This window comes from Anguilla rostrata, chromosome 4 (genome assembly GCF_018555375.3).
Source record: "Anguilla rostrata isolate EN2019 chromosome 4, ASM1855537v3, whole genome shotgun sequence".
Lineage (NCBI taxonomy): Eukaryota > Metazoa > Chordata > Actinopteri > Anguilliformes > Anguillidae > Anguilla > Anguilla rostrata.
The window spans coordinates 5554426-5697344 of NC_057936.1; the positions used below are offsets into that span (position 1 = coordinate 5554426).

The window sequence follows — 142919 nt, forward strand, 5'->3', positions numbered from 1 at the left end:
CCCCTTTCACTGTATTTAAACCCAGTTGTTTCCCATTTGAACTGATCCTATTGGGAAATGACCAAGTTTGAAAACAACATTAACCTTGGGAAAATTGAGGGGCAAAAAAAAAAAAAACGAAAAATGTGTTCTGTGAATAAGCTTGAATAAGTTTCAACATGAATACCAGGGGAAACCAATTACAGTGGTTTAAATAGTGTTGCGTGGAAATAGACCCAATTTGACACCATTGACCGAATCCTTTGAAAGAGGCCGACTGCATTGCTGTAATGGAGATGGCTAAAAGAGCTGAGCAGGCACTTTGAGAGGCACTATATAATGACCTGCAAGACGTGTTTTGAATTTCCACAAAGGTCTGCAGTTCAGCCTGTCTGTTAATGGAACTTTGAGTGTTACTTCTTTAGGAATGAACCCCAATATATATTTTTTTCTCGATGAAACCGAAAATTATGGGGCTTAACTATATTTCATTGATCTATTTGCAATTAGATAAGTTTGTGTATTTTTCAGATCGATCTCTCCCTTTCCCTTTTTTTTCGTCTAATGGCAAATCCAAGCTTCGCCCCTCCGAGGGATTTAGCTGTTGCTTCCATCACTATTTACTGACTTAGCATTGTTAAACACATGAAAACGAGGATGTGAGAAGCAAGCACGTTTTAGCACAGTAAAACAGTAAAGTGGGGAAATTGTGCGAGCACTGACTCACGCTAGAGACGTCACTTTGGGCAGAGAGACCGCCCCCAAAAAGCTGAAACCATTTGACATCGCTGCCATTTTTACACGTGTCCCTGTGCACATCGCCACAAAGCAGGGACCTGTGCATTTCACCGAAGGCGGAAAAGGTTAGCGCGCCGGCGCCGCGCTGGCTGAGCGGGGTTCGCGGGCTAACGCGCGCCGTCTGGCTCTTCCCCTTCCTACAGGTTAGAGGTGGAGGTGGTGGTGGAGCCCAGCTGCGCCGGAGGGAGAGGAGTGATCGGCCTGTCTCCTGAGCCGGTGGAGGAGGGGCCGGGGGCGGGGCTAGGGGCGGGGGCGGGGCAGGGGGCGGGGTCCAGCTGCCACAGGGAGAGCGCTGAGCCCCAGACTCTGTACCGGGACATCTGGACCCTGCGGGCCTCGCTGGAGCAGTACGCCTCCTCCGACCAGAGCAGCAACAACGACCGCGACTCCGTGCGCAGCGACGCCGACAGCGTCTGCTCGCTAGGGGGCGCCGCCGAGAAGGGGGGCCTGCCCAGCTACCCCTCCCAGGACATCGGGGACGAGCCGGAGGGGGAGGGGGAGGGGGAGGGGGAGGGGGACGCGGACGTGCCCCGGGAGGAGGACGGGGGGGTGCAGGGAGACAGGGCGGGGCGGCGGAAGCAGGACAGCGTGGAGTCGGAGCGGGGCAGCGACGGCGAGTCGGGCAGCCGCAAGCTGCTGCAGATGGACAGCGGCTACGCCTCCATCGAGGCCCCCTGCAGGGCGCCGGAGGAACTGCGGCTGTTCGGCGGGCCGCCGGGGCCCAAGGACAAAACGGCGTCGGAGAAGAGGCTCTTCTTCACCAGCTCGGGCCGCAAGGGCACGGTGTGCGAGAGCCTGGAGGGCGAGCTCTACGAGGAGGAGCTGGAGGACGAGGCGGTGGGGGGCAGCGTGGAGGAGGCCGAGAGCCCCATGGGGTGGGCGCCCTACGGGCAGATGCTGGCCCCCCGGGAGGCGCAGCCCCACCCGCACCCGCACCCGCACCCGCACCCCCACCGGCGGGACTACAGCATCGACGAGAAGACCGACGCCCTCTTCCACGAGTTCCTGCGGCACGACCCCCAGTTCGACCAGCAGGAGTCGCCGGCGCGCTCCAAGCACCGGTCGCGGGTGCACCTGCGCAAGCAGTGGCAGCGCTCCAAGCAGTACAGCGACCCGGGCGTGCGCTTCCCCCCGGCCCTGGAGCGCCAGCGCCACCCGCTGCGCCGCGGCGACAGCGCCAACTACCCGCTGGACGCCGGCTACCACAGCACGCTGCCGCGCATCGTCAGCGCGCCCGACCAGGAGGAGGCCGGCGAGGGCGGGCACGGCTCCGCCCACACGCCCACGGCGGCCGAGGAGGAGGAGGAGGAGGAGGAGGGGGCGGGGGAGGGGCAGGAGGAGGAGGAGGAGGAGGACAGGAGGAAGGCCAGCCCCGGCGGCAGCACCGGCAGCGGCCGGACCGTCAAGGAAGAGGAGGACCGCGCCTCCTGCTCCCCGCCTCCTCCCCCGGCCCCCGAGCAGCCGGAGCCGGCCGAGGAGGGGGGCGGCAGGCAGGGGGGGCAGCCCCCCGAGCCCCCCTACTCCTCCCTGCCCCCCCCCGCCGCGGGCTACGGCCCGCAGACCATCGCGGACGAGCTGACGGACAAGCTGGCCGCCTCGCTGGAGGGCGGGCTGTACGCCGCGCTCCGCCGGCCCAAGGACAGCCCCGAGTGCGTGGTGGCCGTCGCCCACGCCTCCCCCGACCACAGCCCAGTGTAGCATGACTCCGGACCGCCCCCTTGCCCCCCGTGCCCCACGCCCCCCCGCCTCTTTCAACAAATTAAAAAACAAAGCCTTTGTGTTCAGTTTCGCTCTCCCAAGGTAACTGTTAGGGCGGGGGCTGCTGCCCAATCCTGTTCCTGGAGATCCGCCGTCCTTGAAGGTTCTCCTTTCAACCCTGATTCGGAACACCTGGCCTCTGCCAATCAGCAGCTCTCCGGCGAGATCTCCGGCTGTCGAATGAGGCGCTCGCGCCTGGTCAGTTTTTTTTTGGAGCGAAGGCCTACAGGGCTGGCAGATCTCCAGGAACAGGGGGGTTGGGCAGCCCTGCTCTACAGTAGACTCTCTCTCCCATCTCCGACCAAGAACGAAACACCTTAAACACGGTACGCAGTTACCTAGATCTTAATGAGCCCCCCCAACCCCCCCCCCCCCAAAATTATTCCGACATTTCTGTCACTGCTTTACAGCCTGTCTCCGTGAGGCACGTGATGGTTTCTAGGAGCCGACACGCCCTCTGCACTAGTAATTCCACTGTGAAATCAGGTGCTATCAGACATGCTCGCACTACTGCTGTAGAGACCAGACAAACCACACTCCTGTCTACCAGGGCCACAGGGCTTCTCTGGCTTGATTATTATTATTTATTTTTTTTGCATTTCCTTTGCAGCATTTACTCATTTTTTTCAATTAAGTCGACAATTCAGTTTGCCGACAGAGCTCGACAGGACCCTGCATTTAATTCTCTCGGCACACGAGATTCGTGAAATTTGCTGGGCCAGTTTCAGATTGGCAGTAACAGAAAAGAAAAAAACGCCATTGTTGTCATATGAACACGCGGCGTTTGTGTCTGGATCCCAATCGGGTCATAACTCCAATTCAGTTCAATTCGAATTTGAACACCGCTTTTTTTTTTTTTTTTACAAATGGCATTGTTACAAAGCAGCTTTTCGCGGAGATCCAGGCTTGTACTCCCACGTAGTTAGAAGATTACAGACGCTAGTTCACACGCATGAAGGATCGTTCCCTGTTCCATGGGACAAGATCGAAAAACAGCCGACATACAGCTTTCTCTCATTTTATCAGCCACTTGCATTTCATCTCTGTGGAATATCTGTCTCATTGCAGCATCACAAAAGTCAGAAAGGAAAAACAGTGTTTTACGGTAGAGATGCACAATACTGCTGATACAATTTCCTGTCATACGGGTGAAATACAGGTCTCGGGTCAGACCTGCATGTTCACAGCAACATTAAACATTGTTGGATATCATACAGGGCAATATTGTAATACAGTTTGTGTTTCATCTCAAGGGAGGGAAATTTGAGACCATACGTTGAATAGAACAGAACGGTTTTCAAAGTCAAGGTTACATCACCACCCCCCCCCCCGACCCGCCCAATCACACACTATCCCAAAACTACATGTGATTCCCAGAAGTAGGTATGTTGTGGCCAGGCCTAAACGATGATGAGCTACAGTCCTTTAGCCTGCGCTGTCCACGTTTCCAACTAGTTTACAGTGAAGTTACCTTATGTCAATACTTAGATGGATTCCAATGGAGAGAAATTGCACTATGACCTGGGGTATGTGAAAAGGGAGAAGGGTCACTTTCACTTTCCTCCATCCCTGCACCAAATTGGAAAAAAAGGCTCCTTTTCTTTAAGTGTCCTTGTCATTAACAGTTTTGGTGGGACTGGGACAGAGAGCTTGTATTCAGGGAAAGTACTGACTGGAAAAAGAATCGACCGATAGCCAGTGAGGTAATGATTGTGAGTAACCTGTTGTTTTATATCACTGTTTGTATTTATTTCCATGTGCATTTTTTTTGTTTTGTTTTTTTGTTTTTGTATGATACCTAAGCCATTACAGAATTGCATTTACAACTGAAATTATGAGAGGAGCAGATATAATGGTCTGTTCTCCTGTTCAGTATTCAGACTCTTCCATGCCAAAAAAAGGACTTTTGGCACTGTGGATGGCACTGCACTGCCTTACTGTGAACGTTAGGACCATGGGTAAGGCACCCTAAGCTTCAGTATTAATCCACCGTTGGTTGAACTGGCTTGTGTCACACAAACAGGAGCTTGTATTAGGGCCCAAATGAGACTACTGCCAAACAGTCGTGTTTGTTTTATACCTCCGCTGGAAAGGCATGACGTCTTATGTTTTCACAAATGAGCTTCACGTACTCATTTAGGTAGATTTTTCTGGTGAATGTCGACGAGACAAAACCTCAACTTGGCCCAAAAACCAACACCCACCCCCACCCCACCCCACCCCAACACACTTCCTGCTTAAAATAGCTAGCTTTAGGAAATTCCACCTGTCCTTGGAATACAGTACTGATGTGCCCATTCAGGCTCATACATGTACTTGCACATAGCTTTATGCCCAACATCTTCCTATGAAGTGTGGCTCGTCAGTGAACACTTCTGAAAATGACCATCATCTAAAATTCACTGGATTCTGCCTTACATCCAGAAACATGCAGGCTCTGCGGTCTACTGTCTGACCATTTTGATTGGATAAGCAGAAAATCCCTCCTCAGTGGGTCAAAGGGTTCTTGGGCTTCATGTGAAATGAAGGAGGACTCACAATCTTGCACGTTGATAGGAAAGGAAGATGGCGTTAGGATTCACTTTAGGATTTTCATTCATTAGTACATGTCAATGTCCATTTGTTAATGGTAATGAGAGTCAAAGCATTCTCTTTTTGCTGATATAGGATCGTTCCCTCTTGTTTTGAAGAGCACTTCTTCCAAACTGAAATCGCACGTCCGAGTTAATTTAGCTGAATGTTTAGTGGAGAGCTGGCCGCAGTGAAGTCTTCAGGCTGACAGCCGGTTACCTTTTTCCCATTTAAAACAAGGAGGGACTCGCCATCCTGAATATGTCGGCCTAATGTCAACTGAAACGAAAAATTACAAGTGCCATTTTTAGGATCTGAGACAGAGAAACGACAAGAGTACCTTACGGAGTTTTAAAAAAATAATAATGATAATAATAAAAGCATTTGTTTACATACTCTGACTGAAAAGCTCTCGAACACCATTGTGCGATATTTCGAGGCTTCCCCTTTTTGTCAGTTGGATGCCAACGGCGCTCGTCTCAGCTCTGTGTTCCTCGCTGTTCGGCACGGGCACCCAAAGATCTTTCACGAGCAAATAAATAGATTTACAAAGACAGCTCATCGCTGCAGTGACTGGACAACCACAGTGTAACCTCCCTTTAGTTTTGAATGCACCGTAGCTGTCACCTGTTGATAAAAGCAGAGCTTCACAAGGTATGATTCAGAAGAAGTCATTGATTTAGATGATCTAATAATAATAATAATAATAATAATAACTGCACTTTTTGTTCTGATTGTGAATTTTCCAGAAATGAATGACAGTCAAATTACCCACAGTAATTATTACGATGACCTTTAAATCTCACCCAAGCCAGACTCTTTGGTCTGCTGTACAGACCCTACATTACAATTACAGTCTAAGAATAGAAGACAATTTAGGTGCGTTTCGCTTGTCTTGTGGAAACGCCACAATAAAATGGCTTAGAGGTACGGAAACTTGTGTCCAGTTAGGTGCAGTTAACAAAGAACACACCTGCATAAAGATCAATTTAGCAGCCTTGTACAGAAACAAAAGATAGATTTGTCTATGTCTTTAATTAGATGCAGACGTAATTAGGGGCCAACTGCAGTTTACGATCTTTTAAATCTCAACTAGTTTTGTTTTTCCGCTATCTACAAGTTGTCCACCTATTTTGTATGAAAAGATTTTATCTTAGGTGCATATTTAGGTACATTGTTCAGATGTTAGACATAAAACACTGGTCATTGTAAACTAACGAGTACTAACGAGAATAGCCTGTTCGATGCATTGATACATACATGACTGTGCATAGTTTTGCATGTGAAAAACAGTTTTAGGAAAATGTTTTCCCAGATATACCGTTTGGAAACGACAGTACCATTTTGTCAATGCCGTTTTATTTGTTTTTGAAACGAAACACAGAAATTAACAAAGTATTGGTACTTTAGGGTTTTTTGTATTTTATGGATTCTATATTTATTTTAGGAGTCATGCCGTTCTGGCCGATACAATTTTGTGAGTTATATTTCCATGACAAAAAAAAATCTATTTCTGTATTCCTGCTTGTGAAGTAAAATGCTTGTTTCCGACAGAAAACAAAAAACAAACGAGAAAAAAAAAAAAAAAAACAAGTAGAGCTTTCCTTTGCTGACCTGGATTTGTAGAGCTTTGAGGGACCAAATAATGTGTATGCGTTTATTTTTGACTCTTTTTTTCCAAATCAGTAAATAAAAGAATGAAGCATTGACTGTGTGCCTCTGTGAGGATGCTTGCTGTACTCATCCGTGAGACAATCACACCCTTGTGCTCCCAATGTCCCCCCCGTCCTCACTGAAAACTCCTCTCCCAATCCTCCCAAATTCAGTCCAGCCCCTGCATTTCTGAAGGTGCTGTGGTCTTCTCTGGAACCGTTGGTGACCGTTGGGGGACGTTTAAAAATCAAGAGCTTAAACCCCACCCCCCCCCCCAAGGAACACTGGACCGTGGGCCTGTTACCAACCTGCTGATAGGTGACACCACCCCCACAATTATAGGAATGCATTGCAAGGAAACGACAGGATCGGATTCAAAAAGATTCGATCCAGTCTTGTGGAAGTTTGAATCGCATGAATGCCACCGTCTTAACAGTCCCTGGGCAATGACAAGATCTCTACCACGTTGGCCGTTTAGCCCAATTACTCATTCAACCTTAGAGCAGATACTCCAATTCTTTTTATTTAAAAAAGGGGGGCTTTACTTTTAAAGTGGGGGCAGGCGGGAGTAAACTGTGAACATGTTTGATATTTGAGGATGACTCAAAAGCTCACACCCGGTTCAAGTTTGATTGTACATCCCTGATCAATGCACTCGCCCAAGCCCCTGGTCCACATCTGCAAGAGCGTCACAGCATGTATCACACGACGACTGATCAAAGCCAGCCCCCACCCCCAACACACCGCCCACACCCACAACCCCACCCCAACCACCCCACCCCCTCCCATGACTGCATACCATTTAGAATGACAGATCAAAGTCAAGGTGATCCTGTATATAGGACAGCAAGGGAACCCACTGGAGCCATCAGTGGATACCATCAAAGCCCATCAGGGCTGGAGAGGGAAATGGGGGGGGGGGATGTGTGGGGTGGGTGTGAATTAAACCATCTCTGCCAAAGACACTCCATGCATGTGAAATGAGATCCTGGGGTGAAAAAAATAATAAAAAAAAGACTCAGAAGTGGCAGTCATGGTAGATCAGTGGAACATACGATCGGAGAATTCTCCAAACGCGTGCCAGCAGTTCAATCCGAAAATAGCTTCTCTGGAATTTAAAATTCAAAAAGGTTACAGACCTGGATTAATTTCCCCGGCGATCGAAACATCATAGCCACAGAACTTCCGGCTAAAACCAGAAGCAGGAACTCTAGTGCTAGAAAATGAATATTTGCCACTGGTCAGAGTCATCGTACAGTTACTGTAAACAGGGCCCTAGACCTCCAATCTCCCCAATTTCCCAAACTGATACATGCAGCAGTTGGGTCTCTCCTATAACTTAAAATGTATGCAAAGCACTAACCACTTAATACAGATCATAAATACATTTCCTGATGTACATTTTTTTATTAGTAATCCTACGGAGAGCTCCTAATATTTGACCTCTATAGTTCATGACCAAGGAATATAAAAAAAAGGGCATACAAAAGGTTCTGGGTTCGAATCCGGCCTGGGGCCTTTCTGTGTGGAGTTTGCATGTTCTCCCCATGTTCGCGTGGGTTTCCTCCGGGTACTCCGGTTTCCTCCCACAGTCCAAAGACATGCTGATTAACTGGAGACTCTAAATTTCCCTTGGGTCTGAGTTTGCGAGCGAATGGTGTATGTGTGTGTGTGTGTGTGCCCTGCGATGGACTGGCGCCCTGTCCAGGGTGTAGTCCTGCCTCTTGGCCCAATTCAAGAGCAGGCTCCAGCACCCCCCCTGCAAACCTGACCAGGATAAGTGGGTTTGATAACGAACGGAAGGATGAAATTTTGATACGGTAGGTGTAAGCGAGGATTGCCTGCATTTTCTTTGTTCCGTACCAAGAGGAGCAACTTGGCTAGCTGTGATATGCCTCCACAACCAGTTCCACATTACAATGTATGAAAATCCCAATGAAGGCCAGACATTAGCCCAGTCTATATTAGTCTATTTGGTCACTGGGAGCATAATTAACATGCAGAGGTTTAGCTATTAGACTGGACTATGCATGAGCTGGCAGTGCGCGCAGGCTTTTAGATGTCTTTGTAGTGTAATATTTATGTCAAATGTGAAGAATCAGTCAGAAGGAAGTGGGTGTGCTCTGAATCAAACGATGGGCTCAGCACGTTAGCACGTTTTAGCACGTTTTTTCGAAAGCGAAGAGCAGCACGGACCCAAGACCTACCTGAAAGGGACGAAAAAAAGCTCAGCGGGATTCGCGGGCGACAGAACTCACCCGCACGGCGTGATCGACATCCCCCACCGAGATTTTTAACAGCCTTGTTTAATTATCGAGTATGGACTATGAGTGCCCCCCCCCCCTCTTCCCCCCTTCCCCCCTTTCCACCAAAGGAAGAAATTATCTACACAAATTAAACACTGAGCCCTGAAGCATGGAAATCAGCACGCCCTCGGAACCGTTTCAACCCTGTGGGGAATTCAGGGGGGGGTAAATAAAATCTAAAATAAATAAAAAATTCAAGGTGAAGAAAGTCACCGGGACTCCATGTGCAGAGGGTATTGGACTGGCGGCTGAGTACCCCCCCCCAAAAACTGGGAGGTCAGCAAGCGCACCCAGAGCAGCATAGGCGACCTTAGCCTGGGACGAGCCGAAGCAGCAGAAGAGCAGGACCCCGAACGGCTCCACGGGTACCTCCAGCTGCATCCAGGTATCTGACGGGTTCCACCTCAAGCACACCTGCACTACTCAGGCCCGTGATTACATTACATTACGTTCGTTTATTTAGCAGACGCTTTTATCCAAAGCGACGTGCAAAAAAAGCGTGTGATTAGTCGCAATCAGGCGTGCTTGAGACGGAACAAATCAAACACCTGGATCTGGCTCGGGGGGTTAGTCAAGGACAGGATATGGAGCTGCTGCTCTGGAACATGTGGTTGGCGGCAGTGTAGTATAATGGCTCAGGAGTTGGTCTTGTAACCTAAAGGTCGCAGGTTCGATTCCCCGGTAGGACACTGGCGTTGTACCCTTGAACAAGGCACTTAACCTGCATTGCTCCAGTATATATCCAGCTGTATAATTGGATACAATGCAAGTCGCTCTGGATAAGAGTGTCTGCTAAATGCCTGTAAACTATGTTCTTGGCAGGAAATGTTTGCGGTAGAAATGAGAATCTGATGTAAGAGGGATATAGTCTTTTAGTTATGACACAATTCTTTCAACAGCAACACAACTTGAAATTCAGTTTGGTAAATCGTGCAAAAAAAAAAAAAAAACAAACCAAAAAAAAAACTAATATGCTAACCGAACAGATTTTCCACATCATGGTATGTTTTTACCCTTTATAAACGTTTTTTTTTTACTATTCCAAAATAAACTATACTTTGCAGAAAGACAGGACTGCATGTAAATAAAGCATTTCCAACAAAATACCAAAAAAAAAAAAAAGAAAAAAGAAAAATCACAAAAGACAACCAAATCGAGTCTGGTTGGGATGTGTTTTATATAAATAATAATTTAAAAAATATTCAATGGAAAAAATGAAACAATAAAACAAAAAGCCCATACATAAAAACCATAAAAACGGAAAACAAACCAAACCCAAAACATCCCGAGATGGAGAGGGTCCCACTGGTAACCCCCCACGCTAAAATTCCCTTTCGCCCAGCCCGTACAGCATGCAGTTTTAATTTGGGTGTCATATAATAATTATCATTAACCGCCTCATTATCAATATTGTAATTACCATTAGCAATGTCATTCTTTTAACACATCGCAATGTGTCTGTGCGTGGTTTTTTTTCTTCCATTTTTTTGGGTTTTTGTTTTTTTTTTTTTCTCTTTACTGCAACAAGTAACTGGAAAAATAAAAAGGTCTCCAAAAAAAAAACCCCCAAAACAGAAGGGTCTCGCGTCCATATGTTAAGAGTCCCGGGCAACGGGGAGAAAAGACTGAGCAGGTGACAGCCTCCTCTTCCTCCTCCTCCTTTCCCTCACGTCGTCTTTCAACAAAAACAAAAGGGTAAAGATAAAAGAAACATCCACTCTGTAGTGCACTTCCTGGTATTGCATCATTTTTCAATAATGAGTCCATTAAATTAAGGAATTAAAGAAAAGAAAATCTCTGTCCTCTCGGGATATCAAAAAAAAAAAACTGAAAGAAAAGAAGGGGAACCACCTGTGAGAGGAAGGAAACAGAGAAAGCCATTATGACGTTGTTTGGTGGGCCACCTGTGGAGGAGGGGGCCAGGTTGCAACGCCTGAGGGGGGTGTGATGTGGGTTTGGGCCAAGCGCCTGTGTGAGGGAGGGGGGGGGGTAGGGGTGGGGAGCGTGTGTTGGTTTGGGCCAAGCGCCGTGTGAGGGGCAGGGGGGGGGGGCTGATGTGTGTTTGGGCCAAGCGCCTGTGTGAGGGAGCGGAGGGGTGGGGGTGCTAGTGATGGTGTTTGGGCCAGCGTGAGGGCAGGGGTGGGGGGGCTGGGATGTGTGTTTGGGCCAGCGCTTGTATGAGGTGGGGGGGGGTTTGGGCCAGCGTGTGAGGGCAGGGGGGGGGGCTGGTGATGTCTGTCAGCGCTGATGGGAGCTCTCCTGGGAGTGAGGGTTTTGAGGGGTAGTGTGGTTTGGGAATTACGATATCTCAAATTGCAGGACTGTGAAATAAGAAACAATATCCTGGCCAGTCCAGAGCATTCAGTCTTGCTGTGTGTCACTCCCCCCCCCACAAATCAATACTGATTGGATCTCACCGCCAGGCCCCGCCCCCTGCTTTGGCACCACAAGCACTGCTCCTTGATGTAAGGGGAGAGAGAGGGGGGAGGAGGGGAGAGAGGAGAGAGGAGCAGAGAGAGAAGAGAGGAGAGGAGGAGGGAGAGGGGAGGGAGATGGAGGGGAGGGGATGAGGGGAGAGGGAGGAGAGAGAGGAGAGGAGAGAGAGGAGAGGGGAGAGGAGAGGAGAGTGGAGGGAGAGGAGAAGGGAGAGGAGAGGGAGAGGGAGAGGGAGAGGGAGAGAGAGAGAGAGGGAGGAGAGGGAGAGGGAGGTAGGGAGGGGAGAGGAGAGGAGAGGAGAGGAGAGAGGAGAGAGAGGGAGAGAGAGAGAGAGAGAGAGAGGGAGAGGGAGAGGGAGAGGGAGAGGGAGGGAGAGAGAGGGGGAGGGAGAGAGAGAGAGAGAGAGAGAGCCCCACCCCTCTCCTCTCCTCTCCTCTCCTCTGATTGTCTCTGTGCGCACTGGAGGAATGTGTGGGAGTGGAGGGTGACTCACGCGGGCTGGCCGAGCTCAATCTTATTAAAACGGTGGCTTTCTCCTTCCTCTCTGTTTTATGGCTTTTATTACGTTCGCCCCTCTGCATAAGAATTGATTTTTATTTTTTTTCTCCTCCAGCCGGCCAATTCCTACATTTCATCGGAGGAAAGGGGGGAGAGGTTTAATTTTTGAGAGTTGGCTGCCGCAGCCTGCCCGGTAGGGCTCAGTGTCGGTGGGCCGGCGTCGCCACGGTCACCGCCCGGCGGTTCATTCCGACGCCGGGCCACACCGGATCAGCCACCGCCCATAAACGACCGCGGGAACACCTCAACACTGGCGCCCCCCTCTGCTGCAGTCAAAGATTCGGTTTTTAAAATGTCGAGGGCATATTTAATGCAATAAACTCTGCCGGGAATTCACAGAGGGGCGGTGGGGGGGTCAATGAAGGCTAGAAACAGGAAGGAAGTGAAGCGGGTGTTAATCACACAAACGCGCTAAAAGTTACGAGCGTGCGGCTCTCTTCTCTTCTTCTTTCTTTCTTTTAAAGAGAGGAACGAGGCGGAGAGAGAGAGAAAGCATCGAGAGAATGAACGGATTTGCAAAGAGAGGAGAGGAGGTGACAGGAATTAGCAGGTGAAACCAGGAGGGCTGAGGAAGAGGAGGGGGGGGAGAGAGAGAGAGAGAGAGAGAAAGAGAGAGGGGGCGAGGGAGGGGAGGGAGAGAGAGAGAGAACATGCCGGAAGCCCATTACCCAGGCTCATCTGCGGCGTCCCGCTCTTCAAACCATTTACACTCACAGTGGAGTGATTCACACAAAAACAGTCTCAACAGAGACTCTCTCCCCCCTGACAAACAACTACAGAATCCCGACTGCATTTGACTGCACTACAGCCCTCATTCGATTCCAACTCCACAGCTATTACCTGCAATCGCAGCAGAATGGGAGAATCTGGCTGAATGAATGTGCCGGTGCTTATGTAGTACATATTAAAGCTCCTTTCTGGGGTGGGTAGGGTGGGGGGGCAGCCAAGGGCACGGATCCTGCACAGACCCAGGTAGACTGATGAGGGGGTTTATTCTGGGTGAAGTGCCAGGTGCTGACTCAGGCTTCCTGCCTAAAAACCCTACGCGAGCGTAAAAAGCTTCGAGCGGCCGCTAAGCCTCCAGTGTAGAAGCCGAGGCGTAATTCTGTCCCAGTGCTCCGCGTGCGCTCAGAGGCTAATGCTAACGCTAGCAGCCAGGCCCATAACTCATCAGAGCACAGGGACACTCGCGTTAGGGTGTTTAGCACTATCAGCTGCGTTTCAGAGGCTAATGCTAACAGCCAGGCCCATAACTCACCAGAGCACAGGGACACTCGCTGTTAGGTGTTTAGCACGTAATAGCGTGCGTTCAGAGGCTAATGCTAACAGCCAGGCCCATAACTCACCAGAGCACAGGGACACTCGCGTTAGGGTGTTTAGCACGTAATAGCGTGCGTTCAGAGGCTAATGCTAACGCCAACAGCCAGGCCCATGCTCACCAGAGCACAGGGACACTCGTGTAGGGTTTTTAGCAGGTAATAACGTGGGCTCAGAGGCTAATGCTAACGCTAACAGCCAGGCCCATACTCAGCAGAGCACAGGGACACTCTCGTAATAGCACGTATTAGCGTAATTTAGCACGTAATAGCGTCCACTCAGAGGCTAATGCTAACGCTAACAGCCAGGCCCATAACTCACCAGAGCACAGGGACACTTGCGTAGGGTTTTTAGCAGGTAATAGCGTGCGTTCAGAGGCCAACGCTAACAGCTAGCAGCCAGGCCCGTACTCACCAGAGCACAGGGACACTCTCGTAGGGTTTTTAGCACGTAATAGCGTGCGTTCAGAGGCTAACGATAACAGCTAGCAGCCAGGCCCGTACTCACCGGTACAGTGTGTCAGCTGGGCTCGGGACCGTGGGGAGCGGTGGGGGGAGGGGGGGGCGGGGTCACTGCTGCTTGCAGGTGGAGAGTTTGCGGATCTTGCTGGTGGTGGACACGCCCTTCCGGGAGGGGTTGGAGGAGGAGCTGGACCGGCGCTCCGCCTTGGACTGCAGCAGGCCCGCCTCCGTGCCGTTGACGCACACGGGCTTGGGCGCGCCCCGGCCCTGGCCCTGGCTCTGGCTCTGCCCGTTCTGCTCCGCCTCCTCCTCCGGGACCTGCCCTGGAGGGTCACACGACACACAACAGACGGTTCAGGCTCTCCGGAGCTCAACCCCAATGCAACACACAACCCCAGGCCGCTTCTGCAAACGGCTTTTCCAAACTACTGCGTGCACAAAATAGGCACCGTACACTGAACATAACGCCTATGGGTTTTTAGTGCGCATTATTTTGTACGTGATGATATTTCGCAGTATGTGCCAAAAAATTATTATCGTCCATACTATTTTCCCAATGGTACTACGGAAGTGTCGTAAGACGTCCCATGTTTGTAGGAAAAAGACCCCCTTTTTCTGATTCATAGCACCCAAAGATGGCACCGCCTACACTCAGCAAAACCCCGAAAAAAAGTATACAATCTGGGGATGTCAAGTAGACTAAATTTTGAGAAAATTTCACTTTTTACTTAACTTTCTCACAGCGTACTTAACTTACATACTCAATAGTAGGAAAGTAAGCCTACTAAGTAGGCGTTTCAGACACCCTTGAACGCACAACATACTTCCTGCTTTTCAGGAAATTGTTTGGTATAAATTCTCACTCACATTTACACTGTTCACAATAAACATTTTAAAAACATATTTAAAAAACCATGATACCAAATAAGTATTTAATAAATACACCGGGCTTATCACATTCCATGACACTGAATATTTCATTTGCACTCATGAACTGAAAACTGGAGAATTCCACTGATTCAACAGCAGAGATCAGAAGGTACAATTCACTGTTCTTTTTCTGAAAAAAGTAGGCGTTTTATTTACATTTCAGAAAGAAAAAAAAACTAATAGTTTATCAAAGATAACAATACATTTTATTTATCAGGCACCTTTCTGAACACGCAAGGTCACCTCACATTGCATTAAAATGGAAAGAAAAACGACAAGACACTGCACACGCAGGCCATGGTTTTAAAAACAGTTAAATGAGGTCAAGACGACGTCTTCAGTGGTTATATATTCACGTTTTTTTTTTTCTTTTCTATAAAATAAGACATTTTCCATCTTTCAGTAGAGTGTGGGTGTGAGCAAATGTGACGCCAGGCAATCAGAAATGTCCTCATTGTGTAGGTGATGACGAAGCTGTCCTTCCTCGCCTACGCCATCGAAAGGGAATGACAAATCAGGACGACCTCGTTGAACTTTCCTACACAGGTGGAACAACAGGTCAGCTTTCAAAAGCCCTTTCTACGGCTCCAGTGGAGAAAAAAAAAACTGAGGACTGCATTACTGCATTATTTCACTTTTATATATATATTAGACAACAACAACAAATTATAATTAATAAATACTCGCCAGGGTCTCAAAGTTAAAAACACTACTTAAATATACATATATTCTGCAGATGATACTCTCACAGTGACAGACGAAAGAAAAAAAGGATTAACAGGTGATGACAAAACACCTGAAAGATTACAAAGGCCAGCATTCGGCCGACTGGAGCTAAAAATATATTCGGTGCAGAAAAACGTCAGCAAATGTTGAAAAGCAGTCGAAGAAATATCTCATTCTGGGGGATTTGGTGACCAGAACGTCTGGCTTCTGTGCACGATTTCAGAATACAGCTTACAATACAGATTGGATCTTAAAATATATGGAAAAATGTTTGCCTCAACATCCATAGATTCTTCCCAAACCTTGTTTTTCTCATTGTTCAGACTGGCCATTATTCTGGTCTGAACACTTGTACAAAAAACACATATGCCCACAGATCACACTAACTGACCCAAAGCTCCGATAATTAATTCAACAGTGAAGAGGTGTGCTATTCAAGAGGCCACTCAGGGAATGGTCCAATGGGAAGCCAGCACCGTATGTGACCATGGTTACCAGAATTATACAATACAGCGTGTGATCATGGTGACTACACATAGCACACTATCAAGTGCGAAAACGAAGGCACGGACGGACGGACGCACGCACACACACACACACACCTTCCTCTTCCACAAAGGAAACTCAGTTTACCTGCTTTAAAAGCCATTTCACAGAGTGAAAGAACGCCAAGAGTAAGAGGAAGGAGACTGTTTAAAAAAACGAATGGAAAACGCCATTCAAACCACCCCCACATCTGACTGCTCTCCAGAAAACCCAACCAGTACTTACTGGAAGGGCCCTTCCTACGCAGCGGATCAATTAGTGCGTGTGGCACCATTACCTCAGAGAAAAGACGCACAACGCTTCCCTGCTCATCTAATTACCCGTCTTATTTTTCTTTTCCCCTCTTTGCAGAGTGGTGGAATGGACAGAAATCACAATGCTGGCATACCTCCAATACACCATCTACGGTGAAGCCACCAGAACGATGACAAACCGTTCACGCAATAATAATAATGTAACAACACAAATCCTGACGTCAGAAATCTATTGTCCGTAATGTGTGTGTGTGTGTATATGTGTGTGTGTGTGTGTGTGTATATATATATATGTGTGTGTGTGTGTATATGTGTGTGTGTGTATATATATATATATATATGTGCATGTGTGTGTGTGTGTGTGTGTGTATATGTGTGTGTGTGTATATAGATATATATGTGTGTGTGTGTGTGTGTATTTTTGTGATGTGTGGGGAATGTGTGTGTATATATATAGTATATGGTGTGTATATATATGTGTGGTGTGTGTGGTGTGTATATATGTGATATCATATTATTGAAGGAAAGCTAGCTAAATGTAGAGTGACATCACACAGGCGGCTACTGTAACATCAGCTAATCTGTAAGACCTCACTTCAGAGCTCGGCTTTCCGGTTAAAAAGCAGAGTTCAAAGCCTTGGATAAACAGCCGTTACACGTTTTCCTAAAACCCCGTTCGGTAACCGAGCATTTCAAAGAGGAAGACAATAACTAAGTCTAATATCGACTGTTCCAAGCGAATCATGGAAAACTTCAGAATCAGCTGAGCTCGGCCTAAAACGAACGCTTGACACGCCAAGCGGATCACTCCGTTCACCGAGCATCATCAGTGCTGGCGTTACCCATCACAGCTTTCCCAAACACACCCACCAGGCTCAAACCACACCAGTCTCATCCACCCCCACCCGCGCTAGCCAACACCCGGCAATTCCAAACACACCAGACTTACTCAACACACTCACTGCCAACACCAGCGCATATTCCCAAACACACCAGGACTTATTCTCAAACACACTGCACATGCAACCACAGCACTTATTCCCAAACACACCAGAATTCCAAACACATGGCACTATTGCCAACACACCATTCTACCAAACACACCAGCTTTCAACAGCCAGCACTTATTCCCCAACACACCTGAGCTTATTGGCAAAAACACCAGTGCACATTCCCAAACACACCAGAGATCATTAACAAACACAGCAGAGCTTATTCCCAAACTCCCCTAGGAGTAAAACCCCCCCCTCCCCCCCCTTTCCGGTAGAAAAGGGGGACTGACCGATTTCCGGTGACACCATCATAAAGGTGAATGGGGGGTGGTAATCAGACTGAGAGAGAAGGGGGGGGGGGGGTGGTACAGCGGGAAAGTAATATACAGTGTAAGTGTGACCAAACTGACTGCGGCAAGATGAGTCACACTATTGCCACGGCAACTTAAACACTCCACTTTCTAATCGGTAATTTCAAGTGCTTTAGAGAGAGAGAGCGAGAGAGACAGAGAGAGACGGTTGAAAAAAGAAAAAAAAATTGATTTAGGAAATTGTGGAAACAGAGGTGCTGTGTGGGCAAGACAAACACAAAGGATCAATACCAGGTCACAAACCATGGGGTAGAAAAAATTGTAATAAAACCATGTTTAAAAAAAACAAAAAAAAACAAAACACCATTCCAGGTTCATCTCAACAACCTTAGAATGACAACCCACGGGAGTCTGATGAGTGGGATGACTGCATTGTCACTGGGAGTGGGCTATGGCCTTCAATTAACCAAACAGGACACAGAGACACACAGAGAGACACAGACACAGACAGAGACACACAGACACACAGACACACACAGACACACACACACACACACACACACACACACACACACACACACACACACAGACACACACAGACACACACACACACAGACACACAGACAGACACACACAGACACAGACACAGACACACACACACACACACACACCTCCGCTCCAAACAAAAGCCCTTTGGTATTTTTAGATCTCTTGAGTGTTCTATGCACAAAAAAAACGAGGGGATTGTGGGTAATGGACAGGGGGGAGGGAGTACAGCACGAGAGGGAGGGGGGAGTTTATGTGCTGTGCTTAATTAGCCTCTGGCCCCCTTCAGCCCATCTCCAAATAATTGCCTCAGGCCTGCCCCCCTTAGCCACTGAAGTAAAGATCATTTTCGCGCTGTTTGCAAAGTCGTCGAACCTGGGACTCCCGGTGTTTTTATTTTGTACTTTTCTGCAGTGTTTCCCTCGTCAGATGAGGCGCTAGGCTACAGTCACTCCAGGTGCATTACCTGAGCGTGTATATCGATTCCCCACCACATAAAATGATTATGATCCGGGGATCACAAGAAGAAGACATGACATCCCTTTCTGTGGAGCTGAGCCAGAGTTTCAAAGCAGTAGCCTTTTCCAGAACTCTGCACAGAGAACCGAGGCCATTTTTTCAAAAGACGCTTTTTCTCTGCTCTCAAGGAGAGGGAGGGAGAGGGAGAGAGTGAGAGTCACATGGTGTTTCAACAGCGAGCGGGATAAACGAACATTACATTGCTCTCACAACAGGGGGGGAAAAAATGAAAGAAAACAATTAAGTTAGAATCACTATTCCCACAAACCGCCCCCCCCGATAGATCAGCGAGCTGTCCCAACGAGGAAGCCGTTGAAGGGATTATCAAACATAAATCATCCCCTTTTTTCCCCGCTTCCTCTTCCAAAACACAAAAGCGAAATGGGGGGGGGGGGAATTCAATTTCCTCCGTGCGTGAACTGGATTCCGGTAAACGAGCTTAACTTTGATTAATTGGCTACGCGCGATGCGATTCGCTAACAGACAAAAATCGCTGAATAAAACAACTGCGGTGGCGGGGTACGCTGGGACCGAGGAGATGAAAAGGGAATTACGGTCTCCAAACTTTCCCGTCGTATAATTAACGTGACACAGACACAAAAAGAGCTTTCACAAATCAGTACAAGCGTAGTATAAAAAGGGGGGTGCTCTTTCATCATACTCTCAAAACACAGAATAAGGAATTCACTACAGACGTTCAAAACTAGAAACTGAACATATTTTTGCTCATCAGAAGAAAGTCCATTAACCTATTGCCTTAAAGCGATTGTTTAATTTTTAATGGTTTTAAACTTTATGTGATGATCCGTGCACAATTTCAACTTTCAGAACTGCGGCAGAATAAGTTATTTCTGTGCGTACGGAAAGACGGGCGTCTGATTTCACCAGGAAATTCACCGTAGGGCTCGCCAGGAGCAGAGGTCTGAAGGGTTATGCAGATTTAAAAAAAAATTAAAAAAATCTGGCCCTTAAATCATACACCATTCTCCCTAGAACAGGGGGGGGGGGGGAGTGTTTTAAAAATAAACTTCATTCTTTTTAAATCAGAGGATCTGAATTACCTTCGCCTACCGTAACAAATTGCACAAAGGCAGAAATGACTTTTAATTCCTTCCAATAAAAGCATTTTGAGAACTAATCCTTCGCATTAAGCAGCAAGATTTTCCAGCAGCAGCAGCATGATGACTGGAGTAAAAATCACAGGGTAACGGAGAACGATTTAGAACGATCGCAAAACCACAAGAGAAGGTCAGAGCGATCTGGGAGGATAACCTCGGACGACCGGTCAAACACACAGGGCTAAATCTGTGGCCGTATCTCTCACAGATCACCGTCGGCTTGGAAAGCAGAAAGGCTTACGCAGGCAAACCGCGCGAGAACGATGGCCAGCTTTTACTTTTAAACATCCCTCCCGTGCCAAAAATAAACAAATGAGCAAACGGTTCCTTGGCAATTGGCCCACTACAGCGAGGTACACGCAAACTGTACAGCATGTCGGTTATACAGTTTTACTTTATCATTCTCGTAGCTCCATGAATGCTGCAAGCTGATTTGTATTTGCTGTGGAACAGACGTGCATGTCCAAGTGAAATCGCCACCCCCCTCCACCCCACATCAGTAATCAGAGAGGACAGGCCACTACGGAAGCCACTGATCTCCATGCGTTCGGAAACTGAAGCATGCATCAGCATTGCTAATTGTGCGCAGGTTATTTTGCATAATTTTCATACATTTGAATCGAGGGTTCTCACCCTTCTAGACATGCATGCATTATGTTTCACAACAGACCGTTCCAGGATATTTTATGCTGGGGGTGAGTGGCTGAGAATCGTGGAGGGGGTGCTGAGGATTAATTAGATGGGGGGGGGGGGGGGATTGCAAGGGAACCTGTAGTTTTGGCCAATAGCATTACACTGATCTCCAAGCTTTTGGATTAGAATTTTTGGTGATCTCCATGGGGTCTGTGACCGACCGGCACTGTACACATACAGTAGCTCCCTTCACCTCTCAGCCCTGAGCTCAACAGCACCCCCTACTGGCCCTCGCCCTTCACATACGTTCAGCTTGCGTGGTGTTAGACTGGCGTTTCGCAGCATCCAGCCTACGTCACTCTGAAACACGATTCGCTGAATCGTTAGGGGGAAAGCGACAGAAGATGGAGAATCGATGGCCGTTTTCACCAAACTGAAGTTCTTTCCCTCTGCAAGTTTTTTTTCTTCCTCCCATTACACAACTTAACAAGTAGCAGTACTGTTCTGGGTAATTTTGCGTATTAAATCCTTGATTAAATTAACCAGGTAGGCAAACTGAGAAATCGGTTCTATTTTTGGGGAATAGGTGTGGGTAGGAACCCATCCCATTGTGCAGCCAATCAGATGCAGGGGGTGATTAGGGGGTGGAATCAAAAATGGTTAATTATACGATGTGCAAGCTGTAAGACACCGCCAGGTATCTCTGCCCCAATCAGCTGCTAGTGCTGCAGAACACGAATCAAGTGAACATATTTAGCCATTCTATACACGTAGCCTATATGTCACTGTCATCTACAGCCACATCCAATAATGAGAAACCACAGATGTATGCAAAAGCATTGCTAATTGTGTGCAAGTTATTTTTCACGTAATGTTCTTAAATTTGAATCAGGGGTGTTCCCCACCCTTCTAGACGTCACGCATTATGTTTTTCGACAGGCCATTCCAGGACATTTTATGTTGGGGTGAGGTGGGGGGGTGGCTGAGACAACAGAATCATGGAAGGGGGGAGCTATGTATTAATTACATGGGGGAGGGGGATAGCAAGGGGACACGTAGTTTTGGCCAATAATGTTACACTACACATTACATTGTCATTTTCCATTACTTTTTATGACTGCAACAGAAAATTCCAGGTTTTCCAGGACATGTGGGAACCCTGTGGAATTTACAGTCTCCGCACGCTAACCAGTTTGGAAAAAAGCTACTGCTAAAATTGTGCTACATACATTATTGAATCCCATTCTCGTATGGCAACTAAGCACTTTTAGAAGACCACTGGCATGACACTCCCGAACTGCTCTGTCTGTAACACACAACAAACTCCAAACATCTACAACACAACATCAGCGAACGCTGGACAAAAAAAAACCCGGCGAAGTCCCACGTCCGTGAAAATGCGATTCTGCGCCTCATAATTTATATAACACGCCGCAACCTTTTGTGCTCTAAAGAATCATTTCATTCACACTGTTTTTTTCTTTTCCAGTTCTCACAGCTTCTCCGTGAAATTTCACAGTTTGGCCTGAAACCTCAGACGGGCCAGATACGGCTGTCTATATATAGCGGCTGCAGTCGCACCCGCACCTCGTCGAAACGCAACGCTGCCAAACGCGACATATTGTCCACTTCAAGCTCCATATGCCGGAAAAAAAGGCCAAGGTCTAAATGAAAATTTTTCATTTTATTATATTTTTTTTTAAGCCCTGACAGAATACTACAAAGCTGACGCCAGATATTCACATACCATGTCAACCAAGGAGGACTCAACGCCGCCATTTCCCATCTGAGGCCAACAACACACAGCGCCCCCCGGAGGTCACATGGGACACACCCGAGATTCTGAAGCCCAAACCCGTCCGGAGTAAAACGTCAGAGGTCATCACGCTCGGACAGCCACGGCAACCACCACGGCAACCACCGCCAGCTTTCGCCGTCTCCTCGACAACAGAATCGCCTTTATACCGGGAAACGATTCGTACTTATTTCTCAACGCCCTTAGCTGATTACTTCACGCCCACTTGCCCACCGCCAACATGGCGGAAGCAGCCGGTTAATAAAGCGTTGATTATTAACCCCGGTTACCGTGACGCTGCCCTCGGAAAGCACCGACGCCCGTCTCACTCACTCACTCAAACTCCCCCCCCCCCCCCACACCTCCTCAAAGCGCCAACTTTCTGTCTCCACTCCACAAAGAAGCAGGAGTTGTGTTTTTATTACTTCCAGAGGGGGTGAGTGACTCACTGGCCCACGGACCAACGCAATCACAGCCAGCCTGATCCCCTGCTCTCCTGTTCTCTCTGGAGTCTCACAGAGCGACAGGTAATGGAAACAGGCTCTAAGTGCAGAGGATGCATCACTGACGGACACCTGAAATGGAGGGACTTATTCTGATTCCAGACTTTAAATTTTTTTTTTTTTTTTTTTTTTTTAAAGGTCATCTGATCAACTCAAGCTACAATCATAAATAAATATCAAACTATAAAATGAGCAATTCAGTGTCAAGTAACAGGATTATGTCAGTCTAATCATGCCTCCACCAAGCATTACAGCAGTTAATCAAACTTTGCATGCAAATCAGTCTAACTAAATCAGTCAAAATGGGCAATTTCCAACAGAATCGTGAAAATAGCTTGACGCTGCAATCCAGCTAAGCACGTACTGTACCCAAACTTTTAAAAAATCAAGAACCCCTCACTAAGGCTCACTAATGTGCCATTTCATTACCATACAGAGGCACCAGGAGGCCGCAGACATTTTAATTATGCCATTTTCTTCAAACGTGTTAAATCCCGTTTATACTCACAGACGTTAACAAACACACACACACGCACAAAAGACACAGCAAAACGGAAAAACCACCACACAGGCTCATTTTCATCGTTGCCAAGGGTCACTTCCAACGGCCACGTTGCCAGGTTACCTACACTAACACGAAGTTTCCGTACGAGCACAACACAAAACTTGGACAAGGAATAAGATTGGTCCCAAAACTTTCCCAGTTTCATAGGTCTGGATACATTTTCAATGACCGAGGCTATTCATAGAAACTACTAGCAGTAGTAATGAACTGCTGTTCGGTTATCTCTTTGAATTACAGCATAAAGGATAATTCAGCATTTTTTTTCTTTTGCCCTGACATCTCAATAGTGGCTGAAATATTGCACATCATTGCTTTAAGGCCTGTGATGATTAATTAGACTCATAAGCTGTGGCACACACCGGGAGATAGGGCCTCGCTAAAAAAGCAGGGGCTGCTGCAAACACTTCCCAACGGGAAGGGATACACGTTACCGTGAGCAACATCAGCGAGCCAGAAAGTCTGGTCCGGCCCAAACAGCGACTAACGGGGCGACACAGCTCAGGAGGTAAGACCGACTGTCTGGCAGTCGGAGGGTTGCCGGTTCAAACCCCGCCCTGGGCGTGTCGAAGTGTCCTTGAGCAAGACCCCTAACACCTAACCCCTAACTGCTCTGGGGAATGAGAGGCATCAATTGTAAAGCGCTTTGGATAAAAGCGCTATATAAATGCAGTCCATTTACCATTTAACAAAGTCATTTCTGATTCTGTAATGCGGGAGTCCATCACACAGAGTCCAGTCCGACTGCAGTGCGACACCGCTCTTACCCATGACCCGACAAGGGCTCTGGCCAATCAAAATCCACCGCAGTTCAATCTGGCAAAGCTCACCGTCGTCGGCAACCCCTTTATCTCGGGATGAAGAGCGGCGAATTTCGGCCAGAGACCCACGGCCCCCGGAGGGGGCTTTCTGACTTTCAGGAAAAGGACCCCCACGCAGAAACAACGCAGTGCCTGGGAGCAAGTTCCCATGTTCCCATTAGGGGGCGACGTAGCTCAGGAGGTAAGAGCGGTCGTCTGGCAGTCGGAGGGTTGCCGGTTCGATCCCCCTGCCCTGGGCGTGTCGAAGTGTCCCCTGAGCAAGACGCCTAACTCCCTAATTGCTCTGGCGAATGAGAGGCATCAATTGTAAAGCGCTTTGGATAAAAGCGCTATATAAATGCAGTTCCATTTACCATTTTACCCTGGGTCCATGAGTCACTACCGCATGAGGTAAGAGTCCAGATAGAACAGCCATCCAAACACCTGGCGGAGAAATTCGAAGCAGCAGAGACGGAGGGAGGTGGTGCATCGTCTCTCTGAAATTAAACCTGGCTCCTCACCTTCAGACCAACAGTTCCCATTATAACCAAATAATCATCACTGCTAATCAGTGTACGCTCTAGAGGAAAAAACGTTTCTTCCATTATAGTTTTTATTGAGTGAACACATCCAGTACACACACACAGCTAGAATACTCAGTTAGGGGGGGTGTCTATTTTTACATTTCTCTCTTCAGGTTAAAAAGTGTTTTTTCATGCGCACCTTTCAAATCTTACGCAACACCGCCTGAGACTGCCTTCTCTCCAATTGTCACAACTAAACAGCCTTAAAATAGCACGATCGCCATGTACTCTGCACAAAAGAATAGCAACAAAAATATCCCTCGCAGAAAGAGGTGTATTTATTCTGAAAGCACGCATTCAGAATGTTATTGAGCACAGTCGGAGAGGCCATTCAACTGAGTCTGGGACTTTATTTAGTCCCTAAACTCATTTTGGCTGTCCACAGCAAAGAGGCTAAAGGCATCTCCATTTCTGACAGCCACACACACACCTGGCATCCAGCACACACACACACACACCTGGCATCCAGCACACACACACACTCCTGGCGTCCAGCACACACACACACACACACACACACACCTGGCATCCAGCGCACACACACTCAAACACACACCTGGCATCCAACACACACACACACACACACACACACCTGGCATCCAGCACACACACACACACTGGCATCCAGCACACACACACACACACACACCTGCCAGCCACACACACACACACACACACACACCTGGCATCCAGCACACACACACACACACACACACACACACACACACACACACATCTGGCATCCAGCACACACACAACACACACACACACGGCGTCCAGCACACACACACACACCTGGCATCCAGCACACACACACACACACACACACACACACACACACGCACCTGGCATCCAACACACACACACACACACACACACACCTGGCATCCAGCACACACACACACACACCTGGCACTGTGAAGTCCTGAGTGTAGATGATGTCATCCTCGCCGTCGAAGAGCTCGTCGTCGTCCTCCTCGTTGTAGCCGTGCAGGTCCTCCAGGTACGGCATCACCGTCATGCTGCGCCACTGGTCTCTGGTGTCGGGGCTGGGCGGGATGGGGACGGGGGGCTCGGAGGGGGGGTGTTTCTTACGCACCCAACTGCACGGGACCACAAAAGGGGAAAAGGGGAGGAAGAGAGGGACGGGGGTTAATCCAAAGAATATATTTAAATCCCCAAAGTACCCACGGGTGACCTTAAATATGCCCAATCGCTCCTATCCCAGTCCATATTTCACAGCCAAATAAACAGGCTCCTGCATTCACCATTTGACTCCATGGGAAACAGTCCAGTTTCCCTGGACAACCACAGCTGTCCATCCTTCTTGGCAGTACAAGTCAAGATCTGCATTTTTTACCCCCAATACTTACAATTTTCAATTTAACGCCTAGTTTTTTTAAAACACTGCAACAAAAAACAATGGCTAGTGCAATACATGACAGGGCCAGCTAGCAACATTAGCATTAGTTTGCTGTACTTAGGGATTTGTTTCATTGGCTAAAATTGATGTGTGTTGCCCTTAGCTGTGTGCTTGCAGGCTGCACACTGTGCTTGATTATCCAGGTTTGTGCACTGCTCTGTATTTACACTATGAAAGTCAATTTGAGCATACGCATCTAAAATTACTGACCGTCTCCAACAAGACAAGACTGAAATGTGGCGTCTTAACACTGACAAAGTTTTTAAAAACATTTTTTTCATTTGTTTCTCAGCCTACTGCTTTGTGGTTTATCACTTAGGTGAGAAAGACGATGCAAGAAATATAGAAATTTGTGGACAAAAAAAAAAGCCACAGTTTTGACCACAGTTTCCTCAGAACAGTCGTCCGATACGTCAGAATTGGCAGATCAACCGCGATTGGAACCCGGGTCTGGCAGTGCAGGTCCAGAACGTTCCATAAGCTAAACCCAACCCTTCAGTTAAAACCTCTGTCTTTAAACTCCTAGCTCTGTCACAACAGGTGCGGTGTGGAGAAACCCTACCGGCCCAGGCACTGGGGCGGCAGTGTGGTATAATGGGTAAGGAGTTGGTCTGGTACCCTGAAGGTCGCAGGTTCGATTCCCAAGGTGGGACCCTCGAGCAAGGTGCTTAACCTGCATTGCTTCAGTATATATCCAGCTGTATTAATTGATGTAATAGTCGCTCTGGATAAGAGCGTCCGCTAAATGCCCGTGATGTAGGAACAGCCAAAGCTACAGTACCAGCACGCATTCAGAGGCTCATTATGAAACCGACAGAAACCGACAAAAAAAAAACCACGAAAACACACGGCCTGCAATCACACAGATTAGATCTCCCTCGTGTTCCGCCCTTCTCTCTGTTTTCATTTTGCGCGTGTGGCGATAAGAGATCGGGAGAGGAATACGGACCAATCGGATTCCATCCACGCCGCACCCACTCCCCCTTTCATCTAGTTTTCGACGGGCGGTCCGTACGCAATCCGGCATCTCGCGGCGACGGCGGGCGAGCGTTACGAATCGCGAGAGGGATCGACGCTCGGAACGAATGCTAACGAAGGCTAACAGCGCGTCTTGGGGTGACTGGCACGCGGCTTCCCCCTCCTCACGCCCACATCCATGAAATTGGACCTGAATACGGGATTCAGATGGTTTTTTTGTTTTCCTGTCAGATCCACAAAAGAACGCAGGGGGAAGCGTGTGTACTGCATAAGAAACGTCTTCACTGTCTTATGTCTGTAACACGGGTTTCCCTATGAACACGTCCATATTAGCACCACACCGTGTGAATATGGAAAAACGGCATGAACAGCTCCTACTAGACATACATGTAGGGGACTTAGAATTTTTGTTGATGTTTTGATATCCCTTTAGTTTTTCTAAACCATTAGCCGGTCTCTCTCAGCGACGCGGCCGCCGGTCAGGTGACCTCGTGCTCCTCGGGGTGTCTCCCAGGGGCCTCTGGGGCGCGGAGAGGAAGCGGGGGGGGGGGGGGGGGCGTTCAGAAAGCGCCGGGATGCTAACGAGCACCCGGCGAAAAAACAGCTGGCTCCCTCCAGAGCCCCGCCCCCCCCTCACCCCCCCGCTCATGAATATTAAACAGGCTGTTTGCCATCCATCTTAATCACACCACACGGAATTAACTCATCCAGGAACTGGGCACAGAGCTAAATATGAAAACGATCGTGGTCCGTCTCACCCCGCCCCCACCCCCAGCCCCAAACTCAAAACGACACCCGGCACACTTTCCCCCTCACTGTCAGAGCTTTGTCCACAGTCCCGTAACGAAGGGGATGTTCATCAGTGAGCAGACTGGCTTAGCAAAAAGCTAACGGCAGGGCAAACGTTACTGTAATGCTGTTAAGTTCCTATAGCAATGAGCGAAAGCATGTTTAACAGCGTCATCTATGAACATTTCCTTAAATTCCTTTTTTTTGTGCAAAACATTCAACCTCACTACCAAACATGACATACATTATTTTATTTTTTTTTAAACTGTCTTTTTTGGGCACAAGAGCAATTCTGCGTACAGAAACGCATATGAAGCGATGCTGAGAGAACGTGTACTCCAGTGAGAATTTGCCAAAGCGAACCGTACCCCTCTCCTCGGCATCGGCACCGTCATCAATCTCACACCTTTCAAAGCAGGACCTGTGAAAGATGACGTGGCTTCCCACACGGCTGGATTTAGGAACTGTGAAGGCGATCTCTACTGGGACCTTCACACCTCTGCGCGGTGCGTAAGAGTAGCTGCCGACACACACACCGGGCTGGCCGACGTCTCCCGGCATCCAATCAGCTCGCGCTCCTCCACCTCAGCTCACCCATTCACTGTGGCTTCACCTGAACGACGCGGCCCCTGACGTGACTCAACCCCGGGACTGTATTCCACATCACACAGAGACTCAAACCCCCTGTAATCCCGGCATTATGGGATGTCGGTTTAAGGCCCCGTACGCCAGAAGCCTCAGACTGTTGAGGATTGTTGTAAAAGCAGCTCGTTTTGAGTCTCAAATCTTGCTCACGTTTTCTTTGTTAGACACACTTCCGATGTATTCGCAGTGATGCAATCCCACCGTCTCCAATGCTGACGTGTAAGATATTCTCACAAACTGACGCGCGGGGCAATATTGTCAATATCGATACATCTCTTTCCGGTGTGGGGCAAGGCGGAAAAAATGTAAAATAAGATATGATGTTTTCAGGGAGGAAATCAATTCTGCTCGCTCACTGATCAGCTGGATCAACAGACACTCCTACAGTGACAAAATACATACTGTAGGTAATATACTTCTTCAGGCTTAAAAAAAAAAAATAGACATATATGAAGCGCCTTGAACTGGGCATGAACATCACCTTTATGAAATTTTACTGTATGAAAAGATTATTTGGTTGGAACATGAATCATGCAGTTATAAGTTGGCTTGTAATGGCCATTTGCATAGTGTGCACTTGGCACAGTACATCCAAGTAAATACTAGAAGAATTATTATAAATACAATTGAATACTTTTTTTTCATGCTTTTGAGAACAAAGATTTTCAATTTCAGGATAAAATTATATTTCTATGAAAAATGTACAGCATAAACCAATTCTTTCAGTAATGTAAACTTTGCACTTCTCAGGAAAATGGCATTACTATTCAACTTTATCAGTAATAAAACTTATCTCCAGAAAGATCATCCTATACCTCCTATTTGTGTCACGTGACCGCACTTCTCCCGCCTTTCTCCCTCTCTCCCCCCCCCCTCCCTCATTCTCTCCCTCTCTCTCTCCCTCCCTCCCTCCCTCCCTCCCTCTCCCTCCATCTCTCCCTGGGCTGAGGTAACACCGGTAGTGCAGGGGGTGTGTGGCGGCACTTCAGCCCCGGGTGCGAGTCGTGTGCGAGAGGGAGGAGGTGATCGTGACGGCGGCGGCGGCGCAGAGAGACCGAAGGGTCAGCTCCGTGTGCTCCGTGGCGGGGAGCGCGTGGGCGTGCATTTGGGGGGGGCGGACGGCGGAGGAAGGCGGAGGAGGGGGGGTTTCTCGTGCTATTCTTTGCAGCAGCGTCTTCACGGATGCCCCTGCAGCACGTCTCCTTAACAACAGCAGGAAACCCTGCGGGAGCACATGCAGCTAATAGGGCAGTGACATCACGCGTGTGCGTGCGAGTGTGAGTGCGAGAGTCTGTGTGTGTGTGTGCAACTATGTGTGTGTGTGTGCGTGTGTGAATGTGACTGTGTGTGTGTGTGTGTGTGTGTGTGTGCGCGATGGTGACTGTGTGTGTGTGTGTGTGTATAAGGGGCACCGCCCACTATCCAAGTTCCTTAAAGTGGTGTTTAAAAAAAACATCTTCATGCCAATTATGGTATAACTCATGCCCAATTATCACATTTTTGAGGAGGGGAAAAATGCGGCAGTGTGACCTTTTTATTCCCTTTAGGGATAGTAAGAGTTAGGTATAGCCATGCAGAGACAGGTCAGCAGTGTACTGCAGTTTGCTTTTGCTTACAGTACCAACTGTAGTTTTTGTTCAGTCAACATTACACTTGTTAATAATCAATGAGTCTTCTCTGCCTTCCTGGTGACACCACTCTGTCTGTAATCCAGACACTGATGTTCTCCGCTAATTCAACACTGGACGTGACTGTAATGTTTAGCGGTGGGGGGGGGGGGGGGCAGGTAAAATAAACAAATAAATAAATAACTCCATAAGCTACCCATTCCGGTGACACATCGCGTTCTTCAGTGCCGCTTCACACAGCTGAACAGCCTGTCGTACCCCTCGTTTCCCAGCTGAACAGCCGGTCGTACCCCTCGTTTCCCAGCTGAACTGCCGGTCGTACCCCTCGTTTCCCAGCTGAACAGCCTGTGGTACCCCTCGTTTCCCAGCTGAACAGCCTGTGGTACCCCTCGTTTCCCAGCTGAAGAGCCTGTCGTACCCCTCGTTTCCCAGCTGAACAGCCTGTCGTACCCCTCGTTTCCCAGCTGAAGAGCCTGTCGTACCCCTCGTTTCCCAGCTGAAGAGCCTGTCGTACCCCTCGTTTCCCAGCTGAACAGCCTGTGGTACCCTCGTTCCCAGCTGAAAGCCTGTCGTACCCCCGTTCCCAGCTGAAGAGCCTGTGGTACCCCTCGTTTCCCAGCTGAAGAGCCTGTGGTACCCCTCGTTTCCCAGCTGAAGAGCCTGTCGTACCCCTCGTTTCCCAGCTGAAGAGCCTGTCGTACCCCTCGTTTCCCAGCTGAACAGCCTGTGGTACCCCTCGTTTCCCAGCTGAACAGCCTGTGGTACCCCTCGTTTCCCAGCTGAAGAGCCTGTGTACCCCTCGTTTCCCAGCTGAACAGCCTGTCGTACCCTCGTTTCCCAGCTGAAGAGCCTGTCGTACCCCTCGTTTCCCAGCTGAAGAGCCTGTCGTACCCCTCGTTTCCCAGCTGAACAGCCTGTGGTACCCCTCGTTTCCCAGCTGAAGAGCCTGTCGTACCCCGCGTTCCCCAGCTGAAGAGCCTGTCGTACCCCTCGTTTCCCAGCTGAAGAGCCTGTGGTACCCCTCGTTTCCCAGCTGAACAGCCTGTCGTACCCCTCGTTTCCCAGCTGAAGAGCCTGTCGTACCCCTCGTTTCCCAGCTGAAGAGCCTGTGGTACCCCTCGTTTCCCAGCTGAACAGCCTGTCGTACCCCTCGTTTCCCAGCTGAACAGCCTGTCGTACCCCTCGTTTCCCAGCTGAAGAGCCTGTCGTACCCCTCGTTTCCCAGCTGAACAGCCTGTCGTACCCCTCGTTTCCCAGCTGAACAGCCTGGGGTACCCCTCGTTCCCAGCTGAACAGCCTGTCGTACCCCTCGTTCCCAGCTGAACAGCCTGGCGTACCCCTCGTTTCCCAGCTGAACACCTGGCGTACCCCTCGTTCCCAGCTGAAGAGCCTGTCGTACCCCTCGTTTCCCAGCTGAACAGCCTGTGGTACCCCTCGTTTCCCAGCTGAAGAGCCTGTCGTACCCCTCGTTCCCCAGCTGAAAAGCCGGAGGATGTTTTTATAATAAGGCCTCTAACCTGACGAGGTGAGGCGATGGGAGGCGAGGTAAGGGTGTGTTTTCGGGCAGAGTCGGGCGGGGGTGTGGGGGGGGGGTTTGCGTACGCTTTGAATATGTAAAGGGCAATCGAGCACGAGCGGCTCGGGGAGAGAGAGCTCCACAGCTCGTGAAGGGGCCACCTCAGGAGGCTCGTCATTAAAACTGCATCAGCTCCAGCGTGGTGCCTCCTCCCGTTGTAAATCCCCTTAATGTTAATATTTGCGCAGAGAGGCGTAATTAATTTTAAAGACCCGGCTGCCCTTTTGCTAGTTTAAATATTTATGCAAGCTGTTTTTTTTTTTCTCTTTTCTTCTTTCTATTTTTGTATTTTCGCCCCTTAGCGCTGGCGCGGCAGTGAAGCATCCTCCGGTGAAAGGAAGATGCAAGGCCAGAGGCTGTACAGCAAGGGCCGGGACCGAACAGAAAAACGACGAAGGCGGTTGGAATATTTCCAGTTTTCTGAAAAAAAACCGACTTCAACTGCAGCTTCGGGACCAGGGCTTCTTCCACGCGGGCGAACGGCAACGCGATGTTGAGGGCGGACGTCGAATCGTTCCGTTTTGCAAATGCCTCCAACATCAAATTCAAATCAAAACTGCCACTCTCCCGGTCCACCTTACTGTTGGCAGCCATGTAAAGCTGCACTGTTGTACTGAGAACATGTACAGTAGAGTTGCCCAGTCCTGTGGGTTCTAGAACTCCCACGGCTTCCAGTTACCAGCGGCTATTGTGACGTCAGCATTAGAATGTTCAGTTCAGAAAGTTCTAACCACACATTTAAGACCTCACACCTTTAAGGGCTCACAGGTCTGAGCACCCGGTAAATCTACTGAAATCAGATGATCACCGTGGGTAGGTCTCCAGAAAAAAAACCCCAAAAAAAACCTATATACGCGGTAGTTCAAAATGACGAACTCTCAAAACCACACAATGCGTTTAACAACCTGTGTCATCCACCTCCTTAACAGTCACCACACCGCCCGTTCCACATGAATAGAGCCTTCTTCTGAAGTGGTCGGGAATAAAACGTTTGTGCGCGCGCGCGTATATACTGTACGTGCTCATTTTCATAATTCCATTTTATTCTTTTTTTTTTTCCGGTGGCTTCCACAAAGAGATGAGAGATAGGATCTGAAGCAGTTCAGCCGCCCACAGAGAGACAGACAGAGAGAGAGAGAGAGCGTGATTACCCACTACCTCCCCCGCTCTCCCCCCACCCCCCCCGCCCTCCCTCAACCCCTCCCACCCCGTCCCCACCCCACTCATCAGCCAGAAGCGAAACCACCACCACCACCACCGCCACCGCGGCGGCGGCGGCGGCGCACGGACACGCTTCAGTCATCCGTTGCCATGGCAACAGCGGCCGGCACCTGGCAGCAGTATCAGGCCGCGCGTGTGTGTGTGTGTGTGTGTGTGTGTGTAGTAAAAGAACCCTTAAAAGGCTGCCAGAGAGAGAGAGAGACAGAGAGAGAAATAAAAAAAAGTTGTAAGAGAAAAGATATTTGCAGCATTTTTCACCTTGTGTGGTCTGACTCATGCCCTCCCCCGGTATGTGTCACCCACGGCGGCGGCCGAACGGCGGGCGCGTTGGCGGACGTTCGTAAGGAACCGACAGCGCCACCGGCCTTGGCCTTTTACTTCGGCTGGAGCGACCTCGCTGGCCCGGGCCGGCTCCGTCCACCTCTGGCACTCACGACACAGAAAGTGTCTGCACAGACACGACACGTCCGACCTCAAATATCTACCCCAGCGCCGCCCAATCGCGTGCCGCCACGGAGGGCCGAGAGCACGCAGGCTTTCCCTTCCAACCAATCGCAATTCACCTGCTGGTTTCGCCAATTGGTTCCCTCCTCGCTGGTTCGAAGCGTGTTGATTGGTGAAACCAGCAGGTGCAGTGATTGGCTGGGATTGAAAAGCCGAATACTCTCGGCCCTTCTCGACACACGATTGGCCCAGAAGTGGCCTTAGGACAACGTCTGTCAACAAAAACAAATAAATTAATATATAAATGATGAGATTTTAACGGAATTGTTTCGCTTGCACAGCTAACTTCAGCCGTCCGAAGCTGTTTTTTGCGCGCTCTGATTTTGCCTACGTTCTAACCCGACCCACGCTACGCTCAGCCGTGGAAGGAGTGCTTCTTCAGAAGAGGACTCTCTCAGCACCGATGTGTCGGAAGCAGCTTGTGAGAATTTCTCAGTTTTTAATAAGATTAAAAAAAACATTAAAAATTAAACGTGACCCCTACCAGAGTCACTGTCAGAATCCTTGTCCTCGCATCATCTAGAAAAACCAATGTTCCTGGCTGCAAAATCGATTACATCGCCAACCTGGCTTTCTGAGCAGCCAATCAGGTCTGGCCCATGGTACTGAAAACACGTAGCATGAACGGAAAGAAAAGAAAAAAAAACTGATCTATGTGGTTGTGGCAGAACTGGCCATATTTGAGATTCTCAATAAACGGCTCTGAGAACGTAGCACGATGACGACAGCGATGTGGCCTCTGCAGTCGCGTTCAACAACGTCATTAGGACCGCCAATCTTTTCCTCCCGGAACACCGTTTACCGACAGGATGTAGCCGGACCCATTTCCTACACAGACCCCCCCGACGTGTTCTGCAGGCGGTCACTGGGGACGCAATTATTCCGACCCGAGAGAGAGAGAGAAATGTCTGGACTGCCACTAACCGCCCCGCTATTCAGTCCTCCCGGAACCCCCCACACAGCCACTCAGGGATGAATCGGCCGCCATTATAAGAGAAGAAGAAACACCTGGGTGCGACAATCATGAGCACAAAGCAGAATACGCCGAGCTACTGGCAGGAAATACACTGGCCCAATTTAATCTGACTTTGGCCACTGGCGTGTACGGGCTCAGCTGTTCAGTTACTCAATTCCTACAACGTAGATCTGTATGGGGCTCCAAGAACCACCGCCTGGTCTTGGAGCGGGTTCAAAATGGCCGCAGCAGGAACATGTGGTCGGTGGAGGAAGACCACAAATGGGGGGGGGCTTCTCTGACTTCTCTGACCCCGGGGGGGTCAGGGGCCCGGATGAGTCATGCATGCTCTGTGCGCACCCCCCCCCCCCCACCCCTCTCCCTGGCCTCAGCGTCCCCCCCGCCCCCCAGTGAGAAGAGAGAGACAGACAGAGACAGACAGAGAGAGAGAGAGAGAGAGAGAGAGAGAGAGAGAGAGAGAGAGAGAGAGAGAGAGAGAGAGAGAGAGAGAGAGAGCGAGAGAGCGAGAGAGAGAGAGAGAGAGAGAGAGAGAGAGAGAGAGAGAGAGAGAGAGAGAGAGAGAGAGAGAGAGAGAGAGAGGTTAGGAGACACGGTACCGATGCTCTGTCCTGGTTTCCATCCTCTCGATACCAACGTTAACAGCAGCACCACTCAGCCCTTACCACAGCTACCATGCAGATACAAGATACCACCCGTGACCCGACAGGCATATTCCAGGAACACGTTTCACTTTCCGCACACGCTACAATGATGCTGGACTACAAAGTGAGTTCGGCCAGTACAGCATTCATGTTCGACTCACACTAACAGACTGTTTTTTTACACTGGACTCTGGAGCAGATGTAAATGTAAATTCGGACTGTTAAACACAACTTATCCAGCAGAGACGGGATTACTTACTTGTGCTGCCTTATGTGTTGTATTGAGAACCGCTTCGCTGGGTCATATTCAAGCATTCCTGGAACAGACAAATGACAGGAGCGTTTCAGCAAACTGCCGATTATGGCCATGTGACCGCAGAACAAGAGACTTCAGCCACGACGCTGTTTTTACTACACTTTGACAGACAGCACTGAAAATACCAGAATGTTGCATTGTGAAACTCACTTATAACGCTAACAAACAAGCTCAGATATGTTTACAAAATACATGACGTGTCTCCAGTAGAAATATCTAAAAATATTATAGCCTTTATATAATAAATCATAAAAACTAACATGCTTAAAAACAACAGCAATTTCAGTAAGTCAAGCAATTAAGCATTTAGTTACTTGAATTTAAATAGCATTAAAAAATTTTCCACAATCCTGCTAGTTACTGTGGATTAAGCCTTCAAGGAGCTCAAAGTAAATGTAAAAATACCAGCAGTCGAAATGTATTCCATCTAAATATAAAATTCAGAATTCACCAAAACTGAATTTCACACAAAATACAATTAGGGTGTTCTTTTTTTTTTCTTTTTTTGCATTTCACCCAAAAACCACAACAAAAAAAACCATCTCAACCTGCACACACAAGCGTTCCTTTGTTTGTGTTTCAACGTTGTAATCGGTTCAAATACCAATGTGACTTCCAATAGCTTTCATCTTTATCCAGCTGCTCAAAAAGCCACTTCCTTTCCACTTCTGCCAGCAATCCAGTCCTAGCCAGTACTGTACACATTTGCCAGATATTCCAGTAGAAACCTGGATATCTTAGACAAGACGATCAAGAGCGTTTTCTGTACAAGTAAAGAGCCCTTTCACTGTATAAACACAGGCACAGAGGAGGCTAGATGCTGTATGCAGCTAGTGTTAACCCTTCGTGCAGCAATACACCTCCCAGGCCATAGGGGGCAGCACAGACTGTGGGGACAGCTCAGTGCACAACAGGCCACACCTTTAGCAAAGGGATGGCGGATATTAGATAGCAAGGTATCCCTTACGGAAACGGCATACATTGAAATACACCAAAATAAAACACATACGAGCAAATACACAAACTACCGATGCAATGCAATTCTGAAAACAACTCCGCTGTGCAATATATTCACCATGTTTAATTTCCAAAAGGTCAGCAGCGTACATTCAAATTCAGTCTTTAATGAGGAGCACTCTGAGTTGCGTGGGGGGGGTGGGGTGGCGTGGGGGGGGGGGGTTTAGGAGCTCTTAAGCGAACTGACTCAGCGTAGAAACACACTCCGGTGAACTCCCCGCTAATTTCGCCCACTCACCCGCCCCGATAAACACCACGGCCGTGCGGCTCTCAAATCCGTCGCCTGAGCCCTGCCAAGCTGATTAGCAGATAACGCGCTACGCCAGGCTGGCGAGCGACTGAAATCTCACCCAACCGTGGATGGAACCGGAGCGACAGCCACGGCGTGGGATACGGGTGGCCGTGCCACACAGGGAACTACAGCCAGGAGACCGAGAGACTGAGAGGACAGAGTCCAGACCCCCCCCCTCCGCGCACACACACACTGCTTCCCATTCATACCACAGCCAGAATATAGCGCTCTCAACCCTGGACAGGGACAGCATCCTCAATGGGAACACACTCTGTGTTCAATGTTCTCTGTGTGAGGCCACTGGCCTTTTTCTATTCTTTTGTAATTCACTAGCTAGGGATTCAACACATTGGTTATATCGAGTTTCCAAAAAAAAAAAATGAAAAAAATTTTTTTTTTTTTTTTTGCAAAACCCATAACAGCCCTGAAGGACATTGCTCACTGCTAAGAAAGAAAAGTACATTTGATTCTGTCTTAATTGTCGAGCCTAACGGTGTTCTCAACAGTGGAGGTCCCTGCACAAGCCCTCTCTGGTTTTTAACCTCTCCTGCACATTTTCTAACATTCACTGTATGGCTCAACCAGAGCATGAATTCACATCTGTGCGCACATAAAATCATTTCAGATAATAAAAAAAATATATATAAATCAAGTCTTTCTTGTACAAGGCCACCACCAGATAAAAATTCTAAGAGCGGTTTAAGAGAATTGCGCCCTCTCAACGAGCCCGGCTGAAGAACACGAACGCTTTAACCTCCATTTTGTTACACGATCGCACATAAACCTGCAAACTCCTAATGGCGGACACGACACGAAATGGACCCTCGTTTCTCCGTGACAACTGACCCCCCGCCACGCCCCCTCAACGTTGCCCAGCGTAGTAGAAAGGGGTCATTCCCAAACATCCTGCAGTATCGGTCCGCTGTTTTCGGGCGGGGGGGGTGTGGGGGGGGGGCGACGGATGGGGGAGGGGGGCGTTTACCTCTCAGCAGGTCTGTCAGGAGGGGGCCGCAGTCTTCCGGAACGCTGTAGTCCCCCTTGCCGATGTTCTCAAACAGCTTATAGATGTTGTCCCCCTCGAACGGATACAGGCTCGTAGTGATGTTGTATCTGCAAAAGAAAAGGTTTCCGTTTCGTTTTTTTCCCCACTTTCACAGTGAACAACACGGGCCGTATGAAAGAGGGCTTTGGCCCAGCGAAGCAGAACTGACCGGCGGAAACAAGTTTTGCTTTGCATGGTATAGCAGTCTGGAAACACATTACAAGTTCCTTAAAGGACCAGAAGAGAAGGTCACCTATGAGAGTCAGGGAGAAGCCTGACTGCACCGGTGTGAGCTATGGGATCAAAGCATTCCCCAGCATGGCATGCCTTAACTCATTATCCAAAAAGCAGATGTTCCTCCGATTGTGCCCCTACCCCCCCCCCCCCCCAGGACGAGCCGCGGGGTGTGCGGGGTCCCGCCCAAGCGCCCCCCCCCCCGACTCACAGTGTGACGCCCGCGGACCAGATGTCCACTTTGAACCCCGAAAACGTGTCCAGCCCGTTGGCGATCTCGGGGGGCTGGAACGCCGGGGAGCCCTGGCTCGTCCTGCACGTGTCGTCCTCGGCGAAGGGGTGCAGCGCCTGGGAGACAGGAAGTGACATCACATTCGCGCGCGCCACCTTTTTTTCCTCTGACTGGAGTCAATCTATAATCCTGCTGGAATTATTAATAACGGAAAGGCTATTGCCATAAACAGGGCGGGGCCAATCCGACGTGAACAACAAAAGGCTAGACCTTCCATTCGCGATTGGCCGAGCTCGTGTCTATGGCCTCGCAGAACAGCACCCGACCGAAACTGAGCAGACTACAGTGTTTCTCCTGAGCACATGCTATGAGCACTCCCAATTACAACACGTTCACTTGGCTTTGCATTCATTCAGCATTACGTCCATTCAGCAGACGCTCTTACCCAGAACGACGTTCAATACAGGAGAAACATAATCGCGCTCACCTGAATAAATATTAGCAACATTACATTGGCAAACACACGTTCCCAGACTAGCGAGTAAGGGCGGAAGAACTCCAAGGCGCTAGGGTAATTAGCGATGCTAAGCAAACATTAGCATGCTCGCGGCTCGCTCGCTCACTCACACAGTAGCTGCCCTTACCTCTGCTACACCCAAATCTGAGATTTTCAGCGCACCGTCCGTGGTCAGCAGCAGATTCCCTGGTTTAATGTCTTTGTGCACTATTCCTTGGCTGTGCAAATATTCTAAGCCATCCAAGAGCTGGCAGAAGTACCTAAAACAGGTGAGAACATCAATGCAAACGGTCAAACCAGTGAACAACGCTCTCTATGAAGCACATTAATAAGGTGTAAATCACACACACACACACGTGTGAGCAAGGTGTCCTATGCCTGGTTCTGGGGACACCCTAATGCTTTGCTCTCAGTTTGACTGGATTGGACTGTTATTCCTTTATAAGGACTTTACCATCAGAAAACAAACACCTGTTTTGTTAGATATGGGTTCTTGTATATATTCTAATAGGAGCATGCAAGGTCATTTCTCTTAGTTTGAGCCTCAAACTGGAAAGTGGACACACAGCTTCGTATGGAGATGTAGTTTAGACGTTTTATCTAAGTAATAAAAGTATCCAATGAATAAAAGAAATTAAGTGAACTACTAATGATGCTGGCAGTCTAGGAATATTGGTTTCAGATACTCAGATTTATACAACAAACCGTACTAACAAATATGTTTTGAATTAAACAACTTTTTAACAAACACTAACAAGCACAATTTAATTCTCCAGGGATTCCTGGCTGATTACATGCAGAAGTGTCCTGTGGAAATGATCGTGACATTAAATATCACATTAATAAAGCCTACACTACTGAGTGCTTAGGTGGGATACAAACAAGGGGGAGGGGGGGGGGGGTGATGTGCCCCCCAGGACCAGGGAGCATTTAACAGGTTTAAATATGATTCATACAATTAAACATTTTTACACTGGGGTGAAAAAGACATTCACTGCACTGCACTTTGAGACTGTTTAAATGAAAAACGCTTTAGAAAAAAAAAAATGTTTTTAAATAATTAAAATAACAAAAAAAAAAAAAAAAAAAAAAATCACTAAAGGAAATTGGCAGTGCTTTGCACTAAGTTTAATTGCCAGGTGAGTCAAACAAACAGGAAGAAGGCCACAGATGGCGGCCAGTTCGCCAATCCTGAGATTACCCGAAACGCAAACTCACCCATGGGCTTGAAACATGGGAAACCTCTTCTCCGGGACGCTGTCCAGCATCTCCTGCATGCCGCACACGCAGTACTCCATCACCATATACGTGCCGACCGTCAAGGGAAACAGCGTGAAGAGGAGGAGGGAGAGGAGAAAGCGGAAGGCCGCCTCGATGTCGAGCTTCAGCCCGGCTCCGCCTTTAAGAGCGAGATCACCTGCGACGGCACTTTAGCGACAGAGCGCAATTCGCACCAGGGAAAACGTAGAAAAATCTCCCCCCTCCTTAATTCACGACAGGAGTCACAAACATCAGACATATCATGTGCTCGAACCGTACAGGGGGAAATCAGCGGCCAACCCATAATATTCCCGCTGAAAGACGAGCCAACGGAGATGCCAGGGTGGCCAGAGAAATCGAAGCGTTCTCGGTGATCAAGGAGTCAAAGTCACGCGGCATTACAGACGACAGCAGGGAGGCACGGACACGACTGACTACAAAAGAAAGCACTTGTATAAAAGAAGAAGAGTTTTTCTTTTCAACCCCAAGCCCAACAAAACTCCTCCATTTTGTGGAGGGAATGTAAAGTGCGGTGCTCAGCAGTGAGATTGCTAGAAGCATTATCTCGCTTCTCCATACGCTGCAATAAACCGGCTCGTTACCTCATTAATGCGGCACCCCTGAATAAAGCGGCATGTTTCAGAGCTAGCCCCTAAAAATCACACCATTTATCTGCACAATGTTGGATAAACTGCCCGTCTACTGGCGGTGATGCTGATGGTTAACTGACAGTAATGCTGATGGTTAACTGACAGTAATGCTGATGGTTAACTGACGGTAATGCCGATGGTTAACTGACGGTAATGCCGATGGTTAACTGACGGTAATGCCGATGGTTAACTGACGGTAATGCCGATGGTTAACTGACAGTAATGCGATGGTTAACTGACGTAATGCCGATGGTTAACTGACGTAATGCAGATGGTTAACTGACAGTAATGCTGATGATTAACTGACGGTAATGCTGATGGTTAACTGACAGTAATGCCGATGGTTAACTGACGGTAATGCCGATGGTTAACTGACGGTAATGCCGATGGTTAACTGACAGTAATGCCGATGGTTAACTGACAGTAATGCTGATGGTTAACTGACAGTAATGCCGATGGTTAACTGACGGTAATGCCGACGGTTAACTGACAGTAATGCCGACGGTTAACTGACAGTAATGCCGACGGTTAACTGACAGTAATGCCGATGGTTAACTGACGGTAATGCCGATGGTAAACTGACAGGTCCGGTCAAAGCTGTAACCCTAACTTCCTCGTTTCAGAGTCAGCTTCAGGGGCCACGGAGGGAGAGAAACGCCAAACAAGGCAGCGGAAAACACAAAAGCACCGGAAAACGAACGACGAACCGCAAAAACAACCGCCAAGGCGTCACACGGGGCTGCGTCACACGTCTGAGGCGATGGCGGGGGGGGGGGGGCAGAGAGCACTTAGGAGGAGATGGAGAAGCGCGAGTGCTGGAGGAGGAAAGGGCTGAAGGGTTCATAAAAAAAGAGAAAACAGGGCTGAGGAAATGAAGGAGTGCGGACAGCGGCAGGCGCTCTGACGCAGTGGGAGCTCCTCGCTGGCTTACTGCGTCAGACACCTCCCTCCCCGTAGGAGGGGGATCCCAGAGTGCGCGTGGCCAATAATAACCTGCTGAGAGGGGGGGAGGGGCAGCGGAGGCGAGGGGGGGGCGGGGGGCTGCGTGACCGGCAAGCAAAGCGAGGCGGGACAGAGAGGAGCGGAAACAAACTGCATCTTCCCCCACCGCCGCCGCCGCCGCCGCTCCTCCTCCTCCTCTCTGCCCTCAATCAGTAATTCTGATTAGCCGCTAAGGGATCGGAGGAGCCGCGCAGCTGGGTCCGTTAGCGGGGTCCGAGGGGAGGGGAGGGGGGATTTGGGGGGGTAGAGGAAATGAGAAAAAGAAAAGCAGACCCTAGAACACGACGAGACATCACCGCACCGTCTTTAAATAACAGGGTGCCGCCGCGGACCCCTGGTCAACCCGTACGCCGCCCGGAGGGGCGAGCCAAAAAAAAAAAAACCCCCGTCAGACACTGAGCCACAGGGGCTGTGAAGTCCACTGCAACTTCAGGAGCACGCCTGGTCTGAATAAACAGCCTAAACGTCTCCATTCGCCCACGAACGCCCTGCCGCTCGTACCTCAGGCCCAATGACTGCGTACACCCGCACATCAGCAGCATAACTGACCTCTGCTCACACTGCAGGGATCCACGGGAAGATTGTTCTTAACGACAAAGGAAAGTTCGGCTCGCTGACCTCACAACCTTGTGTTTTCACGCCCAGTCATTCCCCCTTACCCCTCACCCGCTCCACCTCGCTGCACGTCTCGCAGAATAAAGGAAACGCACTGAACTTCTGTACAACGAATTTAAACGTCGTCCCCCTGGATTGATCCCGTGTCCCGATACGGTCCCATAACACATATATATATAATGGCTGACTGCGCGATCACAAAGGATGCCATCCCAGTTCAGGCACGCTTATAAACGCAGAGCCTATTTTTAAAATATCTACTTTGAACTCTAAAGAGCAATCGATTTCAGGGCATTTTAATGTCAGACGCATTAAAGGTAATGAGAGTTTCGCCTGGTCCAGCCCGGCAGACTTCCAAGGAGCCTGCAGAGATGATTAGAACCAACAACAGGGTGGGGGGGGGGGGGGGGGCTGTGAGACTAAAATACATTATGTGGTCATCAGGAGACCCGTGCAGGTTTTTTCATGTCAGGCAAGTCAAGGGAGCCCCCTTGTGGCCACAGAGCTGAACTACAACTTGCATCCACTATTGGCTTTCTCCCCCTAGAGTCACTGCAGATACTCACAGCCTGCCGTGCTCTCTGTGAAGGAGGACCAGTACCTGATGTGCTCTCTGTGAAGGAGCCTCAGTGCCTGACGTGCTCTCTGTGAAGGAGCCTCAGTGCCTGACGTGCTCTCTGTTAAGGAGCCTCAGTGCCTGACGTGCTCTCTGTGAAGGAGCCTCAGTGCCTGGTGTGCTCTCTGTGAAGGAGCCTCAGTGCCTGGTGTGCTCTCTGTGAAGGAGCCTCAGTGCCTGGTGTGCTCTCTGTGAAGGATACTCAGTGCCCACTGTGCTCTCTGTGAAGGATCCTCAGTGCCTGATGTGCTCTCTGTGAAGGAGCCTCAGTGCCTGATGTGCTCTCTGTGAAAAAGCCTCAGTGCCTGAAGTGCTCTCTGTGAAGGAGCCTCAGTGCCTGGTGTGCTCTCTGTGAAGGAGCCTCAGTGCCTGATGTGCTCTCTGTGAAGGATCCTCAGTGCCTGATGTGCTCTCTGTGAAAAAGCCTCAGTGCCTGAAGTGCTCTCTGTGAAGGAGCCTCAGTGCCTGATGTGCTCCCTGTGAAGGAGCCTCAGTGCCTGATGTGCTCTCTGTGAAGGAACACTCAGTGCCTACCCGCCGACCGTAAAAATCTGAGCGGTGCTAGTCGCTCTCGTCCCGAGACAGTCGGAGGGCGCACAGAATCCCTCCGCTACCCCCCGTCGAATTAAAATCCGTTTTATCATCACGCGGTGGCCACCTCACCTCACCCCCGTCTCCCCCCAGGTTTGAGCCGGCCGCCAATTTTAAGGGGAACAGCACAACCGGCCGAACGTCCTGCAGCTCTCCAACGGCTGGACTCTGATGAAAAGGGTCCTGAAGCACCAAGGCTGGATTTCACTGAAAGGTTCACACACAGCAGGGAGGCACAAATTGCCGGGCTTTTTTTTTTATACCCCGATAGTTAATTGGCCAATTAATGCCACCGACTGGCCAGAGATTCAACTCACGTAGCGTGCCAGGTTTAAATCCGTCAGGATTAGAGGGGAAGAATGAAAACCAGCAGCACTACAGGCTTCAAAGGGCCAGATCAGAGTATCTTTGACAATATTTTTCCTCTCACCTGATGCTGGAGAGACTGCAGAACCCAGGCTACAGCAGTGTAGGGCTGGGTTTTTTTTAATTAACTGCTGTGTTCCCTTAAATAGATGGAGGGAGATGAACCATCTATGATAAGATAAGATGCACTTTTATTGAACCCCGAGGGGTAAACTGTCCTCTGCATTTGACCCATCCTTAGTTACTTAGGAGCAGTGGGCAGCTGCCTCTCAGTGCTGTGCCTGGGGACCAACTCCAGTTCTGAGGCCAGTGCCTTGGTCAAGGGCAACTGCAGGAGCGCACCCAACATCTCTGGCAGGTGGGCTCTTGTACACGTGCCTCCCTTTAGGTTCACCAGCATGTGAGGCTGCTTTTGTGCTAAAGCGGGCCACTTCCCTCGCCCCCTGCTGGACACGTGCTGCTCCTTCACCCACTCCCCCAGTGCGTAAGCCCAGTGCATAAGCCCAGTGTGTGAACCCTGTGTAAGCCCAGTGTAAGCTCTGTGTAACACACTCTGCAGAGACGTGGCGGTGCTCTGATGAGGTCAGACGTGCGGCCCAGCTGCAGCCTCGGCCCGCGACCACAGCTGCTCTCATTACTCATTCCTGCTAGCCTTATTTCACACACAAAGAGCACATTCACCATCCATTCACCATCCACGCATTCACCACCACACACTACACAGGCATAATCACATCAACCCCATTATTCCTCTGTTACATGCAAAAGCACACTGTACACCCACATTATATATGAAAGACACTTCACACATCACATATTAACATGTACACACTGTATCTACATGGAATATAACTATACCTATATACAGAACTGCAACATGGCGTATTACAGTAATCTGAGAGGTAACACAAGCATAGAATTAGATATAGTTTTTAAGGTATGATTGTTGAGGTCAGGAACATTCCCTCCCCATGCACACCTTTTGAAAAGGATATATTTTTTGCTTTTCTTCGTTGTACAACACGTCCACCAGCTGGATCACATTTTTGTGTCGCAGTCTTCGTAGAAGCTGGATTTCCCTGAGAAACAAAGAAATGTGCGCGTTACGGGATGAATCGGGTGAACGAGGAGTCAACAGAAACAAACCAGGCAACATAAAGACACACACAACAAACAGCACTTTGGCCACTGTCCAGCAGAGGGAGCCGTGGTCTCTAAACACAGAGCTGCATAAGCAAAATTCTTAACATTCATCACAAAATAAGAACATCAAAAGGACTAATTTGAGTATGCAAAAAAGCATCGTCGGGAAACTGCACTTAGACTTGGAGCGTCCGGGCATCAAACTGGTTTTTCTGGGAACCTAATGCATCTGCTATTATTTACATACAATACGCAAAAGGCCTGGAGGTCGCTCCGTGCCATGCAAACAGACAAAAAAACACACTGAACCCGGGCCAGTGCCTTCTCCTCAAACGGGCACACGCGCCGCGAGTCACAAATGCACTTCGTTTCCAGGACCTTTCGTACACTGTGCCCATCTGGTGGAGCGGCACAATAACAAGCTTCATCTTTCACACAGTTCCCGTCCCGTCCAGTCCCGTCCCGTCCACTTTGTCCTAAATCCATTAGCGTTGCGTTTTTGTCCGGCTGCCCTCTGGGGCCCGAGTCAGAAGCAGGGCACCCTGGCGGCACCGCCATCACCCCGCGGCTGGGACGGGACGGCAGGTTCCTTCCCGAAACCTCCGCGGCTCTCCGGTGTTAGCCTGCAGTCACCGGAGCGCCACGCGCCCAGGTTCGAACATCACGTTTACTGAGCGGACGCTTTTATCCAAAGTGCATTTCACGGTCACTGGAAAATGACAAAAACGCAGGTTCAACAACTCATCTCATCTCGTACGGCCACTTCTAGCCAAGAACACGGTTTATTTCGCGCAGTGAACACCATTTCTGACCTAACCTATGCCAAGCCAAACTAGGGGAGGAGAACAAGCTACTATATTAGGACAAATGCAAATTATCAAAAAAAGTGCTGGAAGAGGGGGGTACGTGTAGCATGAGTGTCATGAAAGGGGGGGGGGGATTTAAAGTGAAATGACATACAGTAGTGGTGGTGGTTAGTCCAGGTATAAGCCTGAAGAGATGCTTCTTCAGACCACGGTGGAAGATGGGTAGTGAGGCAGAGGTTTGAGGAGGGACAGGGAGTTTGTTGCACCACTGGGGAGCTAGGGTGGAGAAGCTCCGTGATCCCTTTACTCGGGTGGGAGGGGTTACAAGGCGCCCTGCTGCTGCAGAGCGGAGTGGTCGAGCAGGCGTACAGAATCAAATCATGTCCCGCAAGTAGACGGGGGCCGTCCTGTCGGCTGCAGTGCGGACGAGGGTCAGGACTCGGAACCTGATCCTGGCAGCGACCGGTAGCCAGTGGAGTGACCGCAGCAGAGGAGGGGTGACGTGGGAGAATTTGGGAAGGCTGTAGACGAGTCGGGCAGCGGCATTTTTGAATCGGCGACCATCGCTCGTTCACAGCGTGGGTGCCGTGCCGTGCCGTGTCGCTACGGAAACCCGAGGAGCGTGGGCGGCACGCTGGAGCGGCGGTCAGTGAGCGCCACCGTCCCGCGCGGAGGAGGCTGCGGGTTCGAGTCCATCTGGGGACTCCCCCGAGGCTCCAGGGCTCGTTCGCTACAGAGATGTCGATCTCAGCGAGACTAACCCAGGAAAAAAAAAAAAAAAAGTCTCCAGGAAACTGCGATGCTTGGTAAACACCAACCAGCGTCAGGGCGACTACACAAGTTGACAGGGCGACTACACAAGCAGTCAGGGTCTGGGACCAGATCCAAGCCAGGCTCAAGTTTTTACCCAGACCTACACCGGCCGCTTAGCCGTTCGAAAGTTAGCCGTCAGTTTGGCTCTTTGCCTTTCATCACCCAACATGTTTTGCACAGTTCCCTCCACCCCCCTCCCCCCTTACAAAAAACTGTGAACCCTTGGGTGGATGGCCTAAAGCAGAATCTGACTCACTGTGGTCAGGGTCACAACGGCGAAGTCTAAGTAAACAGAGCTTGATTAACCTTGATCCAGAAGCTGCGCTTCTGCATTCACAGACAGAGCAGCGATGCCTCGGCCTTGAGTAAACCACAGAGCGAGCGAGGAGGCCAACGTCGAATAAGAGTCAACAGAAATACGTGGCCCACACGTCCACAGGCTCAGAATGCGAAGCGCAAATCCTAAACAACAAGGAATGAGACACTGTGTGCGTGTTAGGCTGCGTTCATGTGCACGCACTGTACTGCTGACCAGCGCACTGAAACACTTCTTCAAACAGACAACTCCCTGTTCCTGTAGTTACACTCATACTGTTCTGGCAAGGATCACGTCATGTCCACATTTCATTTCTCATTTTAAAGCTTATTCTACAACCCAGCTCCCAATATGAGCAGTAGTTTATAGCCTAACAACCGCATGCATACATGAATGGAAGCATCAAACAGGTACAAGGTACTGTGTGCAGACAGTGAAATGTCCAGTGCTAACTCAACTGTAGCAGAGTTCAAAGGGAACTATAGGAGTTGCTTTAACACAAAGCGTTTTACTGTGTAGTGAAATCAACTGTAAGACGCATCGCCTCCAGTCAGTCAATTTGCTGAAACTGAAGCAGCTTAGATGATCTGGATGCGCGGGGAGGGGGAGGGAGAGAGAGAGAGAGAGAGAGAGAGAGGGGCAGAGTTAGTCACAGCCGGTGTGACATCACACACAGGGCCGAGCGGGTTATGTAACAGGGCCCAAAACAGGAACCAGTGACACACAGCCCCCTGCTGAAGCCGTGTAGCCGTGACGTGTGTGTGTGTGTGTGTGGGGGGAAGAGTTAACCTGTCACGCAATCACCAAAACCGCACGCAGGTGTTAGTGCGTCTGCTGTGACAGAGCGATGAGGAGTGTGTGGACGGTTAAGCGAAACCCCCCCCCCCATTCTTCCACACCCCGGCTTTTCGTGTCGCGCTGAGAAAATGTTGACACAACGGCCAAAGGCATCTGAAGAATGCGGTCGCGCAGGAACAAGTAGCGGCGGGACCGCGGCATACCCCGGCAGACTGATGACCCGATTAAAAAAGAAAGAGAGCAAAAAGAAAAAGAGCCAAAAAAAAAAAAAAAGCTGTCGGCTGTCCGCTCGCGTCGTCCTCGGCAACGGCGGTGTCGCGACGAGCTTGGTCGGTCGCTCGGTCCCGCGCGCGCGCGCGGTTTCCACGACGCTAAAGGGAGCGTTAGCATCGCGATCTCGGCGATCGAGTCCGAACGAAATTTGGCACTGCGGCTCGTTCCGCTAAATCATCGGCGAAGCCCCCGGGCCAACAAAATGGCCACCGCGAGACCGGGCCTTCACGTTTCCTTGAGCCGCAACTTTCTCACCCAACAGTAACCGCCTCAGACCATGAACAGATTCAGATCACATTTAGTGCATTACCTGGCCATAGGAGTATCTTTGGCATAGACACCACATCGGTGGCGGTATAGTGTTCAGTGTATAGAGCTTTAGTGATGAACACGCAAGCACACAGCTCACACACTTACACTTTCATGCTTCCGCTTTAAAGCTTTAACTTTAATTCCCGGTGACCCAAAAGGACCCCGGAGCTAGCGGCAATGCTAATCTGCTTTCTTTACCCATGTATAACTCTGCAGTCCGCGCATGGAGGAAAGCCAGCAGCTTATTTTGACCAGGGGGAGTGTGTTGTCTAGCCTACAGCCTTCCTAGAGAGGGGGGGAGGTTTAGTTATTTTCAGCCCAGACAGATTTAGCACTTCCGCCACTTCAACGTAGGGTTTCACTATCAAAACAAAGCAAGGTCAACCAGTGAAGGATTTGGAATAATCCTGTTTGGGTTTTTGCCGTAACTCAGTTAGTGCAGCACAAAAACACACCACCACCACCACCACCAGAGAAGACAGCCAAATAACTCCGGAACATTCTTCTATTCCCTAGTGCACCATTTCAGGGTCGGGTACAAACATGACAACAATATATATCAGTAGCAGTAGCATATAACAGTAGCAGAGCAAAGCAGGGGGAGTTCGGTCATCCAGTGCCACAGTCCCATTGCCAAAGCACACCTATACCTGCAGGCACAGGTAGTCTGCCAGCAGTGTAACGCACGGATTAAAATGGAGGGGGGGGGGGGGGGGGAGTGCCGGGGAACCTGAAGCAAGCCCTTACCAGACTGCACAGAACACGGGACGGAAACGCTCAGTAGTGCTTTCTAGGATTGGCAGGACATTCTGGAATGCACGTAATGCACATGTAATGAGAGGACTGCGCACGGGCTTCCTATGACAAAGCATGACAAGTGGAAACAAGACGCGCGTTGCAACTTCGGGGAAAAACGATACGTTGCAAAACAACTGAACTGCGATGACAACGTGCTAAAAATCGCACCGCGTATCATTTTTACGGGAAAAAGGCTTTTGCGTGCGCCGACTTCTACCATAATACAAAAAAATACGTTTTGCTTTTTCTTCTATGATCAAGAATCTGAAAGAAAAGGATGCTTGCGCTGGCATTACAAGGTCAGTTAATCTGTGATTTAAGCATTATTTAAACTGCTCGCCCTCTCTCGATACAACTGGCAGCATTATGAGCACTTCATATTGTCAAAACATTTTGTCACAACTTCTGACTGAAGTAGGTGTGCGCTGCCGACGTATGAGGTCCTTAAACCCACACGATGCACAACGGGATACTTGGAAGAGCCGGAAGGTTCTGGATAAATGCCCCTCATGACTACCGCTGTTTATGTTTGTGAAACAGGCCCCTGATCTCCCATACGAGTATGACTCATCTGAAGGGGGTGAAAATGGACTAAATATGAAATAAATAAGGGAATATCCTGGTGGACGAAAAAAAGCCTGAAAACACCCAGTATTTGAACAAAAACAATTGAAGCGCAAAAGGGTTTACCAGGAGAACAAAAAATTCATTTTACCATCCTGCAATTCCCGCAGCAGAAAAGGACACCTAAAAACTCATTTCCTGTCTGCAAACACTGTTTCTCTTCAACGCAAACCCAGGGTTTTACCTGCATTTAAACGCCTTGGGCGGGTCACCTACGTGATTCTTCAAGCTGCCTATGGGAGAAATTGTGCGCAAGAAATTAAAAATAAAAAAAACGGTCCTGCAAAACGATTAGAAACGGTCCAGTGAATTTTGTTGACACAGTATCACCATCAATGATACTGCATTACAGGTTTTTAATGTTTTGATTGCTTACATGCGAGCTTAGATACGCCAAATTAACTTGCAGCAGAATCTGCTTAATCGCATAAAAGAATGAAGGAGAATGAAGCAGCCTACGGCCACACATGACACTCCACTATCGACATGACTTTCAACAGAAACCACCTACCTTCCTAAATTTCTGCAGTTTCCTGTCTTTACAGGGCAGTGGTCAGTTTATTTATGTCACATCTTCTAACTTCTAACGTGCGTGCACTAATGGTTCGTGCAAATACGCAATCTCTTACGATGGAATGAATGGAAAATGGTTTGGGATTTGGCAATTCTATGCAAATAGCTAAAATAAAAAAAATGATAATCCGTTATGCAATTAAGTGGGTTCTACTGTATTAATAACTGTTTTTGCCCATCAGGGACATAAAATGCTGAAAAGCCTGTAATGTCAGGTACAATTAAGGCTGCATTTAAAGCGTAGGTCTTGATGCCCAGTTCTGATGTTTTGCCTATATGCAATTTTTTTTTGTCCGGCTGTTTATATTTCCTTTAAAAACTGATTCATATCCGATACCGGTGTTCACACGGTTTATACTAGAAACAACCCACATGCGTACACGAGGGCAGTAGGGTTTGGTAACCGATATGAAAGTAAACAACCACACCGCCACGGCCATATCGCCATCTACAATGAACACAAAACAACACAGAAATAATCATTAAAGCTATTGCTTATCTACGCATCTTAGGTCTGCAACGAACATCCCCTGTATTTTGGCTTTTACCAACTCTTCGCCCCACATACCTAAAAGGCACCTAACCTTGCCACTGGCCTCAGCCTTCGTCCTCCATTTAGCCTAACGTCTTAACTTTTACCGTTATACGCTGAGAGTGGTTCACTTTTTATAGCCTACATCTCAATGTATGGCGGTTGTCTCTCGAAGACCAGAACTTTACACCGTAACTAGTAGCTAAACGTAAGAGACGACGCAACGAGTTGAAGGTGGCGGTAAAGCTGGACCGACCCCAGTCGCCGTCACACAAGGTCACCAACCTAAGGCCTGTTCCCAGCCAGGAGAAAACCCTTAAAAACCTGCAGGACTCTGGCTGGAGGAGCTGGATCATTACGCAACCGGGAAAATGCCTGAAGCAAAGCATTACAGTCAACAAGAGGAGATCGCTAGCAGAGATCTCCCCCTCCCCTCCCCTCCCCTCTCCTCTCAAACGATGACAGCAGTAGAGGCCCTGCTGTGTCTGAACCCTGTTTGGTTTCCCTCTCAGCGGGACACACGGCTCTCTGACACGGCCCGCGCTTGCATCACTAAAAACCCAGCGCTGTTTCAGAGCGTCGAGCGGCACTCTGGGTAGTGCGATGTCACTGCTCAGTAGTGTAGGGGCGGCAGTGTGGCATAATGGCTAAGGAGCTGGTCTTGTAACCTAAAGGTCACAGGCTCGATGCCCCGGCTAGGACCCTGCCGTTGTACCCTTGAGCATGGTACTTAACCTGCATTGTTTCAGTATATGTATCCAGCTGTATAATTGGATGCTATGTGAAATGTTACAAGTCGCTTATATACAATGTAAATGCTATGTGGAATGTTAAAGTCGCTATGGATAAAGTTGTAAATAGCGCTTGGATAAAGCGCCAGCTCAGACGTGTAACGCTCTGGTTTCTCTCCGAAACCGGCGAATCGCGGCTCTCTCTCAGCGGGCGAGCAGAAGCTCCCGAGAGGCGTTGCAAACACAGACACTCCGCGCGCGTCGCCCACTCCCTGATGCGGCGACGTTCTCGCTTCCCGCCGCGACGCTAGTTTTTCTCGTGGTCCTTACGAGCCCGGCCGAGGGCCGTTCCACAACAGTTTCACTTTACATTACATTACATTACGTTACGTTACAGGCATTTAGCAGACGCTCTTATCCAGAGCGACTTACACAACTCTTTTTTTTACACAGCATTTTTCACATTGTATCCATTTATACAGCTGGATATATACTGAAGCAATGCTGGATGAGCACCTTGCTCAAGGGTACAACGGCAGTGTCCTACCCGGGAATCGAACCTGCGACCTTTAGGTTACGAGCCCAGTTCCTTACTGTGCTACGTACACTTCCGCTTCAGCTGCCCAACATGGCTTTATCACACTTCTGCACCTTCAAGCACCATAACAAATACAAGATAAAAACAAATGCAGATCGCATCAACGAAGAAAGGCCAAACACGCAGTTAACCACGAGCGAAGGTTGCCTGTAGCATAGAAATTAAGTAACTGTCTGAGGGACAACTCAGGCTGTGGCCCTGTTCAGACATTCGCCTGGTGTTTGCCTGAAATGTTAATGTGCTTTAACCTCTTAAAAAGGAAAATGTAATTCAATGCATCACATTCACAACGCATTTAATACTAAATTAGTTATTGGTTATTGCTTTCGGGAAATGAAATTATCAGTTGAATACTGAGAACTGAAAACATAAGCCAATCAGACGAAAAGGTCAGCAAAATTAAGGAATTTTGAAAAAAACTATGAGCCGTAAAACAAGATGACCTCACTGAAGATCAGATTGGACGTTTAAACCTTAAAATAGGCCTTGCTCTCTTCTCATCTTAAGAAAAATGATTTCTGGACGCCATTTTGGACACGCAGGAGTGCGGCCCCCCTACGCCGCAGGTCGCTGTGAGCTCGGTTTCTTTACTTCCCTCTCGCGTTCTTTTCGGTGAGAGAAGAGCGGCGTGTGACCAACGCAAAAACTTTATTCGCACAGAGATTAACGGCGAGCGCGCTATTCTGGGCTCTGACACAGACGAGGTGTCTTGCATATTTTATCGGCCGGGCTACGCTCCGCGAACATTTTGGGTAGAGGTGGCGCGCGGCACAATAGCTCCATTCTTTGCGGAGCCAGCAGAGTTAACCGTTTGGCATCAGCCGAGGCCGCTTTTGGTGTTGGCTCTGAGGAAATGAATGTAATTATGGTATTTTAAAAAATGACAATGCTCAAAATGTGCAAAATGGTTGCTGTTCTACGGTGATTCCCATTGTTGGACTGTTGCTGGTCAGATGTTTTTAAATGTAGGACTGCACCAGACTAATGGTACAAGTGGACCTTCTTCACACACACACACACACACACACACACACACACACACACACACACACAAGCTGTTAGGACATGGTTGTGATTCATAGTGACTGAGAAAAACATGGGCGATAAGCACAAGGTCATGAAACATACTTCAGACGCAGAAGGCAGAACATGCATTCTCAGTATAAACCTACATGGCTGCAAATGTTAATGGCACTGGTCAAAGATTCAGGCTCAAAAGCATTGTGTGGTTAAAGGTTTCTCAAACGACTGTTTGAAAAGAAACTTCTTAAAAAAAACATCATCTAGGCTATACCCATATCGCATTTGGCAAGATATGGCACGCTCAATTTTTAGGAAGGGAAATATTATAAGGGGGGCATGCATGCACTGAATTTGAACAAAAAATTCCTGAAATTTTCCTGAAAAACACCCCCCCACCCCCCAAAACAAATATTTTGACAAATATTTTTGGACAAACTTGCAATTAAATTAAAGTGCCCATTTAGGGGGCATTTTGTCCTTTATGACCCTGTCATTTTTGAGCCATGGAGAGCAATGCACTGGTCTAAATAAAGTCCCTAAACCTCCATCCATCTTGAAATCAAAAATCCGCCCACCAAAACCAAAACGAAACACTCGATTGCAATCGTCAAACTTGTTACTTTCATTCAAAAACACCACCTCCTTTTCCTCAAATCTCAAATGCCCACACCGGTCTGACCCGTGAAGAAATAAATGCACCTGCATTTAGTGCAAGATCCAGTATTAAATGTTAGGGGGCACTCGTACCTAAATCCCCACTTTAATAATATTCTTTGAAAAAAAGAGGTGGAGGACAAACAGATGGCTCCGAGACCAATTTTTTAAATCCCGCACAGAGCGTTCGGTCTCTCTCTCCGACAGCTTCCAGCGAGCTCGCGCACACTGGCCCTTTGTGTTCAGAACAGCAGCCAGGACAATCGGTCAGTCAATTTACCATCCATCATCCCTCCGCCCGGCCTTCACAACGTGCTGCGTTACAACAGGGCCACAGGCCGGGCACAGCGACAGCGCCTGTGTCCGCGAAGACCGACCGACGCGCGTATTGTGCGAGCGCCAAAAACGTTCAGGAGTACGCGGGACCGTTAGAGAGGCTGAAGTCAGGCGTTACGTCACAATCGAACCACCGCGGGGGCTTCTCAGGACATTTCTTACTGCCTCTCGTTTATTGTTTCCCACCTGCATTAAAGTACAGCTGAAGTACAGTCCCATTTATAAGGCCGACATAATACAAACCTAGCCAATGCAAAACATTCTGACAATGCTGCTACCAATAGAGCGGCAATGTTATAAGCTTGGTAAAACATTCCGGTAACACTGTGAGAACGTTCTGTGTCGTCGGCTGCAAAGGCTCTTCCACCAACAAGAGGTTTCTTTCAGCATCACCGTTTGCAAACGAAACCGCAACCCCGTTTTCCACTGGGACACGCATGCAACCATTCATATCAATTTACATTAGCCCGGGAGCTGTACTGAACGAGTGCGTGCTACGCTAAGCAGGTTTCAAACATAGCTGTAACGTGGGGGGGGATATTCATAGACATGTTAGCCTGCATACTGCCGGTGTTACCAGAGGAGCCGGCTGGGGAGCAGCTGCGCACTGAGCGGAATAAATTTGAAGGTTCCGCGAGAAACCGGCTGACAGTTCGCCTTTGCAGCTGCGCGACCTCACAAGACCCCGCCACAGGTGACCTCGAACCCGCCGATCGATTTTATCTCCAGATAAAACCCCCACACAAACCCGCCACGGACCTCTCAGGCGGTGTAGCCCTGGGTAAGGAAGGTGCAGGAGGGTAAGGAAGATGTGGGGGGAAATCTCGCGCACAAGCCCACTGCCTCTCTCCGCGCACTTAAAAACGCACCATCTGCCGCTACGCAATTTGGAAACGGCTCCCCAAGCATAATGCAAATGGACAAAATGGCAAAGCAGGCACAGCCTAACCACACTTTAATTTAATATCGGAATGGAACCGCCGTTGACAGCCTGCCCAGGAGCGACTGCTCTTTGCGAAGTGCCATTTTGTCCAAGCGTTGCTCACACACACACACACACGGACATGAAGACGTTTTTAATAATATACCGCTCATTATTGACCTTCACAGGTTGAAGACAAACATCAGCATTTGTGAGTGGACATGGCAGGGCAGCCCTACAGTTAAAAGGCTGGGAATGAGGCCCTTTATGAACGTAATAAAAAAAGCTTATTTAAATGAAAAGGTCGCAGCCAGCCAAACGACAGTCGTAATGCCCGCCATTAAAAGATTAGAGACGTGCATCAATTTACCGCTATTCCAGATCTGCGGTTCCATTTGTTTAATTAGCATTCCTAAACTAAAAAATGACTCTGTCAGAGAATAAATGATTAAAAAGGAGGCAAGCCCACGTTTCGGCTGTTCATAAATAAAACCGACACAATGCAAAACGAAACCATCTGACTGAAGTAGGATGCGCCTGGAGATCGTTAGAAAAAAAAAAAACCTGAACCATCACAAAATTGTTGTTTACATTGTTGACAACCTGATGACCGAATTCAATGGCAAACATCTTTTGAAATTATAGCGCACAAATGAGAATTTTTATACTTGTGCTGACTATACATAGACATCCTGTACAGTTACAGAAAGTATTTGTAAACAATCTATAGTAATATTAGGTCAGACTTGCTACACTTTCCCCTAAAAGGAAAAAAAATTGCTTTGAGGTTCAATTAGGTCTTCTATACAAGCCTAAGACTTTCTGGCCTTTTGTTTTTGTGCAACAACAAAAAAACTTTTATATGAAGTCCTCATAATGCTTTGGGCCAATCAGCATGAAACACTGGTAGCATCATCTAAATTGGAAAGGAATAGTTAAGTCCAATTTAATTCAATGGGGGAGAACTCCTCAGTACTACGATTCCTCAATAGCAGCTTTTAAGGCACTGTAAAGCAAAGCCAGTGGAAAATACAATTCCTAGTTAGGCTAACTAACTCAAGCCACATTACAAGACTCATTAAAACAATAACACACTGTATGAAAGCATTTCATTATCTCTTTTCAAACACAACAATAATCCCATAATGTATATTTACAGAACACAGGGTCATTAATCTTTATTTCTTGTATTCAACAACATAACTCCATAAAATATTAACTTTCCACAGAACTCCAAAACCCAATTGGAGCCAGTTTGCTTCAAGGAAACTATTGACACTAATAACGCTGAAACAGACTGTGAGTACCCGTTGTCGCTGAAGTGCTCCTTCCGTTACAACAACCTCAAGTCTCAACTGCTTAAAGAACCCTGACCTGGATTCTCAAGAATACAAAAAGACTATACAACCACCAAAACATTTGTCACCACAGGGATAGAAGACATCTAATAATAAACTGCTGGTTTCCTAGTCCACTTAATGAATACACACAAAGCTTTTGTGGGGGCTGTTTTTCCTGAAGGAGCTCTTGCTTTGGAACGCCTGCCCCAACCCACATGTGCAGACCAAGTACAAGGACTTCATTGAAACATACTCCACACAGAAGTTTGCAGAACATTGAATTCACACCTGAAACAAGAGCGTTTCTCCAACAAGCACCTTGATGGTACGCAATTAAACGAAAGGACAAGAACAATGTGAAATGGATGAATTTAATATTTATCCAAATAAAAGCATCAAATTTTCCTTACGCTCGCTGTACTTACTATGGTTTCAGGCTTTCAGTTTAGGACAATAGCAATCTGAAGAGTGCTTGAATACTGATTTATTTATTTTTTAAAATTATTTTAAAAATCACATTTTTACAAATAAGTCGGATTCTACATTTAAACTGTCCCGAAAATGTGTAAGGTCTAAGAAGCACAAGCATGCAGTGCAAGCGCGAACACACGCACGTGCGCGCAGAGATCTCGAGATCTCGACTTACTTTTTGACGTTGGCCTCTCCGTTCGGGATCCTCCTCAGCTTCTTCTTTTTGAGGATCTTGACCGCCCTCCGGCAGAGGGTCTCGGAGTCCAGCATCTCCTTCACCTTGCCGTAGGAGCCCTCGCCCAGGAGGTCCCCCATCAGGTACTTGCCGATGAGCTTGGCCCTCTTGCGGCGCGGCTGGTAAATGACCTCGGTGGAGTCGATGCGGTGGATGAAGGTGTCCATGCCTATGAGTTCGTTCTCCGCCAGGTAGTCCAAATGCTGGAGTTCGCCCACGCTCATTTTCGCCCCGCTAGGATCCTACAGTATAATTCCAATGTCGTCTGTGTTTGATGTTCGCGTCCAAGCTGGAATGGCGAAAAGTATCTAAGCGCATCTAAAAGAGGTGTCTGCTGACTGAGAAATCATAGATGCAGACGAATGAAGGATTCTTTTTAGGTCCGTGATTGGTGGGCACTTGATTTCGCTAAAGGGGGGGGGGGGGGGGGCAGGCGGGATGCGGGAATAAATTTTAAAAAAGGGATTAGAATACTATTCTTTAGTGTTCTGAAAAGTCTGACGATGTGGCTCGAACCTTTGAGTTTGGTTTGTGGTGGAAGGGGGGGAGGGGGGTGCAATGTAGAATGCAATCCTTGGAAAGTCTCTTAAAAGTGAATGGAACAGTTCAGTTGGATTGTAATACAATGCTCAGTTTAAGCCTACATTCTATTAGTCCCATTGCTACTATTTTTGAAAACTATAAAATTGAAATTAATTCCAATTTAATTTTTTTGGTTAAAATACTAACTATGTCAGAATATTTTAGTTGTGTTTTCTGTGTATCAGGACTTCACCTTACTTGTATAGCCTATCATTGCTGACCTGATTCTATGGGGACCTCTCTGCAGAAGCTAAATTTGGCTTTCGTGGCATCAGAAACAGAAACTCTTCTTTGGTATTGCTTAACAAAGAAATCATTAAAAAGGGAAACTTATCGTGTCCATTCTTCAGGTCAGACAGAAAACCAAAGTTCATACATTCCCTTGAGTCCTTCGTCAGCATCAATATATCTGTCTTGCTTATGAATATCTGTAAGTAAAGACAGAAATTAACAATTCATCATTATTACTATTCACAAATATGTTGGCATGATTATCTAACTACCTGGCAAAATTACTTATGTCTACATGCAGAGCTTGCGAACAAAATTAATCAAGCAAAAAAGATCATCAGCGTCCCCAATTACAACAATTAACGTTGCTACATGTAACCGGATTCCATATTATTTAATCTTAGTAGCGTTCGAGCTAAAGAAAAAATAGTTTCCCCCGCCAACTTGTCTTTCCGAGGCATTCCTGAAGAGGTATCCAAACGTGCTATGTTAAAATAAACGGTAAGTAAGCAACAAATACTGACAACCAGTCGTAGTTTGCTGGAGATAAAAAAAGCCGGTGTCTACTAACTTAGTCTATGCCAACTTGAAACCAGGTTGTTTGTTGTTATTACACATTTTATGTACACAGGTAGCTGAACCTAGCTAAAACCGGTTTAGAGTTGGTAGTCAGGCACATCCTGCATACATTTCAAAACATAAGCTTTTTCGCTGGCGTTCGTTAGCTAACTAGCTACCAGTGTTACGACCTAGGACGAACGCAGCCAACAAACGCTCCGGGCACGCTTGGCCACTAACGTTAATTATTTTCAGTTTAGCTCTTGCATTTCAACTTGTCTGTGTCCAGCACATTATTTAGAAATACAACCTTCACTCTACTGTGTGAATCGCCAGGCAACCGCAAGCTGGCTAGAAATAACTGCGTTTAACATCGATTTGTTAGACAGCTAGCTCGAGGGTTAGCTAAGGTAAGGAGTAAAGGCAAGTTCCAAAATATACAGCTAGCTAGCTAGCCAAGTAGCAGTCAGGTAGCTAGGTGTATAGTCGCTAACAGTATACCAAGCTAACTAGACTAGTAAACCAATATCCAGGCTGCTTGTAACTGAGATATTCACATATTTCAGAGGGTAATTGAATAAATTTTTCAGTACGCCAGAAAAATGGCTCATATATTCTCTAGTACACGTTACCTGTGTTGCTTCCCTCGTTTCCCTGCTCTGTGTCGGTAAGAATGTTAGCTAAAGGTTTGCTATTGCAGCTGCTGTTTGGCTGCCGCCATCTTGTTTACCTCCCCCCCTTACTCCAACCCCGCCTCAAAACCCAGCCCCTACGTCAGTGCGTCAACATTGCAACTACAGCAACCGACTTTCATTGGTTGTTTGCGTGTCAGTACTCTTCAACTATTTTAGAGGCGGGTCTACCAAATGCAAATACTTCATTGGCAGAGTCTGGGGTCATTCAAATCCATTTTATGTAGGCGAAGCAGAAATTGTTTATAACTTTTATGTATTTTCACTTGGTTAGTTATCGAACAAACAGTGTCAAGTCCAGGAAAAGTCATTATGTGACACCCCTTAATAAATTATTTTACGAAGTCATTAAGCTTTCTCCTGTTTAATACTCTGAATTGGTGCAAACATGACAAGTAAACATAACCTTGTGTTTACCCCGTAGGCATGCATGTATGTTCCCCTGTATCAGGGGTGGCCAACCCAGGTTCTGCTGGCTTTTGTTTTTACTCGGCACTTAATTGATCAATTAAAGCAGTTGATTACACAGTTAACTCACCTCACCTGGTTTATTTTGTGTAAGTGGTTGTTGTATTTAAGGTCAAAACAAAAACCCGGAGACCCTGCGGCTCCCCAGGACCGGGGTTGGCCACCCCTGCCCTATATCCACTATGGCTCACCTGAGGTTGTAATTCCAAAGCCATTTTTACCCCCATCCTTCCCTTTCAAAATCTTATTTATCTCCAGGCAAGAGATATGCTTAAACAAGCTTTCACAAACCACATTAGGTTGTTTTAATTAGCACTACGACACTCAGAAATGTGTTTGCTCTAACCCACTGCCCCTGGACACACTACAGGGTCTTTTGGCTCCATTTTCAGAAGACAAAATAAGAAGAAAAAAAAGTGAGACTTAATGCTTGTCCTTCCAGTTAGATCTTGGTTAACAACAATTGATATGTCTGCATAGCATGCCATTTCCTTGTTTTGTTAAGTCTGTCTCTTCTTATTCTGATCACCTTACAAGGCTCCAATGGGAGGCAGATAACTTAAGCATTGTGGGACCAACACGATCTCAGGTACAGAACACCCAGTATTAGTACACATGCATCAAGCTGAAAATAGCCAAAGGCCTAAAACTCAAACTGTACTAGCCTAATTTCAAACAATTACCGTTAACACAAGGGGGGTGTAGACTCCAGTCCCATAAGACCATGGCATCTGCTGGCTTTTGGTGTGTTTTAGCATTTAATTAATTAAGTCACTGATTGGCTAAAGGGTCCTTCAGACATCCAATGTGGCGGTAACACTTCTCTGACGATCACAGCGATGCTCACAATTGCCTGCACGATAGCAAGGTCCCAGCTCCCGCGTCCCCACCCCCAAAACCCATTTACCTCACACACACACGGCATTAGTCAGCTTCCTGACCTCTTCCCTCCGCCGTAGAATTTTGGGTTATATTTAACATATGAAAACCCCAGGGAATGGCTGACCGAGGGTCTAACTACAGAACTGCATTCCTCTCTCATTAGTGCGCCAATCGACTGGCTGTGAGAAATCGAAAGGGAAATATTATGGTCCGTTTGAGATTGGGCAGCAGTGTAGTGTAACGGGTAAGGTGTTGGCCTTGTAACCTAAAGGTCACAGGTTTGATTCCCTGGTAGGACACTGCCGTTGTACCCTTAAGCAAGGTAATGCATTGCTACAGTATATATCCAGCTGTATATTATTGGATACAATGTAAATGCTATTTTTCAGAAGTTGCGCAAGTCACTCTGGATAAGAGCATCTGCTACATGCCTGTAATGTAATGTTTGATGCATGCATATGCTACTTAAACCATTATACCTTGCTTCTACTAAAACACACAAGGAAATGAGTCCAGTGAGTTCAAAGCCTGCCAGGGTTTGGCATAAGACAAAGCTGAATCCCTGATGTTTTTGTAAACTGTCATCAGCTTAAATGTATTCACTATTTAGTCAGGATGCTACAAGCTGTACTTTATTAAAAGTCACAATGTATTTGTATGTTTTCAATTCTAATATTTGCTTCAGACAGAATAAGAACATTTAAGCTACTATTCATATCATAGGCCTACTTCCAATGCCCCGCTCTGTCCTGAAGTGCCGATATTTACCGAACCACATGAGGCTAATTATCTGACATCAAAAACAATTATTTTTTAAATTTTTATCATTATTAAATATTTAGGAACTCTAGCTTGAATTGTATTTTTGTTCATATATTGAGTTTAATAGTTCTGAAAACTGCTTTAGAAGAGGTTAAATATAATCTTTGTTCAGTAAATGTGTCCCTCAAATGGGTACTGCCTTTTGCAACAGGAAAAAAAAATGTAATTAAACCTTAAGAAAGTCAGACACACGTGAGACTTTATTAACAGGAAAGAATTTTCATATTCTTAGCTTCTACGTATTATTTGAAACATAAACTTGACACATGAATAATGTTCGCACTTGTAAAAGGACACCGAAACAAACTCATTTTGTGTCCATTAAATCGGTTTGGTAGTTACAAGCCCTGAATACTGTTAACAACAATGAAACCGCAAAAAACTCTTAAATCCACATAAAAGGATTAATTGTTTAAAAAATTAAAATGAAGGAACACACACCATTCGGCCGTTGGCTTTTTGGATTAGCAGTGATTGGAAAATGCTCTGGACAGAAACAACACAAAGTGAATTGTATTCAGTGTTCAGATTGCAGACGTTACTGTCAAAAACAGGCCCTCAGTGTGTGCATTGAGTGATGCGCTGATCTAACTCAGCTCAGCACATAAACCGCTATAAATATGCAGCACTTGGTGTATGAGAGATATCACTGGCCCTTTTTACGCGGGTGTAGCAAAGGGGCTGGCTTCCACCTCATCGCCCATGATTCATGTATCAGGTGTGTTTTCACAAAGGACACTAAAACGGTTGCTATCCGGGGGGGATCTGAATGCACTGGACGCAGAAAAAGCCGGTGGTTCCGCTCGCTCGGAACATCTTCAGCTGGAACGTCTTCCTCCGCCCTCGACGAGGACGTCGGACGATTCGGAGAGAGAGAATAAATCACGTGACCTGTGTCTGCCTGCCTCGCTCAATAGTATGGTCTCCTCGGATTGTTCTGATGAAGAATACAAGTAAAAAAATTACACTAATTATAAAATTATAATTGTTAAACCTCAATGTAGGCACTGGTAACTAAGAGTACCTTCAATCAAAGCAACCAAGGTTGAGTCTTACTTTAGGAACATGCATTTGCTGTGCAGGGAAATCGTAATTAATGCTAAATTGTTATTTGATGTTTTACCGTTTTACATTTCAGATAAAACCTTTTCCCCATATTGAACCTGGTGAACGATGTGCAACGATGGTTTTTACTGGCCAAACTCTTGCCCCAATTCAAATGTAACTGCCTGCCAAGAGGACGCTAAATAACATCTAGTTTGTAAATATCTGCAGAGTAGCAAACTGTTTACAAGTGAATGAACTATCGTTAATTAAAAATATTGGTTAAGGTAGTTTGTCGCTGTACATATTTGCAGAGAGCTGAGTTACCAGGGGGTTTGGTCTGAAGCGGTAGGCCAGCATCATCCTCTTGCGGAAAGCATCGTACTCGTCATCGTTCCCGCTCAGCTCCGCGGGGCGGTCTACTCCAAAGCCTGCGCCGTCCACTGCAGTGGTGCCCCTGTGAACCGCACAAATACACACACACACACACACACACGCGCACGCGCACACACACACACACACACACACACGCACGCGCACACACACAGAAAGACAGAAACACACGCACGCAGACAGAAACACACACACACACAGACACAGAAAGACAGAAACACACGCACACACACACACAAACACACACACACAGACACAAACATACACACACGCAGACAGAGACATACAAACACACAGACACACACACAGACAGACGCGCGCACACAAACGCACACACACACATGCGCGTGCACACAGACAGACAGACAGACAGACAGACAGACAGACAGACAGACAGACAGACAGACACACACACACACACATAGTTTAGTCACACAGCCAACCAGTCTTACGGCTCATTTCAGGGAAACAAACACCCACAAAAAGTCCAGGCAGAACTACGCAAACGAAGCTTGGAGCTAGGGAAATGTAGTTCGCCACATACCCGGGGGCTCATTCAGTACGCATTCAAAGCCAGAAGAATGAGGTGAACCCTTAAGACAGAAAGCTAGACGAGACGATCTAACAACTGCCGCAATGCTGGAGAAAACGAGGGCAATAAAACCAATGAATAATCAGCATTCTGAATTATTCATAGCATTCATAGCATAGCACATTGGAGATAATTTATGTTGTTTTCTCATCCAACCTGTTCAGCATTAGTACAAACAAATTTTCAGTTCACAAAGTTCACGTCTAACCGACATGTCTAACCTTGTAGGCTTCCCAACCACTAGATGGCACTGCCACTCACATAATAAAGCTAATATTCTGACGGTTAGCTCTACATTTATCATTTCAGAAGACAGTGTACATAATAAATGTGTACATGTTAGCACAAAATGTTTAAGACTTCTTATGTTTGAGGACAGTCTTCAAAAAGTTACAACAGCACAAATATGTAGGATTACGACCACAGTTTTAGTAAGGGCGTTGTATATCAACTCAGGAGCAGAACAATGCAACATTAATACAATTTTTTAAAACTCTGATTTTAATCCCTGTAAAATTACAATACAAGCTTATACAGATTACACCACTGACGATTTATTTTCTACAGCACAAATTTGTCTTTACTTAAAGTTATAGCCCTATCCGTCAAGATATCTGTACAAAAAAACTGATTTCAGTCCGTTTCAAATCATTTCAGTGAGTTTCAATAAACACTGAAGTGCTATTATGGCCTGATTTTCCTCAAATATAGAAACAAATTTAAGATAATTTCACTCCCGATTATCAATGGACTGTCAGCAAACGGCTTTTCAGTCACGTCTCTGAAAAGGGGCTCTTCTAGCCCTACGGGAACATTTGCTTATGCAAAGCACTTGAGACCTTTTGTTCCTATTTACTTTTTGCTTGTAAACTGGGGGAAATGACACACTGCACAAAACACAAGCCCTTTGAGAGTATTGAGCAAGAACAGTTCCTCTGACTGTACCACTGACCACTTTTAATAAGTTCCAGAACTGTTTTGGTGGTCTAAAGATTCAACGCTTGGCGGATTTCCAACAAGTATTGCAAATCCGAACGGCTTTGCAGTGAAATGTGAAAAAAAAAGAAACCAACCAGAGCATTCTCAGCTACAGACATGTCTTATTTCAGCTAGAGGTTTACTGGTATAATAGCCCACCTTAAATCAAAGAGCGGTTTTCTATTCACTGTTTTCTAGCTGAAATGGATGACTAGTATTCAGAAACTGCTACATTTGTTTGCCATCTCTTGACTATCGAAGACCACAATCTATATACAATAAACTATCTTTCCTCCAATAAAACCCTGAAAATGGGGGATGATGCATATGTGTATGAGAGAGAGAGAGAGCAGTGTTGTGTTTGGGTGTAGATGCGTGTGCCGGTGAGTGTTCAGTTCAGTTCAGACAATTTCATTGATCCCAAGAAGGGCAGTTAATTTTGTGGTCTTACGGCTCATTTCAGGGAAACAAACACACAAAAAATGTCCAGGCAGAACTACGCAAACGAAGCTTGGAGCTAGGGAAATGTAGTTTGCCACATTCCCGGGGGCTCATTCAGTACGCATTCAAAGGCAGAAGAATGAGGTGAACCCTTAAGACAGAAAGCTAGACGAGACGATCTAACAACTGCCGCAATGCTGGAGAAAACGAGGGCAATAAAACCAACAAATAATCAGCACTCTGAATTATTCATATTCACGAGTGGGGGGGTGGATGAGCCCGTGTGGGCGTTCCCACCTGTTGACAGGGTTCCTTATTCCCTGTCCGTCCGAGCCGAGCCCATCCCCCTCCCTCCAGCCCATCTTCATCAGCATCTGGAAGCCGATGTTCTCCACCGTCAGCTTGAACTCCTTATACTCAGAGTAGTCCGGATCGCGGCCTTCCTGCGTCGCCACGGGAACGAAAAGGGCGGGAACAACAACAACAACAACAGAACACAGACCATCAGGACAGGCCAAGATGCAAGACTTCCAGGACTAAACTGTGAAAATTTCCCAAAAGAAATGCACAAATATTTTTGCAGCACAAATAATTTCCAGATCTTTCCCTGGCAGTGACGGGGATCCCAACCTCCACACACACTCACTTTCAGCGCCTTGAAGGTCTCCATGAACTTCTCCAGCTCGTCAGGAGGCAGGAAGTCCCCGATGAAGTGCTTCCCCTTTCCCATCTCAGTCAGCTGCTCCGCCCACTCTGCAAGCAGACAGAACCAATCAAGCACAGATCCTGTTCACCCTGTGGCCCACGCCCACGCCAGAGGTGGAAAGTCCAGGGGTCAGAAAGTAGAAGTCCTGCCGTGTGTTTCTTCCACCCACGAACCCTGCCAGCTGATTTCCCAGAATAGTTCAACCTCCTGGCCGAGGTATTGTGCTAATTACCAAATCCAGGGGCGTTTCCAAAACAGCTTACTCCCCTACTATTGAGAATACAAGTTGTCCACAACTTACATGCAACTTGTATGCTCAACAGCAAGGCAAGTAAGCGGTCTCAGATACGGCCCAGGTGGCTGGACCCAAACACCGGGGAGGACTTTTGCTTGGCGGAGCTGGACTTTCCGGCTGCGCAGAGGGGCAGAGAGCCAGGCCTCACCCCGGGTCTTCTCCATCTCCATCTGCCGCAGGCGGTGCTCCCAGGTGCCGTCCTGGTCCACCTCCTCGTCGCTGTCGTACTCGTGCTGGTGGTCCCGCACCGCCTTCTCCCACATCACCTGCATCTCCTGCATGGCCCGCTTGTGCTTCATGATCATGTCGAACATCTCCTGCATCTGGAGGGGAAAACGCACACGCGCGCGCACGCAGACACACACACACACACGTGAGCACGCGCACGCAGACACGCGTGAGCACGCGCACGCAGACACACACATGCGCATACACAGACACACACACATACACACACGCGTGCACGCACAGCCAGACACACACATGCACATACACAGACACACACATGCACATACACAGACACACACGCATACACACGCACATCATACACACGTGAGCACACACATGCGCACACACAGACACACACAGACACACACATGCGCACACACACACATACATACACACACACACACACACACACACACACACACACGCGAGTTCTGAGTCAAAGTTGTGAGGGATCTCATGAACACAACTGCTGCTACTCTACAGATCACCCACAACCGTGCCCAGTTTGATCTCTTTAGCCCTATATAGACCAGCCCTGGTCCAGCCTGAACCACAGCGGATGGAAAAAAAACAGACAAGCGACCAGAGGCCCAGTCTTCGAGTCCCAGACACCCCGTACCTCCTGCTGCTCTTTGAGCTGTTTCTTCTGATCCTCCGACAGCTCGGTCACCCCCACCAGCCCCACGGGCTTGCCCTTCTTGTAACCCAGCCCCCTCAGCTCCTGAACTGCAATAAACACGTCGACAAGGATCAGCGAGAGACCCCTGCATACCAGTAGTCTCAGCCACACACCCCAAAGCGCTAGGGACTGGAGGCACACACTGAACATTCCACATTTACTCAGGAAAGGGGGGGGGGGTCCCATTCAATTTCACAGACTGCATTTATCAGTATCAGCACTTAATTTCATTAACATTATGAACTTGAAAAAAAAGCGGTAACCAACCCTGTTCCTGCAGAACTACAATCCTGTTGGTTTTTATTTCAACCCCAATTTAGCACACCCGACTCTACGAATTAGCAGCTTAACAAGATCCCCGACCGTTGAATGGGGTGTGCTTCACTAGGGTCGGGGTGAAAATCCGCAGGACGGTCGATCTCCAGGAAGAGGGTTAGTTACCGCCGTTACAAATATCACAGAGAGAGACAAAGGACAGGGCAGTTTGGGGACAGTGATGCACAGGAGGTTTTCAAACGACGACTGAAGACTCACCTCTTCAGGCTGCACCTCTCCCCATCCCTCCCTTCCCCCTCTGTAAACGACTGTAAGCTTAGGGTTGTAACTAGGCAGCTGTTTCGTAGGTGACTTGGGTGCATTAACGGTCTTAACGACTACTTGTATTTTTTCCATAGACTGCGTTGTTGCTGTTCTCGTTGTTAGTGTTAATCAGTTTAACCATCAGGGTCCAAGTTGAACTATGCGGTTGTTCCCTGCACTTGGACCGGTACTTCTCTCTAGGGGTTTTCGTCATACTTGTTCCTGGTTATGGTTATTACACTTTGTTGTACGTCGCTCTGGACAAGAGCGTCTGCCAAATGCCTGTAACGTAATGTAACGGAACTCTGAGTTCCGCGGGGCGCGTACCGGAGAGGGAGGGGGTGTCCGGCTCCGGCTCGGCCTCCGGCGGTATGATGATGGGCGGGATGGGGAGGTCCACTTTGTCGTCTTCGGAACCCCAGCGGCTCTTCCTCTTCCTCTTGGCGGCGGCGGCGGCGGCGGGCACGGCGGGCGCGGCGTCGCCGGCCTGCGCGGGCGGGGCAGCCCGATCGGAGGGGCTGAGCTGGTGCGGGGGGGCGGGGGCGGCGGCGGCCGGCCTCTTCAGCCCCGCCGCGGGGGGGTCTCTGGGGGCCGGGGGCGGGGGGCTCTGTCTCTGCGACCCCAGGCGGAACTCCTCCACCTTGTTTCGGTAGAAGCGGTGAGCCGCGCTATTGGGCTCGTACAAAAACCTTCGAGAGAAAAAAAAAGACGCTTCTTTTCAGGGTTCCGTGGCAGACGGCTGACATTTTGTAGCCCGCTTCTGAAAAAACGGTCAATGGGGCTCAACAGTTCATGAAAAGGCTTTAATCCTGTTTACACCACACAGGCAAACAGGACGAGGTGAGAAAACTGCACAAGCCACCCAAAAAATAAACAAAATACAGATATGCTGCCAAAAAAGCACAAGCACGACAGCTCCCCCTCACGCACACCCTTTACGGTAAGAGTGCAATTAACAGGACACCTGAATTACATGGGCTCAGGACTTGTCTTTTTAAAAATCTGTTCAATTGTGCACTCTAAAGCAGGGCTGCTCCAACCCCCTGCTTCAGGAGACTCCAACCCTAATCTGACACACCTGACTGCTAATTAGCAACTCAAAGTGATCTCTAGCTGCTGAATGAGGTGTGCTTTGTTAGGGTTGGAGTGAAACCCATCAGGACAGTAGAGCTCCAGGAACAGGGTTGGGCAGCCCTGCTCTAGCTGGTGAATGAGTTTTGCTTTGTTTGGGTTAAAGTTAAAACCAGCAGGACGGTAAGAGCTCCAGGAACAGGGTTGGGCAGCCCTGCTCTAGCTGGTGAATGAGTTTTGCTTTGTTTGGGTTAAAGTTAAAACCAGCAGGACGGTAAGAACTCCAGGAACAGGGTTGGGCAGCCCTGCTCTAGCTGGTGAATAAGTTTTGCTTTGTTCGGGTTAAAGTTAAAACCAGCAGGACGGTAAGAGCTCCGGGAATAAGGTTGGGCAGCCCTGCTCTAGCTGGTGAATGAGTTTTGCTTTGTTTGGGTTAAAGTTAAAACCAGCAGGACGGTAAGAGCTCCGGGAATAAGGTTGGGCAGCCCTGCTCTAGCTGGTGAACCAGTTTTTGCTTTGTTAGGGTTGGGAGTAAAAACCAGCCGGACGGTAGGAGCTCCAGGAACACGGCGGGGCAGAACGTCCCACGGCGAGAGGGCTAGCCTCACCTGAACGCTGGGTTGTCCCGGTTGTGCTGGGCGGCGATGGCCTCCACCTCCGGCCCGCCATCCGCCACAAACCTGGCCAGCTTCTCGGCCACTCGCTGCGTCTCCTCGTCCACTGGGGGGGAGACTTTAAGCAGTCTATCAGTACTGGGGTTCAACTCACACAACTACTCAACTGCAACTTAGTCTCTACAGCAAGCAGGGGGATAAGAGAGGGAGGGGCATGGGGGAGATTTGAGTGGCGACCGGGAAAAGGAGGATTGATGTATCTTAAGTTCCCCTTAAATCCCGACTCCAATCATTTTTTCCCTCACGTAACCTAAAAGGATAATCTAAACCTACAGGGAGTTTTCACAGCTGCATTTTTGAGCATTTTAACATTATTTTTCCCAAGTGCTTAAGAAGCTGGAAAGACCTTCTGGACTGGAACTGCCGAAACCAAAATTACCCTATGACCATGACTGCATTTTTAAGTAAAGTCGACTAAATCTTTCTGGAAAGTTAACTCCTACACCCCTTTAACTGGAAAGGCCAATAAAAAGAACTGCGTTGTCTCGGAGACAGTGGACCCCAGTTAACTTGCTGTCTAATCAACGCTGACACGTCCTGCCGATAAACAGTTAGACGAGGACAGCTGGGCGCAGGCGAACCCGTGGCACGTTGCGTAAGGGAAGTGGGCCAGGGAGTTCTTGTGGAACAGACCACAGAGTTCCACATCTTACCAGTGAGGCGTGAGGGCGTCTCCAGTTTGGGGTTCTCTTTTCGTATTTCGGCAACTTTCTTTCTGTAGTACAGATAGTCCCGGCTATTTTTATCATACAAGAACCTGCGCAAGACAAAAAGAAGAACTTTAAAAAAATAAAAAAACATTTTTTTAAATGCTGAAGACGGTCCACACCGTATTGGGCCTACGCTGTAAGAATTGACATTAATCTGGCCACCCAACACAAAAAGTTCTCGCAGTGTTGTTACCGAAACGTCCGGTCGATGTTAAAGCACAGCCGCGATATCGCAGCGACGTTGTGAGAACGTTTTGCATTAGCTGGGAATTTGCACTTTTTGCTCTTTTCATCTCTTGCCTTGCTACTCTGTAAAGTGTCTTTGTGACAGTCAGTTCTCTGTAAAAAAGCACTATACAAATAAAATTGAACTGAACTGAATTTAACTGAATTATTCGTGAGACTCACGAGAAAACGGGGTTGTCTTTGTAGTCCTCCATGGCCTTCCTCTCGAGCTCAGGCCCCCCTTCCGCCACAAACACGGCCATCTTGTCCAGGATGATGCGGACCTCGGGGTCCTCTGGGGGGGAAACTTTAAGCAGCCTATCAGTACCGAAGTTTACGCGCGCGCGCACACACACACTCACGCCGCTATTCCCACACCAGCGTTCGCTGAGAGCCAGGGTAGGTGGGAAGGATTTAGATGGGGAATAGAGTGGAAAAAAACAGTCATTTTACTCGTTTTTCGACACCGACGCTGACAAACGAGCGAAACAACACTGCCTGGAGCTTGCTTTTGGCTCGTCCGATTATTTACAATGGCCGCTAACTGCGACTGTGAACAATCTCCCATGCCAGATACGTTCCCGTAAACACACTAAGCATTCGTTTGTAAACAATCATATAGTACACGTTTCCAAAACTGCACAACTGATCCGTATCATAAAAACTGTTTATATTTGAGCCAGTTGTGAAATAAATAGCGATCTTTCTTGGAACATCTAGCAAAACAAGTTCTCTGGCAGAATTAGGAGCTCCAACATGTACATATAAATCATCAGCCTGAGAGCACTGTCCCTGCTACAGTATGCGCTTTAGCATTAAACCCAAACAGCTCCTTAAACTGACGCCAAGGAAAATGGGCGTGGTGGTTACCTTTCACCTCCAGGAAATGCGAATCGTCGGTTTCCTCGTCTTCGTCGTCGGGTGAGAGGAAGATACTGGGCCGCGGGGGGCGGGGCGGAGTCTTCTTCGCCTGGGAGTAGTTCTTGAACTGGCTGAGCATGCTGCTGATGCCCAATCCGGGCCTTTTCCCAATCAGGATGCTCTTCTTCTGGGGCAGTGCGGCCCCCGAGGACGGTCCCGGGACAGTGCCAGCCGAACCTCTGGACTCGCTGTTGGACCCTGTATTTAACCACAGAAGGGCAAATACAGAAAATCACCCCCAATGAGGGTTAACAATACTACCCATGTGGAAAATGTTTTGCACGAGTGTGATTTTGGGGATTCTATTATTATTATTATTATTATTATAACAACATTCGTAGATACAGAGTAGACTACAGAAAATATTATTCGTGACATTGATACACTAATCCAAATCAAGTACAGACATCACATTTCACAGAAGACACAACAAAAAGGCACCAACAAAGAAACGAACATTGAAGGAAAGAAAACAAAAGAAAAAAGTACTGTCTGAGAAAAAATTACATGGCTAAACATGCAGTTGTAATTTCACATTACAGAGTTCTGCGGCATTAGTATCACTAATAATCTTAATGGACTTCCCATGAATGCACAAGTTGTCGATAAAAAACAAATGTGACTGTTTGCTGCCCTCCCATTTACAAAACTGAATATATATATTTACCCATAAAAACAATACAATTTATTCGAGAGAGTATTATTAATTTTATCTTGAGTATTATAGGACATTTTTATTGGGTCTTAATGCTACTTCTCTTGTGCACAAAACAAGTGCACTCCAAGATGCACTGTGCAAAATGATCCAAAACACAAACCAGGGTCTGAGCTCGATTTCTCCTTTTGCATCTTCAAAAACTGCTGCAGGAAGCTGCCATCGTTGGAAAATTTGTTGGAAGAGGGACCCTGCGAACTTGGACAGCTGTGTGACCAAAGCAAATTTTATCACTAAAACTTCATTTAAAAAAAAAAACAAATTTGGATCACTACCTTGTAGCAGTAGCAATTCAGACTTACAGCAGGGACAATGGATACATAGCCAAATGCATGTTCTTAAAAAAATGCACAATAGTTATTGACTGAAAGCAGCCTATTATTTGAGCGAACTGAATTTGAAAAAAAAAAATTAAAAAAAAAAAAACACAAGACCTTGCATCGCTCTACTAGGACAGGCCAAAATAAAGTAAGATATAAAGTCCATGTGATTTTGCCAGTATTATACATTAAGAGAACTCAAGAGTTTTTTTCCCCCCACTTAATTCATGGCAACAGAACATACCTTGGGGGAAGTGGCTTACTGGGAGCCTGCAAACTGTTCTTTGCTTGTTCAGCCATCTTTGCTTCGATTTCTCTTTTCTTCTGCGCAATCAGCTCTTCTTGCCGAAGAATATTTACACTCATCTTGTTCTTCTGAACTGGCCTGGCCTTCCAGGCTGTTCGTCCACCTGAGGGGGGGGGGAGGGGGGGGGGAGAGAATCAACATCCACTATCTGTTCCTGCCAGACTACTATTTTTCAGCAAGGGAGTCTCGGTAAAGTTTATTTTAATGTTATTAATATGACTTGATTGCATTGGCGTTTAAGTATGGGCAGTTGCTGTCTAACTACACTTTTCTTTTAAGACCAACTACATGCAATACAAATTTCTGAGCATCTGGGATTAGTTAGCAGTCATTCAGTGCAAAACACCATGAGTTCCGCCTCTTTTTCCAGGTCTCTTATGCATTAATAATTGTTTAGGAAAACAACTGAATTAACAGGAACCAACGATACTACAAGTTTTCCACATAAAAATATTAACTACTAACATGTATTCGGAAGTGCGTGGTGACGCTACTAGAGAATTTCAAACTATTTTCACAAGGCTAATTGCATTTCCATTCTCATGACGCATTCTTACAAATTACCCTTCAAGTTAAAACAGACAGAAAATAGTGGCGAGTGCACTGGAAAATAAGCCCGTCAATTACATTACATAATTTGGCAATATTAAGCCTATCCGTTTTTCTTTTTCCATTTGTGAGCACCACAAACCCAATTATAAATGATTTTCAAATATCACATCACCAAAAAAAATTCAAATTATAATTCCCCTCTCAATTAATCTCAGTAATTCTACTTCGAATTAATGGCAACTACAGTTACACTCACTTTCCTCATACAAAATCTAATGGGTCTTTCAATGACAAATAAAAAACTTATAAAATTTACTTAAGAATAAACATGAAGTTTGGGTTCTGTATTTTAAATGTTTGTTGAACTTCCAAGAGTCAGATTTGGATCCAAACACATTTCAAAAAAGGTATAGAGTCGTTGTGCGGAAAATGTAATCATCCTTACAGTATGCTAACGTTAGCTGCCTGTCCCTCTATACGAGATGAGCCGCCTGGACAACAGCGTACACACACACATTTAGCACCGATCTTTTGGCGATCCAAATACCAAGAACATTAGCTACGATTATATGCGAAATTGACCTGAAGTCTCTTTGTGATTTATACATTGCCTAAGCGAAGAACAGCTAACAGCAAACGTGTGTCATTTTAATTTGTAGCTATATCGATGTAGCCAGTTAGCTAGTCAAACGTTAGCCAAGCACCAGATTAGTAGCTAGAAGAAAGTGTTAGCCATGAGCGTTCGTGTAATTCTAAAGGGGAGACCGAATCCATGCCACGCAAATTAATCCAACTTCTTCGATTGTCTGTCTGCGTTAATCCAATCTACATCCTTTATTCAACACGGGTATCGTTCAGATCGAGGGGACTGATAATGCTACAAGTAATGTACGCAGAAAAACGCTTTGCATCCATTTGTGTGTAACTGTTAGCTTTCAGGCTAAGTTAGCTAGTTATCTGGTTTAGGGAATTATTTTTGCTAGCTTCCAAGCGAAAGCTAATACAATCGATAAATATTAAAGGTGGTAAAGGTTCAAGAAATGTCATGGTTAGGTTAGTTGGTTTGTGCCCATAAATCAACTTTCCAAAGACTAGACTGAGCACAGGAAACGGGGCTGCTAGCATGCTAGCTTTACGAGCGCAACGAGAAGTTGCCGAGGCCCTAGCTAGCTAACTAGCTACAGCCCTTTAAAACAACTGGACTGCGGTACAAACTTTTATTCAGATCCCTACATCATGTTTTATGCAAAACATAAGACTTAACACAGTAAACACATTTTATATGGCTGTGTATATATCTATATGGACGTATATCTTTACCTGCATCACTCCCCTCCATCGTTGTGTATGTTTTTTTCCCCCCTCAGATACTGCTACCGCAGCTTCCGGTGAACGCTAAGTCAAAAGAATGGACGTTATTTTTTTAAACGGTGAAACAGCGCTGTCGGTTTTTATTGGTTAAAACGCTGCAATGTTATCAATAAACCAATCATAAGGTAGTTTAATACATTCGCGTTTAGTTGAATACGCATGTAGTCTCGAGCAGTGTGAAGGTTACGGTGTCTAGATAATTACTGTTTATTGTTTAAATCTATAATTATGTCAATTTACAGATTTTGTATTTTTTTTTTCAGAATTATCACTATCAATTGCAAGTATATGACTTGTCAGACTATAAACATTTTTACTGAACTCTGGTATTGCTTTCTTTTCAACTGCCAATTTAGCTGTTTATTGGTAAATGGTAAATGGACTGCATTTATATAGCGCTTTTATCCAAAGCGCTTTACAATTGATGCCTCTCATTTGCCAGAGCAGTTAGGGGTTATGGGTTAAGTGTCTTGCTCAAGGACACTTCGACATGCCAGGGCGGGGTTTGAACCGGCAACCCTCCAACTGCCAGACAATCGGTCTTACCTCCTGAGCTATGTCACCCCCTATTGCTTTCTTTACTACTCAAAAAGTGAAGAAAAAAATGTACATGCAATTTACACAAATGGCTCATGTTTCAACCCTTCAGCAAGTTGTATTCTCTGTTTCTGTGGTTCTAGATGCCTACCTAACAAAAGTTTCTGTGAAGTCTGAGGATAAGGATCTCAAAGAGAAAGGCTGCAGTGTGCAAACATTTGATTGTATTCTTATCTCTCTCTCTCTCACACACACACACACACACACACACAGCTGTGCATACCCCCCCCCCCCCCCAAAAGTTGTGAGTCCCTAGAATCATAAACTCTTTTCACCCCACTAGCGACGGCCCTGTGCACATGCACATGCATACGCATACACACACACTCTCTCTCCCTCACACACACACACATAGGCAATATCACAAATAATTGACTTCTGCTGTTTTATGTTCTCTCCTGCCCTGGCATCATTTGGTTTTATTATTTCTGCTCTCAACTAACCCCTGTACTCTTGTGGATATTTTTGTCATTGCGTGTGATATTCGTTTGACATAAGATTTATTATTATGATTGTTGCTAGGCACTATACATATGCTTTGTGGTCATATTTCATTTTTTGATAATCTTAAGCACTCATTCTCAAAATAGCTTTGTATATTTGTACATAAATTAGCACTTTTCTGTTCCGATGCTTAATCATTGATGTGTTACCTGCCATTCTATGCATATGCCCTTCTAAATTCTCTTATGATGTGCATGTACGTACACCACCACGATGACTATGTTGTTTTGTACGAGACCAAAATAAATGCTACAGCTCCTACCAGAAAACGACAAACCATTAAGTGAAGCTGTAATTTTGAAAAATTACATATAAACAAGGTTGACACATCAATGACAGCAAGCAAAGGCATAAAACAGCAGGCTATGCAATTATGGTTGCTGCTTCCAAAATTCCTCCCTGTTTCTCTTGAAGCACATTCTCAACGATAGGGTGCAATCACTCCCTGAATTGATTGATTCCTTCTCATGCTGACGACGACCTGAAGCATGACCATAGGGTCAGCTAAGAGACCGAGAGCAGGGTAAATTGAAAGGTCATTATTGTTCCCAGAACAAGAACAGCTGTGCACTGTTACCGCAGCCTATCTGCTTTACTGAACTGTCAAATACAGCCCTTGAGTTGATGTGGGAGAGGAGAGGCAGCTGAAGTTTACAACGAGGGCAGGAGTCCTACTGGCTGCTCCGCATCTGGAGGTCTGGCTAGATTTTATGAGAACTGCTGTTGCATTTAAATAAATAAAAAACTATTTATTCAGTTATTTTATCATATGACTTCTTTTTTTTGGATGATTTTCTTCAATGCAGAATGCTTTCCACTCCAAGGTATGGGCACAACAGAACTGGCCTGTGAGCCTGTGGTGTGCCCTGGGCAAGATCTTGAGAATGGGCCCCAAAATGATGAATAATAAAATGATAAATAAAAAAACACCACACGGGGGCCCTGTAACCATGCTAGGGCCCTAGGTGGTTCCCTATATGGCCTAATGGATGGGACAGCTCTCTACCATTACCTGGGAATGTCTTTTGGTAAAGTTTGAATCCGCTGCAAAGGGCAGTCTTGTTCTCACCCATTCAATCGATGGCTCATTATATAATTATAATCTTTGGCACTCGTTTTTCACTTCAAGACACATTCAAGAAACAATCACAATTTAATTCTGCATAAATATGATGTCGACCCGGTTTAAGAAGTACCAAAAAAGTTAAAGTCTTACTTTAAGTAACATTGAGACTCAGTCAGTTAAATTGCAGACTAGGACACTGTTCTAATGTATACAACAAAACATTAAAAACCAAGCTTACACTGAGGGCTTATAGAGGCAACAAAAAAGAGGCTACATTAACCTTGTTTTCAGAGCCTTTAGTAGTGGAAAAATGTTGATAGTTCATTGATACGTAATTTCAAGATCCATAATCCAGTAAACCATCTGTTGTAAATAACTGGTACCAGTTTCTTTCGTGGCTTGGTAAAAACTGAACATTTAAAAGTACTACACAATCTGGGTAGTGCAACGGAATACCTCGTAAGGGAACCATTTGTTCGTCAGAACAAACCAACAAACAAATAGCCTATATAATTTATTGCAACATCAATGTGAAGATGAATAGCCAGCGATTAAAGACATCTGGACAGCACTTCCCGGTTGCATAATTTCTTTCTTCTGGAGTAAGACCGAGGAATGTGCGCTTTGATAACGACACTTTGACATTTTGGCAATCGAGACGTTTCCTTTCACGAGCTTATAAAGGGTCTTAACTCCATCGCGGACCATCATTCGAACAGCGTCAAGGACAGGAAAATTCTGCAGGATGACTCGTGGAATTCCAGACTTCGTTGCAGCAGCAGCTGTGGTCTTTGCCTCGATTCTGGCCTGTAAGTAATTTTGGCCTATAAAACCTCTTGTATTTGATCATTAAAAATAATAAAAATTCAACAATAAGGTTGAAGGGGGAAAAAAAACCTCATAAATACAAGGACGTCGGAAATATAGCATTAAATGAAAGTCGAAAAATGAAATTTAGGCCTTCTTAAACACAAATTTCTCTGAATGTTTTTGCCGTACATTACATGAACTACACTGACGGGTGCATGTTGTCATAATTGAAACGTTTAATTTAGACATTTTTTAAGTCATAGCAGCTGTGACACAAATGTAGATAAAGTAATTATCCCACACATGGTAGCCTATTACATTATTTTTTTGTAAGGCACGTGCTATTCGTGCTTTTATCAGGAGTTATAACAGTCGTCTTTCTCTATGTTGAAGGTGAATGTATCACAGGTGGCGAAGAAGCGACCGCGCACTCTAGACCCTACATGGCATCGCTTCAGTTAAATAAAGATAGCAATTATAAGCATGAATGCGGTGGATTCCTGGTGGCAGAGCAGTGGGTCATGACTGCCGCTCACTGTGTGCTTGAAGGGTGAGTACACGACGCGAGATGGCCGAGGCCCTATAGACAACGTATCCGAAAACAGCGCCTCAAAAGCAATAGCATACTCCGGAAATATTAATGCATATCCACTTAATAACCTGCGCCTGTTCTGTAACTCGATATGTTGCATGGTTGATTTAACTTTCACGCCGCGGCTGTCCTTATTTCGTAGCCATATTTACAAAGACACGTTACTCATTTGTTTTCAAGCTTGAAATGGATTCATTGTCCTTTTTCCTATGATGTTTCACCAAGCAGTAAGACTAATTGTATAAATATATATGTTTTTTTTGGATCTGTATTGTATATGTAAATGTATTTTTTCTTTGTTTTATAGGAAAGATGGGATGAGGATAGTTTTAGGGGCACATTCCTTGACCGAAGCTGATGATCTGAAGCAGAATTTTGCCGTTGCTGAAGTTTTCAGTCACACTGAGTTCAACCGCGATAACTATGACAACGACATTGCTTTGCTCAAGGTAACATACTTTTAAATCCTACATTAATATTATTTTGAAAAATCTGAAACGGAATATGATAGACTTACTCAAACGAGAATACATGACATGATTTATATTGAAAATGTGTTCAGGCAGACTAAGGCTAAATAATAATAATACGAAAATTTGGTAAACATTTTGTTTGGAGCTGTCAACATATTAATATGGGAAAACAATTTGAAAAGATAAATTTGTGATTAACGGGAGATCACTAATTAATGAAAGAGCTGTAAAAAATTAAGTCATTTGAATCTTGCTGTCTATTTGATCATAAAAATTTGGCACAACGGACTCATAATGAATTTCAGACCAAATGAGTTGCTGAAGATCACATTTTACATGAGAAATGCAATCCAAATTTAAAACAACCTTTAATTTGTATCCATTAACAGCACATACACTTGAAACTAATCATTTCATGTTTAATTTTCCGGTATAAAATCTCTGAGGTTACATATTTTATATTAAACACTTTACTTGAATTTATTTATTTATTTCAGTTTAAAAATTCCAGGATTAATGTGGAATGTTGTAAAAACAAAGTTGAATTCTGAAGTACTGACTTTTAAAAGAGAATTAATTGTAAATAATTATCAAGAATAATGCTCTTCTGTATGGTAGCCTGCTAACACTAGGTAATAGTAACACATCAAGACAATTATGGTGCTGCAAAATGGAAAAATAACAGTTTCAGTTCATGGTTTATGAGGAACTCAGATAGTACAGCTGGATATTAGATTATTAGCTGGCCGATAATAGCTGAGCTGTGTGGAACATGCTATTTACACTTGCTACAATTAGCATATACCTTCCAATGAAGCACACAGTAGATGACCTTCATCGGTATTTAGCTGTTCATTAGCAGAGACACTTTGAAGGTCATTTAATGGCACAGAAAGGGTAGGATGTGGTCATCCATGAAAGTGGAGTAGGACAAAGTGGTTTATTTAATTTTTTTTAACCATTATTTAACCAGGAAAACCCCATTGAGATTGAAATCTCTTTTGCAAGGGGGACCTGACATGAAATACAAAGTTACCCCACAAGACTTACACCCAACAAAATGTACTAATATCAAATGTGGAATGAGACAGAGGTGTAACAATAATAATAATTAAAAGTAGAGAAGAGGTTAAAAGCAGAAGCATACTTTGGTCACAGAGTCATGAATTACATGTTTAAAGTCCACAATTGAAATTAATTTGTCAAGTTTAAAATTATTTTTGCAGATTGTGGTAGGGAGCATGTCTGCAAAAAAGGCTGTAAAATACCGATATGGAGCAACTGCTCATAATCAGTGGGTTGTAGGCTGCATCGTGGTTATCTTGATTAGCATGTGTGCAGTAACACATTTTACAAAACTTTCAACGTATTACCTGGGTTAAGCCCAGAGGTGGAAAATCCAGGTTCAGAAAGTAAAAGTCCTCCCCAGTATTTTGTTCCAATCACCTGTATTAGCTAATTAGCTCAATTCGTCAGCCAGGAGATAGAACTAATTAGTGGAATAAGCTGGCTGAGTTAATGGGTGGACTTTTATGGACTTTTACCTCCTGACCCCTTGGACCTTTCACCTCTGGTTAAGCCCTGCCCAGCTTTGCATGCAGTGGCATTATTAAAATGCCAAAATTGGTTCAGACACGCCTTGTTGTGGTCTGCATAAGTGCTGCGTGATATGCTATGCCCCTATAGGATCACAGTTAGAAAAACCATCCCATTACAATAAATGCTCGAGAAACCTGATTAGCCGAAGCACATGAAATGCTGATGCCGCCTGCATTTGTATGCAGGGAGTGATACTGCCTGAGCTGTTGGAATTTCCTCTGGTTATTCCAGCCAGGTTAGGGCTAGGGCTAGGGTTACGCTTTGTGGCTAGCTTGTGCTGCGTGGTCAGCTTGTGCTTTATGGCTAGCTTGTGCTCTGTCGTTTAGTTGTGCTCTGAGGTTAGTAGGCTTGCCAGATGTCCGGTTTTCGACCAGAATATCAGGTCCCCCAAGTCGCCCCCCCCCCCCAACCCAGTCCAACAGCTCCCAACATTGCCTGCAATTACGCTTCCAGATGTGCGTGTTGTCCGGTTATGACAGATTCGGTTAGCGGTTAGCGGTTAGCTTGAGCCGTGCGGTTAGCTTGTGTCTCGCGGCTGCAGCTGGATCGCGCCGCGCTCCTGAGCGACGCGGTGAAGACCCTGCAGCTCCAGCGGGACGGGGGGGCGGACCCGCAGACCGACGACGTGGTCAGCACGGCCGGCTGGGGCTCCAGGAACAACATGGGCTCCCGGCCCGACAAGCTGCAGGAGGTGGACATCAAGGTCATGCGCCGGAACCTGTGCGGCCGCAGCGACTACTACGGGAAGGGCTTCACCGACAACCTGATGTGCGCTTCTGAGAAGCGCAAGGACACCTGTGACGTAGGTCTCCTCCTCCAGTCTCCTCCTATACTCTCTCCACCAGGTCTCCTCTGTCAGTCTCCTCTAATCCTCTCCACTAGGTCTCCTCCTTTAGTCTCCTCCTATCCTCTCCACCAGGTCTCCTCCTCCAGTCTCCTCCTATCCTCTCCACCAGGTCTCCTCTGTCAGTCTCCTCTAATCCTCTCCACTAGGTCTCCTCCTTTAGTCTCCTCCTATCCTCTCCACCAGGTCTCCTCCTCCAGTCTCCTCCTATCGTCTCCACTGGGTCTCCTCTGTCAGTCTCCTCTAATCCTCTCCACCAGGTCTCCTCCTCCAGTCTCCTCCTATCCTCTCTCCACCAGGTCTCCTCCTCCAGTCTCCTCCTATCCTCTCTCCACCAGGTCTCCTCCTCCAGTCTCCTCCTATCCTCTCCACCAGGTCTTCTCCTCCAGTCTCCTCCTATCCTCTCCACCCGTTCTCCTCCTCCAGTCTACTCCTATCCTCTCCACCAGGTCTCCTCCTGCAGTCTCATCCTATCCTCTCCACCAGGTCTCCTCCTCCAGTCTCCTCCTATCCTCTCCACCAGGTCTTCTCCTCCAGTCCCCTCCTATCCTCTCTCCATCAGGTCTCCTTCTCCAGTCTCCTCCTATCCTCTCCACCAGGTCTTCTCCTCCAGTCCCCTCCTATCCTCTCCACCAGGTCTCCTCCTCCAGTCTCCTCCTCCAGTCCACTCTCCACCAGTCACTCTCGCCGTAGACTTTCTCCACCCACACACTGATACGTATCTGAACTGATCTTTGTCGTCGGCCGAATCGCGTTGATTTCTCCCCACCAGTACTGTCATGTCAATGGGTGTCAATGATGCCAATGAGAGCTAGAAAAACCAAATGGATTACAGAGGGCTGTAGACAAGCGATCGTTCCCCCCTCCCCCCCCATCACTCTACTCCTCCTCTTCCTTCTTCCTCTCCCTTCTTTTCTCTTCGGTCTCTCGTGGCGCTGATCGTGGGCCTTTGTTTTCTCTCCTTCTCCAGGGCGACTCTGGCGGTCCCCTCCTCTTCAAGGGGGTGGCGGTGGGCATCACCTCCAACGGGGGGAAGAAGTGCGGGACGGTCCGCAAGCCCGGTTTGTACACCATCATCTCGCACTACACCCAGTGGATCGACCGCACCATGCAGCAGTAGGGCAGGCCGGTGCGGGCCCAGCCAAATCATACTCTAGTCTGCTCTATACCTGGCCTTTCTGTCAGACTAAAAATGAAGTAAACTGTATGTATTTTCTTGGAAACCTATGTACACAAAGGCAAAAATCAATAAAGTTTATATTTCTGAACCTGGCTTTTATATTAGAGTAAATTCAATAAACCCATATGTACTTTCTTGGAAACCTATGTACACAAATGCAAAAATCAATAAAGTTTATATTTCAGAAGACGGCCTTTATGTCAGAGTAAACTGAGTGATCAATATGTATTTTATTCGAAACCTAGGTTAGGAAATTCAAACATCTGTAAAGTTTATATTTCAGAAGTGCTGTCAGTGAATTGTCAGTTGTGTGATGTACAGTTTCATATCGTTGCTTACATAAAAACATAATAAAAATGTGCTGTGGTCATTTTTTTTTTCAAAGATTATTTGTTTTTGATAGATTATTAGCTCACTTTGACGTGAACTCCTGATGTAGTCCCCTGAACCACCAGACGATGGCAGCAACAATGGCCATTTGGAAGTGAAGTTCTGTAGTTCCCTTTACTGTCCAAGGCCTCAGTCCCATCTGGCCCTCCTGTGATTAGTGTATATATATATATATTCAGTGAGATGCATATGTTTGGGACAAAGACTTTTTTTCCTGATTTTAAAGTGCACATTCTCTGCTTTTATTAAAGGGTATTTTTATACATTTTAGTTCCACCATGTAGGAATTACAGCACTATATATATAATCCCCCATATGGAGGGCACTGTACTATGAATGCGTTAACAAACTATCGCCTTGTTCTCATTTTCCTTTCTTGTGGATTGTCTAGAAAGGTACAAGGGCAAGCACTGTACCCTAAGTGATCAGTTGTTCGCCTTACCATTTTTACCCATAAATCTAAAATTTGACCAGTTTGTTTGTAACAGATGGGTTGGGCATTTTGAAAAATAGCTGCAAGGGAAGGGCCGCTTTTATGATGCCAAATACAAGCCAAATATGTGGGATTTTAATGATCTACAGATGCTTGGTATGTACAGCGAAACATTCATATCTTCTTCTCATTGGGAAACCCTAACTAAGTACAACGTACAAACCTAACCCTATCTGAGTGTGTTGCATAATTTATAATTATGTAAAATATGTTGGCTTGGATGATATAAATGTGTGTGTCTGTTAAAACTTGTTTGACCTTGTTACTGTATAATCCTTTGGCTGATACATGATCCGTGTAATGTAAATATTTGTAAGCATGTATCTTTCCTGTATTCTGAACACGTTGCTATTAATAAGAACTTAATTTTGTCCTGTGTCACTAAGAGAAGCCCTCAAACAATTTGTCAAACTGTGTCCTAGCTACAAGGCTGATCGACAGCAAGTCATGACTTGACCACTATTCTACCCATAACAGATTAGTGTTTTGTGCTCACTGAATTACAGTACAGACTTTAATTCAATAACAAATAAACTTAAGTTTCTTCCCCACTAATCGGCGTCTAACCAGCGTTCAAAAAAAAAAAAAAAAGTTTTGTGGGAAAAGTCTGGCTGTTCAGTGACAACTTGGTGGAAACATTTTACATAACGGGTGAGCAAGAAAAACGTGTAAAAAAAACAACAACAAAACAAAATAGATATAGTAGCAAAACACTGCAGATCTCAGCCACTCTGGTGAGGTGAAGGCCCAACTATCACATTACAGTACATTACAGGCATTCAGCTGTCGCTCTTATCCAGAGTGACTTACGCAACTTTTTACATAGCATTTACAGCACATCCATTTATACAGCCGGATGTGTACTGAAGCAATGCAGGTTAGGAACCTTACTCGAGGATTCAATGGCCCCTTGCCCATTGTAATACACTGCCACCCCAATTCCACGGAATGTACCCCGGCCTTGAATCTCACCGGTTACTTTCCTTGTCCAGCCAGCAATCTCACCACAATAAAGGACTTGAGTTATGTTGATCCTCTTTGACTTCTAGCCCTTTTATTTCTTCCAAGGGAACTTTACTGCTCTCTTCTCTTCCCCAGTAATTTATGCGTACCTACATATTTCATTTCCCACAATGTATTTCAAAAGATGTGATCTACAGATCTCCCTGGCAGTACGTTGTGCTGCTGTTGTGAAGTGGGACATGTAATGTGAAGAATTTCTTGCGCACAAACTTTTTAACTTTTTAGCATTTAATGATGACTACAATGTACACAATGTGACAACTGCAGTATATTCTGAATTAATAATTTACCCGGCCCAAAATATGCGATGAGTTAACATGGAAAGTAAACGCAATAAAAGAAAGAAAAAAAAAGAAGTAATGCCGAGCTTAGAAGAATTTAAGCATTGAACTTGGGATCTTACATTTCAGCTGTCTTCCTAAAACTATCCCCCTGCTGATATTCAGCTTAGTGTAGACTAAAAATAGGAGTTGGAATCACATGAATTCTCACGATTGGTTATAAATCTACAGCTTCTACTTTTTAATATAATATTTTACAGTTTGTCTGCTTTTACTCAAAGATCACACAATTTTGAAAGTTCAGTTTAGAAAAAAAAAAAAATCTGTGTTGTGTAACCGAGCAGATTTCTTTCGAAAAGATCTAATGTTTCACATCTAGTGTTTTTTTTTTTTCTTCTTCTGTTCTTTTCTTTGTCCAGGGCAAGAATAATAGATACTTCTTCATATTCTACCTTCACTCAAACAGTTTTGATGTTCTCTCCAGAGGGCTGTGATACATACTGATTTACAATCAACGTGGGCAGGTTTGTAAGATACTGCTCCAACGTTCAGGGGTATTGAGTTTACTCAGCTACCTTGAGAAATATCTTCTGCATTTGGCACTGCTTATCGGGAATAAGGAGGAGTTCCTGTCTGACTTTGCACCAGCCAATCCATACTCTCCCTCTCCTGTAGGTGGTTTAGTGTAACCTTGCTTGTTGTACTCTGACCTCTCACTGCCGTCCAGGCCTGTCTGCGCGTTAGGGGCCCGTCCTTCTGCTAAGAAAAACGTTGTCATCCCCACATTCTCTCGCATACCTTGCAGTTTTCATGCTCTCTTTTCTGTTATTGTACGTAGATTTTGACTCCTTGTTTAGTTTGCGGCATTTGTTGTGTTACCGTCCGTTGTTGTCCCCAGTTATTGGAAATCAGGTTGGCTTTTGGGACGTAACAGTTTAAAAAAATGTACAGTGTTCACAGTGTCAAACTTCCCACGTGGTTGATATCATTTATGAAGAATGTATTTATTAGTGAAGGTCCAATTGCGCAGTTGTGCATATTGGTTTTTTGTTTCTTTTCTCTCTTTTTTTAAATGAATTATAATGATCTACTGGTAATTTAGCAAGACTTCTTCATTCTGTCCAAACTGCTTAGAGCAGTGGTGTCAAACTCGTTGCCATGGAGGGCCGTGTGTATGCAGGTTTTCATTCCAACCAATTAATTCTGCCTTAATTGAGTCCAATTACTCATTCAGCCATATGCGTTTAACTGCATTGAAGCACAGAATATAAGAAATTTTTTATTTAGACAATGCGGGTCACCATAGACGTCGGGTCACCATTGTGCACAAACCTGCATCCCTAATTCAGCAAATAATTTAACTAATTATATAATCAAGATCTGAGCCTGGAATGAAAACCTGCATACACACGGCCCTCCATGGCAACGAGTTTGACACCACTGGCTTAGAGGTTAATTTGTACACACACTATATGACCAAACGTATCGGGACACTCCTTAGTCTGGGGCTGTTTTTCATGGTTTGGGCTGGGCCCCTTAGTTCCAGTGAAGGAAAATCTCAATGCTACAGCACACAATCACATTCTAGATGATTCTGTGCTTCCCCAGCAGTCTGAGGAAGGCCCTTTCCTGTTTCAGCGTGACAATGCCCCCAGGCACACAGCGAGGTTCGTATAGAAATGGTTTTGTCGAGATCAGTGTGGAAGAACTTGACTGGCCTGCACAGAGCCCCGAGCACAACCCTATCCAACACCTTTTGGATCAGTTGGAAAGCCAACTGCGAGCCAGGCCTAAATCGCCCAATCAGTACCCAACCTCACTAATGATCTTCTGGCTGAATGGAAGCAAATCCCTGCGGCAAGGCTTTAAACACCTACGTAGTTTAAAGCCTTCTCAGAAGAGTGGAGGTTGTTGTAGCAGCAAAGGGTGGTGCAACTCCATACTAATGCCCAAAATTTTGGATGAGATGTTGGATGACAGGTGTCCACATACTTTTGACCACGTACGTTAGCATGCTATTATGCGCGGTACATTTGCTATGTAGCTAACCTCTGTGCTGCTAATGTTTAAAAATAAAAAAATATAAAAAACATGGACATGCTATCATCCGTAAAAGGTTTTTTTTCCCTCTGAAATCACTGAAATATTATCAAGTGCTACATTATTTCACCTTGTCAAGGATGCCTGATCAGTGGACTGCATCTGTTCATGACCTTGAGGGTGGGAGTATGTCCAGACAAAGGAGTACTAGGGAGTATATAATGTCTGTGAATCCAGTCTTTTCTTCCAGACTCCCTCCACCCTGCCCGCCCTTGAATCTTAAGTCGTACAGGAAACATTTAGGAAGCAGAAGATGTAGAGTGTATAGGGACCATAACACAATGTTTGAAGAGGCTGAGTAGAAGGGATCCTCCGTGCCCACTGTATTTTGGTTGTACAGAAGTGACATCATTCATTCAAGTCCTACTTCCCAGCATCTCGAGTACCGCCAGTCTTTGTGTCTTTGTGTTTGTCTTTCTGGTCCAATTTCCCATAGGCTCATATTCAGTAATTCGATCTGGCGTTGGAGAACCAGGCAATTCGATGCGTTGGACTTTGGGTCTGGGTCCTTCATTTTTATTCTTCCTCTCCGGCTGTGTGTAAACGATGGCTCACCTATCCCCTAAACAACCTCTCTGACACTTATTTTATCCTTTTGCTTGTGATAATCAGGATGAAAGTGTTTGTAATGGACGGTGATTGAAACTGCATAGTTTGAAGAACGTGAACAAACAGTGTTGCCGACAGATTTAACTGGGAACAATATTATCAGTGTTTGGAAAGTTCACATTTAATTTTATTGATGTATATTTGTTTTCCCAGTAAATTATAACTGCCCAGGCTAATCCTTCCTGCTCTTTGAATGACCTTTGAACTCTGAGGAGCTCTCGCCTGTCTCATCCTTGTGAACAGAGACCGCAGAAATCTCAGGAGATAATTACATGCGGGGGGAGCCAGCATTGGCTGACCAGGTGTGGACAGCTGTGCTGTACTGCCAAGATGTTGTCGGACATTCAGAGATGTAGGTGGGGAAAACACCTGCTGCTGTTTTTCTTTGGCAAGCAGAAAAATTGATTCATCACTGAAGAGACATCTAGAAGAGGGATTTGCCATACTTTCAGCCAGCGTATCAACAAGCACATTTGAAGTAACTTAAGCTAAATATAGTACAACACTACGCGACACGATAACTTTACCAAGTATGGTGCGTCTTAAAATTAACCACAAGAGCTATAAGTGAGGATAATATTCAGTACTTCGAAAGGAAAGCGTAATAATGGCGATCATAACCATAAGAAATGCTGGCAGATGACAATAGTCTTAGCACATGCCATCTAAACATATAGCGGAACCCACAGATCGGTGCCTGCTTCAAATCATTTTCGAGTGATGTACAAGTACCATGGAAATGTATACTTGTTTGAAAAAGAAGCGATTCACATTTGAGTGCACCCCGTTATCCACAACAGTGTCTCAATGTCCTTTTCTGCTTCAGTGAGGCTTACGTGAGAGGACGTTATTTATTAAAAACTGATAAATGTGTGTATGAGTGCAGTTTCCGTGAAACAGGGAGGAACAGGCGAAGCTACTTTCCAGAGCCCCCTCCTCAAGCAGTCAAATGATACCGCTGTCCTCTCCGAATGACCTGTGATCTTTCGAATGAAATAGAACCACCATTGTTCTTTGAGAACATCCCACTTACCCTCATTTTAACTAAATTAGGAGCCTCGCTCACAGGAATCCTGGAAAACTGGGCGCCATCTCTCTTTTTGTCATTTCGGTGGTGAACTGCCAGCCGTCTAGAGAAAGGGCGAGGGGTTGACAAGGGAGGGGGGCGGGTGGTGGGGGGGGGGGTAACTCTGTCTTGTCCATGGCATGTAGCCTCTGCTGTCCCATTCACCCTCATTTTAACTAAATTTGGAGCCTCGCTTGTAAGAATCAGGAAAACTGGGTCCCATCTCTTTTTTCGGTGGTGAACTGCCAGCCGTCTAGAGAAAGGGTGAGGAGTTGATGGTGGTGTTGGGGGGGGGGGGGCGAGGGGCATTCGGTTGGGGGTTGGGGTTGGGGTAGGGAGTGGATGGGTGGGGGGGGGACCGTATCTTGTCCGCTGCATGTAGCCTCTGCTGTATCCGATTGGTATGGGAGCCGGGACAGCAGAGCCGTCCCAGGGGGCTGTGATTAGAGAGGGGTGGGGGGGGGGGCTTGCTGTGACTGCGTCTGGAGAGGGGAAGCCATTGTCTCCCGGCTCGCCTGCGTCATCGCCTGCCGTCTGGCGCTGGCTGGAGCGCTCTAATCCGCGCGGAGCGGCGGAGGGGAGACAGACGGGGTCACGGCCGGGTCGTCGCGTCTTGTGTCGCTGTCGGGAAATCTGCGGCGTGTTCGAGGCTCTCGTATCTGCCGTTCGTCTGAGGCTTTGAAAACGTCTGTCGTAATTGAGTTTACAGACAGCGTTCGCCAGGGAGACGGTCCTAGACTTTATATTAACAATGCTCGTATGTTGTGCTAATTCATTGACGCATTTGAGGAACAAGACAGAGAATGATGACTAATCAAATCAAATCAAATTTTCTTTTTATAGCCCTTTTTTTTTTTACAGAGGACTGTCACAAAGGTGCTTTACGGAGACAATGATTTAGGTAAATATTTTCTGCTGACAGGCCTGTACAGCAGGACTCCTGTGAGTAGCTGATGTGTAAAGCAGGGTCGCTGTAGCACTGCAGGGACTCTCACACAGTAGCACTTCCAACCATTTAAGGCGCAAGATCGCAAATATGTGATTAGAATGTTCTTAACGGAACATTCTAACGCTGATGTCACAATCGCTGCCGGTAATCGAAAGCAACGGAGTTCTAGAACACCGAGGTAGAATGTTGAAAAATACATTCCAAAAAAAAAAAAAAAACCCTACTCTTTGCCCTACAGGGGAGAATAGAGATGGGTATTGGGAGAGATGGGGAAAGGGGGAGTTTGGGAGCCTGTGGGTGGTTGGGGCAATGCCCCTCACATCTCCAGTCTGTCTGATGTACACAGAGGCCCAAAAATAACAGCAGTCGGGAACGGCCTGCCCTTGACTTTTTTTTTTTTTTTTGTTTCTCTTTCCAAACGAGTTCCCCCGCTGCACATGGCCGTCAGCTGAAATCCGCCGCTAAAAAAGAACGGCGGCGGCTGCTCAGTCTCCAACCTCGTCCAATGGCTGTAAAGATTTCGACAGGAGAAATGTTGCGCAAAGAACAATAAAAAAAAAAGAAAAAGAAAAAAAAAAAAAAGACGGAGAAAATCCTGCAACACTTCGGCACGTCGGAGCGCGGGGTAACAGAACACATGCTGGACACTGTAAAATATGCGCGCTGTGTCCGTGTGCCAGCGCGAGTCCGCGGACCTTTTATTCTGTTCGCGCCGCTCTACTACAGTATTTTTCCATTGTGTATGTGGTTGAAGTCAATTGTTTTTTTTTATATGGGTTCCTTTGGGACGGCAGTTTTTTTTTTTTTTACCAATGTCACTGATGCTTGTTAGCATTACTTCATTTGCCTGGAAACGCTGTCTGATAATCATCAGTCTCAACAGGCTCAACATGTGGGCACAATTAAATGCAAAAATTCTGGGATCTTCTCCCTAGATGGCCTTAGATTATTTAAACTTGATTATGTCTTGATCATATTTTATATTTTGTTTTATGTTATATTATGAACTATTCCCTTGCTAAAACCGATTAGCTGGGGAATTGAAATCATCCCATACATGGATTTGCTCTTTGCTTATTGCTCTAATTTGCTTTCTGGTAAAACACAGATAAAGCATCCTGCTGTAGCTAAATTTGAAATGATAAATAGATAAATAAATAAATAAATAAATAAATAAATAAATAAAACCCCAGTTTAACTTCATTGTGTAATTGTCTATTCCAAAGAGATGCTTTTGTCATAAAATATTTAACACACTATTAACTGTTGAATATATTGCATCGTAATTCTTCCCCCACAGTTTCCTGTTTTTCATGCAGGTGTTGTTTAACAGCAGAATATCCCCCACATGACACAAAATGAATTAGTAGCCGGAATGAATAGGCCATTACACCCTCCAGACCGTCTTACCCTGGAAGTAGTATGTACTTTTAGGATGCTTCACCTTCCGTTCCTTCATTTCTCATTGAAGAGCCAAGGATTTCCTCTCTTGAAGGAAAGCTTGGTTTTTATAAGATCATTGTTTTCCTTCACTTTTGACAAATTGACTGACTGTGTTGACCACAGTGGAACCACACCCGTGACCAACGATGGATGAACTCCCACTAACGAGGTTCGGTTCCTCCCAAAAGTGTCTTTCTGAGCATAGTTTCCTTATCACCCTTGGCTTGCCTTTTATGGGGGGGGGGGGAGGGGGATTTTAGCGCCAGATCTGCCAGCGAAAGAAAGTGTATTGTGACGAAAATGTTTTGTGAAACAGGCTGCGTAAAAAATACTTTTGAATTCTCAGGCAGGGGTGCGAACAGAAAGTGTCGCCAACCCTGGAAAGAACCGGGTCGCCGTCGCGAGGAATGGTGGCACATGGCGGGGTCATTCCTATGTTCCCAGGGTCCTATGTTCCCCAGATTTATATGGCACATAATGGGAACATGACAAAGGGTCCTATGTTCCCAGGGTCCTATGTTCCCCAGATTTATATGGCACATAATGGGAACATGACAAAGGGTCCTATGTTCCCCAGATTTATATGGCACATAATGGGAACATGACAAAGGGTCCTATCTTTCCCAGGGTCCTATGTTCCCCAGATTTATATGGCACATAATGGGAACATGACAAAGGGTCCTATCTTTCCCAGGGTCCTATGTTCCCTAGCTCTACGTATGTGCTCTCCCAGGGTTCTATGTTCCCGAGGTCCTAGGACCTCGGGAACATAGGACCCTGGGAACATAGATATGCTCCCCACATGGCCACCAGGCCGGAGCCTGATCCCTATCGACTGCTGGAAGGCATTAGGTACAGCGGACATGTCCGACGGCTGGGCGAGGTGAAAACAAATATGTTTACCGCGGAGAAACGCGAGAGAGAGACGGAGTGGAACTCGGGGAGGCACGTCTGACTCTGTTATTGTACCACTCCCGCTCGGGGTCTACCCCGATGTTATCGACTCCGAAGCAAAGCCCCCATTGACGTCTTTTGACTGTACATTCCACGTCTGTGGACATTTAATAATCTAAGGAAATTGAGTCCATATGGCAGGACTAGTTCATTTAGTAGTGATCCACTTCTCGTAATGCAATTTGATCCTTTTTACTCGTGAGATGACCTATTTATCCCCCCCCAGAATTCCCCCCACGAATGACTGGTCTGACAAATAACATGAGACAAACTGCAACATCTTATCGGCTCATAAGCTGCTTTATACCGCTTAAAATCACCCATGGAGCTTTTATGACGGAAATATTGAAAAAAAATATGATCTGTTTGTTGACTTTACAATACAAGTCTACCTAAGAATCAGGAAAACTACAATAGAATTTTCATGAGAAAGACAGGCATGTTAGTCTCCAGTCAAGCCAAGTCTTATAAAAGTTACCGCTTGCGCTTTTGTTATCTGAAAGTAGAATAATGCTACTGGATGTGTGTGTGTCTGTGGGTGTGCATGCGTGTGTGTGTGTGTGTGTGTGTGTGTGTGTGTGTGTAAGTGTATGTGCATACATGTTGCGTGTGAGAGAGAGACAGAGATAGAGAGACAGCATGCAAGTTCACTTTGGGATAGATTGTCGGGAAAAATGCTGGAGATGGATCACCGAAAACATAAACTACTCATTCAAATAATGCATTTAATTTCTGTTTACCCTGTTTACCTTAAAGTATATTGACTCAGTAGCCTTGCGGTTAAGACTGACCACCCAGAAGCCAGACGGTTGTGGGTTCATACCCTTGCAAAGTCATTACCAGGGTTTGTGAGCAGGAGTACTGATTGCCTCTCCGCATGGCAGCCAGAATTACATGCTCGGGGATAATAGTGCACTGGCATGTGGCGTGTTTGTTTTCCTTTTTGTTTTTTTTGTTTTTTTGGCTCAGTAGAATTCGATGCTCACATTGGAGGAACCGGCACAGGGTTACAGTTGATCACGCATGGCAATCGTGTTATCTGTGCTTTTCAGTATTTTTTTTTTGTGCCTTCCACTGTTCTGTTCCAGAGTCTGTACAGACCACACAGAGGGAGAAAGCTTTGGGGGACGGAGACGGGGACGGGGGGGAGGTTGGGGGGTGCCAGGGGCAGGTGCTGGTCATGCCTCTCGCTGTAGACGAGGCCAGGAAATGAAATCTGCGCTCATTTTCTGCACAGCATGCTTAATGGGGAATAATTAAGATTGCTTAATTTCCGAAAATCTGTTTATCTTCTTTTCTCTTTAACCCCCGTCCCCCGTCCCCCTGCATCCAGCCTTCCACCCCCCACCCCTCACACCCCCCCACCACTCAATTCGCCGCCCCTGCATTTTGGATAATGGGTAATGGGCACAGAATTTGAAGACTTCAGCTGGTTCACGACACAGATTAGATCAGTTCGGATGCTCCTTCTCTTAATGTGCAGCCTGTAGACAGACGCACTGTGACGTAGTCACACGTAGGCAGGTCGTATGATCACTAATTCCTGCTTCATCTCAGGCACATTGATCAGATTTCCCTTAACAATATGCAGACCGTTGTTATTTCCTGGAACTGGCCGGCATTCAGTAACTCCCCATCAATACGTCATTCTAAATCTGACATGTGTCAACTGGTCACCCGCAGTGAGGGTGCGCTCGGTCCCCAGCCTTCAAGGACTCTAAGAACGTAACCAAGAACGTAGCCGTTTTTGCATTTGAAACGCTTAACATATTTCTGCTTTGAATAAATCACGACGTTACAGACTGGAACACCATACAGGCCCAGGTACAGTTCTCAAAATCCCACAGGACAGGCGCCGTAACTGGAAAGGTCAGTGCGATGCTTCGCTTATATGAAAAACAGGTCTCTTTTTTTGTTAAGATTGGTTGCAGCTTTCTAAGATCGCAACAACGGCTGCTTTCGCTGTTTAGAATCAGGCAGAAGGGTTCGGGGAGAGTGGGTGGTCTCTTCGCTAGAACCCCGAGTCCATTACTGTCAGGATGCCTCTGCCAACCTAAATCAACTCAAGAGTTACTGGAGGCCATCATCTGCATGACATAGTGTGTTATGACCTTTCACGCTAATGTACAGTACTTTTATTTTTTGGACAAAGGGGTCAATGTGAGGAAGGATCTTGGCCAGCAAAAGCCAAACATATCAAACGTCTCCTGATTCTGGCGATCGTAAATCAAGCGATTCGCTGGTGAAGCACTGAATCCAAGATGATTGATTCTGCTTTTGTTCTCTGTATTTTTTATTTATTTATTTATTTATTTATTTATTTATTTATTTATTTATTTATTTATTTATTTATTTATTTATTATTTATTTTTTATTTTTTTTAAAAACAGCTGCCACGGAGAATCCGTGTAACGTGCTCTCGCCAAAAAAAAAAAAAAAAACAACAAAAAAAAAAACGGGAGGAGGGAACCTTGCCCTGCGGCTATGTGGATGACACATCATGATCAGCGCTGCGCGAAGATTCCACTCCCGGAGCACAGGAAACACAGACCTGTACTTACTGCGGGGGGGGGGGGTTTCAGAGCACCCCATTACGTTCCGGAACACCCCGTTAATTACGCGCTGAAAGCAGACAGCCTCGTGCGACACGCCAGGTACATTACATTACATTACATTTACTTGGCAGACGCTTTTATCCAAAGCGACGTACAAAAAGTGCATTTCATGGTCATAGACAACTGCTGAACACAGGTTCAGTAAGGTGCAATACTTATTTTGTACAGCTATTTCTAGCCAAGAACACAGTTCACATAGTGAACACTATTCTGACCTAACCTCTGCAAAGCCAACTAGGCAGAAGAATAAGCTACAGTATTAGGACAAATATAAATTACCACAAAAGTGCTGGGATGGGGCAACATGTAACAAGTATATATAAAAGAGTGAAATGTACAGTGTGGTGGTGGTTAGTCTAGGCATTCCAGAGGTCTCGCGCTCGGCATGATTACAATGCTTCGATACTCCGCGCTCAGGCAGTTACACCTCTGCTGAGGAGCACAGGAACATACATACAATTCCATCACATTTACATTACAGGCATTTAGCAGACGCTCCTATCCAGAGCGAATTACACAACTTTTTACACAGCATTTACATTGCATCCAATTACACAGCTGGACATATACTGAAGCAATGCAGGTTAAGCACCTTGCTCAAGGGTACAACGGCAGTGTCCTACCAGGGAATCGAACCTGTGACCTTTCGGTTACAAGACCAACTTCTTAGCCATTATACTAAACTTCCGCTGTGACGCAGAAAACATTGTCAATATTGTCAATAAGGGACTGACTGCACTTGACTGTAGATTGCGAAACAACTGTGCCCCCCCCCCTCCCCCCATGCAGGATCCTCATAGTATGCCAGGAGATACACTGTGGGAAAATACATTTTTCAAAGTATATTTTTTGAAGACCTGAGACCTGTGTATTGCAGATATGTTCATTTGCACAATTAATAACATCAGATCATGTGTACAATATAATAATAATGATGATGATGATGATGATGATGATGATGATGAATCGAAAAGCTTGGGATTTAACATCTGGGGGGGGGGATATGTACATAATTGCAATGTACACCATCCATTTTACTTCAGGAGCGATGCAGCTGCTTATTAAGACTGTTTTCTGCAGAAACGGTTGAGAATTTGAATGAATTTGTTGCCATTGAAATAATTGATGTGTTTGTTTGTGATGAGGAGAGTTGGGGGATTTTCTCCGAGCCAATAAACCTGAACAGCTTGGAACAGGAAGCAGGTCCAATCAATCATTTTATTAAATGCTGTTTTGTTTAACGGAACAAAAAAAAGAGAGAAACAGAACACAAAAGAGGGGGGGAAAACGATGTTAGAAATGTACACAAAACAAAATTTTATGGCATTATTATAGTTTTGTTTTTTGTTTTTTTTTTCCCGAAAACATCCAATTCCATTGCGCTTTTTTTTTTTTTTTTAAATAAAAAGGGTGCTTGGATGAGAATATAAACATCGGCCAAAGTCAAACCAGATGCCGGCTCTATGTGGGAGCGCCCCTCGAAAAAGGGGAAAACAAGGGAGGAATTTCGTGCAGGAAAAATGACTCAGAGCGTCACGACTCCACACCTCATCCACCTAAATCAGAGGGGGCTCTTCTGGGATTGAAAGAGGGGGCGGGGGGTGGGTGGGGGGGGGGTGGGGGTGGGTTGCAGTCGTTCTTTTTATTTTCCTTCCCCTCTTCCCGGGGCCGGCCAAATTCAGCCGGGATTAGCCTGGCACGCACAGTGGCATAGGAGCGGGGGGGAATTGCGCCATTTTGGATCAGCGGTGCGGGTCGCTCCGTTTACCCTTTCGCACGGTAGCGTGACGCCGTGGAGCAATCTCCGCGGCTATTAAGGGTACAGGGCCTGAAACTTGGGACATCAATGCTGGTACAGGAGGCACACAAAGTACGCTGGATGGACCTGGCGTGCCAAGATCTCACAGGTGCAAATGTGTAAAGCTACAAGGTTTTACCGGATTAGACTGTGAAATAGAGAATCTCAGCTGACTACAAACCATGCGTCCGTAGAAATGTGTAATGTTCTGTGATTGGCTGAAGATTGGGCCAGTTTTTAATAGTCAAACTGCTTCTGAAAAGGTGCCTCGCCACAGTACATGTTTTGTCACGAGTGTGATAATTCACAGCTACAGACTTATACAAATAACAGAGACACCACGATAAAGACTAATGTTTATATTGAGATAAAATGGCAGTACAAAAATACAAAAATAAGTCGATACATTTGTAAATTAAATCTCACAGTAGATACAATGGTATTGTAAATGCAGCTTTATGTACAAGCAAATACTGAAATATATACGGTTTGTTTGACAAAAATATGTTTGGATTAATCACAATTTATATATTCAGGTAAAAATTATCAAAAGATAAATTGTTAAAGGCACTTCAATCCATCCCTATTCACACGATGTAACAGCTGACTGCAGGTCACCAAGCAAACAACAAACTGACAGGTCATTTTTCTTAAGGATCCGCACCATCATTATGAAAAATCATTAAAAAAGATATTTTGAGCAGCAATCTTTTGAAATTAGGTCCTGTGTGAGCGAAAAAAAGTGAATATCCGAGACATTTTCAAAGTCACACCTTTTGGCCAACACAGTAAAACTTCTGACGATATAAAAAGCGTGAGTGTCAATAACATACATTAATTTAGCGGTAAATCAAGACCACGTAACATTAAATATTTTGTCCGCCCACTTGTTGGAGGGAAATTACAAAAGTAAAGCTTTGAAAAATGGATGTACAGTACACTAGCATGTCAGAACCAACTGAAAAATAATAGAGCTGCTCTTGGAGAGAGGCCTATAATTTTCAGTTGGTGGGTGGGTCAGAGTTTTGATTTAATGCCAGCCTAAACATTCAAAGATCTCCTTGGAGGCTGAAAAGCACATAGACTTTTTGTTTTGGCTGGATTCTCCGCTACCTCCACACAACAAGACAGAAATGCAGAAGGCGTAATATTTCTGCCATGGTTTCAGCTTAACAGAATCTCTGCTATATCTCCACTCGCCCGATAAATAGCTCCAAATGTCCAAAACAATTTGAATTGTTGTTGAGCAACGTATCAGCTGGAATAAGTTGCAAGGTAACTTTGAAAGTCACTAGGTCCATAAGGGTTTAAAAAAATTTTTTTTTTAAAAAACATTAAAAAAATTTAATGAATCCCAAATTATAAATGCAAGTCTGGGACCAGTATCGTACACCTAAAATCAAAACAAAGACACAATAAATATCCGCTGATATCTCTGTATACATGATAAAACTTAAATAGAACAGATTTACTGTTTCTCCAATAAATATCAGTGATCCTCTATTTACAATATGCACAATTTGCATGTGTCCCTCCCCTCTTTAGACCTTGTCTTTTATTTCACTTGCTTTCCCCTTCTCCCCAAATTTACATCGCAGGCAGAACGGAAAGCAAAGACACCCCATAAAAATACAAACAGCATGCAACTACAGAATAGCGGTAATTTACTTTTTTTACGACCGAAAAAGCAAAGCTTAAATGAGTTATTTAAAAGGTTAAAAAAAAAATGTGCTCTTAGAGAAGCTCATAACAGAGCACTCCACATCATGTGTATCATACAGTTTTCTCCATATAAGAGGTGGGAGAGAGGCAATGACCCACAACAACAACAACAACAAAAAAAAATGAAACGGTAAAAAAAAAAAAAGCTAAATCTCAAATACGAGTACTTGTAGGAGTTCTGTGGAGGGTCGTAAGCAGAGGTAAGCTTATTTTGTGCCTGTCCCCTCCATCTCCTCCTCCTCCTCCTCCTCCTCCTCCTCCTCCTCCTCCTCCTCGCCCCTCATCGCGCCCCATCTTCTGGGCCCGTCTTTCGGGCGAGTGCGACGGGGCCTCTAGAGGGCGTTCTCCTCGCTGCCGCCTTCTTCCGTGGGGTGTCTGGGTCCGTCTGCGAGACACAAGCGCGGGACGCCAAAGACCAATCAGAGCCGGGTACCCAACGTGAAGGAAAGAGGCGTTAAAACAGCGCCCCGAACCACTTCCGCCCCGCCCCGCCCCGCCCCGCCCCGCCCCGCCCGACCCCAAAATGTTTCGAAAACCCGGAGCGAAGCAGCCCTAAAGCTTCGCCTCAGCTCAGATCGGGAGCGGGGCGGGAGAGACCGCTGAGCTTTCTGGGAGTAAAAATAAGAACGCTAAAGAAGGTTTTGTATGTTAGCTGAATAAAGGTGACACGTACACACACGACAATGACATTTCACACGAAACCGTGAGGAGTTCGACATTGGTTGAGCGGATCTGCTGGCAGATTAAACAGGACTCAGGATCTGATGCGCTGAGCCTCAGAGACCACAGCAGCCGTGAGGAGCACATTCAAATTATCCGTTCATATTGAAAATTTCTTCAGAAAAAGTTCTACAATCGTCCCATTGGCTGGTGGTATTTCGATCTGAACCGGCCTTAAAAGACGGTTCACACACACGCACACACACACACAGTTACAAACAAACACACACACTCACTCACACACACACACACACACACACATGCACACACACACACACACACATGCACACACACACACACATGCACACACACACACACTCACACACACACACACACACACACACACACACACACACACACACTCACTCACACACACTCTCACACACACACTCTCACACACTCTCACACACACACACACACACACACACACTCACTCACACACTCTCACACTCTCACACACACACTCACACACACACACTCACACACACACACACACACTCACACACACACACACTCACACACACACTCACACACACACACACACTCACACACACACACACACACACACACACACACACACACACTCACAACTCTCACACACCCTTACTTGAGCAGTGGCCGTAATGGCGAGCCCCTATAGAGCGCCCCAGGAAGCAGGTGGCCCGGCGCAGGTGGCAGGCGCTGGGGTAGGTGATGTTGTCGTTGCCACAGATGGGCTGCTCGGAGGCCACGGGCATCGGGCAGGGGGCGGTGCGGCACATGACGCAGTGGGCGCTGTTCGTCTGGTCCGTCACGCAGGTGTGCGTGCCCGGGCACACCACGTTGGAGCAAGACTCTGCGGAAAGCGCGTTGGTCATTCATTTATTTATTATTATCCTTTATTTAACCAGGAAGGTCCCATTGAGATACAATATCTCTTCTGCCAGGGGAGTCCTGGTCAAGATGGCAGCAGGAAAATAAAAGTTTCATATTAAAAACATACCAAAGAAAATAAAAATAAAATAACAGACATACAAGGGTCAGGAGCCAAAAGGCACTTGTTGCTAAAAGCAATAACATTGTCCAGTAAAAACAGATTTTAACATATTTTTATACATGTCAAGAGAGGGTAAGGATTTCAGATTAAGAATGCCTTGTAACTCATTCCAGACATGCGGGGCATGAAAGGAAAAGGCTGATTTACCCAGTTCTGTTCGAATAGAATGTCATCACAGCTGTTTATCAGACACTCTAATGCTACAGGTACTCCCACAGCCGTGACATTTTTAAATTATTTTATAGAACTGAATGTGTCACTGAAGCAATTCATACTGAGCACTTCACTCAAGGGTACAGTGGCAGTGCCCTGAGGGTGCACACATGAGTGCCCTGCCTGGGAATCAAACCTGCAACCTCTGGAAACAAGCCTTGGCTCCCAAACCACTATACTGTACTAAACAACGATGCTGCCTCCTGTTTTGATACAATGAAAAGTACAATGGATTAATTCCTATTGGCCAGGTCCTCACGTTAACTCCTCACAACAGTTTGATAACATTTCCACTGAAGTGCTAGAACGGAATAGAAATGGTCCTTCTTTTTTAGAACACGGCAGAATAACAATAAGCGAATAGCAACGCATGTCTTCACCTCTCCCTGTATTCAAAGTTGCAGACAGTAAAGAAAGGGGAAAAAAACACCCCATAAATTCACAGACAGCATGTTTACAAAAATAAATGTCTGGATACCAAACCAAATAACTCTTGTGGATTGATTACCTTACACTCTCAGAAATAAAGGTACACAAGGGTACAAATTCTGTACAAGCACAAAACTGTAACCTCTAAAGGTACTAGTGACAAGCGATTGTACCTTTCTAGGTACTGAATGGTATCTTTATTTCTGAGAGTGTATAGTTTTTTTTTTTTTTTCCAGAACACAGCGACGGAGCCAGGGCCCGCCCCCCCTCCCCCCCCTTACTTTTGCACTCTCCCTGGTACATGACCTCCAGGTCGGGGTGGCCCTTGCAGCGGGCCAGCAGGAGGGCGCACTCGTCCCGGTACGTCTTGCCGTCGCTGCCGCAGACGGCCTGCTTGCGGGCGATCCTGGAGCAGTCCGGCGAGCAGACGCACTGCGGCCGGCCGCCCTTCATCCGGCACACCTTCCCGGGGCCGCAGTCCACCCCCTCGCAGGTCTCTATTGGACGAGAAAGGAGAAGAAGGGGGCGGGGAATGTAGTGACATCACAATGGGTGTGGGGAGGGGGGGGGGTGGACCCCGCAAGGGTAAATCGAGGGTGCGCGGGTGGACTTAGCTAAGTGGTCATTCGCACTTGTTTCAGAGAGGGCCTTTTTTTAGACACAGAAAGTCGTCATTGAGTGGAACGGCATGCTGGGTCGTGTAGTAGAAACACTCAGGGTGGCCCTCTGGGTGTTGAATTCCAGGCTTGACGCACTATTCTGGACACACTTTTGAGTCTGCAGGTGAACGACGAGCAGAGGCGGACTGAACGCCCTCTTCGTGACATTGCGTGTTCTGTGTTTACTCAAACACAGCCTGTGCAATAAAGCGCGCCGTCTACATTTTCAACAGTATCCCACAATGCAGCACTCTTTCATTAGGCGAAACAGCCCTTCTCAGGCAAGCACACATCTTGACAAGGTGTTGAAAACAGAGCACCGGTGGAAACATTTCTCAGACAGCGTTCTGTCAACAATCTCTCATGAAGTCATGCGGTGGAGACGTATTACAGACATCCTGCTTCTATTTTTTCCATCTTTATCTGTGGTTTTGGTGACATATTACGAGATGGCGACAAAAAGAACAGAAGGACGATAAAATATCGGAAATGTTTCGACACAACCGCTCTAATGTGACTAGTGCGTGTCCTTGCGCAAAAAGTATTTTGTCTTCATCTTAAGTACACTTCTCCGTTCCTTCCTTCCTGCCGGTTGGCCTACTTCGTTGTCATTTGGTAAAGATTACTGCCACTGACTCACAGATTAATTGTACGGCGCTTTGGATGGCTACACCCCCTCAACTCTGACGTAATGTCACGCAGATGCAAGGAATTCTGGGGGAGCTGTCCCTGGAAGTGCTCCCAAACTTTCTTTTTTTTTTTTGCCTGGGGCCACACCAGTGAATCACCGGCTGATTAATCTGTGTTCGCAACAAGTACAGCGTCACTTGTTTTAGGGGTCAAACTAACAGACAGGAGTGCGGTTAGTGCACACGTGTGCCTTGGCCGAGGCGGTGGAGTGAAACCGATCCACGGGGGGGAAAAAAACGGAGTTGGGGATCGGCTTTGAATTTAGAAACGGTAATGTAATGTAATGGTCCTCGGCAGCGAAGGGACACATTACATTAAATTACAGGCATTTAGCAGACGCTCTTATCCAGAGCGACTTACACAACTTTTTTACACAGCATTTTACATTGTATCCATTTATACAGCTGGACATATACTGAAGCAATGCAGGTTAAGTACCTTGCTCAAGGGTACAACGGCAGTGTCCTTACCCGGGAATCGAACCTGCGACCTTTCGGTTACAAGTCCAGTTCCTTACCCACTGTGCTACACTCCGTCCTACGCGGACGCGCGCGGAAGCAGCCGACGTTCGGCGCTCGAAAAGGCATGCCGTTGGAAGCGCGGGGGGAAAAGGAATGAGCGCCGTTTGCCAGGAGGGAACTCAAACTCCACCAACGCTCTGACCGGTCGGGTTCCCCTGAGAGTCGTGCGTGTGCTAAAGCACTGCAAAAACGAAAAGCACAGGCCGCTTCAGATGCTTCCGCACCGCCCCGCTTTTGAGTGGGAAACACAGCGACGTTCAGTCCTAAATCCACAAAATCTGTTTTTTTTTCGAAAAAAAAAGGAAAAAAAAAAGCATTGTGTTATTACCCTTCGGTCAGAGAGCTTTAATATCCTGTTCTCCATTTTAAAAAAAAAAAAGCCAATTCACCTACCAGGGGATCCCCTGTTTTGTTTTGTTTTCTGTCAGATTTATTGGCAGCAAGTCACGATTTATTTCCCTTTTTCACAGACTTTATGTATAGAAATGTGCAGGTCAGACGCCCAGCATTAGTCAAGCCCGAGGAATGCTTTGAAGCGCTGCACGTCAGCAGCGGCACATGTGAGAAATATTACAGAGGACTACCTGTGGGGTCCACTGTGCCGTATAGTTTTATGACAATGAAAGACAAGGGGGGAACTGTGAGGGGGGGGGGAAACATCCCCTGTTTTTTTTCGAGGTGGCCCAGGCTCATGACAGTATTCCTGAAATCCGAGGAACAGGAGTCTGGGCGCGGGGAGGACATTCTTCTCCGCGGTAAAGCGGAATTCATTATTTTTCTCGGAGATGCAGGCCAACAGGACCGCGTCCCAGCTAGCATTGGGAAAGAATTAATGCAGAGTGAATTGAAGGGGTGGGGTGGGCGGGGGTAGGGGGGGGGGTGTTCATTGCTATTCCCCCCCGAGCAGTGTACTCTGCGCGCACAGCTTCGCAACAAACCCTGGCTTTCTGCGTAGTTTGAGGCCTCCCCGCGCTCGCCTCTGTCGGCTTCGCCCAAAAAAGAAAACCGAGCGACGTGATTGGCTCGTCGGTGTCCTGTGCTGCCGTCGCGCTCTTAACCCGTTTGTCCTTGCGTTCCCAACCTATTTTTACCGTCGTAGCTCGGACACGAATTTCCGCCGATCGAAGTTCTGCAAAGCAAGCGCTGCAGGTTGAATGCTACATAAACAGACCCGAGGGCATGAATGCACTTGCCTTAAAGGGCGTCGATAAAGTTTTGTTTTGTGATTCCGATGCACGGACGATGACACCGATCGTATAACTACAAAGGGAAAAACAATGGGAGGAACAACACAAAGCTGGTCAAAGTATTAAGAAATTAAGGTCATCCTTGGCACTTTTTCCATCATCTTTTGTTTTCAGTGTGTTATGGAATGATGTCATGGTGTACAAAAAATCTGTTTCCCTAGAAACAGGGACAAATAAGGCCACAATTTCACCCTGTTGTCACACGCACACCATTCATCCAATACATTGGGTGCAGCATTGTCTTAAAATTTACAAGTTTCTACAGAAATAAGTGCGCCGGGTCCAGCAGCGATCGTTTTCCACACTTGTAGCTACACAGTAAAATGTTGAGTGTTAAATCAACTTTTACCGAGTACTTTTAACTCTTAATAGAGTGCACATGGTCTCTGCTGGACTCACATAAACTCTGCTGACATTTTTGCTGTGTAATATCCACCCAAAGAGCACACAAACCTCGCCTCATGTGACTGAGAAGAACTCTTCAAACCGGCCGCTAACTACCCCCTGAAATGTTAAAGTGCATCTCCGAGTTTTGTTAGAGAAGAGCTGATATATCCTCGAGTGAACCTGAACGCCCAGAAATGGCGTCCAATAGTGGAGTCTACTCCAAACAGCTGGACAGATTTAAATAGAACATCTGGCTTCGATCCACAGCAGAACTTTCATAAATTTAAAAAAAAAAAAAAACCTTTTACAAAGACATTTTTCGCAAACCAATATGTGATGCTATGAACAGAGAGACAGACAGGTACATACAGTCACTGAGTACATTTGGCACCGGCAGCTGGCACTGGGAACACTTAATGTAAACGTGTGTGGTCTAAATAGTTAGGGAGTGATATTACTTGGTAGAAATCATTACTTGAACTCCTTCAGTGGATTACAACACACCTACACAGAGTCATACGCAAGAGCATGACAACAGCTACATTAATAAGCCATCAGGTTATCTGCAAAACATCTGTTTCACATTTAGGGTCTGTGGTTATTTTTTGTAAATAGTGAAGCCATTTTTTCCAAAGTGACAAACTAAGCGATTACTCAGACGGGCATTGTTTTAAGGTTGCTGCATGAGTAACACTTGTTTTGTGGCTAAAGGGCTAAGGGATGTAGCTCATTCAGATAAACAGTACAAATGCCCAATCTACCGCCAGAGAGCCAAGGAACAAACAGATAGAAACGTAGATAGTGCAGGAACTAATTTAACGGAACAGAATGACGCGTGTTGAGGTTGAAATGAGAGAGGGCTTCACATGATGTGATGATGAAAGCACTTCAGCATTAGCACAGCTCATAAAAAAACAACATCAAGGCTAACACTCGGTGAGAGGAGTTGTCTGTGACATCACAATAAAATTCCGGAATCCAAGGCCACCCTGCGGTTGCCCGTCAAATTCCAACCAGCGTTTACTGCAGCTGGTCATTAACCCTTTGAAGCGTAGGCTTTTTGAAAAGTTTTTTTTTTAACATTTTTAAAATTTAAATTTTATGTCAGTGTTCTATAACTGGGTTGCTTTCAGTTGCACGTACTGATTGTTACATCAGCATTAGAATGATCAGTTAAGAACATTCTAATAACATATTTGTGATCTGGCACCTTAAATGGTTAATGTAGCGACTTATATTTCGACTAAACTCACACGTGCTTACAAAAGTCCAGGGTAAGAGGCGAGCCGGAAGAGCTGGAGGAAGTTAAGGTTGGGCACAGTTGCGCAGCTTACCTTTGCAGGGTTTGCACGAGACGATCCCCAGGAAGCCCAGCAGACTGACCTCGTTGATTGGCAGGCTGGTGTTGGACCAGGCGGTGTCAAGGCGACCGCCAGCGCAGCACTCCTCGTGACTGACGCCCCGCATCAGCACCATGTCGCAGCGCGGCTCCTGGCTCTGCTGCAGCCAGCACATCCCGGCTGGCCGCGAGGGACAAACACACCGTAAACCCACTGAGGAGATAAATGCAGCCCGGAACCAATTCTGTCCGAGCTACGTGCCCACACACCTATTATCAACACCACGAGACGCTAGCGGGCGGCAGGCTCGCTGCACAAACGTGCGCTATTTAACGAAGCATGCAAACTTTACGCATTCCAAATCACTTGTTGAGGTTTTTTTTTTTGCCAATTCCAAAAGCCAGCCTTCACGTCGTCTGTCAAGTGCAATAATCTCTGGCGTGGTTTTCAAAAACTTGACCTCATAAAAATCGAAAATGTGATGTTATGACAAACTATATGGTGCGTGGACTACTAACAATAAAGATGATTCAAATTCCACCTAAACCCATTATATTATCTGTGACTGAACGTCAATCCACTTGATAAGCCAAAGCGAAGGTAATGGTTATCGTCCATTTCTCTGGCATGGGGGTAAAGATGTAATATGGCTATGTAATGATAACTGCCTGTGGATGAAAACTGCAATGGAAAGTTTCAAATAGTGGCTTCCCTGCCCCTAAGTAAGGATGATTTCCAAACCAAAAATTAAAATTTAACAGGAAAAAGAGAGCTGTTATAAACTCATAAATAATAGCGTGCGTCCTTGATTTTGGGTCTAAACAAAGTTCGCCATCGACCACGTTACAGATCAAACGATTCCATAAACAGATTTAATCGGGGGAAACAAAAACTATTGACACAGAATGTTTATAAACGAAGCACTGAACTCGTGCCCTTTTTCGCGCGATTACAGAAATATGAAGTTTATGAAAAGAAACGTCCTATTGTAAAGGTTTCTTTAAATGTAAAAATGCAAATATCTTTGTTCTAGTATTCTGTTTTAAGTACGTAAACATCTGTGGCACCTTAACGCAACCCATGACATTGTCAGAAGTATTCCATTCGGCAAAGAGGTTCAACTAGCAGCGTCTGCACTTTGACAAAAGTGTGCACCTGCGGACCGTTAGCTCGGTTGCATTTGTAGATCCATCATGTTGATTATAGTCAAGAAGACATTTAATAAATCAATCATATTCGTGATTTGTAGGGAAAGAATAATACTTAAACTTACTTCTTAATCCCATTGTTGGACTAAGTCCTAGAAAGTACTTATAGAAATCACAGCACATCAGTATGTACAGCATCATTCGACCAATATATCTCAAGCATACCTTGTGTCTAGCTTTCTAAAAAATGCACGATCTTGAAAGCACGAAGCTTTCTGATGGAATTTTCATACATTACGCTTTTGGCACAAATAATACTCACCGTTTGCAGGATGTCTTCCAAACACTTCACACAGGACAACAAGGATCACAACATGAACAGGAATTAAGAGGCTCATTATGGTAATGTAGTATACAGACGAACAGTGTCAGAACAATATCAAAGCCGAAACAAAGTTAAACGCAGCGACGGTTTGGTACTTCAAAAAAAAAAGCCCGTTAAAGAGTTAGAAACAAAAGTTAGAGTTCGTCTGCCTTGGTGGGTTGCTTATGCCGACAGCAGCCTTTGCTTAGGTGAATGACTGTGTTGTAAGTGATCCCGGTCCGCCTCTATATAAATATTTTGGCTAGACTGAATTATGCTGCTGGGATGGGCGACGCTTCCAGCCAGTTGTAATGCAGGGACGGCGATGTTTGATGTCTGAGTCAATTTCCAGAGCCAGAGAAACAACTCCCTCACGCCACGGCACCGTTGGATGCGACGTCAAAAGCAGAAGTTGATTTCCTTTGGACCCAGTCCAGTACATACTGTACATTTTTTTTTTCACTTGGCCCATTTTACAAATCTAAAGCAAACCGGTGGATGTAGTGTGCGTTCCTTTTCGCCAATTTAACGTCAGGGGATACAGTAAGCCTAGAAGGGTTTTATTCCGCTTTGAGAGATATAATACTGTGGATACACAGCAGGGATGCATTTGCCTACACATTGATTTAGATCAAACGGACATAATATTTCTCTAGACTCCAGGAGTCAATATGATCAGCAGGTGCATTTTCAACAGCACAAGTATCTCACCAAAAGTAAGCTTCTTCTGATTCCAAAGGATACATTTAAACTGGCAACACACATACTGGTATGCACATTTAAATGCATCTGTTCCCACCTATAGTCATTAGTGTTAAGTCTTTATTTCCGTCTGCCATTCTCATACATACTGTGAGCTCCATAATGTTTGGGACAAGTAAATGTTTTTTTAAATTAAAAAAAAAAAAAAATTATCTGGCTCTGCTCTCCATAATTTTACACTTAGTTATCAAGCAATTCACATGTGGTTGAAGTGCATATTCTCAGCGTTTATTTAAGAATATTTTTATATATTCTGGTTTCACCATGTAGAAATTACAGCACTATAATGTTTATAATGCCTATAATGTTTGAGACTAACGGGTTCACAGGTGTTTCTGATTAGTCAGGTGTGTTCAATTGCTTCCTTCGTGCAGGTATCAGAGAGCGTTCAGTATCTAGACTTGAGTCTAGACTTTTCATTGCCTTTGGAGTCTGTTATTTGTGTTTGCCAACATGAGGCCCAGAGTTGTGCAAATGACTGAGGAGGAAGCCATTATGAAGCTGAGAAATACGATAAAACAGTCGGAGACACAGGCCAAACCTTAAGCTTACCAAAATCAACTGTTTGGAACATCATTATGAAGAAAAAGAGCACTGGTGAGCTTAGTAATCGCAAAGGTTCGGATAGGCCAAGATAGACCTCAACACTTCATCATGACCAAAGAATTCTTACTATAATAAAAATAAAAACCACCAAACACCTGTCCAACAGATCAGAAACACTTATCGGGAGTCAGGCATAGATGTGTCAGTTAACGCTGTCCACAGAAGACTTCACACACAGAACCACAGAGGCTACACTGCAAGATGAAAACCACTAGTTAGCCCATAACAACAGAATGGCCAGATTAGAGTTTACTAAGAAGTATCAAAAAGAACCTGCAAAGTCCTGGAAAAAGGTCTTGAGGACAGATGAGACCAAAATTCACTTGTGTCAGAGTCATGGCAAGAGCAAAGTGATGGTGGAGACCAAAAGGAACTGCCGAAGATCCAACTGAACATGCATTTCATATGCTGAAGAGAAAACCTGAGGGAACTAGCCCCCAAAACAAGCAGGAGCTGAGGATGGCTGCAGTACAGGCCTGGCAGAGCATGCCCAGAGAAGATACTCAGCACCTGGTGATGTCTATGGGTCACAGACTTCAGTCATTGCATGCAAAGCATTAATATGTCCAAAACATTATGACACCCTGAAATAGGGGGGCTATGTGTAAAAAAGTACTGTAATTTCTACACGGTGAAACCAAAATGTATAAAAAATACCCTTAAAACCCTAAAAAGAATCTGACTACCTTCAAGCGCAGACTAAAGACTCATCTCTTCAGGCTGCACCTCTCCCCACCCCTCCCTAGCCTCTAGTTTAGCTCAATGTACCTAGCTAGGCTAATGCGATCACGTTAGTTTTTATTTGGCAGGATTGTTTTTGTCTGATTCTGATTAGGCAAATGTGATTTCAGAGCTAGTTTGTACTTGGCAGGATTGTTTCTTTGTTTGCTGAACAGGTTACCCTACAGGGTTGGAGTCCTGATCTATGTGGTCACTACTGGCACTACGGTCTTTACTTCACTCTAGTGTGTTTTTTCTGCACCTCTGCACCTTGAACTGATGCACTTGTTGTATGTCGCTCTGGATAAGAGCGTCTGCTAAATACCTGTAATGTAATGTAATGTAATAAATAAGAGCTGAGAAATGTGCACTTCACGGGTGATTTATTTGATTACAAATCTAAAATTGCAGAGTGCAGAGCCAAATCAAGAAGAAAAAAAAAAAAAAAAAAAAAGTCCATGATCCAAACATTATGGAGCTCACCGTGTATTTTATTCAACGAGCCTTACTTGGCGCAGTGCCTTCCCGGGTCTGATTTTAACTCTCGATATCCGCGAGGAAGCCGCAGCATGCGCTCTTCGGTCTCTGGGCCGATTCGCTCGTGAATCGCGCACCGCCACTGTGAACCGTACCGTTTAGGAGCCATTAGCGCGACCTCTCGTTGGACCTTAAACGGAGCCCGATTTGATTATCCGATTTGATACGATGGAGAAAGAGTGGGTGGCACAGGATGTTCGCGACAGGCATCTGCCCTCTGCACACATTAAATGTAATGTCACGCTTCATTGTGCGCTAGGGAGCCGTGTAGCAATGTGCCTTCAGGGCCCGCGGCGGCTCGCGATCTTAACTCACTGCTCACGAGCGCTCGCTGTAGTCCACCCAGTTCTTGGGTTTCTTCTGGTTTTTTTTTTTTTTTTTTTCCCCCCCCCCCCCCTCAACCTCGCATTGCTTAGGCTCTCTAACCCGGTCACGTGAGCCGCTAAAAGGTAAAGGCTGTAGTAAAGATCGCTTTGATTGATTTTTGTGAAAAATGATACATTTTTGGTACGGTTGGATTCGCCGCAGATAGACTTGAGTCTTGTTGGACGGTAAGAATGTTCAGTTATGTGTTGTGTGTGTGTGTGTGTGTGTGTGTGTGTGTGTTGGGAGGGGGTGGTGTAGATAGCCATATGCTGATAGAGGTACCATCTGTGTAGCCCGTGGGTGCGGAATATTGGCTTTTCACATAAAGGACCTGGTATGATTTATGGTCACTGACTGATAAAAGACACAAATAATAGCGAGTCTGCCCCTAATATGCGGACCACCGAGGAGAAGAGACAGAAACAGGGCATCGTGCTCTTTGAGAGCAATTATCAATGGCAGGTGATTCTGATTTACCAATGGTCTGGCAACCATTTGACTCATATGACTTTTAAATGAATGAGGCATATGTGCCTGTATATCATTTAGTCCACATGCCTGTCCTTCCTTCGATGTTTGTGAAGGTCCATTGCAATTCATTGCCATGGGCCAAAAAATCAGTTGCAAGGAAAATACGTGGCTTGCTCTGCTGAGGTCTGGTCAGTATGAAAGCCTTAATCATCATCATCATCATCATCATCATCATCATCATCATCATCATCATCTCTCTCTGTCTCTCTCTCACACACACACACGCGTTGACATGTCAAACTCAAGATAACATGTTGCGCCAAGGTGCATAAATATCGATTATTTATTAGTTAAATAATATTAAATGTTAAATAAACGTAAGTCAGAATTATGTAGCAAAATGCAATGATATTTGCAAAATATGAACAAATTTTACACGTGCTGTCCTAGGCTCTCTGTTGCATGTTATGACACACATACCAGGAAATTTATGGCACTGTTCCTCTCCACAAAGACAAGGCAATTTGTCAGGCTCACTAATACCTTTGAATTATAGAAGTTTTTATTATAGAAGTGTATCGTGGTAATACAATTTTTTTGTCACCCGCTGTGTGAGTGAAATTGCATCTTTCGCCGCCTCACCTGTCTCGCAGTGGCCATATTTGTTTCCCCTTTTCCTCTGATTTGAAATGATCGGATGTGCCAATGAAATGCAGCACCCTCATTACATTACATTACAGGCATTTAGCAGACGCTCTTATCCAGAGCGACTTACACAACTTTCACATAGCATTTTACATTGTATCCATTTATACAGCTGGATATATATACTGAAGCAATTTCGGTTAAGTACCTTGCTCAAGGGTACAACGGAAGTGTCCTACCCGGGAACCGAACCTACGACCTTTCGGTGATAAGCCCGGTTCCTTACCCACTGTGCTACACTCCGTCCTCATACCACATCTACCCCACACAAAGGATACATTCCAATACATTCCCCCTGAAGTCATCGATGTTTTCCATAAATTATGAAAGAAATTAACACGTGTTCAACAACCTAATTCGGAGTCTATAGATTAACCTCTGTCTTCCATTTGATCTTCTTATGTAATTGTTTGCAATGTAGTCCAAAAAAGCACAATGTTGCCCAACGCCAACATGGAATTTTATTATGTGTGGCATGCAAAGCTATTTCTAACATAATATGGTTTAAGAGGGTAAATGGTCCCTCTAAAAATGAAAAGCACCTAATTAAAAAAAATTAACAGCTTGTTAAAAGCATAGCATTGCGATTGTGGTTGGAACAGAAACCAAGTTTGGGAGCCGGTGGTTCAGGCTATAGGACAGGGGTCTACAACCCAGGTCATGGAGCGCCACAAGCTCTTGTGGTTTTTGTTTTCGACTTAAAATCAGTACCCAATTCAGACCCAAATAACTAGGTGAAGTGAGTTAACTGTGTGATCAACTGCCCTAATTGATTAATCAAGTGCAGAGCAACAAGGAAAATGAACAGAGCCTGTGGTTACCCAGGACCCCTGTTATATAGCAACATCATTATCAGTTGATGAGGTCATTGAACCTGTGATTGGCCAGGATATGTATCTGTGTAGCTCTTGGCAGTGATGAGATATCCATCCACTGTATTCCAAATAAAAAAAAATTTTCTCATAATTTGGTTCATTGTGGTGTGTGGTGAATCGTTAGTAGAGTTGGCCGGAGTCTAATGCATGCTAGCATTGTCGATTTGCTTAGCAGGCTCCTGGGGTTTGTAATGTGTTCCTTTATAGCATGTCTTAGGGCCAATATTTTAGTTTCATGCAGAACAATAGTACTCTTTATTTAGATATACACAATTTATTATAATTACCCTTATTCTGCCCTACATGTGTTATTTGGAGCATTTTCTTGCAGATGGTATTTCTAAAAACGTCTGCATGCAGTTATTTTTTTTTTGTTTAATTGAATGCCATGCATGCAGTGAGACATTCCTTAACAGTTCACAATACTGACTTACACTGTTCTTCTGAAAATGTTCCTTGTCTATTTCAGTTTTCTTCTTATTGCATAGCATGTCCATGAGCTTTTTTATTTGATTACATTCACTGTTATGGTTTCATTTATCACCAGAACAATGTGAATATTGTGTAGTGTGTTCAAAAACAATTATACCTAGAGCAAAGTGCTAATTGTCATGTTTTTTCTTTTAAATAGTAAAAAAAAAAAAAGTAAATTACTTTGGTTGCTTGCCAGGGCCCAGGTCTGGCAGTACTTAACCAAAAGAGCCAGATACTGCTGTTGCCCCTGTTCTGCGGGAAACAAGCCTGTCTGCACAGAGAAGAAATTAGACTTCCACGTCAGGTAGTGCGGCAGCATAAGCCACAGACTGAACAGGCTACAATGCATCATCAACTGAATTATGTAGATGTAAAGCATTGCTGGAATCAGGCTACAAGCCCTGTCTCAACCACAGCCCTGCTTGAAGCAGTCCAACTGTTTTTGTGTATATGCCTTGAATTTTTTTTTTTATCATGCCACCTACACCACTTTGAGTAAGTCTGTAATGTAGTCTTTCAAGCCAAATATAAGCATATGCCATTTTTTTAAGTCAATGAAGCATGACAAAAAAATGTTTCTGGTTTTTATTTGGTTTACAAGCTTATCTGTTCTGCACCTGTGTAAGAGTGTGCAGAACATAAATATTATCAGTAGTGCAATGACTTGGAGGAGAAAAAAATGCAGTTCTTGCTTGTGTCTGATAAGGAAGCTTAGTGTTCTTTCGATCAGAACAATACATAATATTTCTCTGTATTACAGCAAAACACAAATGCTTTTAAATTTTTGGGGTTTAATTAAGCTTAATCTTTTCAATTTGGGGATATAATCCCCAAGTGTCTGGAAAGTAGCTGGACCTCAACATCCCCACATTGAATCAGCTTTAAATTCTTGGTGTGATCATTTTGTTTCATGCATGAGAAAATTTCTTCAAGACCTCTTGTGTGATCCACAAATGGAGGATTGGCATTTTTAAATAAATATTTAAATGATATTTTAAATATTTTTGTTGAATGCAGGGGTGGAAAGCTGAAAAGAAATTCACAAACTGTTATTATGTAAAACTGCTTTTTACTGATGGAATCTTAATCTTCAAGACATTTCTTATATCCAGTCTGTTTCAGGCATTGGGTTTGTGTGCTGTTTTAGATACCTGAACTGTCCCAAATATTTTTATGACATTTTCAGTAAAAGCTCTGTGTTTAGATTTATTTTTTTTTTTAGCTATGCTTATTTTGTTTCCCCTCTGTTTTTTTCTGCATGAGAATGTATTGCAGCTCTTTCAACATCCCGCCAGTCTGCTAATCTAGCCTATGCAATGAATATGGTCACTTGATCGCGAAAATATTAGCAATGAAGGTAGCACACATGGTCCGTCTGTGAGAATTTGTAAATGCTGGGGCCTTTTCCTCCTGTAAGAGAATCCCTGGGGCACGGTTGGAATGCTGACCTGTCAGAACACAGTAGTGGGTGGGCTATGGGAGAAGTGGGCAGCTGGGGCTTTCGGCTCACATGGTTCATATCATCTATATACACAGCCGAATGTGGGCCTGCAGCTCGTAGGAATCACGAACGATCGTCACTGTTATGTGTTTTTTTTTTTTTTTTTTTGCTACCTGCAGAAATCCCTTTCAACCCCAAGTGAGACGGGCAAAAGTTAAAATCACAAATGAATTTATTAAAGTTAAAAAGCTCCTTCCTGTCGTGAGTCGATGTACAGTTCCTGAGAACTTGCGATGGGCGGATTCAACCACAAGGTTATGGGAAATGGAGATGTAGGCCTACCTGCAAGAAGCGTTCCGTGGCCTTGGGCTCACAACTGCCCCCTAGTGGCAATATCTCATTCAAGCGCTTATTCCAAATTTACGTCATACATTTTCCGATCACTGATGGTTGAAGATTATCCACCTAGTTTTCTACTTTTCAAACAAATGACATCTATGTCTAGAAATATGTTTGTATTTCGTGTTTTCAGGCCAATTACTTTAATGGCGTTTAAAAACATTAAACACCAGCGTGCCGTGCAGTTGGCCTGTCATTTCTTTTCACTGAAAAACTGACTTTAAAAACAGACAAAATAACACAATGATTATCCTAGAAAAGGTTTTGCTCAAAATCACGTTGTTCTTGATACCAGGAAGAATAGTGCTCAGTTGGTCGTTTTAAATTACTCCTGGTTGTATTAATTTTGATAAGAAGCCTGCATAACCATCATTTTACTATCTTATTCATCTCATCCCTTAAATATTAGCTGTTTTTATTTCGATATGCATGCGTACGTATGAAATGTATACATTTTCAAGAAGTGCTTCCAAACAAGTAATAACATACTTTCCATGAAACTGAGCGAAGACGGGCTACTAAATAATTGATAGTGTTCGTGTCGGATCTTTAGCGTTCGGTATATTCTCGTCAGCGGGAACCTTTGTCCTCTACGGTAGTCCGTACTCGCTCTGGTTTGGTTTTGTCTATCTCACAGTGAATCGGAAGATGGCGGAAGCTCCCCTACGGCCCAGCCGGTTTTTCTGTCACCGATGTTCGGCAGAGATCAGCCCTCGTCTCCCGGTAATTCGTTTATAGCAGAACTGTGTTGGTAAAGCTGCAGGCCCCAACTATGCTCGATATGTGGCAGATAATGAACACAATGATGAACAGTTTATATTAGCAAGAGGTAACCTTACGTTGCTATTAGCTAACCTTAGCTATCTGGTCATCTTTTTCATGAGACTTGCTTCTGCTCGCAGCTGTAGCTACCTATAGTGGTAGACTCTGGCCTGGCTATGAATTGAGCTGTTTTGGAAATATAGTGCTATCGCCTAGAGTTAAATTGCTAACGACAATGGCCAGCGAACTAGACTGGCTATATCTGGTTCACTTCTTAATGCCAACGTTAGTCTAGTTGATTCCTGGCTACTGTTGATCGCTAGCTAAAGACAGAGCTAGTTGGCTAAGATGGCTAGACTTTACTCACGAAGTCGATCCAGTGTGAACATGTTAAATGCTGTGCATTTTGCTGGGTTTTGCTTTGTGAGACTATTGGAGATGCGGGTAGCTGTCAGTAACGCTGTGTAACGGTTAGTTAGTTAGCCAGTGCTCCATCGCCATCTGACTTTTTAACTGTGGAGAGTATTCAGTGCAATCGATTCAGCATGCTGGCAAACATATGGTTATCTTCGCTGTCTACAGAATTGAATATAACCACAAATTTTTGTTTCCTGACGCTTTCGTGTCTTTCATATCGTGTCTTTCATATCGTGTTCCTAGCTAATTTGGCAGCCTGCTGCTGCCTGAGCCTGGGTTATATGCTTAGTTAGCTACCTAGCTAGGTACTTACCAACCACACCAATTGCCTACTCGTGTGATGGAAAACATAACAGTTGCTTAGATCTGAAGATCTGGGTGGCTATTTTATCCAAAGCAGAAATCAGTGCTATTTAATCAACTTTACTGAGTGTTTAACTAGCCTGCTAGCTACCTTATTAGCTCTATGTGTTGAAGTCGGTTAGCATGGGTTAAGTCAAGTATATGTAACTAGGTCTGTAGTTGTATGTTCTGCTTGCTAGTTAGCTAGAATGTTAGCTGGCTATGTAGCAAAAGTATATGGCACGATGTTCCTTACAACGTTGTGTGTAATTCGTAACATTTGGTTAGCAAAGTAGCAGGTTGTTCAGCACCTTGCCAGCTAACGAAACCAGCTTATGGTGTCTCCACCGCCATGTATGACCTACCTAGAGATGTGTAAAAATGACACAGTAATCGTGTCCTAGGCCTAACGTTTCTTCGCGTGGATAACACAATAATTTAGCTAAATATAAAATATATGGTTAAACAAAAAACAATCGATTGTTTTCATTTCCACTGAGTAATCTGTCATTGTAAAAATGACAGATTATTAAATATATTTTTTTTTATTTTTAATTGGAGCCACGTGTTTCTGCTGTGACTTCTAAATGCTTTCGGATTGACACAGGTTGTAATTAGGAGTGTTATAAAAACATGTGATTAATATTTATTTTTTCAGCTAAATATAAGTGCTAATATTTTACTTCGATTGTCAGCTTGTACTGTGTGTCGATCTAAGGGAGTTATCCCCTTCACTTGGCTAGCCTCTTTCACTTTGCTCTTGTTCACTGGCGACCTCTAGAACCTAAATACACCAGTTGTTTCCTGACCAATGGAAACTACACCAAAGCCGGAATACCATTTCTATTATGCAAACCGTACATTTTAATGAACAATGGAACATTGCATTCTTTCTTACTGGCCCATTCAGAAAGTCACACCGGTTATCATGGCAGTTATGTTCCGGAATGATCCCCAATATGTTATCAAAAGTGCCTTTTCACACATTTACCAGGAGTTGTTTGTCCTTGATTGTGGTTGAGAACTGTTATTGTTGGCTCCGAACCACAAGTCCTCATTGCAATGGGTGTAACCTATAGCTTACTGGGTCAAAACTAGAGATTAGATGAAATGCACATTCCGGTTGTTCAATGTCAGTATCAACCACTGTATTGCTTACAAAATGTTCAATTCTAATGACAGCACCTAGAAGCTTTCCATTTGCAAGAACACTCTACAATTGGAGGCTGTACTGTGTAGTGCTAGGCTGTGGCAATGGATTTTTTTCAAGTGAATGGGTGGTTTCTTTTAATAAAATCTTTTCGTATAGCAAGAGTAATCATTTTGAGGAATTGGATTTTGCAGTTAATATTTCCGCTGATCCCATGGAAAAAATTTTCTCATTGAAAATGGAAGAGGGCAATTTAGCAGTGCATTACAGGTGTATGTTCAGAGTAGTGCAGTAAGTTCAAGCTGTGTAGAATTCCATTGTTAATGTATTTTATTTTGTTCAGCACATATTTACAGACTGAATGGATGGACTGGAATCTTGGTTGAAGCTGACTACATTAATTTTTCGCTTGAACATATTGAAATTTAAAGGTCTCTTGCCAAATTTTTTCAAGAAACAAACTAGTATGTGTCGCGTCACAAAACAATAGCTTATTTTATGCTAAATGCAAGCAAGACACGGCCATTTTACATTGTTTACTTTTTAAAGATGGATTTTTACAAAGCAATTCAGGTCGAGTACCTCGATCAAGGATATGACAGTAGTTTCCTAATTATGCTACTCTACCACCCTTCATAAGAACATGTGGGTATTGGACTGATGGTGTTTTGAGTCAAGATTCAAGAGGTTTATTGTCACGTCTCATTATACATGTACAAGAGAGTAAAAATCTTTTTTCGCTTGAGGTTGTTTTTGGTTGTGACGTTTGTACTTTGTGTTTGCAGGATTACACATGTCCCCAGTGTGATTCAGGATTCATTGAGGAGCTACCAGAAGAAAGAAGGTAATCATCCCTGAATTTCTGGAGCATTTTTTATTTTCTGAGTACTGTTGGGTATTGTTCTACACCAGCTGAGAATGAAACACAAAGTTCCTTTGTAAATGAGCAAGTTAATTAATTTCTAAAAAAGTAAAAACAACTAAAAAGCAAATTTCTTCCGTTATTTATATATTTATTGCATTTAGGCAGTAGTTGGTTGCTTGCTGTCAGATTAGATGCAATTAGGGGCCATATGCTTTGCTACCTAATCAATTTCTGAAACCACAGCAATGAAGATGGCATTGCTCATGTGAGTGTGACGCTCATGGATGTTGTAAGGAAATGTAATGTTCGTGCGTATTATAGGAAAATATTAAGTGTTTAAACTGTTGAGACTGACTCATCGGCATTGCTCCCAGTGGGTATACGGTTTGTCGGGACACGTGAACTTGCAAATGGCAGGAAGTGACATCACACGCAGAGGAACTTTGGGGAACCAGTCTGAGTTCGGAGTCTGAGTCCTCTCTGGCCTCGTTCTGAAATCCGTTTGGTGTGAGTTTGGATTTTTCGTTCCACGGTGAACCCTTGCGCAACACAGATCCGTTAATAAATCGAGCTTGATAAAATCACATGTTTACAGATGGGCTGCGTCAGCATATCTGTTGAGCGTGTAAGGTCTTGGGGCTTTGTGCTGGTGGGTGGAACAGCATACAAAGCACGCCAACTCTCAGCCTTCTCAGCTTATTTCTGAGCCGTAGGTCCAGTAATGCTAGAGGACTGCCATGGTTAAGAAAAGAAAGAAAGGAATGAAAAAAAAAAAGTACCCTGAAATGGATTTATTGTGCCTCACCATGTTCCGGCTGCACAGTTGATAAGCCTGACTCCTGATTGGCCGACTCGCTGTGCTTCCCTTCCTGTCTAGCGCTGAAAATGGGACCACGTCCACAGCTACCAGCAGCGATCAGAACCGGCATCCGTTTGAGGTTTGTGAGCTCTGTGCGCTGTCTGAGCCTGCTGGCTCCTGCTGTCTGTCTGTCTGTCTGTTTGTCTGTACTTCTCATGAGATGAGAGTTGAGATTATTTTTTCCACCGCTGGAAAAATGTTTTGAATCCACCGTAGTCATGTGCGCTTAAGTACGAGAGTAGGAAAAAGGTCGTGAATGCAACAGGAAACGATAGCTCTTGCCTGAACACTGTGCGTGCGTGTGTATGTGTGTGTGTCTGTGCGTGTGTGTGCTGTGTGCGTGATGTGTCTGTGTGTGTGTGTGTGTGTGTGTATTTTGGTGTGTGCGTGCGGCCGTGCGTGCGCGTGTTTGAGCGTGGTGTGGTGCTGTGTGTTGGTGTGCTGTGTTTTGTTGTCGTGTGCGCTGTGTGTGATGTGTGTGCGCGTGTGTGCTGTGTGTGTGTGCGTCTGTGTGCGTGTGTGTGTGTGTTGTGTGGTGGTGCGTGGTGTCGTGTGGTTGCGTGTGGTGTGTGTGCATGCGTGTGTGTCTGTGTGCGTGCGTTGTGTGTCTGTGTGCGTGTGCGTGTGCGTGTGTGTGCGTTTGCGTGTTTGTGTGTGCGTGTGTGCGTGTGTGTGTGTGTGTGTGTGTGTGTGTGTGCATGCGTGTGCGTGTGTGTGCGTGTGTGCGTGTTTGCTCTCTCCCTCTCTCAGAATGTGGACCAGCACTTGTTTACATTCCCCCCCGGGTACGGCCAGTTCGCTCTCGGGGTCTTCGACGAGACCTTCGACTTTGGAGCGGGGCTGTCGTCCGAGGACAACAGGGAAACGGAGAGCCGGCGGGAACGCGAGCTGGCGTCACGGCAACGGTACGGCGCCAGGCAACCACGCGGGCGCCATGTCCCGCGGCGGCAACCGGGAAGACATGAGGGAGTGCCCACGTTAGAGGGGTAAGCTTCGATTCTGTTATATCCCCCCCCCACACGTACAGAGTTATAGACTGCTTACAAGTAGCAAACAACCTGCTCGGGAAACTAGCCTAACACATGTTTATTACACTGCTGTAGGAATTGCAAAAAGAAATCGTTATTCGATGTCTGGCTAGTGCTAGAAGCTAATGGCACTTGGGGCTGTATGCATCAAAACGTTTTATATATATATATATATATATATATATGTTTGTGTGTGTGTAGTTTCAGTTTTTCCTGAATAAATTCAAAGTGTGACTCAATTTGTTTTATTCACTCTCTCCACAGAATAATTCAGCAGCTAGTCAACGGGATAATCGCTCCAACAGCAATGCCAAATATTGGTGTGGGACCCTGGTATGTGACTGTGGCTTGTGACACAAAGACTGTTTGGTGTCCAGCCTACCTTTCAGAATGTCATGGGCTGACCTCCCTCTCTTCCCCCCCTCCCCATCTCTCTTTTAAAGGGGCGTGCTGCACTCAAACCCAATGGACTATGCATGGGGTGCCAACGGGCTTGATGCAATTATCACACAGGTAAATTCAGCCTGGGATGCTCGCGAGCTGCCTTGCGTTTCTGTAAAAATCTTGCTCCTGGGCAAATATGCCCTACTGACAAGTGCCTGCTGTCATTACTTTTCAGAAAAGACTCTCGTTTCCTCCCTGACGTCCTCGTACCTGTAGTAAAAGAACTGCCTTTCTGTGAGTGTGAAAATGGGATGAATCGCTGAGATGTGCGGAGTTCCGTGTCCGTGCCGTTAGGAACAGCGCACAAACATAAGAAACATAAATGAGCTGCATTGCATTTCCCGCTATTCCTGATAAGTGTTAGCGTGTGTGGCTTTGTTTTATTTCTCAACATCCCGTCGTTGACGACGGCTACAAACAAAAAAAAAATCACATTCCATTGCCCACGATGGTGTCTTCCAAACCTGCTGTTGCTATGGGAAATTTCTTTTTTTAATCTTGATGCTTGGTGTTTCAGCATAGACAGGGGGAGGGAGGGAGGGAGGGACTGCATCTGTGGCCTTGCAGGCCAAACCTGGGCCACTCCCCAAAAAGACATTTTCCTCTCATTGAAATAAGCGCTTTGTTTGTGCTACGTTAATAAAAAGCACTTAAGGAAGTGTGTCTTGTGCGTTGTTTTTCTATTTCTCTCGTAAGGAAAGGGCTTCCTGTGGTTTTAATGAACTGGTGGCAGGTGCGGGACTGGGTAAATGGTGTTTCCCTGTGTCTCTGGCAGTTATTAAACCAGTTTGAGAACACCGGACCTCCCCCAGCGGACAGAGAGAAGATCAAGAACCTTCCCACAGTCCAGGTCACAGAGGAGCACGTGGGTGAGTGCACCTGTGCTCACCTGCTAGCTGCCCGTTTGGCATCCTGTGTTCACGGGGTTGCGTGCGTGCTGTGTTATTGGCTGTGGTGTGTGTGCAAAGTCATGTGCGTGTGCGTGTGCGTGTGCGTGTGCGTGTGCGTGTGCGTGTGTGTGGGTGTGGTGGCCATCCTTAACGTAGTTAAAACCGAGAAGAACATTTTTCATAAATTATTGTTTACCACTGAAGGACCAGTGTATGTACTCATTTATTATGTATGTGTGTGCATGTGCGTGTGTCCCTGTGTGCGCATGTGTGCTTGTGCGTGCCTCTGTCTGTCTGGGATGGCGTGACTGCTGTCCTTTATGTACTTCAAAGCCAGAACATTTTTCATAAATAATTGTTTACAAGTGAAATACCATTTTATAAATTATTGCGTAAACCTGAAGTACTCATTTTATGTGTGTGTGCGTGAGTGTGTGTGCGCGTGTGTGTGCATGTGCGTGCGTGTGGGTGTGCGTGCGTGCGTGTGTGTACGTGTGTGTGCGTGCGTCCTAATGTATGTTTTCCTATTATATTTTTCAGGCTCAGGTCTCGAATGTCCAGTGTGTAAAGAGGACTACAGTGCAGGGGAAAACGTTAGGCAACTTCCATGCAATCATTTGTTTCACAATGACTGTATAGTACCTTGGCTGGAACAGGTAAGCCGTTTTATCTTCAGAGTATAAATTCACCGTTCTGATAAAGATTTCTGGGTCCAAGTGTTAATCACCATGTTGTTAAATAAACATATCACACTTCCTGGAGCGTCATTCAGAGCGTAATATCAGTGTTTATTTTTATTTTTCATGTTTGCGTGTTTCTTGACATTTATTCGCACGATCTTACACAACCAGGCCCCCCCCACTGATTGGCTAATAATTTCAAGACGCTTGTGTTTGGAATAGAACTACGGGCCTGTCGTGTTTAAAAGCCAGGGGCCTGCTGAAAATCATTCAGTAACACGCGTGACTTCTGACCGTGTGAGTAACGTGGGTGTGGTTGTTTTAGCCCAGGCCCGGCTTTCCCATTGGGCGTGGGGTGTTTTCATAACAGCCGAGCTCGCGGTCGGCCGTGTTTTCGTTTGGGTGCTCGCCGACACTCAGCAGCCCCTGAAAAGCCTACATCATCATCTCTGTGCGGGACACAGAGAGCGGCCTGGCGAACCACAGTTCTTGGCTGGAGATTTGCAGGTTGTGCTGGGAGCCTCAAATGCTAAATGGTCACAAATAGAGCAGGGAACACGTAGTAATACGACGGTGGGCATTCCGTCTTGTCCACAGTACATACCGCTGAGTTGTGCAACTTTGTTAGAGGATTAGCATCTGTTTGGTTTCTCTTGGTGGATGTTTGGATAAGCTTATCGTCATTTCAGATTGTAATCTGATGCAGTTCAGGAAGGTGAACCTTTTTTTTTTTTGCTCTTGCAACATTTATAATCAAGGCAGCAATATACATACAACAGAGAACAAGTACCTGAACATTCTCAGAGGAACACGGGGGAAAAAAATATCTTTTAAACCCTTTCTTTTTTTCTCCTGTTTGGAACTGGAATTCTGCACTTGGTAGTTCAAAATCCACACACACCAATTATTTAGTAACTTAATTGAGTACTGCATGATCAGCCATGCCAATAGTTTTTTTTTTTTGCTTAATTGTGCACGGTCAGTTATTTGATAACCCCAGCAGTGTTTATGCAAGCTCTGACAGTGTAGTCTTTCATCCCTGATCGTAAAGCGGCAGGTAATACAATCTGTTGTGCAAAGAAAGTCTTACGGCAAGATAGGGGCATATTTGGCCATATGGGAGTTTGACTGGCTCGATTCTAATCGCTGTTTTTCAATTTATTTTTCTTGTACCATCAGCACGACACGTGTCCAGTGTGCCGGAAAAGCCTAAGCGGACAGAACACAGCCACCAATCCTCCAGGTCTATCAGGGATGAACTTCTCCTCTTCCTCCTCCTCTTCCTCATCCAGCTCGCCCGGCAATGACAACACCTCCAGCAATTCGTAAAAAAAAAAAAAAAAATTGAGTACCTCCTCCGCCTACAGCCCAAGGTTCCGCCCCCCCGCTCTGTCCCAGGCGATGAAAAATGCCCCTCTTGTTACCCTCAGGGCTCATTCTGGAGTTCGTGTGCGTGACCTGAAGAAATAACACAGACAATGTGAAACCCATGCGTTTTTCTTTTTTTTCTTTTCTCTCCCCCCCCCCTTCCACAATGAACTGGAAAACAAGGAACACTCTTATCCTTCTGCACTGTGTGCGTCTGAAGTGGTCACTTTCTGCGTGGACTTGACCCTTGCGGGAGGAAGTATGTATGAATACGAGAGATAAGGAACTGAGAAGGGCAACTAGTGCGGGGAAAGAAAAGAACAGGAGGTGCCCTGCAATGGAGCCATTTTTCCTGTGTTCTCTAAGAAGTAGAGGGGCACACATGTTACTTACAAAAATATATCATTTTGCTTAAAACCCTCCTTTGGTTGTACAGCTGTTAGCAGCAAAGGGGAAATATATGTGTGCATATATTCATATTTTTGAAAAAAAAGGTCTGTACAGCCAAAGGACCCAAGAATATATTTGGGGAGTGAGGGAACGCTGAGTGTGTGCATTTGATTAAAGTTAGAATTTTACCATTTTTGCCCCCCCCCCCCCCTCCATAAAGTTTGAAAATTGATTGTTTCTTTAAGATTGTTTGGCCTTTTAGAATCAAAAATATTGTTTTTCGATGCATTTTTGTGGTGGTACTTCAGTGATGGTGCGATGCCTGGGCCTGGTGATTGGGTTAATGTGGACTCGGTATGTCGCAGAGTTGCCTTCGCTGTCCTCTGTGGAATGGTTTATTATTTTGGACTCGATTAACCGGAGAACAGTGGATTAGCTGAACAATCACATCTAGCCCTGTGTTTTTCGAGCAGAATGACCCCTGCCTACATTCCGTGATTAACCTCTAAATACAAGGAGCGATGCCAAAACCTAATGTCGGAGTCATCCTTTTTCAGCTGTTTTTTTTTTTCCTTTTAAAGCTCTTTGTATTTGCTGTGTATGGAATCCGAGGGGACACCTTTCAGAAGTGGAAAGACATCTGGATTTCCGCGTCGATCCAGTCACATTCACACACTCAGCTTTCGCGTACCTTTTCTTACACATCCAGTAAATTTCAGTACAATGCGAGTATTTTTTAACTTATTCTAAGTTAATGACGTTTTTGTAAAAATCATAATAAAAAAAAGTGAAATATTAATAAGTTGTAGATGTTGTAAACATGGAAGAACCAGTTGTGAAAATAAAGAGGATTTGAGCGCCTCCAGAGATGACTAAGCCAATGCCTACATTCTCATGGAAAATGCTTCCAAAAACCATTTGTAAAATATTTAATAGGGTTCTTATTTATCACACACCTGCATTTTTTTTTACATTTACATTACAATTAATTTCTCGTGATGCTATAACCTATTGCAAGTCCCATTATGAAGCACAATAAATTGTGATTTTTATTGTTATTTTTTATTTCCATGACTTCAGTTTATAAGAGTTCTTCAGGAAGAATCATGTTGAAAATTCATTGCGAGTATTTAACGGACTAAATTGTATGACCCAGTTTCCTGTATAAACTGCTTATGTTTAAAAAAAAAAAGTTTTTCCCCCACCCAGAATAATTTTCCTGATTAGAGCACTTTCAGTCTGTTAGTATTCACAGCCTTGATTAAGTGTGGAACTGGGGATGACTGAAATGCCATTGTAATATACTGAAATGGACGGATTACAAAATGGGCAAAAAAAACCCCCACACAGCTCTACAATATTGATTTTTTAAAATGGTGGAATAGGTAGTGATTAAGAACACCACCAGGTGGCAGCGTAATGCTGTTCCAGCAGCGTGGATCTAGCGCTAGTGTCAGTCCAGAAACAATGACTGGTTTTGGATGGCTAAATGTATTGCAGAATTTGTATTACTACATTTATTGGACAGAATTTCAATTATAATGTTAGAAATATGGCCTTTGTGAATGTTCACTTACAGTTTGTTATAGATAGCTTTCAGTGTAATTTAGCTTAAGTAGCAAGTCCTTTGCATGCTCTTATCTAAGGAACTTAGAGAGCAACCCAAGCTGTATTCACTTTGAACTGTCACCACAGCAACAGCGTCTGCTAAATAAATGTAATGTAATGTAATTTAATGTAGCAGGCTTAATTCTGCTGGAATATGCAAATAATGACCAGAGAGGACACTAGAGGCATTAGCAGCAGACGTTGGGGACTTTTTCCATGCTGTTAGCTGAACGCCATGATCGCCAAGGTGTTCATCTTGAAGGGAAGAGTATAAAGTTGCTAAATTTAGCAACTGAAGCCGTTTAATCCAAAGAGGGCGCATGAATGTTGATGTCTGGGGTAAAATAAAGGGACCACAACCTAGGACTCCATTTTGAAAGTGCAGAAATAGACCTCAAAATGTATTGTGTCTGTAAACCAGTAATTGGTTGGCTGCAAGGAGGTATTAACATGCAATCAAGTTTGAGCCCTTAATTTGATGATTACTGTTAAGAAAAAAGCCCGTAGTTTATCATTTTCTCTACCCGGGAGAAAAAGAGCAAGAGATTCATATGGGATGAAGATGATCGCAGGAGGAAAATGTGATTCAGATCTTACCTATATGAATTCACTTCTTGTGAATTGCATTTAATTTGTCATATGGTTTTAATGGGTTTAATTGGGTGGGCATACCATGAGTGATTTGCTGGGAAAACAAAAAGTTTGGGCTAAAATCCAAATGCACAGTGAGTGAGTAAGAGGTAGTACAATTATCCCTAGCAAATTACTACAAATAATGAACTTAAGTTAGAAGTTTTGGAGATATAACCAGGGTAGATTCTTGACAGTGTGCACCATAGTGAATGGATAGTTATCTTTACTGAAAGATTAAAGTGAACATTGTTATATTTATGAACTAGACTAGCAATTACAGAATTTTCAAGCAAGTGATTACTTGAAAAACGGGAACTGAATAAGCGCTTTTTAAAAGCAGTTTTCAGAATAACATCAAAATAATCATGTGCAACCAATAAACGTGGTCAGTGACTGTCTTCTGTAGTTGCAGTCAGGTGTCTGGGACTGGGAGAAATTACCACGACCGTCGGAGTACAATGAAGTTTTTCTCTACGTGCCTGCTGGCATGCCACCATAGACCACCCTCCCACTATGTACGTTATGACGTTGTACATTGTTTCTGACCGGACGTGGTGTGCGCGCCTGACGTCTTGGTACGTGCGGGTTCATACATGCGTGAGGAACAAATAGAGGACGACGAATAGTCCCATTTCAGAGCAGACCACTGAGTGGTGCATTTGGGTTGGTGTATGGGGAAAACATATATCACAGCAAGCTACGTTTCTCGATTATTTTGCTAAAGAAGCCTGAAAATGGCGCTGCTGTGGGTTTTCGGTGTTTTCCTGATGTTCTTGTTCAGAGCCAGTGCCCTGACAGGTAAGGTGTTTTATTTGGCTAGTACTAACAGTTATGATATCTATTTTATATTTCTGATGTGATGTTGCTAACGTATTTCAGCCAGCTATAACTACACATACCGTTGAATAAGCTTATTCTCATGACAGTGGAACGCTGACCAGACGAAATTCTCTATTTTAAGCAATCACTAGTTATCTACCGTTACCTAGTTAGCTAGCAATTTTATCACTCGACAATCATAGTCTAATGTAAACCGATATAACTTGGCCTCTCTGGACGTTAGCTCCATATCGCTGGTGAGGTAATCTGAAGAAACTGGACCATTTGTTTTTGACAAGACACCGGTCGAAATTGACACAGCCGGTTAAAATGGCCGAGGACGAGGCAGATATCTTACCCAGGTAGATAATTGGCCACCTAACGTTACAGCTTGACACGACTACGTAATTTGCATGTTTAACGTCAGTGCAAGTTGTCCTAACAGCTTGTTTTTTTTACTGCTAACATTGTTTAGGAGTTATATTGAATACACATAGCCTTTTGGTAGCTAACGTTGTGTTTTACTGCGCTAGGCTATCGATAGCTAGTTCACCGGCTAAATATTGGCGGAGACCACGTGACCCTGTGCCATTGCTGTAGCTTAGCTACCACTACCATTAATTAGCTGTAGAAATGTACAATGGGTTCTGTTGAAAACTGACTCGTACAGCAAATGGAAAGATCAATATTATTTGACGAACATCTGTAAAATCTGTTTGATACGTAGCTAGCCACTAGTTGATCGCTAGTTTAAAAATATTTAGCGAGCCATGCGCATGATTGACGTCCTCTGTGATCTAAAGTATCTGGTCGGATTGCTTGCTAGCCCGTTGATGTAAAACCGGACCAGACCAGTTTGACGGAGAAATGGCTATCTAGGTATCGCTGACCAACTAGCTACTATTTCCCCCATATTAAAACAGCTGAAATCAGTTCGGTGTTATGGAAATGTGTGCTGTTCTAATGTCTTGGCTGACTACGTTAAGAAAGAACTATGCATTTAAAACGAAAATTTCATAGCACCTCATTTATCGACATCTTTGCAACAAATAATGTATAATCTTTAGGGATTTCGCTTGAAAAACAACCAGGGTTTCATTCAGTTAACCATAGTTGTACACCATTTTAGTTCGGCTATCCTTAAATGGTTTCTAGCTAACTAACGTTACATTTATATGCGTTTATCACGTGAGCTGTCAGATGGGGTCGTGGTCTTACTCAATACAGTTTATTTTTATGGAGCTTTTAGTTATGTAAGGACAAATGTGGTGCTGACGTTTACTATGTAATGGTGACGTTGTCAATGAAATTACTACTGACGAACTTTTGTCTTTTTATTTTCACATAGGCGGAATTAATATAATCGCAAATGTGTTGGTTATTGCGGACGTGCTTTAACAGTTTGTGCGTTACGCTTTGAAGTTGACCTGCGCTGAATGCTGTCAACGTGATGAAAACTCGCCATCGAGAGATGCAAGAAGCCATGTGATTAGATTAAGCTCATTATAACCTTCCAGCATCACTAATACAGAGTGTCTCTGACAAAAAAAGCTGCAGTAACTTTCTAAACCGGGGAGCTCAAGCTGCCAGTCAGCTGGTAATTCAGACTAATTTGAAACCTCAAATGACAGTCATCGCCGGCGAACAAGATAGTTGTGCAACATCCGGGGCTTCAAAATGGCTGGGGCCCATCATGTTACTCATCCTCCCGTACGCATTAATTTATTTTGCTGCCGTCGATTATACTGTAGATTTAATAAATGTGGCGTCGTCAGTGATTTTGGAAATATGAATTGATGTGTATAGTCTTACTGAACGTTGGCGGTTATGTGTACACCTGGTCACGGAAAATGAGAAGAATCTACTTGTGAGATCTTTCTCTAAGGTTTGTTTTTGCTTCGATGTAACGTTAGTGGGATGGATGTTTACATCCCTGCTTTGGGACTTAGATGATTGCGACGCTTCCAGTTAATCCATTTGTAAGCTGCTTCTCTCGATTAAATGGGGAAAAAATGGTTGTGTCACAACCGACGAAAGAGAGGACTTTTAGTGTAATTAAAATGAACCTCGCTCAGCACGTACTCCTGACTCAGTCAATGGAAAATTAGCTTGCAGAGGAAGATGAGCTAAGAACGTTGAACAGGAGTTTTCCCCAGCAAAACATCTTCCCGCTGTCATGATGAAGCTCATCCGGCTAATTTAATGCTGTTTGCCTTGACAGGGGTTTCTAGAACAGCAATGGAAAATAATTGGTCTCATCTTTCAGGCTGTACGGTTTTGTGAGACATCGTACCCGGGATGTGTGGTTGGTTTTCACAGCCCTACATACACGTTTAATGTGCCCTTATTACGCAGTGACAGAGATGGGACTTCATACTCATACTGTCAACAAAAATGCCTTCAAGGAGTGTCCCCCCCAGGCAGGACTACTGGCAGCCCCGAGGAGTAAAATTAGATTTCCCTCGAGTTCAGTCATTGGCTGTGACCTAACTTCGGTCTCAGAATTGGGTTATAGATAGCATCCGGGCTGCTGTCTATTTCTCCCGTTTAACGAGGTCGGGAAGAGTACAGCATTGGCGGATGTGATGCACAGTCACTGTGGTGGAGTCGCGCGGACAACCGCTGCAGGGTTACAGACGTGTTCCATTCGTTCGTTAAATAAATCTCTGGTTCGTTAAATAAATCTCGTCCAATTTATTTTAGGACAGCTACTTGTCAGGAACTACGCAATGCAGAAATGTATTTTGTTCAATCAAACACAATATTCCCTAGTATTTAGAAGTATAAATTTATTTATTTATTTGAAAATTGTTTTAAAGTCTAAGAACATAATAGGTATTTGATCAATTCCCCAGTTTTTTTTTTCCTTTGGATGCTTTTCCACGAAGACGCCAGTGTAAATTCACTTTGTTTACAGTATATGCATTTTCTTGGCTGTGATTCAACACTTGCCAGAGTTTCCTAAGGGTACACTTTTAGCACCCGTGGAGCAGCAGGTTTGCATTTTGAGTGCCACCTTTGCTCATCTATGACTATTCTTTATTAGTTTTCAGTTTTATTTCGGTTTTTATTGTTCATGTAAAACACTGCGGTAGTTTACTGTTTGAAGGTGCAGTTCAAATAAAGTTTAATTATTGATCATCCTTTGGATGAAAAGGGTATAACTGGTCTCTGGCGTGCCAAGAACAGTGATTTATGTTGAAATCCCTTAAAACTAAGCTGAACATTAAATTTCTGCCATTTCATTTAAAATTGGAACGAGCCAAAAAAAAATTAATATTTGGCAAATTAGCAATGCAGTGTAAGCACATCCTTGTAATGGCTGGCTAGACATTCTCGTGAAGGAAAACAGAGGTACAAAAGTCAATGTAGTTTTTAAAAGTTATTTTTTTAAAAGAAGCCTTGGCTTACAGTGTCGGAATCCAGGTTTTTGACTAAGCTCTCCTCTGCCAATGTTATGTTCGATTTTGCACCACCGTTCATATAATCAAGTCAATTTTTAATTGTATTTCATTCAGAGGGGCTGTCGGACACACAATTGTTCTTTTTGGGGGGCTCGTTGTAAGCTTTCCTTCAGGGTTTTACTGAAATGCAGCTAAAGCAAGGCTTGTTTTAAATGGCAGCTGCCATTAGCACGAAAATACAGTTTGTTGCAAACTCACGACAAGCGGACGGGTATGTCATTCAGTGGAGTTTGTCCCTAATGATTATCCAAATGAACTTTTACGTGGGGTCAATCCGCTGGCAACATTTGCAACAACAGAGCTGACCGTTTCTGTCGTCCGAAGAGTTTAGGCCCAAGTGGACCGATAGCAATGAGTTTAGTTAAGCCACAATTATAATTTTGCGGGACTAATTATTATTTGATGAAATGTGATCTGTTTTTTGACTTTCAGAATTTAACATAACTTCGGCTTAGTTTCGTGTGAAGTCAATTTTTAGTAACCTTATGAGTGGCAGGTTCATTGCGAGAAGACCCCTTGGATGTCTTCCTTTGAATGTAAATATATAAATATAGCTGACCAACTCCGTTCTCTTAAAGCTGTTACCTGACTACTGTAGCTGGCTTTTGCACGTTTAAATTAGAATGTGTTCTTTCACAGTGGAATTGGGCTAAGCTGTCCAACTTGCATTCAGGTCAAATGTGAAGGGGAATGGAAAAAAATCTTTTCTAAATAGGGGTCGGGCGGGGGTGGGGGCCAGGGGGGGGTTTGGCCAACAGCTGCGGTGCATAATTTTTTCTAACTGTTAGTTAAAAACAAAAAGAAAAGACTACATTAAGAACACAGCACTGCTGTTTAATCCATGCACTGGCTCCCTTCTTGTGCAGCTGAGGGAGAGAGCTGTGTTTCATAGCAACGGGCGTGAAGGTGACCTTTGGCAACGGCCAGTCCCGGCGAAAGGTCACATGGTGTCTAGGGCTCGCGGCGGTGTAGCCTCACGCTAGCGGAAAGGCTGGCTGCTCCCGGTCCACGTGCTGCCGCGGAGCGAGATCGATCCCTGTCCCAGTCCCGAATGCTGTAATCCCCGGGTTCGGGAGGCCTCTGTGAGCTCGCTTCCCCCTCCGCCCGCGCCTCCTGCCGTCTACAATCGGCCGCATTGTTCCGGACAAGGGGGAAAACTCACGGGCCTGCCCGAACCACCCTCTGGAGCCGGAACAATGTCTGTCGTTCTGCACACTTTCTTTTTAATTCTTTGGAATTTAGATCTGAGGCGGATTGTTGGATTGTTCGCGCAGTTTATTCCTCAGATTTATGTGTATGTCAGCGGCCTTGCACGTTGAGGTTCCACCCCAGGTTCCGTTCTCAGTGTATTGTCTTAAGATTGAGTGTGGAATTTCAATGAAACGGCCCGACGGGAGGGGGGGGGGGGACTTGCACTGCACTGCCCATACTGCACCATGAGAAACCACATTCCTCTGAGTGTTGTAACCCTTTAAAATGTAAGTTCACAAATATGTGATTAGAATGTTCATGACTGAGCATTCTAACGCTGATGTAACAATCACTACTGGCGATAGAAAGCAATGCAGTTCTAGAACACAAACTTGGAATTTTGAGGGACAAAAAAAAACATACTCTCCAAAAGGGTTAAACTGGGCAGGATCTCTTGGTAACTACATTAGACAGAGGAATATCTAGGCCCTGGAGAAGAGAGCCTGGGATATTATCACACCAGGTGGGTGTAAATTCACAGGTTGGGTGTGAATAAATGTTCATTTACCTGACCGGGCGACAAAGGTTGTGAAATGGAGGTACATGAAGACAAAATGGATCCCTTCAATACAGGTGGATAAGCCCACTGTTGCATTTGCTCTGATTTGGTTGTTCACATTACGCATCTACATGGCTTGTTTATTCTCAGTTGAAAGTATGTTCTAAAACACAGGTGTCAAACTCCATTCCTGGAGGTCTGTGTTGTGTGCTGGTTTTCGGGCGTGTTCTCTGCACCGGTGGTTCATTTAGCCAAGTCACTAATTGGCTAAAGAATCCATGACGCCTTGTTCTCAAGGCTTTCATTGACTGCCGATTCACCTGAGACCACAAAACCCGCAGATGTTGTGGCCCCTGTGGGAATTTAGTTTGACACCCTTGTTCTAAAACATCCATTTTAACTTGTCTCTTGTCTTGATATGTTTTCATGTTCCGCTTTCTCATTCTTTCTGTCATGGATTTGACTATCATCCTCAGTTTTTAGGAAAAGGAAGTAATTTAGCATTTTAGCTCACTTGGAGCATTCAGTGTGTTAGCTGTGAACTTTGAGTGATACTTAAATCCATGGCCCTTTTCTGATTTATGCCTTTTGCCTGTTTTCTCATTCTCTAATAACCTTTCTTTTTCTTTTTTCATTTCTTTTTGCCTGCCTTTGCATTGGCCATTAAACACCACCATCTTCATCATCGTCCGTCCACCCACATGACGACTAACCAATCATCTCATTCGCTCAAACCAAATCGCAAAAAAAACACTCGTGGCCCAACTCCCCAAATAAACGTGGCCCCCGCCAACCTTTCAGCGGGATTCATCAAATCCCCCCTGTCCCAGATGAAGCTGGTAGAGGACAGTGCGGAGCTGCACTGTGAGGTCACAGGCGACCCCATCCCCGAGGTGCAGTGGTGGTACATTGAGGGGGAGGAGCCTAACGAGACCTTCACGCACCTCTTTGACGGGGCGTGGGGGGACCGGGTGCGGATCAACGCCACGTACGTCCACCACGCCACCAGCGCCCTCCGCGTCTCCGAGCTCGCGCCCAGCGACACGGGCACCTACGAGTGCCGGGCCTCCAACGACCCGGACCGCAACGACCTCCGGAGGACCCCCAAAGTCAAGTGGATCCGCTCGCAGGCCAACGTTATCGTTTTCGAGTGTGAGTGGTGGTCCCCCAGACCACCAAAAGAGGGTCTCTCTTCAAAATGGAAGGCGCGCTTCTGTCAGACCTCCCCCCCCCCCCCGTTTGAACCCCCAAACCTTTCCAGTCTCACCCAGAGCTGCCCCCCCCCCCCCACAGCCCCTGTTACGCTGGCATGTTTAAGCAGTATTTGTAGGCTGGGCAGCAGGAATGGTTCCTCTGTGGTTTTTGATATGCACCTGATCAGGGGACTACTTCCCACCTGTTCTGTATTTTTATTTTTTTATTTTTTTATTTTTTTGGCTGGGCACCTCGGTCTCTGTAGGACCTCCCTGCATAAATAAAGGAAAGAAATTAAATAATTAAAAATAATTTCTTTGTTTAACAACTGCAGAGGAAACTGCATATTTTTCTTGTTTTTTAGTTTATTCCCGGTGCTGTTCCTGTATAGAGCTTCCCTGGAATCTAGTAGATGTGTCCATTTCTGTTGCTGCTTCGTCACCTTCTAGGATGCCCCCTCCCCCCTCCCCCAAATCTGATGCCTATTTATGGCCTTATCAGGGTCCAGTGCAGGGCCAGGGACTTCCTGCAATATCTTGGGGTGAAAAGTCAAAAGGAGAACGTTTTATTGAGTGATATTGATCATATGGCATGAAATTTGCACAGAGAGCGGCAACATTCTTTGTTTAAGAAGTGTGTCATTAAACTGTCATGTTCTCTTTTTTTAAAAAAGGGGGGGGGAAAGGTGGTCTAACTTGTGTCCGCTGTGAGTGCATTGCTTGTATATGATATAGAGACATTTTGATAGATGGACATGACAGCAGGCAATGATGTGGTTGGCATTTGTAGACTTTAGACTTCACTGCTGTTTGGTGTGCTGTACCTAGATTTTGCTGCTATTTTGAAGCAGTTTTTCTCTGAAGTTAGCCGCCCCTTAGTCCAGTTAACCACTGCAGAGCCGTTAACCATTTTCTGATTTGCGGCACAGTCTTCCGTCACCCATTTTGTCCGCTGAAGTGTACCGTTTGACCCTTAAAATGGCGTGAGATTTGTCGCAAGATGGCTGACGTTTTTTAACTCCTCCTCTGGCCTAACAAACCAGATCAAAGCTGCCCGTTGGATGTTAGCAGGCTACTGCTTCTGCTTGTAGTCCTCACGATCCGCTCTTAGCGTAGCCTCCCTCTGTAATTCCCACACGCTTCCCGGTTATTCCTGGATCAATCCGCTCTTAGCGTAGCCTCCATCTGTAATTCCCACACGCTTCCCGGTTATTCCTGGATCAATCCGCTCTTAGCGTAGCCTCCCTCTAATTCCCACACGCTTCCCGATTATTCCTGGATCAATCCGCTCTTAGCGTAGCCTCCCTCTGTAATTCCCACACACTTCCCGGTTATTCCTGGATCAATCCAGTCTTAGCGTAGCCTCCCTCTGTAATTCCCACACGCTTCCCGGTTATTCCTGGATCAATCCGCTCTTAGCGTAGCCTCCCTCTGTAATTCCCACACGCTTCCCGGTTATTCCTGGATCAATCCGCTCTTAGCGTAGCCTCCATATGTAATTCCCACACGCTTCCCGGTTATTCCTGGATCAATCCGCTCTTAGCGTAGCCTCCCTCTGTAATTCCCACACGCTTCCCGGTTATTCCTGGATCAATCCGCTCTTAGCGTAGCCTCCCTCTGTAATTCCGCCTTCCCGGTTTTCCTGGATCATCCGCTCTTAGCGTAGCCTCCTCTGTAATTCCCTAACGCTTCCCGGTATTTCCTGGATCAATCGTCATTAGCGTAGCCTCCCTCTGTAATTCCCACACGCTTCCCGGTTATTCCTGGATCAATCCGCTCTTAGCGTAGCCTCCCTCTCTAATTCCCACACGCTTCCCGGTTTATTCCTGGATCCTCTCCAGGAGCCTCTGAACCTTTCCTCAGTCACACCTTTTGGTCTCTGTCCAGAACTGATGAAACTCTTCTGCACTTGTTTTTTTCTACTCTCAGCTTGTAATTTTTTGCTAGATTGGTGGTTTTGACTTTAATGTGTCTCGGCACTAGAAATGTGTATACGGAGACACATCGATATATACACACACACGCACACACGCACACAAATTGTATACAAAACGTGTATTGAAGAAGTGAACTAGATAGGAAAATGATCTTGCCTTCTGTAAAAAGTTTTACGGAGGCAGTAACTGTGAAAAGTATAATTGCAATCTGTGAATGGTCTTCTTGCCAAAGTTGAAAGGTAGGCTACACACAGCTGTGTTGAGGCAGTTACAGGGGTTGAATTTTTGTGTTGGTGGAACATTAGCGTTTGGACATTTATCCTTGTATCTTTTGGGGGGTACAATTTGTCAGGTTAAAAAAAAAAAAAAAAAAAAGATCCAGAGCACAGATGTTTCCATTTAATGGTCTTCTTTTAAAAATAGTTAAAAAAAAAAAAAAATTGTTTTCTTGACGGTAAGTCAAAACATTTCACACAGAAAGTAAGGTAAGGGGGAAAACTAAACGAACAGCCGCTGACCTGCCTGCTGTGTTTTTTCTGTGTGCATGTTTTGACTGCTTCCTCTCGTGTTGTGTCAACACAGACCCTTTGATCTTGATCAGCCCTCCCGAGGTGAACAATGTGACCTCAGCGGTTCTCACCTGCAACCTCACCAATCCGCTGTCGGCCGTCAAAGGTCACTACTGGGCCAAAAACGGGAAGGTGATCGAGGCGACCAAGGTGGACACTTCGGAGACATACACCGAGTACAAGTATGTGCACCAGCTGTCGTTTATTTTTGAACAAATTAACTTGTTTGGGGAAAACCCATCCCCTCTATGCTGTATCTTTGTGGAATTTGAATCCATTTGTGAAATGGGGGGGCGGGGGGGTTCTATATTATACTCTGTATGGTTATGAGCTTGAAGCAAGAAGATAACGTTCAATGTAAGGACTGATTTTAATACTTTCCAAGGCTTACAATGTGCTCCATGCCAGAGCATAGAGGTTAGGTGGTGTCTTGCTCAGGCACTTGCTGCCCAGGTGGTTGAACGCACCCTCGACTCGACATCGGTCTTCTCTGAGCTATACGCCTTCTAATACTGTGTCCTTTAATGTGGTTGTGCTAAGAATACTGTCTTTTTAGAGATTAAAATGAATAGAAATAAATAAAACGGCGGTTTCTCCTGAAGAATTGTACTTTTGAACTCGCAGTACTTCCAGATACGGCGCGGGGACCAACGAGCCGACGGTGGCGTGATATTTGGCGTGACGAGCCAGCGCCCCTCTCTCCTGCGCTCACGCCGTCCCCATCCCGCCTGGCTATCCCGCGCGCGCCGGCGGCGCGGTGCGTGTAGCTCCTCGGCGGGCCTGGCTTAGCCCGCTAGCCTCCCTTTCGACTCTGGCCTCCATTCCTCAAGGAGAATGGCGGCGGAGCGCCCCCCCCCCCCCCCCCCCGGGGCTGATGGCGAGTGCGCCATTGTGTTGCGACGGCGGGGGAAGCCGCCCCGCTTCGTTTCGCCTGCGTGCGGTCGGTCGTTTTATTTCACCCCCGAATCCGTCAGCAGGAAGGCCTTCTCTGCCCCGCCTCCCCCGTAAAACATCTGAGGCTTATTGTGCTGTGAAGTCACTGGCAGGACGCCTTTGATTGGTCGGAAGCGTTCGAAGGAATTTAAAGGAAACCGATTGTCCAGGGCGACCCATTCAAGTTTGAAGCGTTAATTACTCTTGTTTGGTAACGACGATTGTTGTTTTGCTTTAGCATGCCGAAGATTGACAGCCACTCTGGAGGAGAGTACAGCTGTGTCTTTCTCTGCACTCCAGAGGTCAGCAACAAGATTTTGGTGAAAAGTAAGTATTCCGTTCGCAAAATATTCCCGTTACAGCCGCGAATCGGGCGAGCGTGTCCGATAAGGGTCGCCCGGCGCGCTAGGTGCTTGGACAAGTGCTTTCGGCTCGACCGAAGCTTTGTGCGTCTGTGCGCCAAACAAATATTTGCGTGTGCGATCTTATCGGAGCAGCACCTCGATCGCCCTCGACATTCCTTGCGGTATCAGAACCGCGATGTGCTACACACTTCCGTGAATTCACGGTTTTTTTGTTCAAGCTCGAAGCGGTGGGGTGCGGTCGGGGTGGGGGTGTCGGGCGGGGGGGGGGGGGGGGGGTTCAGTGCCAGTCTTTGTGCAGTCTGTCTGAAGCATCCGGCGAGTAACAAATAGGGTATATTTTTGTGCCCCCCCCCCCAGCTCCCCTCCACGTCGCCGCGTACAAGCACTCTGAGCACGGCAACGAGAACGACAAGGGCGCGCTGGTGTGCGTGAGCCACAGCTACCCGCTGCCCACCGACTGGAAGTGGTACGCCGTCCGCGGGGAGAACGGGGAGAAAAAGGTACGCCGCCTACCCCCCCGAATCCGCCAAAAAAAAAAACCTTTTCCAGGCCGAATCGAAAACCACACAACCCCTTTCATTACATTACAGACATACAGACAGACGTTACAGACGTTTAGCCAGACGCTCCTATCCAGAGCGACTTGCACAACTCCGTCATAGCGTTTTCATTGCCATCCATTTATACAGCTGGATATAGATACTGAAGCAATGCAGGTTAAGTACCTCGCTCAAAGGTAAAACGGCAGTGTCCTACCCGGGAATCAAACCTGTGACCTTTAGGTTGCAAGACCAGCTCCTTATCCATTGTATTATTGGCCAAACCCACCAAGCAACCTTTCCTGGCCAAATCAGCCAGCCACAGCACGCTCCTGTTCCCTAAGTTTCTCAATGCGAAATAAAGCCACATTCATGACCCTCATTACCTAATCACACCATTCACAATTCAGGCCCTTTGGTAGTTATAAAAAGAGAAAGCAGATATTTTTAAGGTACCCTGCTTTGTCATTATGAATGGTGCCCATTAAAAAAAAAAAAAAAAAAATCCTTTATATTATTGATATACTCAGTACCTGGCTAATGGGGGAAATTACTGAGTTTTGTTTCGTGCAGTTCATTTCATCCATTTTCTTTCGTTTTTCTGTCCTCCCCCCCCTCTTGAGAACACGAGCCATTGTGTGCTTTACGGAATAACTGTAACGCGGCTGCTTTTATGGCTCCCTACCTGAAATGAGGTCTCTCTTACCGCTGGCACAGGCTGGAAGCTACGCACTCTGTGTTTGCACAGTTTGTACAGCCCTGTGTACCCATCGTGCGTAGGGTTCCTGCGTGGGTTTGTGTTGAACTGTCCAAACTGTCGCTCCGCTTAGCGGTCCTGCTACGCGCCAGAGTGTAGCACTAGAGTGTAATGACGGACGTCTGGATTAAATGTAGGGGAAATGGAATGTGATTTGATTGGATTAAAAAAATTAAACAAAAACGCCCGGGCCTCTTATGAGGGGGGGGGGATGAGGTTATCATCACGGGTAAAAGCCGTGCGTTTCACGCTCTTATGCTTCCCTCCCCCCCCCCGCCGCCTCCCCCCCCCAGCCATCGAACGGACGGACTACGACATCAAGAGCACGCCCAACAAGACCACGCTGTACATCTACAACCTGGACATCCAGCAGGACATGGGCGACTACGTGTGCTACGGCGAGGGCGAGATGGGCTGGGCCACGGACCAGATCCACCTGCGCGTGCGCAGCCGCCTGGCCGCCCTCTGGCCCTTCCTGGGCATCGTGGCCGAGGTCATCGTCCTCATCACCATCATCTTCATCTACGAGAAGAGGAGAAAGCCGGACGACATTACCGACGGTACGCGTCGCGGTCCCGGGTTGCTCTGATTGGTTGTTTGTTTTTTTTGTTTTTTTTTATGAATTTGGGGGGGAATTGCAAGTGGAGTCATTGGACATGGATGAACGAAACATGGATTGTTCATGTAATGTGCAAGCACTTTTATACAAATTTGCTGATTGGGCTATGTTAATTTATACTACCCTCTAGTGGTAGAAGCTGTGCATTGCACTGCCCTTTGACTCAGATCGTCTCTTGGAGGAATGCCTCTGAATTATTGCGGACTATACCGTTTCATGGTGCCTTTCTTCCAGTATTAAGGATTTGAATAGTAACTTAATTGTTTTGCACTGAAGTACATCGTTTCTTGTCTGTTTTTCGTTCTCACCTTTTTCAGTCTCTCTATAACGTTTTACTTCTAGTTCTGTTCCGCTAGGCCAGTTTTTTTTATTATTTACATTTTTATTTCCTTGTTTGCTGCTGCTTTTATTACGTTATGGTAAGTGACCAAAACACTTGCATGACCCAGACTGAAGTGGTTTATCTGAGATAACGTGGCGGAGCTGTCCGAGCCTGAATGCACTGCTTTCACAGAACAGCCACTCACAGAGAATGCCAAATGCGTGACTCTTTCACTGGTTTTACTGGCCCCAACGTCAATTTACAATAACGGCCCAGTTAATGGATTCCAGTTCATGCATTCCTGATACTGTGACAAATCTTCTCCTCTAGCTAATGTGATTTTTTTTTTAATCCATCACCAGTGAAAGGGTTGATTTCACATCTGACATAGGTTGATCACGTTCAATTAAGTAGAACGTCAATGCATTTTTCATTTTTGTTTGTTTTATATATATACACATATATATGTATATATTTTTATATTAACCGAGTCATCGTGCATGCGAAGCTGCATCTTGAGAGAGTGAACTTGCATGAGAAGTCATTTTGACTGTGGAGTCACTGGGATGTCATGGGTCCTATCTGTCACTCGGGGTGGAGCATCTGTGGGCAGGTTCACGTGCGTTACAGATCTTGTCTCGGCGATCACATCGAAGCTCTTTGCTCACGTTTGTCCCTCACGCCAGAGCGTATTTATTTAACTCTTTGTGGACCGCAGCGTTGTGCTCATACTGTCATGGCAAGGTTAACTGCATGATCTTTCATCATCCTCTTAATGAGATTAAGGGGTTCAGATTCATTACTGTGTTTTCACATTAAAAAAATCTTATTTTTGAATTCTGAAGGGTATGGAGAGAAAAAAAAGTGGTGTGATAAGATTATTATAATTTAATAAGTGCTAATTTTTCCAGTATGAGTTCAGACATATCTACAACAATTTGCGCTGATGATAGGGAAGAATTTGGCATGTATTCCTACAGTATATGCGCTTCATAGGTATACAGCCCTCAGTTGAGTCTCCAGGAACCTTGTGCTTCTAGGCCAGCGATTGGTTCCTCCATCAAATTACCAATGCGCCCCATTTTCCAAGGCTTGTGCTTGAGTTCGCGGCTGCTTTGGTAGAGTTCACTGTTCCATACACTGCACTGGTTCAACTTCGTCTTCTTCTTCCTGTTTTCTTGGTTCCGTGCGGCTGCCAATCAGATGACGACTCAGGCTCCGCCCCACTGTGAGTAAACGTTTCCTGTCGTTTTCCACTTGTTGACCGATTCAGCGTTTTCGACGTGTACGGTCTGATCGAAATGTCCTCCTCTCTGCAGGAAGAGCAACTCCTCCACCAACCACAAAGAGAAAAACGTGCGACAGAGGAACTCCAATTAAGAGGATGAAGGAGGTGGGTGTGCCCCGGTCGCGTAGTGGACGGGTCTGTGAGCTGTGCTGCAGTTTCTACCGTGTAATTATAGTACAACTGCTGTCAGTAGGCAGGAAAAGCTACATGCAAAGATGTAATGACTCAGAAGTCCACCTAAGAAATCCGCCCCGTTCTTCCTGTTTGCTGTGAGCCAATCAGACTGACTGACTGACAGTCAGAGCCTACCGTTAGCTGCCGTGAGACCTGAGGTTGAATGTAGAGAAACGTTAGCCGGCTCAGACCAGAACTGATGATGTCACAGAGCCGCAGTGGGCGGACTGGCTCCATGCAAATAAGCGGTCACGCTTTAACCAATCGGCGCGCTCGTTAAATACTGAGGGAATACTGATGGAGTTCAGTGAGAGAGAGAGAGAACCAGCCTCCCCAGACAATGTTCTTGTACCACATTTACCACATATACTAGTGTGCCAGGCTGAAAACTCTGTTTTAATACATTTTAACGTGCAAAGACAAATATGGTGGTATGGTGGTATTGACCAGCCTAGTGCCTAGAGCTTAATGGCCATTCTTTAATTTTGTTTTATGTTAATTTTTTGTTGCTTGCTACATTTCAGTGGTTGGAAATGGTTCAGTGGTTGGAGTAGGGTGTGTTCCTGTAGGGGCGGGGGTAATTCAAACTGAATATTGACTGTCCAGATGTGCAGAGAATGGCGACAACCTTTTATTTTTCTTCATCTGCTTCCTGTTTCCTTGCAGGTGTCCTGATGACTACTACACAAGACGTCCAAGTAAAGCATTGAGTTGCTGAGTAGCACGTGATCTAGTGCACCCTGCAATTTGACATCTTCTTGCTTTAGAATACGTGTCCTGAAATACAAGTTTTTTCTGTTTTGTTTTTTTTCTTCTCCCAGCCCCCCCTCTCAAATTTTTACTTTTCTCAATATTAATGTGCTTCCATGGAATGTGTTTGAACTGGAAGTCTGTGTGAATCGGCTTTGCATGATCGTCTTAGTGAAAACCTGTGCGTTCATAGTGAAGCCACTGTAGTAATTATATACAGTATATCTGTGGCAGTGGGTATATTGGTGGATTTAGACTTTTTTTTTTTTTTGTTTTGTTTGCTTCCTCTCTTGTCCTCGGCCGTTGTATATCGGTGCACTAACAGTGCCAGCCTGGGTCACCTGTGGCGGCACGGGTCCCGGGCGGGGCAAAACGAATCCTCTCCACTACGTGTATTCGTTTTTCGCCGACACAATAACTCCCTTGTGGCTGTAGAACCGGGCTGCCCAGCCCCGATCCGGTGAGGTCCGCCGTCCTGGAGGTTTTGATTTCAACCCAAAATTAGGCGCACCTGCCTCTCCTGATTCATCAGCGACGCAAGATCTCTGGCTGTTGAATGAGGTGTGTGTGGTTTTGTTATGGTTTGGAGTGTAAACCTGCAGGACGGTACATCTCCAGGAACAGGGCTGGGCAGCCCTGCTGTAGAAGTATGGACACTGAGAAACCTAACCTAACCTAACCTAACCACAGTGGCAGGATTTTCTATTGAAAGCCTTATTTAACATCACCTGATTACTCTTAATGTGGAATCTTTATTTCCCTTTATGATACTAATTATAAAGTATTTCAGAAAATACAGTGCAGCACCTACAAATTGCACACAGCAGTCTTTGTAGTGTATGTTTAACAATACTATGTTAAGTCCAGTATTGGGCACATACTCTTAACACCCTTTAATCACTGACATTTTTTTTCCATTTTATCGTTTTCTAAGTTGGTTTTCTGGTATGTTGTTTTACGGTGTAAGATGATCTCAAGTCATGTTGCCTCCGCTTCATGTCGTGTTTGTAGACGAATATCTTCGGTGTGGTAATAAATGGACCAAGTGAGGGGGGTGGGGGGGGGTGGCATCTTTTTGAAAAGTTGATTTGCAAAACAAATCATCATTTATAAATTCAGAACAGTAATACTTGCTGTATTCCAGTATGTTAATTTCCGTTTGAAGGCCTATGAAGGAACTCTTTGAACTCTCGCAGGTATTATGAAGGGGATTCGGTGAAAGCTGTCACTCACCTGTTTTTACCCCCCCTTTAACCCCCCTCCTCCACCCCCCCCCCCCCCCCTTTTTTTTTTGGGTAGGCATTTCAGAAGTCATAAGCTGCATTCACTTAGTATTGTGTCTGAATGCGTGTCATTTCTTTTCATTTTAATTTGAAACGTATGTTGAACCTTAAGACGTGAGATAAGAATAGAAATAAATCTATATAAATATATATACATAAGTTATTTTTTGCCTGACTTCACGAGCAAATAGCTTAAAACACCGCTGTAATGACTTGCACAATCTTAATAAAGTTTCTTTGATTTGATTTTGGCCTGGGTCAGATTTGTGCGCTGTGCTGTGCTGACGGTTGTCTGGTCCGCTTGCTGAGACGCTCCGTGAGCTCTTTTAAACCCCCGACCCCCCCCGGCGTCTGAAGCATCGAACCACCGAGGGGGCTCCGTTTCCACCGGCGACGAAGGATTGTGACACGGCTGTAAGTTCCCTGCTGATTGGTCGCCTCACTGGGAAGGGTGGCTGTGGTTGGAGGGAACGTAAATCCGTCTCCTGGCGCGGAGACCACTTCAGCGCCCGAGCGGTGCGGTCGAGTTGGGAAGAGTGCACTTTCTGTTTGGGTGTTTAACCAGTCAATCAGTCGGAGTTTGTCGGGGTGTTCTATCATGAAGAGGACAGTCCTACAGACTAAAGCCTCTTCCTCCTTGTCTCTAAAACACTTGGCTATGCTACATAATAAAATGCAGATTTCTTTTCCGTAACCACCTCCTTACATTACATTACATTTATTTGGCAGACGCTTTTATCCAAAGCGACGTACAAAAAGTGCATTTCATGGTCATAGACAACTGCTAAACACAGGTTCAGTAAGGTACAATACTTATTTTGTACAGCTATTTCTAGCCAAGAACACAATTCGCACAGTGAACACTATTCTGACCTAACCTCTGCAAAGCCAACTAGGCAGAAGAATAAGCTACAGTATTAGGACAAATACAAATTACCAAAGAGTAAGTCCTTGACCAGCCTCGTTTCAGAGCTGGTAACGCTACACTCTAAACTTTTCAGTGTTAAATGAACTCTTACAGAGTTGATTTCATGTACCCATGTACCCAGAGTTAAATGAACTCTGGACATTTTACTGGGTTTAAATGGCGACAGTACCGGGCAGCTTTATGAACGCCGCGAATCTTTGCTCTGCCACGGTCCGTTTGGAGCTCTCTGTCTGGAAACCGAAAAGCCCCCAAGTAATTTTCCAGAAAGACGAGTCACTCTGAGTGGCTTTAAAAAAAAAAAAAAAAAAAAAAAACGATTTTCGCTTTCAAATAGCAAACGAGCAATACACGCCCGTTTATCCCGACCCCGCGATAAGCACGTCTTATGTGCGGTAATGTCTCGTTTCTGCGCAAGCTGCCATTTGCATGAGTAAATTCTTATTCATTCTGCTAA

General features: G+C 45.7%; 7 protein-coding genes and 1 long non-coding RNA gene across 16 annotated transcripts in view; 5 read left to right on the forward strand and 3 right to left on the reverse strand.

Annotated features, from left to right (window-relative positions):
- Positions 1-2498, forward strand: part of cbarpb (CACN subunit beta associated regulatory protein b) — a 28710-nt gene extending 26212 nt beyond the window's left edge. For both annotated transcript variants that reach the window (XM_064330232.1, XM_064330233.1), the window contains exon 10: positions 921-2498. In XM_064330232.1, the coding sequence (XP_064186302.1) occupies positions 921-2475 (1555 nt within the window). In that variant the 3' untranslated portion in view covers positions 2476-2498. The remainder of the gene's footprint in view (positions 1-920) is intronic.
- Positions 2499-9919: 7421 nt separating this feature from the next.
- stk11 (serine/threonine kinase 11) lies at positions 9920-59247 on the reverse strand. Of its 3 annotated transcripts, none has more exons than XM_064330251.1 (11): positions 59089-59247; positions 57026-58095; positions 44783-44866; positions 39906-39995; positions 38815-38947; positions 38150-38286; positions 37645-37772; positions 35297-35354; positions 25566-25759; positions 13884-14160; positions 9920-10740 (listed from the first exon to the last, which is right to left on the reverse strand). In XM_064330251.1, exons 2-10 carry the CDS (start codon positions 57307-57309, stop codon positions 13946-13948), a joined length of 1323 nt encoding a protein of 440 aa, XP_064186321.1. In that variant the 5' UTR covers positions 57310-58095; positions 59089-59247; the 3' UTR covers positions 9920-10740; positions 13884-13945. The 3 variants fall into 3 exon arrangements, with proteins under 3 accessions (XP_064186321.1, XP_064186320.1, XP_064186322.1); XM_064330250.1 differs by having other exon boundaries at positions 9920-10916; XM_064330252.1 differs by lacking the exons at positions 9920-10740; positions 13884-14160 and adding an exon at positions 14208-15305.
- Positions 59248-61497: 2250 nt separating this feature from the next.
- Positions 61498-74209, reverse strand: sugp1 (SURP and G patch domain containing 1). The gene is made up of 14 exons (XM_064330249.1): positions 74071-74209; positions 72136-72301; positions 71675-71778; positions 70806-71054; positions 70119-70242; positions 69654-69757; positions 68935-69058; positions 67583-67944; positions 66617-66723; positions 65918-66092; positions 65415-65521; positions 65066-65211; positions 62692-62821; positions 61498-62257 (listed from the first exon to the last, which is right to left on the reverse strand). The coding sequence occupies exons 1-14, from the start codon at positions 74087-74089 to the stop codon at positions 62231-62233; spliced, it is 1944 nt and encodes a 647-aa protein (XP_064186319.1). The 5' UTR covers positions 74090-74209; the 3' UTR covers positions 61498-62230.
- Positions 74210-76938: 2729 nt separating this feature from the next.
- cfd (complement factor D (adipsin)) lies at positions 76939-82145 on the forward strand. 6 transcript variants are annotated; one of them, XM_064330234.1, is made up of 7 exons: positions 76939-77097; positions 77492-77648; positions 77998-78139; positions 80304-80607; positions 80682-80718; positions 80867-81205; positions 81243-81601. In XM_064330234.1, exons 1-7 carry the CDS (start codon positions 77034-77036, stop codon positions 81319-81321), a joined length of 1122 nt encoding a protein of 373 aa, XP_064186304.1. In that variant the 5' UTR covers positions 76939-77033; the 3' UTR covers positions 81322-81601. The 6 variants fall into 6 exon arrangements, with proteins under 6 accessions (XP_064186304.1, XP_064186306.1, XP_064186305.1 ...); XM_064330236.1 differs by having other exon boundaries at positions 80867-80944; XM_064330235.1 differs by lacking the exon at positions 80682-80718.
- Positions 82146-95851: 13706 nt separating this feature from the next.
- Positions 95852-106334, reverse strand: fstl3 (follistatin-like 3 (secreted glycoprotein)). The gene is made up of 5 exons (XM_064330242.1): positions 105942-106334; positions 104466-104651; positions 99909-100124; positions 98557-98784; positions 95852-97614 (listed from the first exon to the last, which is right to left on the reverse strand). The coding sequence occupies exons 1-5, from the start codon at positions 106015-106017 to the stop codon at positions 97562-97564; spliced, it is 759 nt and encodes a 252-aa protein (XP_064186312.1). The 5' UTR covers positions 106018-106334; the 3' UTR covers positions 95852-97561.
- Positions 106335-113904: 7570 nt separating this feature from the next.
- Positions 113905-123592, forward strand: LOC135252310 (E3 ubiquitin-protein ligase RNF126-like). The gene is made up of 9 exons (XM_064330245.1): positions 113905-114062; positions 116796-116854; positions 117753-117813; positions 118485-118720; positions 119027-119095; positions 119206-119275; positions 119982-120075; positions 120637-120752; positions 121956-123592. The coding sequence occupies exons 1-9, from the start codon at positions 113988-113990 to the stop codon at positions 122103-122105; spliced, it is 930 nt and encodes a 309-aa protein (XP_064186315.1). The 5' UTR covers positions 113905-113987; the 3' UTR covers positions 122106-123592.
- A 1783-nt stretch (positions 123593-125375) lies between these two features.
- bsg (basigin) lies at positions 125376-141783 on the forward strand. Its single transcript, XM_064330247.1, has 9 exons — positions 125376-125573; positions 131610-131960; positions 134521-134689; positions 135679-135767; positions 136163-136309; positions 137395-137661; positions 139246-139270; positions 139362-139435; positions 140171-141783. The coding sequence occupies exons 1-8, from the start codon at positions 125510-125512 to the stop codon at positions 139420-139422; spliced, it is 1173 nt and encodes a 390-aa protein (XP_064186317.1). The 5' UTR covers positions 125376-125509; the 3' UTR covers positions 139423-139435; positions 140171-141783.
- Positions 125580-130642, forward strand: LOC135252312 (uncharacterized). The gene is made up of 2 exons (XR_010329391.1): positions 125580-128412; positions 128512-130642. It is a non-coding gene; the product is annotated as an uncharacterized LOC135252312 (long non-coding RNA).
- Positions 141784-142919: the final 1136 nt, after the last annotated feature.

Bases quoted from the DNA above. Each gene is read 5' to 3' on its own strand.
- fstl3 (XM_064330242.1), bottom strand. From the start codon at position 106,017: ATGAGCCTCTTAATTCCTGTTCATGTTGTGATCCTTGTTGTCCTGTGT. The intron at 104,652-105,941 runs GTGAGTATTATT...CCTCGCGGCCAG, and splicing joins TGGAAGACATCCTGCAAACG to CCGGGATGTGCTGGCTGCAG. The intron at 100,125-104,465 runs GTAAGCTGCGCA...CTCGTCCAATAG, and splicing joins CTCGTGCAAACCCTGCAAAG to AGACCTGCGAGGGGGTGGAC.
- cfd (XM_064330234.1), top strand. From the start codon at position 77,034: ATGACTCGTGGAATTCCAGACTTCGTTGCAGCAGCAGCTGTGGTCTTT. The intron at 77,649-77,997 runs GTGAGTACACGA...TTTGTTTTATAG, and splicing joins GCTCACTGTGTGCTTGAAGG to GAAAGATGGGATGAGGATAG. The intron at 78,140-80,303 runs GTAACATACTTT...TCGCGGCTGCAG, and splicing joins ACGACATTGCTTTGCTCAAG to CTGGATCGCGCCGCGCTCCT.
- sugp1 (XM_064330249.1), bottom strand. The intron at 70,243-70,805 runs GTAACCACCACG...GGCTGCTTAAAG, and splicing joins GCATTTCCTGGAGGTGAAAG to TTTCCCCCCCAGAGGACCCC. The intron at 62,258-62,691 runs GTAACTCAGCTC...ATTCTTCATCAG, and splicing joins GCTTCAGACCAAACCCCCTG to AACAATCCGAGGAGACCATA.
- stk11 (XM_064330251.1), bottom strand. From the start codon at position 57,309: ATGAGCGTGGGCGAACTCCAGCATTTGGACTACCTGGCGGAGAACGAA. The intron at 39,996-44,782 runs ATATCCTTTTCA...GACGGTCGGCAC, and splicing joins AACGAAGAAAAGCAAAAAAT to GTATATGGTGATGGAGTACT. The intron at 38,287-38,814 runs GTAAGGGCAGCT...CCTGTCTCCCAG, and splicing joins CAGATTTGGGTGTAGCAGAG to GCGCTGCACCCCTTCGCCGA.
- LOC135252310 (XM_064330245.1), top strand. From the start codon at position 113,988: ATGGCGGAAGCTCCCCTACGGCCCAGCCGGTTTTTCTGTCACCGATGT. The intron at 119,276-119,981 runs GTAAATTCAGCC...TGTCTCTGGCAG, and splicing joins TTGATGCAATTATCACACAG to TTATTAAACCAGTTTGAGAA. The intron at 120,753-121,955 runs GTAAGCCGTTTT...TTGTACCATCAG, and splicing joins TAGTACCTTGGCTGGAACAG to CACGACACGTGTCCAGTGTG.
- bsg (XM_064330247.1), top strand. From the start codon at position 125,510: ATGGCGCTGCTGTGGGTTTTCGGTGTTTTCCTGATGTTCTTGTTCAGA. The intron at 125,574-131,609 runs GTAAGGTGTTTT...CCAACCTTTCAG, and splicing joins CAGAGCCAGTGCCCTGACAG to CGGGATTCATCAAATCCCCC. The intron at 137,662-139,245 runs GTACGCGTCGCG...GCTGCCAATCAG, and splicing joins GCCGGACGACATTACCGACG to ATGACGACTCAGGCTCCGCC.